This window comes from Notechis scutatus, chromosome 3 (assembly GCF_049901735.1).
Source record: "Notechis scutatus isolate UNSWTSFEM ecotype Mainland chromosome 3, rNotScu1.2, whole genome shotgun sequence".
Lineage (NCBI taxonomy): Eukaryota > Metazoa > Chordata > Lepidosauria > Squamata > Elapidae > Notechis > Notechis scutatus.
In genome coordinates, this window is record NC_142011.1 from 199,163,988 (window position 1) to 199,308,166 (window position 144,179).

General features: G+C 41.7%; 1 protein-coding gene and 2 long non-coding RNA genes across 8 annotated transcripts; 1 reads left to right on the forward strand and 2 right to left on the reverse strand.

The window, feature by feature from the left end:
* Window positions 1–3,591: 3,591 nt before the first annotated feature.
* LOC148131550 (adenylate cyclase type 8-like) lies at window positions 3,592–61,557 on the reverse strand. Of its 5 annotated transcripts, none has more exons than XM_087962206.1 (2): window positions 57,901–61,557; window positions 3,592–3,627 (listed from the first exon to the last, which is right to left on the reverse strand). In XM_087962206.1, exons 1-2 carry the CDS (start codon window positions 58,822–58,824, stop codon window positions 3,607–3,609), a joined length of 945 nt encoding a protein of 314 aa, XP_087818332.1. In that variant the 5' UTR covers window positions 58,825–61,557; the 3' UTR covers window positions 3,592–3,606. The 5 variants fall into 5 exon arrangements, with proteins under 5 accessions (XP_087818332.1, XP_087818333.1, XP_087818331.1 ...); XM_087962207.1 differs by lacking the exon at window positions 3,592–3,627 and adding an exon at window positions 23,289–23,312; XM_087962205.1 differs by lacking the exon at window positions 3,592–3,627 and adding an exon at window positions 30,696–31,860.
* A 13,050-nt stretch (window positions 61,558–74,607) lies between these two features.
* Window positions 74,608–86,120, reverse strand: LOC148131551 (uncharacterized). Of its 2 annotated transcripts, none has more exons than XR_015749055.1 (3): window positions 85,914–86,120; window positions 75,626–75,773; window positions 74,608–74,935 (listed from the first exon to the last, which is right to left on the reverse strand). It is a non-coding gene; the product is annotated as an uncharacterized LOC148131551 (long non-coding RNA). The 2 variants fall into 2 exon arrangements; XR_015749054.1 differs by lacking the exon at window positions 85,914–86,120 and adding an exon at window positions 84,906–85,059.
* On the forward strand, window positions 84,164–90,377 carry LOC148131552 (uncharacterized). The gene is made up of 4 exons (XR_015749056.1): window positions 84,164–84,608; window positions 86,428–86,643; window positions 87,253–87,377; window positions 89,791–90,377. It is a non-coding gene; the product is annotated as an uncharacterized LOC148131552 (long non-coding RNA).
* Window positions 90,378–144,179: the final 53,802 nt, after the last annotated feature.

The following is a 144,179-nucleotide window of genomic DNA, read 5'->3' on the forward strand; positions in this document are numbered from 1 at the left end:
CCGCACGCAGCCTGCCTTTCTTATCAACTGTCTACCCAGCTGTGAGAATCAGGGCCCTTTCCTTGCCCGTAAGCCATGCAACCCACATTGCTCTCTTCTCCGTTCCTCCCTGCATGCCTTAGGATGAAGAGGGGGTGGGCCTGGTTCTTCCTCTGAACTCCCTCTCCCTTGTTCTATCTCGCCCCCTGCTCTGCCCAGCTGGACTTTGCCCTTCCCCAGCCTCCTCCACAGCCAATGGAGCCACACTCCCATTCCCTGTCCAGCTTCCTCCTTGGATTCAGACTCTGACAGGGGCATGACAGAAGGTCGCAAAAGGGGATCACGTGACCCTGGAGACATTGCAGTCATCATAAATATGAACCAGTTGCCAAGCATTTGAATTTTGATCACATGATCATGGGGATGCCCCAAATATTGTAACTGAAAATGGTCATAAACCACATTTTTCAGACCTGTTGTAACTTTGAACGGTTTGAATGAACTGTTGTAAGTTGAGGACTATTTGATATTCTACGCATGTTCTACACCAGGGGTGTCCAACCTTGGCAACTTTAAGACTTGTGGACTTCAACTCCCAGAATTCCTCAGCCAGCTTTGCTGGCTGAGGAATTCTGGGAGTTGAAGTCCACAAGTCTTAAAGTTGCCAAGGTTGGACACCCCTGATCTACACATTCAGGCTATAGACAATTAAAACAATACTTAGGTGGTCAACCATCTGTCTTTTAACCTATGAGCTGAAATCTCTTCGTACATTTCCGGAACTATGCCATGGGTATCTATTTGAGATGTTGAAAAAAGTGTGAGATGCGGCAAGTGAATGAAAGTGAATGAAAATTACCTGTCATAGTTGGAGCAATTAGTTTCCAATCATTTCATGCTGCAATATAGTCACATACGAGAACCCCACATAATTCAGGATTTGCAAACACACACATGCTTTTTAATTGGTCTTATTAACACCCTCAGATAAATAAATTGAGGGCAGAATTGATTAATGTCCTTAAGAAATACTTCTTATATAGTAATCGATGTTTCACTGGAAATTCTATCATGGGAGTACCATTTTTGTATATCCTCAACCAAGAACAAGATGTTTCTCTTATCTGGGATAGTCATCCTCTTCTCCCAAGCATACAATTTCAGGAGGTAATCCATTTACAACACCCTGCCTACTCATTCAGAGTAGCTGAGTCAAAATTCAGAATTAAGGGAGTGACACAAAGAAGCCTTTCCTAAATGACATATGAACATGCCAACTTTCTTTGGATCATTGTCAGAGTTGAATATTAATACTAACACCACTTTACAAAGCCTTAGTAGGGCCACACTTGGAATACTGCATCTAGTTCTGGCCACCACAGCGGTGGGATTCAACCGGTGTTACTACCAGTTTGGTGACTACGTTTTGCGCGCGCATGCGCTGCATGCCATCCAGACAGCTGAAAAGTGCTACGCGCAGGTGTGCAGCATTTGAAAAGTCTCTTTTTCCCTGCTTTTTCAACCTCAGCTATGCTGCGCAAAGCAGCTGGGGTTGAAAAAACAGAAAATAAAGGACAGGTAAGAGCCCAGGTGGGCGGGTGGGCCAAACAGCAGCAAAGACAGAACCGGTTCAGTGTCTGCTGCTCTTCAGAGCTACCGGCTCTATAGAACTGGGCAGAACCGGTAGCGTCCCACCCCTAGGCCACCACAATATTAAAAAAGATATAAAAAGTCTGGAAAGAGTGCAGAGAAGAGAAACAAGAATGATCAGATGGCTGGAGGCTAAAACATATGAAGAGCAGGTACAGGAACTGGGTATGTCTCATCCAGGGGTCTTCAAACTTGACAGCTTTAAGACTTGTGGACTTCAACTCCCAGAATTCCTCCTCCAATCATGTTAGCTCAGGAATTCTGGGAATTGAAGTCCACAATTTTTAAACTTGCCAAGTTGGAAGACCCTTGGTCTAATCTATTGAAAAGAAGGACTGATAGCAGTGTTCCAATATTTGAGGGGCTCCTACAAAAACAAGGGGGTCAACCTATTTTCCAAAGCACTTGAAGGCAAGACAAGAAACAATGGATGGAAACTAACTAGGGAGAGAAGCAACCTAGAAGTGAGGAGAAATTTCCTAATGGTGACAGCAATCAAGCAATGGACCAACTCGCCTATGGATGCTCCATCCTTGGAGGCTTAGAGATTGGACAACCATTTATCTGAAATGATGCAGGGTCTCTTGCTCAAGCAGGGGGTGGACTAGAAGACCTCCAAGGTCCTTTCCATCTCCATTATTCTATGTTTTATGTTCTAAAACCAAGTCAACCTTTGGACTACAAATAATTAGATCTGGCTGGCAAGAGCAGCGATGGAAATGTAACAAAATCGTCTACTGGAGTTCGATGAAAGCCCCTAAAACACAAAGTGCTGACTCTGCATGGAGATTATTAAAAAAAGAGATAAGAAGCAACTTGGAAGCATTAAACTCTCGCTGAACCACAAATGTTTGCTAGGGATGAGTCATGGTACCAGAGTCAGGACTGATCGCAAACACAATTAGCCATTTTTAATATATTTTTATTTCATTGATTTTCACAGAACATCTTGTGACTCGCTTGGCAGTTTGGTGTAATATAGGAGGAGAGGGATCAGGAAAAAACATGCATCATACTCAGCATGGCACTGTTGTTATCGTTGTCGGTCTATTTGGGGAAATAATGAACGCAGAATGAAATCATTCGGCAGGTTCATATTTAGGCTTTGTTGCTCAGTAGCTTTTTGGGAGGGGTGTATAAGAAGGGTCGGGTTCTCTTTGGCTACACAAAAATGCCTCCAAGTTGTAGTAATAGATCTTGGCTACCAAACTTAGCATTCTTGGACATTCTGAAAATAGCCTACTGGGCCTCAGGGAAACCACCTGGGAGGCCGTTTTTGCTCTCAGGAGGATTCCCTGAGGCCCAGGAGACCAAAAATGGAGCGCAAGGGAACTGTGCAGCACACACACACACTCACACTCTGGTTTTTTTTGCCTCCTGGGCCCCAGGGAAGCCTGGGCGAAGCAGTAAGACAGCAAGGAGAATCCCAGTAGAGCTGATGTCAGAACAGCTGATCGTCGGGAGGAAAAAGAAAGGAAAAAAGGTTTTTTTTTTTACTACTGGTTCGGACAAACGGTAACATTTTTTTACTACCGGTTCAGTCAAACAGGGCCAAACGGGTAGAATACCACCACTGATAATAATGAAAGTTTGAAGCCAACTCATATGGGAAACAGAAGACCATAGCAATAGCACTTCGACTTATATACCACTCCACAATGCTTTCACAGCCCTCTCCAAGCAGTTTACAGAGTCAGCCTATTGCCCCCAACAATCTGGGTCCTCATTTTACTCACCTCAGAAGGATGGAAGGCTGAGTCCATCTTGAGCCTGTCAAGATCGAACTCCTGGGTGTGGGCAGAGTCAGCCTGCAATACTGCATTCTAACCACTGCACCACCACAGCATGAATGGAATAATGACAGTTTCTAAATGTCAATGTTACAAAGGTTCAAAGTACGTGGATTGAGATCTTCTTAGAGGGCTGACATGATAGAAGTGTTCCAATATTTGAGGTGCTGCCACAAAGAAAAGGGAGTCAGTCTACTCTCCAAAGCCCCTGAGGGCAGGACAAGAAGCAATGGATGGAAACTAATCAAGGAGAGAAGCAACCTAGAATGAAGGAGAAATCTTCTCCAGAAGTTGTGGATGCTCCAATACTGTAAGTTTTTAAGAAGAAATTGGACAACCATGGGACTGCAATGGTATAGGGCAGTGGTGGCAAATCTTTTTCAGCTCCCGTCCCGATAATTGCTGGCCCCACCTCACCCCCTGCACCTGCACCCATGACCTCCCAGCATGCACTGCTGATCTCTACGCATGCATGCATGTCTCCTGTGCCCCCCTGCATGCACGCCAGATACCCAACAATCAGCTGTCAGGCAGCGGCAGCGTGCATGCATGTACAATGGGGCTCTTCCAGGCGAGCTCTGGCGTGCCAGGGAAAATGGCTCTGCGTGCCACTTCCGGCACGCGATGTTACGTTTGAGGCATGGGTTTAATGAACGGAGACCAGACTGTAAACCGTGAACTTCAGCTCTTTATTCAACAAGCATAACAGAGACAAAAAAACCCGGTTAGCAGCCACCCTTTTATAGAGTGAACCGCCATCCGGATGACCAATGAATGTTGTTATAGGGTTTGAACCTCGTCCAATGGGACTTGGCCCGCTAACAGCCAATCAGATTGCTCGGAATGAACCAATCATAACTTGCCATTATATGGGCCAATAGGAAGAGCAGGATTACGATCCTGCTATGCAAATGAATCTTTATTAATTACATTTCTTTAATTCACAACACGCGAGACATAGGTTTGCCCTCACGGGTATAGGGTTTCCTGCAGGTGCAGGAGATTGGACTAGAAGACCTCCAAGGTCCCTTCCAATTCTGTTATTCAGTTAGAATTGTCAATACAAGAGGAAAAGAAAATTGCAGGACTTGGCAAGGACATCAAGATAACAGCTTCTTTTGTTTTGTAACTGGGGTACACGTCAGCATTTGAGGGACATTGTTTGCATCAGAACAGCACACCAGGCCTTTAACCATAGTTCCCTTTCTGTGGATATCATGATTCCCATTGTTCAGAGATCAAATAAAATTATAAAGTATGATTTGTTTCCCAGAAGGGTGATGATATTATCCAAGAGGAGAATAAATTTTTAAAAATGAGCCACGGAAACTCTGAAAGCAGGCATACTTTATGGCAAGGGTCTTCAAACTTGGCAAGTTTAAGACTTCAACTCCCAGACTTCCTGAGCTAACATGACTGGAAGAGGAATTCTGAGAGTTGAAGTCCACAAGTCTTAAAGCTGTCAAGTTTGAAGACCCCTGCTTTATGCAGTCATATCAGTCTGGACTCCTGGCAGCTGCCTGGAGAAATCCTTGCAGTTTTCATGGCAAGATTCCAGAAATAGTTTGCCATTGCCTCCTTCCTAGAGTTGAGAGCAGTGGTGGGATTCTACCAGTTTGCACCTATTCGCTAGAACCGGTTGTTAACATTCTAAGCAGTTCAGAGAACAGGTTGTTAGAAGAAATTACTGGCCTAATCCCGTAAGGAAGGCAGGAAGGAAACATTCTGGTGTTGCTTACAGAAACTGCCTCTCTGTTAACCTTTATTACATTCTTGGCAGGACTAGACTTCCTGTCTCAGGAACATCTCTGGAGTTATTTTTCCCTCCTTTGCTGGTACTTTGCTTGTGTGGAGTGACCATTCAAAGTTACAATGGCACTGAAAAAAAGTGTCTTATGACTCTTTTTCACACTTACGACTGTTGCAGCATCCCCACAGTCACGAGAGGCCAGGCGAGGAGATGCGTGCCTCGATGTGAGTGATATTGAGTTGGCCACACCCCACCAATAACATGACCACCAAGCCACGCCCACCACCTAAGCCACACCCACAGAACCGGTTGTTAAAATTTTTGAATCCCACCCCTGGTTGAGAGACAATATGCCTCTCTATTTCTAGCCTGGTATTTTCACCACGACATCAAATTGGCTTTGAAAACACGCATGGGGTGCTCTAAAATGGTTCTGACCCAAACCTTGTTCCAAGGAAACCAACACGAAACGGAGGTAACAGCAAAACCTTTTAATGATTTTTTTACGAATTCCATTCCTTCACCGTTAAAAGGCTGTTTCAAACTAATTATCTCTGATAAGAACAAGCCTTGCCAAGGTTGTGCAAGGCTGCCAAGAACACTAGATAAAGTTACTAAGAAATATTTCAAACACAAAGAATCTCCAAACACCAACCAAGAGAGTCCGAACGTCCACAAGGCTTGAGTGCAAAAACTTCTTTGCTTCCTGCAAAGAACTCCGTTTTCTCAGCTGGCTTTTATCTCTTAAGGGAGGGGGCATTACCTTTCAACCTTACTCCCAAGTTGCCTGTGCTGCTGCAGCTGCTCTTTCCTTCGAGCAGCCCTGCCTGCACTGGGCACAGGCTCCTCAGGAACCTCTTCATCACTGCTGCCAGCCTCTACAATCTCCAATCTTCTATCGGAGTTCAATTGAGAGTATATTATCCTACTGTCTCTGTGTATGGTTCTCGAGCTGCACAGTGGCAGAGAAAAAGGCAATTCAGAGGGTGATCAAGGCGGCCCAAAACATCATTGGCTGCTCACTCCCCTCTTTGGAAGAACTGTATAGGAATAGACGTAAGAGGAAGATACTTAATATATTGAATGACTCCTCTCATCCGGGACATCAGCTCTTTGAACTATTACCATCGAGAAGGAGATTTAGGGTATTAAGAACAAGGACGACCAGATTTAAGAACAGTTTTTATCCAAGTGCAGTTTTGAGTTTGAATGCAGGGTCATAAGATTTTTGTGGAATTAAATGGCTGAGAGTAATGGGGTATTTACATTTTTAAATTGCATAGAGATGATTGTATGGTTGGTTGTGTTTAGTTTAAATTTTTTTTTTCTTTTTAGTGGTGTTTGTCCAGTTTTTACTTTGTGGAAGAGCACCTCATTTCGTTGCACCCGCTTGCGAGTGTAATGACAAATAAATTCTTATGTCTTATGTCAAAGGGAGCATTCCACTCCCCGATGGTCCTCGCCCCATCCCTGCATCACACGCAGGGCCCTCATCTGAGTCCTTGCTCTCCGAGACCTCAGCCATCCGCACCTGCTGCCAGCAAACCACAACAAAAACCGGGAAGCTAGATGCAAACACAAAACATCTCCTCTGATGGCTAAATTGCCCTAAAGAACAGCCTTAAACAAGGTTGTCTTCAGGAGTCAAAAGGATGACAATGCAATAAAAGCTCCACCTCCATCTTACACTGGCAAAATGTACAACATGCCAAGGGAACATAGAACACAGAATAATAAAGTTGGAAGGGACCTTTGAAGGTCTTCTAGTCCAACCCCCTGCTCAGGCAGGAAACCCTATACCACTTCAGACAAAGGGTTGTCCAATCTCTTCTTAAAAACCTCCAGTGCTGGAGCACCCACAACTTCTGAAGGCACTTATAAATTGTTCTCAGGGAATTTCTACTTAGTTCTAGGTTGTTTCTCTCCTCTGTTGGTTTCCATCCATTGTTTCATGGTGGCTGAGGAATTCTGGGAGTTGAAGGGGTAGGGCTTTGGTTGCATAGCTGCCATCTTGCCTTTTTTATATGTATACTGTATATCCCCTGTCATGGAAGACACCCTTCTGAAAGGAGCAATTTTCCAGAAGCATCGTTTTGTTACGACGACTCTGGTCACTGATCTTATAAAATTGCAGAGAGTGGATTGCAGGTCTTTACTTCAATTTCTTTACTATCTCCGTCGGAGGAGTAAGAAGAAGAAAAAGGAGGATAATGAGGAAGAGGAGGAGGAAGAGGATGACAAGAAGGAGGGAGGGAGGGAGGGAGGGAGGGAGGGAGGGAGGGAAGGAAGGAAGGAAGGAAGGAAGGAAGGAAGGAAGGAAGGAAGGAAGGAAGGAAGGAAGGAAAGGAAGTAAGTTCCAGAATGCAAAAATGGCTACAGACCTACTGATATACGAGTCAGCAAACATTCCTAGCACCAAGTCCCCTCATATTTTCAACTGCATATATTCTGCATCCCCTCAAAAATGGTCAAATTACAACAATGTCTCTCATTGTATATCTTACAAATGTTGATCTTCTCATTCAAGGTTGTGTGTAAGATTTTGGTGAAACATTAGCCTCATTTGGAGCATTCAGGATACCATTCCAAGTTCAAAAAATTGTGCAGGAGTTCATATGTACCACATTCCTGACTCCAGTGAAGCAAAATGAACATACAGTGCTCACCTACCAAATTTAATATGGTATAGTTTTTGCACACACACACACACACACACACACACACACAGAATGTTCTTAGGAGACAAACTTTATAATCATGGTTAATGTATTTATGACAGAACATTTTGTCAAGTTATCAGTGTGATAACCTGAGTCAGGAATAGTGCTGCAGAGAACAGCTAAGCACTTCACATACCATAGAAAGAATCTCTCATAACAGGGAAACATTAAAATGGGTGAAAACCTGAGAGAAAGTTGGAGAGGTATGGATGTTGGAGAGGGGAAGGAAGAAGGGAAGTAAGAGGAAGATGGCTAGCAGGCAAGCAGGGTGGGAATTAAGTACTCTTGGTTGCTATCCTGTAATCTGCAACTCTTACACTGCAAAAACATATGGACTACACAACTCGATCAGGGCAAAACAACAGATGCAATCTACATAGACTTCTGTAAAGCCTTTGATTCAGTGGTACACGGCAAACTACTCCTAAAACTAAAATCTTATGGTATCTCTGGACAACTGCATAACTGGATAGAAGCATTCCTGTCAAAATTGGGAGTGTCCTATCAAATTCTGTACCTGTCAACAGTGGTGTCTCCCAAGGCACTGTTCTAGGACCAACTCTCTTCATACTCTACATAAATGACCTCTGTGATCATATTAAGAGCAACTGTGTTCTCTTTGCTGATGATGTAAAGCTGTTCAATACCACAGACAATACTGCTACCCTTCAAAAAGATCTCGACTATGTATCAGAATGGTCAAACAAATGGCAACTTCAAATCTCAACAAATAAATGCTCTGTCTTACATATTGGAAAAAAAATCAGAAAATAAAATACAAGCTGAATAGTCAAGACCTTGTTGATAATCCAAGCTCTGTAAAGGACCTTGGAATACTCATCTCTAATGACCTAAGTGCTAGAGCTCACTGTAACTACATAGCCAAAAAGGCATTAAGAGTTGTTAACCTAATCTTATGCAGCTTTTTCTCTGGTAATATTACACTACTAACTAGAGCATACAAAACATTTGCTAGACCAATACTTGAATACAGCTCATCAGTCTGGAACCCACATTACGTATCTGATATTAGCACAGTTGAGAAAGTCCAGAAATATTTCACAAGAAGAGTTCTCCACTCCTCTACTCATTGCAGAATACCTTATGCCACCAGACTTGAAATTCTAGACCTAGAAAACCTTGAACTACGCCACCTTCGGTCTGATCTAAGTATAGTATATAAAATCATACATTGCAATGTCCTACGTGTCAATGAATACTTCAGCTTCAACCATAACAACACTAGAGCAAACAATAGATACAAACTCAAGGTTAATCACACCAAACTTGATTGCAGGATATACGACTTCATCAACAGAGTGGTCAATGTCTGGAATACTCTACCTGACTCTGTGGTTTCTTCCCCAAACCCCAAAAATGTTAACCTTAGACTGTCTATTATTGACCTTTCCTAAGAGGTCTGTTAGGGGGCATGCATAAGCGCACCAAAGTGCCTACCATCCCTATCCTATTGTTTCTTTTATTTTTCTTATGTGTACCCATTTCATGTATTAATAACTATGTATGTACTTATACCTATTATCTTGTAAGTGATTGACAAATCAAAAAGATAAATGAATGAATGAATAAATAAATAAATCAAATCAAATCAAATCAAATCAAATAAATAAATAAATAAATAAATAAATGCCAGCTTCAGAGTGACCCAGAATAACCAAAAATGAATCAGCAAGAAGACAACACAGTGTGGGACCTATCTCTCCAGTGGAGATTCCCAAAGGGGAAAAAAAAAAAGAGCGAAAGACCTAAAGAGAAACAAAAAAACTAAGTTTTGCCAGCCTCAAAAAGATTGCCAGCTAAGTTTTAAATGATCTTGATTAACTCCTAGGGAAAATTCTGTGGCAATTGCATTTCATGAGAGTGGAGGCTCTCTGTCCGTTGAGCAGAAGTAGTATCACTGTTGACAGACAATTAGTCTCCCAAACTGTAAGAGCAGCTAACTCATAAAGTAATTTTCTACACTCCACTCTTCTTTAAAGCCAAAGGCCCAGCAACAGGAGAGAGAATTTTGAGTTTATTTATACCCTTTAGCTAAATCTCCTTGGCTCTGTATCTGTCAGGAAAAACCAGTCTTTCAAAGCAAACAATACCTTTCTCCCTTGATTGATTGATTGATTGATTGATTGATTGATAGATTATGTGCCACCAAGATCTCTTGACTCTTTTTGACCTTGCCACCCAAAGAATAAAGGCAGATAAACAAACAAACCAAAAACAAACAAACAGTCAAGAAACACTTTGCATACTACATTCTTCCAGCTCTATTCTGATTCTATTTTGTTCGCTTAATCAGAAATCTCACAATATTTGGGTCTCAACAAATGCCTCAAAGTCACCCACTTGTTTTCTGTACTACACAGCTGGATGCTGGCAATGGAAATTTGCTATTTAAACGAGTGGTGAGGTGGCCTAGAGGCGGAGTTCTCGCCTCACAGTCAAGAGGCTGTGAGTTTGATCCTAGGTAGAGGCAGATATTTCTCCCTCCGGGCACAATGAAACTGTATCTGCTGAACAAAACTCCACATTGGTGACAGGAAGGGCATCTGGCCAGTAAACAGCCAGCTCCATTCAGTTGCCCAGATTTCACTCTGCAAGGGATGATGGGGTCATTAAAAGAAGAAGAAGATTTGCTTATTTACACAACAATTGAAAAGAGTGAACATTGGGACAATCCAGCCAAAGGAGATGGATACCACCATCACCCGAGCCTGACCTTGCAGATGTGAAAATGATCACATTCAGAATGTGTAATCAGTATTGTATGGCCATAGATTTGAAAGAAGTTGAGTCTCTTTCAAGTCTAGGTTGTTGTCTAGTTTAGTGAAAGGAAGGAACTAGGGGAGACAGGATAGCAGTCCTCCTATATCCGTGGATTTAGGATCCCAAAGAAGAGGAGTCAACGTATTCTCCAAAGCACCAGAAGGCAGGACAAGGAGCAATTGAGAGAAGCAACTTAGAACTAAGGAGAAATTTCCTGAGAGAGGGAACAATCAATCCCTGAAATGGCTTGCCTTCAAAAGTTGTGGGAGCTTCATCACTGGAGAGGTTTTTTTTTAAGTGATCTGTCTGAAATAATATAGGTTTTCCTGCTTTATTAGGGGGTTGGACTAGAAGGCCTCCAAGGTCCCTTCAACTCTATTGTTCCGCTATTCTGAATTTACACAATGACACATTTGTTAGAGTTCCGGATCAGGTTAGGGTAGACTAGTGTAGAGGAATGCGTTCCCCTTCACCATCACAAGCAATTTCCATTTTAATTCAATCCCATTTTATTATGGCAAACCTGCCTAACCCTGACCCGCTCCTGCCTTCATGGGAAGGGGAGGGTCTTTTTCCATTCTCCCAAGTTCAGCAAGCATCAAATTATTCAACGTGATGTTTCCTTGTGGGATTTCTTCCCATCTGTATATAAAAGAATTCCAGATGATTGTATGAAATAATTTGGCAAAGTGCTTTAGAGATTTGGGAGACTGAAACATACATACACATACACCCCAAAAGAAGCTCTTTAATAGATAGGGTAGAACAGGTTGAAACAGTGGCATTGCTCCTGGGATTATTCCGTTATATCGTGTTCCTGGTTTATACACCCCTTGTTATATCTAAAATGGATTCATCAATTTGTAAACTCTCTGACATCTTTGCTGTATGCCTCTTCTGCCAGCCCCAGCATGAAAGTGCTCAAATAAATATTAACTTGTTCCTTCCCCCCCTAATTTAGTGCTCTGACACATGTATGGAGTTATACAGGAGTTATAAATAGTTCTTTATGACAACATGTCTGAGATTCTGCTCTGCATGTATAACAGAAGAGAAGAAAGGCAGAAAGAGAGGGAACAGACTGAAAAAACCTTATAAAATTGGCTTTTCCTAAAGGAAGACTCTGAACAGTTCCATATTTTTGGAATGGAATGGGATAGCATAGCAAAGCATAGCATAGCATAGCATAGCATAGCATAGCATAGCATAGCATAGCATAGCAAAGCATAGCATAGCATAAGGGAATGGAATGGAATGGAATGGAAGGGAAGGGAAGGGAATGGAAGGGAAGGGAAGAGAAGAGAAGAGAAGAGAAGAGAAGAGAAGAGAAGAGAAGAGAAGAGAAGAGAATATTCTTTATTGGTCAAGTGTGATTGGGCACAGAAGGAATTTGTTGGTGAATAAGCCCTCAGTGTACATACAAGCAACAATGTGATAAAATCATAAATCATAAAATACAAAATCATAAATCATAAGATACAACCAACAGACAGGCGGATAGTCATAAGATACCAATAGGAGTAGATAATAGGAAAGATGACAAGGATAATAGTAATACAGCCCTACTACATGACTCAAATATCCCATACAGGGCCATAGGAATCAGATGTTTAGCAGAGTGATGCCATGGGGAAAAAAAACTGCCATTGTGTTTAGTTGTTTTGGCAGGCAATGACCAACATCCTAAGGGAAAGCACTGAAAAAAAATATATGTCCAGGATGTAAGGGGTCTGTAGATACTTTCTCAGCCCTCTTTCTGGCTCATGCAATATACAAGTCCTCAATGGAAGGCAGGCTGGTTGCAATTCTTTTTTCTGCAATCCTAGCTATCTATTGTAGTCTGAGTCTGTTTAGTTGCTGTACCAAACCAGACACTTATAGATGATTATGTTCATAGATGATTTTCAACCATCAAAGGAATGTATTCCTCATATTGCCCTCAGAGTTTCAGTCATGGGTATTTATTTATCTACTAGCCGACTGACTTTTGTCTCAACATACGCCCACACAAAAATCATCACAATGACGTAATCCTCAATTATAACTTCAAAAAAGACAATTATGATCTTACAGACAACGATCTCTCATCCCTTGATTGGCAATCTCTATTCACTGGATGCAATACTGTTGAAGACCATTACAACATATTTTTACCTGAAGTCAAAAGAGTCATCAAACTATATGCACCAACAACAACTCCCCCCCTTAAAAAAAAACAGATTACCCATAACAATAAGGAAACTTCAATCCAAAAAGAGATCACTCTGGCGGAAAAACAAATCTGGTCACGTTGCCAATTTCAAAAGCCGATACAAAAATTTATGCCACCAGATAAAGACTGAATGCACCAATTATCACATTAAACAAGAGGAAAACCTTCTATGCACCAATTCCACCCACACTTTTTACAATTTTGTAAACAACAAACTAAAAGACTCAAGGTCCATCCCACCCCTAATAGGACTTAATGGTAAAGACTGCAACGATGACACCATTAAAGCCAACATCTTTAACACATTCTTCGGCTCAGTATTTGTAAACAGCAATGGATCATGCCCAGTATTTCCTAGCCGAACCACAGACAATTACAATGATCTAATACATATTGATTTTACAGAAGACAATGTTGAAAAAGCACTACACAATCTAAAACCATCTCTATCTATTGGACCGGACAGAATATGTGCCTACTTCTTAAAAAAGCTATCCACTGCCATAGCCGAACCTCTAAGCATAATCTTTGAAAAATCTTTCAGGACCAGCTCCTTGCCTAACCTATGGTCACAAGCCACGGTCATCCCCATCTTCAAAAAGGGAGACCCCAGCCTAGTTGAAAATTATAGACCAATGTCCTTATGCTGCGTCACCTGCAAAGTCATGGAATCAATTATTAACCAATCCATTATCCTCCACTTAGAGACAAACAACCTACTCTCCAATAAACAATTTGGTTTCAGAAAAAAACTATCCTGTAATCTGCAACTCTTACACTGCAAAACATATGGACTACACAACTCGATCAGGGCAAAACAACAGACGCAATCTACATAGACTTCTGTAAAGCCTTTGATTCAGTGGTACACGACAAACTACTCCTAAAACTAAAATCTTATGGTACCTCTGGGCAACTGCATAACTGGATAGAAGCATTCCTGTCAAAAAGACAACAAATGGTCAAAATTGGGAGTGTCCTATCAAATTCTGTACCTGTCAATAGTGGTGTCCCCCAACGCAGTGTTCTAGGACCAACTCTCTTCATACTCTACATAAATGACCTCTATGATCATATTAAGAGCAACTGCATTCTTTTCGCTGATGATGTAAAGCTGTTCAATACCACAGACAATACTGCTACCCTTCAAAAAGATCTTGACTATGTATCAGAATGGTCAAACAAATGGCAACTTCAAATCTCAACAAATAAATGCTCTGTCTTACATATTGGCAAAAAAAAATAAATCAGAAAATAAAATACAAGCTGAATAGTCAAGATCTTGTTGATGATCCAAGCTCTGTAAAGGACCTTGGAATACTCATCTCTAATGATCTAAGTGCTAGAGCCCACTGTAACTACATAGCCAAAAAGGCATTAAGAGTTGTTAACCTAATCCTACGTAGCCTTTTCTCTGGTAATATAACACTACTAACTAGAGCATACAAAACATTTGCTAGACCAATACTCAAATACAGCTCATCAGTCTGGAACCCACATTACGTATCTGATATTAACACAGTTGAGAAAGTCCAGAAATATTTCACAAAAAGAGTTCTCCACTCCTCTACTTGTTGTAGAATACCTTATGCCAGCAGACTTGAAATTCTAGACCTAGAAAACCTTGAATTACGCCGTCTTCGGTCTGATCTAAGTATGGTGTATAAAATCATACATTGCAATGTCCTACCTGTCAGTGAATACTTCAGCTTCAACCATAACAACACAAGAGCACACAATAGATACAAACTCAAGGTTAACCGCACCAAACTTGATTGCAGGAAATACGACTTCAGCAACAGAGTGGTCAATGTCTGGAATACTCTACCTGACTCTGTAGTTTCTCACCCAAACTCCAAAAATATTAACCTTAGACTGTCTACTATTGACCTCACCCCTTTCCTAAGAGGTCTGTAGGGGACGTGCATAAACGCACCAACGTGCCTACCGTCCCTGTCCTATTGTTTTGTTTTATTTTTCTTATATGTACCCATTTCATGTATTCATAACTATGTATATACTTATACTTATTATCTTGTAAGCAATTGACAAATAAATAAATAAATAAACCCGGCATTGCCTGGGTATTTATTTATCCCAATCCTGTATTAGCAGGAAAATCCTGTAGTCGGGACTCACGCTGTTGTACTGTCTGTCGTGTAGTGTCACAATGGTCCACAAGAGGGAGGCCTGTGAAGCTGCTACCATGGCAGAAGCCATTTTAAGGCACGCACACACACACGGAGGGGTGTTAGGGGTGTCTTATCCCCACAGTAGTTGTTTCCAGAGGGTAAGTCATCTGTATACCAAGTTTGGTTGAAATTGCTCGAAGGCGTTGAAGATATCATCAGGTTAATATATTAAATGGTTTTATGACCTATCCTTTTCCACTGGAGAAATTTGGGGGATGACATTTTTAAAAGTAGTTCACCACTGGCTTCTTCTTGGTGAAGAGAGAAGAACTGGCCCAAAGTGACACAGATAGCTTTGTGCCTTAGGCTACACAAAACACATGGTCTCCAGGCCACTGGAGATTAGTGGTTAGGCCACTAATCTAGTGTCTAACCACTGGACCAAGCTATCTCTTTAAACAATATTTAAAGGTTGCTTAAATATTAGTCCTCAAAAACATTAAGTTATAGTTATCGGTAGAAGAGCACATATTTGTAGCTCAGGGTTGTACTGAGGGATCCTTAGTTCTTTCTGAGCTTGGTGGGGTTTTTTTGCAGATGTTTCATTACCAAATTAGGTGACATCATCAACACACTGATAATGTTACCTAGTTTGGTAATGAAACATCTGCAAGAAAACCATCAAACTCAGAGAACACCAAGGACTCCCAAATTTCTTGTTATTTGCAGTTCTGAGATGCTGACCAGCAAAGATTTGTCTTTATTTATATTTTGTTCTACCAAACCATTTCAATACAACACATTTTATATATTCTCAAGGTCCATCAGTTCAATTTATACCCCTTTTAGCCAAATCCAGATACCTAACCCTATTTTGTCATAAACGTGAGAAGATGTAATCGGTTTGCAAACACTTGTCTTCCTTTCTCCAGAGAACCCTCAGAAACTAAACAGATCAATTAGAGTAAGTCACCTTATCAATTTTCCAGAGGCTAACAGCACCGATCTCTTTTTTTGAATCCACACAGAAACTCGATGAGGGATTCAATCAAATTTATATTTACAAGATAACCTTCATAGGGGGACCTTGAAGCACTTAACAAAGTCAATATTAAACAAAACCCACCATCTCTGTGGTTAACGCGGTGAGGATAAGTCAAATAAGTCAAATGGGGTAAGATAATTTCATATTTGGAAATGGATTTTAATTCAAACATAATTCATTTTTATCTGCAACCTGTCATTCGGAATATGGCAAGAGTTTTGTTAGATGACATTACCATATGTATTTTAATCAGTCAGAAAGCAGCCAGTTTCTGGCAAGAAGGAGATACGCTATTCATACGCTATTCACAAAAAGAGCAAGATTAAAAACAGGGATGTGAGAACTCTTTTTCTCTAGACACTGCCCCCCCTCCTGTTCCCCAATGAAACGAAAGATTTTTCAGAGCTGAGAAAGTGAAAAAGAACATTTATTGCATCTTTCCTGATGCAATGGAAGCATCGGATCAAGTGAATAGGCATTAATTATGGGGATTATGTGCCAATGTTGATCGATTAACAGCCTATCCCACCTCCTCCCCTCATTCTATCTCCACCCCTCCTCCCCACGTGTCCTTGATTTTAATCTTGGTTTTAATTTACTCTTAGTTTTCATGTAGACATTTTTATGTCTGGAAGCTGCTCAGAGTTACCCTATGGTAAGATGGCCAACAAACAAGCAAACAAAGAAAAACAAATAAATGAATGTGAAATTGAATCATGGTTGCTGAATGTGGTAAGAATAATAAATGGTGAAGCAAAAACATGCATGAGAAGAAATCAAGGAGAGGAGCAACTTAGAACTAAGGAGAAATTTCCTGACAGAAGAATTAATCAGTGGGACAACTTGCCTCCAGAAGTTGTGAATGCTCCAACACTGGAAGTTTTTAAGAAGAAACTGGACAACCATTTGTCTGAAATGTTATAGGATTTCCTGCTTGAGCAGGGGATGATCTACAAAATGATCTACAAGGTCCCTTCCAACTCTATTATTCTATTCTGTGAAACGTTGTTGTTGGTAGTTGCGAAGTCATGTCCGACCCATCGTGACCCCATAGACAACATTCCTCTAGGCCTTCCTGTCCTCTACCATCCTCTGGAGTCCATTTAAGCTCACGCCAACTGCTTCAGTGACTCCATCCAGCCACCTCATTCTCTGTTGTCCCTTTTCTTCTTCTTTTGCCCTTAATCGTTCCCAGCATTAGGCTCTTCTCCAGTGAGTCCTTCATTCTCATGAGGTGGCCAAAGTCTTTGAGTTTCATCTTCGGGATCTGGCCTTCCAAAGAGCAATCAGGGTTGATGTCCTCTAGGACTGACCAGTTGGGTTGTCTTGCAGTCCAAGGGACTCTCAGGAGTCTTCTCCAGCACCAGAGTTCAAAGGCCTCAATTTAGGGGTGGGTTTCTACTGGTTCTGTCCACCTCTGTAGAACCGGTAGCTCTGAAGAGCAGCAGACATAGAACCGGTTCTATGTCTGCTGATGTTTTTGCCCACCTGCCCACCCAGACTCTTACCTGACCTTTCTTTCCTGATTTTTTTCAACTTCAGCTGCAAAATGAGGCATAGCTGCAGTTAAAAAAACAAGAAAAGAGAGCTGTTTCAAAGGCTGCTTCTCTGCACGCAGCGTGCTAGTGACAATTTACAGGTGTGCAGCTCACAGCGGGCAGAGAAGCTCATAAATCCCAAACCGGTAGTTAACCCTGTCGTATCCCACCCTTGCCTCAATTCTTTGGTGCTCAGCCTTCTTTATGGTCCAACTTTCACAGCCATACATCGCAACTGACTATGAAACTATGAAACTTTAGTTGTTATTAAACAAACCGTTGAAAGTTGGGGACTACCTGTATGGATGGTACCTAACCAGGGGCCAACAGATGATCTCACCAAGCAGTTACATTTTAAATAGTTGAGCTTTATGCCCCTCAAAGTTGGGGCCTAAGGCTGGGCCTCAACCCTCCACTCAACCCCAACAACGCCAACAGCATAAAGGAGACCAAAAGTTCTCAGAGGAAGAGAACTAAAAACAGTCCTGTCTACCCCCAACCCCATTTAACAGGTCCAGACAATCAAAACAATTGTCCATGACTGAGCAAATGGAGTAAATTTATTGCGAGTCACATAAAATGGTAAAAAGCAGGAACAAGAAGATAAATTTGTAGCTTGTTTATTATGAAAGTGGAGAAAATGGATGCAGAAAATTTAGACATGCAAATGCTGGTGGAAACTGTCACAGCATCGCCCAAGGCAGAGCAATAATATATATATTTTTCCAGAAACCCAGCCAGCACTGTTAGGAGTCTCAAGGACAAATCTTGGGACCATCCTGATCTTCTTTATTAGAGAGTTAATTGCTGATAGAAGAGACTCTGATAAAGAAGATGAACTACTGTAGAACAAAAGCATGCAGCTTTACTTCCTTTATAATTGTTTGTGTTTAAATCTTCATGCTGGCTTTTGTTCCTCAGTTTTATATATGGATGGCATGTGATTTATTTATTTATTTAGCATATGGCAAATACATGGGCTTATAGTAGGTTCAAATGTTAATGTCCAGTCCACCCAGCCATTCAAGGACAGGGTTGGAAAAAAAATCAGACATTGGACCGGTGTAAGCTCTTGATGGACATTCAGATACAATGTGATGGATATTTTGTCGAGAGCACCACAGTCACACTGAGGGATAGAGACAAGACCCCACTTAAACAAGGAGTCCTGGCAGACATTGTGTTGGGTACGGATCCTGTTCATCGTTGACCAATGCAGGTGAGGAAGGTCAAAACCTGATACCTTTTGTGGAGATCGTCCGTGACATTGTGTACCTTGGCTCAACTATCTCCGACACTCTCTCTTTAGACATTGAGCTGAATAGATGTATCGGTAAAGCAGCCACCACATTTTCCAGACATACAAAGAGAGTATGGCATAATATGAAGCTTTTGGAACATATAAAGATCCAGGTCTATAGAGCCTTTGTCTTGGACCCTTTACAGCAGTGATCCCCAACCTTTTTTATGCCGCGGCCTGGTACTGGCATCAGCTGGGCGCCGCGGCCCGGTACCGGCATCAGCTGGGCGCCGCGCCGGTACCGCATCAGCTGGGCGCCGCCATCTTTTGATGAAAAAGTGCTTCCGGTGACCTCACCGGAAGCACTTTTTCATCAAAAAGATGGCGGCGTTAGCGCTCGTGAGCTTTTCCGGTAGAAATGGCTTTCTACCCAGAAAAGCTCACGAAGCGCTAGCGCCGCCATCTTTTTGATGAAAAAGTGCTTCCGGTGAGCTTTCTACCTGGAAAAGCTCACCGGAAGCACTTTTTCATCAAAAAAAGATGGCGGCGCCCAGCAAACCAGCGGCCCGGTAGGACTTGTTCCACGGACCGGTACCGGTCCGCGGACCGGTGGTTGGGGACCCCTGCTTTACAGGAAACAAAGTTGAACACCTTTCGTATGAGCTGTCTTTGACGTATTCTTGGCATCACCTGGCATGACAAAGTTCCGAACAGCGCAGTCTTGGAACGTGTTGGAATTTCTAGCATGTATATACTATTGAAACAGTGACATTTATACTGGCTTGGGCATGTCATGAGGATGGCTGATGGGCAGATTCCGAAATATCTCTTGTATGGAGAATTAGTGCAGGGAAAGCACCCTAGAGGGAGACCACGGCTGTGATATAAGGATATCTGCAAGAGGGATCTAAGGGCCTTGGGAATGGACATCAACAGCTGGCAAACCTTGACCTCTGATTATTCAGCTTGGAAGCTAAAGACGCAACATGGCCTTCTCCAATTCGAAGAGACACTTGTTCGGCAGGCTGAGGCAAAGAGGCAGTCGCGGAACCAGCGAAATCTGGTCAGGGGACAGACTGTATCTGTCCTCAGTGTGGATGGGATTGCCACTCTCTCGAATTGGCCTTTTTAGCCACACTAGATGCTGTTTTAGGACCTCTCTTCAGAGCATGATACCATGGTCTCTTGAGACTGAAGGATGCCAATAATAATTGTGTAGGGTCATCTACGAAACTGCCTGTATCTGGGTGTTCAGCAGCCAATTTGGCTTTCCACTGTATGTCAAAATTGTTAAGACAGTTGTTGAGCGAGTTGTAATTTTGTTGCACTCCTTCACTAAGGTTTCCTGCCTTCATAGAGCTGGTGGCTCAGTGGATGGGGAGCCATTTTGTTTTTCAATTTAGCCATGTATTTAGAGAGCCAGGAGTTCTACAGAGATGTCTGACTGCCAACTGTCGTTAACTGCCAATTCTTCAATGTAGTCTGGCTGCCAATTGTGGCTAGTCATTTGGTTCACACTTCCATGCTATCCAGGGTGCATCACGAGGAGGCGAACTAGCATCACACCCTGATGGTATGTGAAGTGTGATTTAATACTTTGCCTGTGTGGTCTTAAAGTTCTTGGCTTATTTTCTTGGTTCAGCCCTCACTGGAGGGTAATAGAGCACATGTTATTTATCATGAAGAATGAACATTTGTCTAAAATAGGAATCCAGAAACTCTTCAGGCCATTGACCCTTTCATGAAGTTTCAAATTGTTCCTCCACCCACAAAGGTTTATTATATAAAAATAAATTAATAAATACTACTTTAATGGATAGTACTGTGGATAACACTTAAAAGAAGGGGCAATACCTAGAGACAACAGAAGAGAAGAGAAACAATCAGAATAGAGCTGGAAGGGACCTGGGAGGTCTTCTAGTCCAGCCCTCTGCCCAAGCAGGAGGCCCTATATACCATTTCAGACAAGTGGCTGTCCAGTCTCTTCTGAAAAATGTCCAGTGATGGAGCACCCACCACTTCTGTGATGGCAAGTTGTTCCACTGGTTAATTGTCCTCACCGTTAGGAAGTTTCTCCTTAGATCCAGCTTGCTTTGCTCTTTGGTTAGTTTCCATCCATTTTTTCTTGTCCTGCCTTCTGGTGCTTTGGAAAATAAGTTGACCCCCACTTCTTTGTGGTAACCTCTCAAATACTGGAATACTGCTATCATGCCTCCCCTTGTCCTTCTTTTCTCTACAATAACTAAACCCAAATCCTGCAACCATTCTTCATATGTTATAATCTCCAAGCCTTTAATTATCTTAGTTGAAAGAACTGGAGAAAATCACAAAATATAAAGAGCTGAAAATAGCAATAGCACTAGCACTTACACTTATATACCGCTTTATAGTGCTTTACAGCCCTCTCAAAATGGTTTACAGAGTCAGCCTTTTGGCCCCCAACAATCTGGGTCCTCATTTTACCCACCTCAGAAGGATGGAAGGCTGAGTCAACCTTGAGCCTGGTGGGATTTGATCTGCCAATTGAAGTAGGGGTAGCTTGCAGTACTGCACTCTAACGACTGCGCCACCGAGGCTCCTTAAAAATAGTAGAACAATGGTGGCAAAAGAAAGCCAAGTGTGATTGGTGTCTTGGTTGCAATTCCAAAATATCTGGAGAATTACTTGAACACCATCGGCATTGACAAAACCATCATTTGTCAATTGCAAAAGGCAGCTTTATTTCGAACATATCACATCATGCAATGATACATTTAGCACCATTAAAAAAAAAAATCTGCCTATCTCATTTCCTTGAGAAGGACTCAAGATATGAACCAAAAGGGCAAAACTAGTCTAAATATCTGCTTGACTGTGTGATGAATCGTAATACTAATAATAATGCAATACCAAAATATCCTAGGATGTTGGCTTACTTGCCAGTGTCAACCCTCATAGAAAGGTAATGGAGCATATGATGCACATTGGTCTAAAATGGATCCAGAACCTCTTCAGCTCATTGGTCTCTTCATGAAACTTCGGATGGTCTGAAAGGTGCTTTTTCAAAAAGCAACTGGACTTTGTTTTTCTTTGAAGATGTTTTGCTTCTCATCCAAGAAGCTTCTTCAGTTCAGGGCTTCAATGTCCAGTTGCCTTTTGAAAAAGCCTCTTTCAGACAACCATGACCTGGATGAATGAGAATTCCCATTGAAATTTCATCGGCTATCAAACATTTATCTCTCTATATAAAAGCGAAATACCACTCATGCATCATCACAAAATCTCCAGAACCATAAAGCCTACAAACTTGACATTTGGGACATATGTTCTTCTTGGCTTCTAGGTGCTCACTAAGAAAGGATTTTTTGAAATGACCATCAGAATATTACTATTTTGTATATTATTATTAACACGCTCTGATGCTAAGGAGTTCTACTTCCCCTCCCCACATGCAAAACACAAGCAGAGGAGAGGAGTTTCAGTTTTAGTTACAGAGCACCAAGCAGCTTTAGTACAGAACAGTTGAACTAAGCCACACCCAGGCTCCTTGCTGTCTCCTTCTTGCTCACACAGCAAATACTGCTTCAGTTTCCAAACAGCCCTCAACTCTCTCACACACTGACAGGATGCTAGCCAGATGAATACTGATGGATGCTGGTAGGCAGAGGCAGAATCCCCGCCCGCCCCTTATTTTCCTCACCAAAAACTAAGCCCGATCATATAGTTTCATAGCAAAGCACAAGTATCAAGCTAGTTATATAATAATAGATACTATTTTAATTCCTTCTTCCACCACCTCCTCCTCCTCCTCAAAACATGGGATCATGGAAAATGTTGACAGCCCTGATAGCATAATTATTTTTTCTCTGGAACACCATGGTCCACTCCTCTCTTTAGAAAATGTTCTTCCAGAAATGACAAACTGCCCCTGGAGCACTGGAGGAGCCCAGACTCTAAAGAAGACAGAATGTTCCAAGGGAACATTTCATACCCAGAATAGAGTCCCACAATCTTGATTAATAATACAAGGAAGACATCTCCATAGTTTTTCCATTGGGCTCAACAATGAAGGATTCCAACATTTCAATTTATCAAAAAAATATAAAAAATCTTCCTGAGTGCCAATTTTGTTCTTCTTGTACCTCACAGCATTGTAAATTTTTCTTCTTCTGTCTTTCTGAACTTATCCTTCATAGGTGACACGCCAACATGTTTTGAGGTGTAGATAATTCAAGTGTTGCTAAAGGGGGAACCTATCGTAGTAGAATTCATCAGGTTACTAAGATCAATGGAGGAGAATATGAAAACCTTCATGTGAAGTTATACAAGTACCCCGTCACATGATTTCAGTTAATGACCGCAAAAATCTGACGAACGGCAGCAAAGTAACATTATTAAGTCTAGTGAAAAGCAGGACCAGGGATGACACGATAGCAGTCTTCCGATACTTGAAGGGCTGCCACAAGGAAGAGGAGGCCAACTTATTTTCAGAGCACCTGAAGGCAGGACAAGAAACAATGGATGGAAACTAACCAACGAGAGAAGCAGCCTAGAACTAAGAAGAAAATGACGAACAGTGAGAACAATGAACCAGTGGAACAAACTGGGAAGTTGTGGGTGCCCCATCAATGAAGAGTCTGGACAGACATTTATCAGAAATAATATAGGTCTCCTGCAAGAGCAGTGTTTGGATTAGGTAGCCTCCAAGATCCCTTCCAACTCTGTTACTCTTATACCCTGTTCGTTTGGTGCAATAAGTAAAAGCACCAGCTAGAAACCAGGAGGCAATGAATTCTAGTGCTACCTTAGGTATGAACCCACATGAATGACTTTGGGTCAGTCACCTTCTCTCAACCCAGGAAGAAGATAATGGTAAACCAACTGTGACAATGTACCCCCAAAATTCCCAGGAGTCAAGAATGTGGTGGGATTCAAAAAATTTTACTACCAGTTCTGTGGGCGTGGCATGGCTTGGTGGGCGTGGCAGGGGAAGGTTACTGCAAAAACCCCATTCCCTCCCCACCCCACTAACCTGCTTTCCAGCTCCGTTCTCCTGTGCAGGGCAACCAAAGAAGACCCAGCCAATCAGCTGGGACTCGGGAGGCAGAGAATAGATGGGGGCGGGGCCAACCAGAGGTGGTATTTGCCGGTTCTCCGAACTACTCAAAATGTCTGCTACCGGAACTGGTCAGAACCTACTGAATACCACCTCTGGGTTTGAAGACATATATGCACACGCACACACTCACACACAGAAAAGAAAACCAACAACAATTATTGAGGTAACACAATATCGAATGTTATCATTTTCTGCAAACATTTTAGACAAGGATTTTATGATACCAATAGGTTTTCTGCAAATTTGCATCAGATATGCAAATCTATTGGAAGGAAAATCCCACCCCAAGGAGCATTTGCCTATATTATCTGTGCTTCCTTACTATTGGACCCATCATCCCCATTCACCACATTGTTTCCTTCAGAATCGGAGGGTACAAAACACAGCATTACAGAACAGAGGGATCACCTGGTGTCCTCTTTTCCATAGCTCCTACTACAGACATAAACGATGGTGGAATAAATAGAGCATGCTACTTATGGATGGATGGATGGACAGAACAACAGACAGACAGACAGACAGTTATTGAAAATGCATATTCCTGTTACAAAATCCTCTCCTTTTTAAATTTGTGGCTGTTATTTACTTCTCATATTTGCCTGCTTGTTATCCCATTTTTTTTGCCAGTTAACTGTGTTTGATGTTTGCTGATTTTCATAAACATATATTTTTTTTGCTATCTGAAGAGAGTGCTCTTTGTGTTTGCTCTGATCAGAATATTGGAAGGGTGTTGGGAGCCAATTAAACGTGGAAATTACAGTAAATTTCCCAATTACTGTATTTATTTTTTTTTTTTATCTTGAGTCATTTATGTATGTGTATGACTGAGTTTGTCTACCATCTCCTCCTCCCCTTTTTTTTACTAGCTATCTATCATCTATCATTTGTCTTGTATCATCTATCTATTGTCACCATGGATTGCTATAAGTGAATTTTCTTTGCATTTCTTTTTATTGATTTGATTTTTTTTATACTCACCCATCTGAATAAGTTATTCTGGGCAACATACATGATTCTGCATTTATATTTTAATGACATTTTTTAAAAAAAATCCGTCTTTTGTCATCTTTCAAAATGCATTGTTTTATTTTGGAACCAAGCAAACCTGCTTTACAGGAATATTCTAAATAAAAAGAAATCCAATAAACAAGCATCTTCCCAGACATTTATTTATTTTTTCTTCTTTGGATACTCAGCTATCTGTTGTTGAAAATGTAAACCTGAACTATTTTCTCTCTCTCTCTCTCTCTCTCTCTCTCTCTCTCTCTCCTTCCCTCCCTCCTTCCCTCCCCCCTCTCCTTCCCTCCCTCCTTCCCTCTCTCTCTGTATGCATGCGGTGCAGTGTGATAAAATCATATTGTTTTTATCTTCTTTATTCAGTACAAGATTTTACCATGGCCCAAAGGAGCTATTTTGTAGACAATACAGAAAAATGGACAGAAAAATGGCCTGGGCAGAAAAATATCTCAGCCAATTAAGAATGCACATGTACTAGAACACACACATTGTCTCAAGCTTGGAACAAAATGGCTTTAATTCAAAGTAATCCATCAAATTGTCTCATGGTTATATTCCAGAAGAATACTTGAAAATAGCACGAAAGCTCCTTGTTCTGGGGTAGACAAAAGTGGAATTCTTTGAGGTGGTCCCACTGAAAGCAACAGGAATTCAGAGTTCATTTTTTTAGCTGAGTTGTAGTCCTTGATGATTGATCCTACCCCAGCAAGATGCAGAAAAAATGCCAACAGGGTGGTTTTTAAAAATATATATATATATATATATATATATATATATATATATATATATATATATATATATATATATATATATATATATATATATATATATATATATATATATATATATATATATATATATATATGTTTTCTGAGGTTCTCAGGTATTTGTATGTGGATCTTTGGTTATTCGGGTTTTCTCCCGCGTAAGATTCAAAGTATCTAGGCATGCGTTTGGCGAGGTCCCACTCGCCATCTTCAGGCTGGTGCTTCGGCTTAGTGCCAGTGCAAGCAGTGTGTGACCGGAGCTGCCATCTCTCTATATATACAAGTGGTGGGGGATGGTGTGCTGGGCTGGTTGGCTGTGCTGCAGCCTCTTGATTGGTTGATGGAGTTGATGTTGGTATAATGGGCTGTGTAATGGCCTTTTGTTGTAGAGATATCCTGGATCTTGTGCTGTCATCTCCTGGGTCGTTAGCCTCTTGGGTTTTAACGGCTTGGGTAATGGGTTGTGTGATGAGCTTGTGAGTTCTTTTGTTGTACTTTTGTTGTACTTTGTTGTTCTTTTGTTGTACTTTGTTGTACTTTTGTTGTACTTTGTTGTTCTTTTGTTGTTCTTTTGTTGTACTTTGAATCTTACGCGGGAGACCCAGGATACCACAACAAAAGAACTCACAAGCCCATCACACAACCCATTACCCAAGCCGTTAAAACCCAAGAGGCTAACGACCCAGGAGATGACAGCACAAGATCCAGGATATCTCTACAACAAAAGGCCATTACACAGCCCATTATACCAACATCAACTCCATCAACCAATCAAGAGGCTGCAGCACAGCCAACCAGCCCAGCACACCATCCCCCACCACTTGTATATAGAGATGGCAGCTCCGGTCACACACTGCTTGCACTGGCACTAAGCCGAAAGCACCAGCCTGAAGATGGCGAGTGGGACCTCGCCAAACGTTGCCTAGATACTTTGAATCTTACGGGAGAAAACCCAAATAACCAAAGATCACATATATATATATATATATATATATATATATATATATATATATATATATATATATATATATATATATATATATCATGAAACTGTTCGGTTTGGTTTTGGAAGTTAGGGAACAAAGAGGTATTGTCTCAACCACTGAGAAATGGATTGGTTTAACTGTATTTATTTTTATTTTTATTTGATTTGATTTGTCGATCACTTACAAGATAATAGGTATAAGTATAAACATGAGTATGAATACAGGAAATAGGGACGAATAAATGGGGACAATAGGACAGGGACAGTAGGCATGATTGTGCGCTTATGCAGGCCCCTTACAGACCTCTTAGGAATGGGATGCGGTCAATAGTGGATAGTTTTAGGGTAAAGGAGTGGGGGTTTGAGGATGTAACAACAGATTCAGGTAGTGCATTCCAGGCATTGACCACTCTGTTGCTGAAGTCGTACTTTCTGCAATCAAGTTTGGAGCGGTTAACATTGAATTTGTATCTGTTGTGTGCTCTTGTGTTGTTGCAGTTGAAGCTGAAATAGTCATTGACTGGTAGGACATGCAACGTTTACCAGGAAAACATTCCCTCTTCTAGCTTAAACACATTTTTATTTTCAGTTACTTAATCAAACCTGAAGCGTGGAATCCATTCATTAACAGGAGAAAACAGCTAATGTTTGAACACATTCCTTCCTTTCAGGCAGGCATAAATTGCATTCCTTTTGGCTGTATCCTTTTGGTTTTCAAAGCCTTTAAAAGGCAACATCTACTCTCCCCATAACTGAAGTTGTAGACACCTTGTAGACACCTTGTCTTCATAGCGTGATGAAGTGCAGGTAGTCCTTGACTTATGACCACAATGGAGCCCCAAAATTAGGTTGCTCAATCAGACATTTGCTAAGTGAGTTTTGCCCCATTTTACGACTTTTCTTGCCACATTTGTTAAGTGAATTAGTGCAGTTGTTAAATTACTATCAGGGTCGTTCAGTGAATCTGGCTTCCGCCATTGACTTCCCTTATCAGAAGGTTGCAAAAGCTGATCCCAGGACCCTCGGGCATTGTAACCATCATATGAACCGGTAGTCAAATATCCAAATGCAATTCATGTGACCCTTTCCGAATGGGGATGGTGCAATGGTCGTAAGTGTGAAAAATGGTCATTGCTCACTTTTTTTTCCAGTGCAGTTGTAAATTCCCTAAACAAACTGTTGTAAGTCAAGGACTACCTGTAGTAGCTTTTTGTTCTTTGTTTTAAAGAAGGAAGTAGAAAGGGAGGGAGGGAGGGAGGGAGAGGGAGGGAGGGAGGAAGGAGGAAGGAAGGAAGGAAGAAGGAAGGAAGGAAGGAAGGAAGGAAGGAAGGAAGGAAGGAAGGAAGGAAGGAAGGAAGGGAAAGGAAGGGAGGGGAGAAGAAGGGAAGGAGGGAGAAAAGAAAGCGAGGGAGAGGGAGGGAGGGAGGAAGGAAGGAAGGAGAGAGGAGAAAGGAAGGAAAGGAAGAAGGAGGGAGGGAGAAAAAGTGAGGGGAGGGAGGGAGCAGGGAGGAAGGAGAGAGAAGGAGAAAGGAAGGAAAGGAAGAAGGAGGGAGGGAGAAAAGAAAGTGAGGGGAGGGAGGGAGCAGGGAGGACGGAAGGAGAAGGAGAAAGGAAGCAAGGAAGGGAGGAAGGAAGGGGAGGAAGGGAAGAAAAGAAAGGGAGGGAAGAAGAAGGGAGGAAGGGAGGAAGGGAGGGGAGGAAGGGAGAAAAGAAAGGGAGGGAAGAAGAAGGGAGGAAGGGAGGAAGGAGAAGGGGAAAGGGAGGGAGGGAGAAGGGGAAAAGAAGGGAGGGAGGGAGGAAAAAGGAAGGAAGGAGAAAGGGGAAAGGAATGAAGGGAGGGAGGAAAGAAGGAGAGAGGTGGGAAGGAAGGAAGGAGAAGGGAAAAGGAGAGGGAGGAAGGGAGGGAGGGCCGAAAGAAGGAAGGATGGAAGGAGGAAAGAAAGGGAGCGGGAGGGAGGAAGGAAGGAATTAAGGAGAAGGGGGAAAAGGGAGAGGGGGAAGGGTGGGAAGAGGTGAAGGGAAAGAGGGAAGGAAGGAAGAAAAAAGGAAGGAGAGGAAAGAGGAAGGGATGAAGGGGAAGGAAGGGAATAACGACTGATTGATTGAACTCCCTTGAAACATATCATAATGGAACACTCAATATTTGATGCAAAAGATCTCTTTTCTTGTGAAGTCATTTTCATTTATTTAAGCGGAGATACTGCTGTTCTCTGCCTGCTCTATCAAAGGGAAACAAAGACGCCCAAGATCTCTCTCATCAACGGTTTTGGTATTATTTTAATGCAATTTGCTGGATATTGTGATTCAATGCCACTTCTAAGCGCTACTTATACATCCAAAAGATCGCTGCCTCCGCTGCGCGAACTGAACTCAACCCGCACCATGATTTGGCTGAGCCAGAAGAGCTGAATGTAAGACGATATATCTTTATCTGGGGAGCTAAATTAAGCAGCCCTCTCACAAAACAGAAGTCAATCAGACGTTCAGGAGCAATTGTCTCCAGCTGGAGTCCCCAACGTACTGTCTGCAAACAACTTACTTGGCATCTGCCTGTAACTTTGTCTCATCTGACTTTTTAAAAATGCTTTCAATTTATTTATTTTAAAAACTAGGGAGCTGGGAGGCCGCCGGACAAGTGCCAGCAACTGAACAGGATAACAAGAATTGGAAAAGACGTGGGAGGTCTTCTAGTACAGGGGTCGCCAACCTTTTGGACTTCGGGGACCATCAAATTCATAATTTTAAATCTAGTGGACCAGAGATCCTGGGAAAATCCCCCAACAAGTCTGCAGGAAAATTCCCCACCCTGTTTTCCTAACGATCAATCATTCTTTATTTGGGATTGCAGGATACCATCTCCAGCTCCGAAAGGAAAGCAGCAGAAGCAGCAGAAGTCTTTCTTTCTCTCCCCCAAACTCTGCTAGAAATGAGTCTTTGTGAGACTTGTCACATCAGCGCAGGCCTCTTGGAGCAGGATGCCTTCCAGGGTCCCAAAGATTCATTTCTGGCGGAGTTTGGGAGAGAGAAAGAGAGACTTCTGCTGCTTTCCTTGCATGCAGCCAAAAGCAGAAGAAGAAAGAAGCAGAAAGCAGCAGCCCGATGGCCAGGCCAGGCACGTGGGGCAAGTGGAGCAAGTTCCCCCCCTCCACCCTTCCCCTCCTCCCTACCTCGTGTTGTTTGCAATGCAAGCAACGCAAGCCTTGTGTTCCCATGGGCCATTTGGGCAGCATAGCCTTGTGTTCCTGCGCAGCCTGGATTAATTGCCTTGGGGGTGTGTGCTTTGGGGGTGACATTTTTCTGCCGACCACCAAAATTTTCTCACGGACTACCAGTGCTCCCCAGCCCACTGGTTGGCGACCTGTTCAGGCAGGGAAACTCTATAGGGGTGTCAAATTAGATTTCATTGAGGGCCGCATCAGGTTTGTGTTTGACCTTGGGAGGCCAAGGGGTGGGGAACATGGCTGGGGGGGGCAGCTTGATGTCACTTGTTGAGGCCTTGTTTTCAGTCATAATGGCCTCCTGCAGCCCTCTGCCAGTAAAAATGGAGCTTAGGGGTGCATGCGTGCCCTCCCATAAGTTCTGTTTTCACTGGTATCAGGGTTTTAAGTAACACACCCAATAGAATCAAAACTTCAAGGCAGGCATGTTTGTTGAGGTAATACCCTGTTAGGAGAATGAGCGCATACAGGGAGACGTATAAAGAGTAGTGTTGGAATAATACACACAGAGCACACAGATACACTGTACAGTAAATGTAGGTTTTTACTTCCAGAAAGGTTTAAGCAAAGTCCAAAATAGGCAGTCCAAAGTCATTCACAGGTAAAATCAGTCAGTTTTCATCCAGGGATAATCCAAATATCAAATTCCAGTGTCAAAAACAGTTCAGTATCAGACTTACATTAAATCCAGTAATATCAGTCAATTAGAAGAAATGGAGCAGTACTTTCCAACAGAAGGAAACAGAGATACACTCACACTCTCTTCTGAGACTAAGACTAAAACAACTCAGGTTTCTGGCTCCATCTTATGGCCGTTTGAGAAACCACACCTAATTACAGTTTTGCATTTTCTTAAAGATACAGTTTTAAAATGTTTATCCTGGTTTATATATTTCTAACCCAAATAGCTGTTAGGTGACTCATATTCCTAACAATGTTCACCAAAGTATAGATTTATTAGGCATGTCATCTTGGCACATCTGTGGGAAATCTGACTCTAATTCCCCTCAGGTTTTCTCCCAGTTCAATGCTATCTTGCTCGGCATCCTTACTGAAAAGCTGACTGACTTGGATTTTCCCTCTTCCATCTGTGACTGGATCAAAGACTTACTGAGGGACCAGCCACAAACAGTGAGGGCTGGGTCTGTCACATCCACCTCCCTGAAGCTTAGCACTGGCTCCCCACAGGGCTGTGTGCTCAGTCCCTACCTGTACTCACTGTACACACATGATTGTGTATCATCTGACCCATCTACTGTGATCATTAAGTTCACAGATGATACTACTGTATTGGGTCTCATTACAGGTGGAGACAAAACAGCGTACAGTGGGGAGGTTCAAAAATTGTCCTCATGGTGCCTAGAAAACAACTTGCACCTGAACATCAGCAAGACAAAGGAGATAGTGTTAGATTTTTGGAAGAAGAGAGAGGAACCTGCCCCACTTTACATCGAGGGGGGCTGTGTGGAGAAAGTTTCCTCCTTCAAATTCCTGGGAGTCTACCTCAGCGAAGATCTCACCTGGAAAATCAACACAACCCAGGTGGCCAGAAAGGCCCAACGGAGACTCCATTTTCTCAGGGTCGTGCGAAAGAATAAAATGGAAAAATGACTGATGACCTCCTTTTACCGGTCCACAATAGAAAGTGTCCTCTCATATTGCATTACGGTGTGGTATGCTGGCTTGACAGCTGCAGATAAAGACATTGCAGAGGGTGGTGAGCATAGCACAAAGCATCGTGGGCTGCTCCCTGATACCACTAGATGACCTTGCTAGGGCTCGCTGCCTTAGAAGAGTGAGGAAAATTCTCAGGGACGACTCACACCCCTGTCAGCCCTTCTTCACTCTCCTACCATTGGGTAGGAGTTATAGAAGCATGGCCAGCTGCACCAACAGGCTGAAGAACAGTTTCTACCCGTGGGCTGTCGGGCTTCTGAACTGGAAAATAACTTCATGTCAACATAGACTTGCAGGGCTGACACGTTGTGCAACAAGGTCACATAGTGTAATAAGATTGGGACTGGGTTAGGGACTTCTGTCCTCACTGTGAGTTGTGTTGGGGGGGGGGGGTGCATGAAGGGAGGCTCAGCCAATCTCATTGTACACATGTTGTACTTTGACAATAAAGGTTGATTGAGCTAAAAGTAAAGTTTTCTTTCCCCTGCCCATAGTTGTTAAGTGAATCATTGTGTTTTGTCACATGGCTGTAAGGGAATCTGGATTCCCCACTGACTTTTTAGGGATCAGAAGGTTGCAAAAGGGGATCACGCAACCTTGGGACACATCCATGGTCATAAATACGAGTCCATTGCCAAGCAACTGAATTTGGATCATGTGATTATGGGGATACTACAACCATCATCTATGTGAAAAATGGCCAGAAGTCTCTTTTTTCAGTGCCGTTGTAACTTTGAATGGTCACTAAATGAACTGTTGTAAGTCGAGGACTACCTGTATCCCTGTTTCCCCCCAAAATAAGATGGGGTGTTATATTAATTTTGGCTCCGGTTAGATCTTGTTTTGGGGGAAAATATGGCACTAAATGCTGACTATCTTAACTGGGGCTTATTTTTAGGGTAGGGGTTATATTACAAGCATCCTGAAAAACCATGCTAGGGCTTATTTTCTGGTTGGGGGTCTTATTTTCAGGGAAAATATGGTATTAAAGAAGATATGGAGCATTCCCACACTGTTGGAAACCTTTGGAGACCAGCAATCCTACAACCAACCTGGGCCCTGCAGTTCAGAATATTAAAGGTGATAACCAACATCTTGAATTTCACCCAGGAGCAAATTAAAAGCAATATGATTCACGTAGTAGTGGTATACCTTGTATGCCTTGCTGTACCCCAAAATACATCAATTGCTGAATTCTGGACCAATTGAAGCTTCTGAATGTTCTTCGAGGACCCACATATAACAGTAAAACCATTGGGAAATGACTACATTATGAGGGACATTGAGCAGGGACTCCCAATCCAAGAATGGTACACCTGGCACACAAGACAAATCTATGCAAAAGTCCCCCTGGATACCACTGCCACCTGCTCTTTGAGAAGAAGCCACCTGTCCAGCAGCATCCCAGATTTTGCACAGTTCTACAGGAAGTGGGGCGCTACCAATCAACAGTTAAAGCTGAAATGATCCATCTAAACCAGGGGTCTTCAAACTTGACAGCTTTAAGACTTGTGGACTTCAACTCCCAGAACTCCTCCTCCAGTCATGTTAGTTCAGGAATTCTGGGAGTTGAAGTCCACAAGTCTTAAACTTGCCAAGTTTGAAGACCCTTGATCTAAACAAAGGGACCATATTTTTATTTTATTTGGTATTGTAACTAGATATGGTCAACTTGGTGTGACTAACTAATAGGTGTGTCAACTTTTTCCATCTGAGACTAAAAGCAATTCTCCAAATCACCTAGCAAAAATTAAGGCAAAGTTAGGTATTCTGAATCTTCTTCTCACATTTTTCTTCTCACCTGGATTAAGGAATCTTTTCTTCAATGGTCCTGCTCCCCTTAAAAAAAAAGTTGGACAACTATTTGTCTGAAATGGTATAGGGTCTCCTGCTTGAGCAGGGGGTTGGACTAGAAGACCTCCAAGGTCCCTTCCAACTCTATTATATAAATTCGGTTAATTCTGCTCTTAGAGAGGCCAGGAACTCCTAAGCCCTCCCAGCCTCACAAGAATGGATTTTTAAGGCCATTAATGCCAACAGGTGAGGGGATTCCAATAGTACCCCCAATATTACACTTGGGAGCTTGCTTAGAGATGTTGCTAGGTAACAGGGTGGCTGCCATATTTGCAAGATCCCTAAACTCCCCCCCCCCCTTTTTTTTTTTGACTGAATACACCTATAGGAAGAAGATCAAGAGATTTTTTCCCTTTAAATCAGAGCTAAACACTCTTTAAATAAGAATACAAGTCGAACGTAACAGAAGGCAATTCATTTCATAAGGGAAAAGAGGCCGGAACTCTTCCCCCCTCAATGTCAAAGCAAAGAAAATTTAGAGCTCTTTTAAAAAAAAACTATACTGATCCTCCCTGGTTTTCCTTTCTTTGGTTTTTGCAGTAGACCTTTGTTCAAAGTGGAGAATATTGGAAAGCTGTTGTCGGGGTTGTTTTTTTCTCTCCTCTTTGCAACATATTTAAGATGTGCCGTCCAAAACCTTGTTGTCATGGACACTGTTGATTAATAAGACTTGAAGAACTGTGTTGATTTGTAATTAACACCTCAGTTAAAAATAGCAGGTATTTTATTTAGTGGAGAAACTAACAAATATTTTTCATTATTTTTTTTAATAGACTGGGGAGGGGAATGAATGCTTCATTTATATAATTCCTGTAACAGCAGTTCAAATCATGCTCAGTGCACAGTTCATCTAACCAGGTGTTATTGTATTTATACGGGCTAATAATGGGAAAATGGTAGAGCTGTCCTGGGCTCCATTAACAGAGGGATAGAATCAAGATCATGTGAAGTGTTAATACCCCTTTATAACGACGTGGTAAGACCACAGTTGGAATATGGCATCCAGTTTTGGTCGCCAGGATATAAAACAGACATTGAGATTCTAGAAAGAGTGGAGAGAAGAGCAATAAAGGTGATAAGAGGGCTGGAGCTTAAAATACCGTATTTGCCGGCGTATAAGACGACTTTTTGCCCTGAAAAACATGCCTCCAATTGGGGGTCGTCTTATATGCCGGGTCGATCTTATACGCCGGCAAATAGTAATTGGGAAGCACTGCGGCTGCCCGCGGCTGAGGCACTTTGCGCACCATGGAAGCGAATCCCGTGAAGCCGAAAGGAGCAGCCAGCCTTCTCCCAGCTCCCAAGGAAATGAGGCTCGCACCACCCGGGCTCCGCTGAGGTATCCAGCTGGGGCTGTCAGGAGTTGTTACCGTTGCCTCGGGAAGGGAAAGGCAAAACCAGGAGCCGCTGCTGCCATTGCAAAGCACCGCGCGGCTCTTCCTTTTTGCCTTTCCTTCCCGAGGCAACGCGGGACTGGAGCTGCGCGAGCCGCAGCCAGCGAGTAACAACTCCTGACAGCCCCAGCTGGATGCCTCAGCGGAGCCGGGCGGTGCGAGCCTCGTTTCCTTGGGAGCTGGGAGAAGGCTGGTTGCTCCTTTCGGCTTCACGGGATTCGTTTCCACGGTGCACAAAGTGCCTCAAAAAAAAAAGTGCAAAAAGTGGAAGGCGTGCGGAAGAGGGGCAGTATATAACAAACTATATTTTGAGTGGAAATGTTGGGGGTCGTCTTATACGCCGGGTCGTTTTATACGCCGGCATATATGGTACATATGAAAAAGAGTTGCTGTAATTGAGTATGTCTAGTTTAATGAAAAGAAGGACTGGGATGACATGATAGCAATGTTCCAATAACTGAGGGGTTACCCCAAAGAAGAAGTCAAGCTATTCTCCAAGGCACCTGAGGGCAATGGGTAGAAACTAATCCATGAGAGAAGCATCCTATAACTTAAGGAGATATTTCCTGACAATGAGAATAGTTGATCAGTGGAACAGCTTGTCTTTAGAAATTGTGGGTGCTTTAACACTGGAGGTTTTTAAAGAAAAGTTTGCCCAACTATTTGTCAAATAGTATAGGGCAGTGATGGATAACCTTTTTGGGCTCCTGTGCCAAAAATTGTGTGCGCGCTTGCACACTCGCACTTGTGTGCCAGCACCCAAAAGGGAATGCACCCCCATGCCCACTACGCATGCGTGCATAATCCCCACCCACCCACTCCTACCGTCCCCTTACCTGCACTGCACCTCACAGCTTAGTTTTGGCCGGTTTGAGGCCTTTTTTGGCCTTCCAAAGGCTTGAGGAAGGCTTCTGCAGGCTTTGCAGGCCGAAAACTAGTCCCGTTTCACCACTTCTGGTATTTTCGGAAAACAGGAAGTGACAAAACAGGGCTAGTTTTCGGTCTGCAAAGCCAGCAGAAGCCTGCAGAAGCCTTCCTCAAGTCTTTGGGAGGCCAAAAGGCCTCAAACTGTCCAAAAATAAGCTGTGAGGCGCATGCATGCCCAATGAGGTAATTTTGCCTGCAGCTCACGTGCCAGCACAAATGGCTCTGCGTGCCAGCACAAATGGCTCTGCATGCCACCTATGGCACACATGCCATAGGTTCACCATCACAGGTATAAGGCCTCCTGCTTGAGCAGTTGGTTGGATTAGAAGACCTTCATGGTACCTTCCAACGCTGTTATTATGTTAGTTAGTCTTCTTTGACCATGGGTAGAGCTCTGAGTCCTTAATGCTCAGTAAAATATAAATTCCTGGTTATTTGTAAGATATGAGGAACTGGAGAAAAACAACAGGTAAATCCTGAGCATCTTCTGGAATATGATCAATTATCTAGAAGTTATGGGTAAATGCATAAGAAATGCTAATAGTGATCGTTGCTTTTTAACGATCCCATAATTCCTTGCGGGGTGGAGTCTGGGCAACGGAATGGAGCTAGCAGAGTGTTTTAATGGACGGAGGCCCTTCCTTTCACCAATGAGGAGTTTTATTCATCAGATACAATCTCAGTGTGCCCAGAGAGAGAAATATCTGCCTCTACCAAGGATCGAACTCATAGTCTCCTGATTGCAAGGCAAGAACTCCACCTCTAGGCCACTGCATCACTCTAAGAAATGCTACTAGTTATATTAGGCATATATTATTCAGAAAGTGAGCATAGCTATGCATTTATATGCAAATGCTTTGTTTCTAGTTTAGAATCACAATGATAATAGAATTATGCAATTGGAGAAAACCTTAAAGGCAGCCTTGCCAACTTCCTACTTAACGTTGGATCTTCTAGGACATCTTTAACATCCAACTTCTGTTTGAAAAATTTGTATTTTGTATTTATTTGATTTGTCAATCACTTACAAGATACAGGTATAAGAACAAACATAGTTTTGAATACATGAGATAGATACTTATAAGAAAAATAAAAAGAAACAATAGGACAGGGACAGTAGGCACGATTGGTGCGCTTATGCACGCCCCCTACATGTCCAATAAAGAAGAATTCACCATTTCACAGAGCAGCCTGTTTCATTGTCTGACAGCTCAGACAGTTGAGACATTTCTTTTGATGTTTAGCTTGAATCACTTTCCTTACAATTTCAACTTATTGAGTCTAATTCTGCCCCCTGGGACAAGTGAGATTAAATGAACTCCCTCTTGTGTGACAACCTTTCGGATATCTAAAGATTGCTCTTATTATAGCTGATCTAAGTTGTCTCTTCTGTAGGCAAAATACATCCAGATACTTTAATTGTTCCTCAAAGGGGAATGGGAATTAGCAGATTGCACAGACTTGAAAATTAGTGAATCAAAGATCAACTGCAGAGGAAATAGAGGGAACAATTGCAAGCTAGATATGGATGGTGACGAGGGAGAACAAGGAGCTGAATTTGGGATATTTGGTGGAATGCTTATTCAAAAGGGGGAGATGACTGGGAAAATGTTATATTGAACAAGTATTATCAGAAAGAAGAGGGGTCAACTTATTTTCCAAAGCACCAGAAGGCAAGGCAAGAAACAATAGATGGAAATGAATCAAGGAGAGAAGCAATGTGGAAACTTCCTAATAGTGAGAACAATTAACTAGTGGCATGGCTTGCCTTCAGAGGAAAAAAAGATTTGGACTATTTCACAAAATGGGAACTATTCTATAAATGGTTAAATGACAAATATTGAGGTTAGAGGAGTGGAATTAGGTGAAATATGGTTTATAGGAGAAAGAAAAACAGGTGAGTAAATATTTCTGATGGTTATATAATCAATACTATAATGGAAGATAATATATGTTATAATTGATTGATGTTATCATATTTGTTTACATATTACTGCATATATATATGATCATAATGATGTTGTTGTTTGTATGTTTGTTTGTTAACACCTTGGACATTTAACGAGCACATTGCTTAACATAGAAAGGAAATGTATGATATAAAACAATAAAAAAATATTTAAATGAAAAAAGAAGAGGTTGTGAGTACTTTATCACTGGAGGTTTTTAAGTAGAGACTGGACAGCCACTTGTCTCAAATGACTGATTGGAATCTGTGTTTTTGAAAAAGCAGAAGGTTTCAAGCTGATTTAGAAACTAATGTACTTGCGGCTACATTTGGAGAAACCTGTATTCAGATAACAGATTGACAGGGACCTTGTAGGTCATCTAGTCCAACCCCCTGCCTATGCAGGAGACCCTACACCATTTCTGACAGATGAGAGTCCAATCTCTTCTATTCATATGAGTACAGGGCAGAATCAGAGCCTTCAGCATGAGAATTGGCCAAAACATCTAGCCAAGATGATCTCTCTCAAATGGAATGCAGAGTGTCTGTAATACAACAAAAATAAACATTTATATTCATCCCTCTGCATACTCCACTGCTATTTTAGAAACAGTGAAAAAAAAGCTGAGATCAGAGAGTGTGAAGTTTCCTTAAAATAAACTTAATTCCCTTCCCTTTCGAGAACAATGTTGTACTGTTCAAAATGGAGTTTTAGGTGCTTGGTAGTTTCCCTACAGACATTTCATTACCCAACTAAGGAACATCATCAGTGCACTAGGACTGGTAATGAAATGTCTGCAGCAAACTACCAAGTTCAGAAAGCAACGAGGGACTCTAGGACAACTTGCCATGGCCAATGTGCTGCAGACAACTCGCCATGAGATCGTAAATGTACGTAATCCTTGTTCAAATGAAGCTTGTTCTTCCAACTATAGGAAGAATTGTACCCTCTTGAAAAATACAGCCATTTACTTCTATGTATAGGGGACGCGTTGGCTCAGTGGCTAAGACGCTAAGCTTGTCAATCAGAAAGCTTGGCAGTTCAGCGGTTCGAATCCCTAGCACCACATAACGGAGTGAGCTCCCGTTACTTGTCCCAGCTTCTGCCAACCTAGCAGTTTGAAAGCACGTAAAAAATGCAAGTAGAAAAATAGGGACCACTTTGGTGGGAAGGTAACAGTGTTCCGTGCACCTCCGGCATTTAGTCATGCTGGCCACATGACCATGGAGACATCTTCGGACAGCGCTGGCTCTTTGGCATTGTAATGGAGATGAGCATTGCCCCCTCGAGCCAGAAATGACTAGCACGTATGTGTGAGGGGAACCTTTACCTTTACCTTATACACGAGGCTCTGCTGAGCTGAGGGCAGAATTTATTTCACCATTACCTGGATCCATATCCTAGTTCCCAGTTATCATCACTCTTACATACCCTCAGACAAACTATTCATAATTGCCTTACCATGTCTGCATGAAGTAAGGAAGTCTTTACATGCTATTAGTCATCTCTACTTTAAGTCAAAGTGCCCTTATCCTGTAAATGAAATGCTTATTTGTTTTCTGGGTCCGTTGGGTATTTCTACACCTATTTCTAGTCAATAATTCTTGGTAAGTAAGACTTGTCAGTTCAATATGGCAGCCCCTCTAGACTGGAACAATCTCCAATACTGAAACATTTGATCGATCAATTCAAGATTGGATCCTGGTTTAAAGAAAAACTGGAAAAGATGTCCATATACAAGAAGGACTCTGATCTCTCATTTTCACATTGAAAGGAGGGAGGGAAGAGGGAGGGAAGGAAGGAAGGAAAAGAAAGAGGGCCCAATGAAGAAAAGAAGGGGAAGAGGAGGAGGAGGCAAGGGGGAAAGGAAGCTTGATGGCTTCACTCGAAAGCAAACTATGGGTTATTTGTTTTTCATATTTTGTCAATGTTGTTTGATCTGGTGTTAATTGTTGTTGTTTGATATTTTAGGAGATTTTCCTAGTTGCTTACACTGGATTTTCTTCCAATACTAAGTGAAGATGTACAAGTGTTGAGATCATACCTTAAAACCTCAATCTATCTCAGAGGTCTGTACAGGCCCCGATCAAAGAAGTCAAGATGGCAATTGGAATTCCTTCTTTCCTTCCTCCCTCCCTCCCTCCTTTCCTGCCTTCCTTCCACACCATCAAGGCTGCCATACCCTGTGGATAACCCTTGGCTCATACAAGGGTGTTATGCTTTATGGAAGTTTCCTACTATGGTATGTTTTTGCCCCGTGCATGTCTGTGCAAACACACATCTCTTGTTCTTTATATTAAGAAAAGACATTTATCATGATCAGTTCTACATTTGTTGTTGCTTCTGAAATTAATCTGTTGCAATCAGCTGTAGGCTGAAGTGTTACAAAGCAAGTGCCATCATTGCATCTTGCAACGTATCTTGGCAATTAAGAAAAGCCAGATGGAAACAGAGCTCAACAGCCAAGAAATAAAGGAAAAAGAAAATGTCCAAGCAAGATAAGTTGCAGAAAGGATGAAATAATTCATTTAACTTCCTGTCAATGGCAAATAGATGATCACCATGCAGTTCAAATGGCATTATTCAGCTGAAATGACAAACTATTTTAACAATTACATATTTATCTTTAATTGTCCAGCAAGAAACAATTCTTTACAAGCTTTATGTAAAGATATGAATACTACAGTAGCACATCACTGGAATTCCACTCTATTTTCTTTTTCTTTTTACAAAAGAGGATATACAGTAAAATGCATTACAAGAGAATGTAATGAATTGCAATGAATTCAATTTCCTTCTGGTTGCATTAGCTCATAAATAACTCTACCAACATTTTATTTTATCTAGTATTCAATTGGCACAGTCTGAAAAATGTAACTGGTAAAAAGGCTTTATTCTAGCAATGGGATGTGAGACCTTCAAAATACGTTGTTTGTGCTCATCTTATAAGAATAAAAACACTGAGACCAAGGTTTGCTCATTATGGTGTGATAGCTGTGAGCAACAGAGAATTTGTAAACTCTGTTTATGAAGCAAAAAGGTTGTAAATTCAGGTTTAGCCTGATTTTAATTTTTCATGAAACTGGCCTTGCATGCAAAAAGTAAATAAAATAAAATGGATTTCTGGTATTTTTAGGAAGGTTTTGAAAACACACGGAAAGTTGCTGTTGAAATATGATATGACTGAATGATCCGATTTAAGGTTCAGCAATTTAGGTCTCCCCAAAGAGAAAATTAAGGGAGCATTTTTCCAAGATATTGGAAGGAAAGAGAAAAAGAAGAGGATAACTACACACAAGATGGATGGACAAATTCACAATGGCCATGACTGTATCATCAAGAGACTGGAAAAACAAGATGAGGGACTTATCATCGGGAAAGAAAATGTATCTACTGGTATATGGTTGCTTGCACCTGACAGTGACTTGATCATGCATCATCCATCAAAGAGATAGTTTCAGCTTGCTTTTGTTTTACTTGTGTTTAAACCAAATCACATTTGGATGTTCTACACTGTAATGAGGATCATTAAAGCAATTTTATGTGGCTCCCAATTTCAAAATGCAGTTCTTGGCTCTGAATGCTGCATTTCAAAAAATACACATTACAGGGAAAATCAATCTTAAGGTTCCGATGTACTGTTTAACGAGGGATCCAGAAGCTGGGGCCAGAGAGATTTAAAACTGAAATACACATAAGCTAATATAGGCTTTAAATAGTCTCACGTGGAAAATATTTAGTTCTTCTATGCCACTGTTGAAAAGTCAAGTCCCGATTTAAGAAATGAAATTACTGGTATGTGAATTATTTGGCAGTGAACTTACTTTTAACCCCTAAAGTCCTCCCGGTTGCAAAACTGGTCTTCTAAGCCAGGGATTGCCAACCTTTTGGATCTCGGGGACTACCAAACTCATCATTTTAAATCCCGCAGACCAGAGACCCTGGGAAAATCCCCAAAATAGTCTGCAGGAAAATTCCCCATCCCGTTTTCCTACCAATCTACCATTCTTTATTTGGGATCACAGGATACCAGCTCCAGCTCCGTTCTCAGAGAGAGAGGGAGAGAGACTTTTGGCTTCATGCAAGGAAAGCAGCAGAAGCAACAGAAGTCTTTCTCTCCCCCCAAACTTCACCAGAAATGAGTCTTTGTGAGACTTGTCATGCCCGCCCAGCCTCTTGGAGCAGGAGGTCTTGCAGGGTCCCAAAGACTCATTTCTGGTGGAGTTTGGGGGAGAGAAAGAAAGACTTTGGCTGCTTTCCTTGTGTGCAGCCAAAAGCAGAAGAAAGAAGCAGCCCAGTGGCCAGGCACATGAGGCGAGTGGGGCAAGTTCCCCTCCTTCACCCTTTCTCTTCACTACCTCTTGTTGTTCGCAATGCAAGCAACGCAAGCCTTGTGTTCCCATGAGCCATATGGGCGGCAGAGCCTTGTGTTCCCATGCAGCCTGGATTAATTGCTTTGGGAGGTGCTTTGGGGGTGACATTTCTCTGCGGACCACCAAAATTTTCTCACGGACCACCAGTGGTCCCCGGCCCGCTGGTTGGCGACCACTGTTCTAAGCCATTTCAATTCCTAGTCTTTAAAACTCTAATGTGCTTGTAAACAGCCTTAAGCCCAAAAGAGATTTCCAACTTCACATCTTCACCAATATTAATGGAAGCAAAGAATATTTTGAAATCAAGACTAATTCCTGTCCATGATGGCACAAAAATAGATATTTATTTCCCTTCATAATGGATAAAAATGAGCAGACTATGTTCCAGAAACTAATTTATTTCAATTGAACATTTTCTTGGAAATTGATTGGAATGTAAGAAGCTGCTTTATATGACATTAGGCTAATTAACCATCTGGGAAGTATTATCGCTGTTGGCAGGCACCATCTTGCCAAGAGTATTAAAATGCAAAAGAATGGCCATTGTTTTCACATAAAATTCAAAGAGGCGTGGACCTCTTTGAGGGGATGGGTGGTGCTTAAGGACTTGAAGGAGGCTGTGGTGTACCTACTTCTCAAGAGGTCACCTTGGACACAACTACTGTAGAGAACTATCATTCTTCTGTCTCCAATCTTCCTTTCTTTTTTTAGGAAAGTTTGTTGAGAAGGTGGAAAGGCAACAAGGATTCTGGAGGAAGCAGATCATTTAAACAAATTTTAATTGGAATTCAAGCTGAAATTCAGTACATAGACAATACCAGTTGTCTTGTTGATGACCTATGGTAGAGCTAGGATGGAGGTAGTGCTCCATCCTTTTCTTTCTTTCTTTCTTTCTTTCTTTCTTTCTTTCTTTCTTTCTTTCTTTCTTTCTTTCTTTCTTTCTTTCTCTTTCTTTCTTTCTTTCTTTCTTTCTTTCTTTCTTTCTTTCTTTCTTTTTTCTTTTCTTTTTTTCTTCTTTCTTTTTCTCTCTTTTTCTTCCTTTCTTCTCCTCCCTCCCTCCCTCCCCTTTCTTTCTTTTTTCCTTTCTTCCTTTTCTTTCTTTCTCTTCTCTTCTCTTCTCTTCTCTTCTCTTCTCTTCTCTTCTTTTTTCTCTTCTTTCTTTTTCTTCTTTCCTCCCTCCCTTCCCCTCCTTCCCATTTTCCTTCCTTCCTTCCATCCTTCTTTTTCTTTCTTTCTTTTTGTTCTTTCTTTCTTTTCTTTCTTTTTTTCCCTTTCTTTTCTTTCTCTCTTTCTCTTTTTTGTCCTCCCTCCCTCCCTTTGTCCCTCCCTTCCCCTCCCTCCCATCTTCCTTCCTTCCTTTCCCTACCCAACTTAACCAAGTGACTCTGGGCAGCTTACAATTCTAACATTTGAAAACAATTTAAAAGCATTAAAACAGCAAAAACAACCCACAAGCTAAATAATTTATCAGTGTCTTTTGATACCAGGAACCACTGTATCCTTTTGAGTCAGCTCCATGGGTTGGTGATTGGGGGCACCATTTTATGGTGGTTCTCTTCCTTTCTCCAGGGCCAGTTCCACTTGGTGCTGATTGAGGGGGGGGATGATTATTCCCAAGGGCCCCTATTGTGAGGAATGCCACAAGATTCTACTCTTTTCCCCCTCCTTTTTTTTAAAAAAAAACATCTACAGGTACAGTGTGTGATATTATCCAGCAGCTAAGGCTCAGTATAATTGGTATATTGATGATACGCAGTGTTATCCTTTGAGAAATTGACTCTGACTTAGTCCTACCAAGAGACGGAGTGACTCTGGCTGTGGCTGATGGGACCAGTTAAGTCTGGAGACTTTCAGTTTTTATTCCTAGATAGGGTTGGATTTGCCTTGTCAGGAGTGGCAAGCAACTTGGGCTTTCCCATAAAACTCATAGCTCCTAACTCGTAAACTCAGGGAGCAAGGACTGGGTGGCCAAGAGGGCACTTACAGATTAACAGAGATGGAAGGGATCTTTGTAGGTCATCTAGTCCAACCCCCTGCCCAAGTGGGAGATCCTACACCATTTCTGGCAAAAGGCAGTCCAATCTCTTCTTGAAAGTGTCCAGTAATGAAGCTCCCACAACTTCGGAAGGCACGTTGTGTACAACTCTATCTGGTGCATCAGTTTTACTCTTTCCTGGACTGGACATTTCTCCAGGCAGATACTGTCTCAAGACACAACTACTCTTAACATCCTTCATGCAGGGTTGCCCTTGAAGACTGTGTGGAATCTTCAACTGAGGGGGGGAGGGAGAAAGAGAGGGGGGGAGGGAAGGAGAGAGGGAGAGAGAGAGAGGGGGAGAGGGAGAGAGAGAAAAAAAAGAGAGAGAGAGAGACTGGCCCAAAATCACCCAGTTGGCTTTGTGCCTAAGTTGGGGCTAGAAATCACACTCTCCTAGTTTCTGGCCTGGTGCCTTTAACTACTACAGTATTACACCAAATTCACCGCCAATTTGATTTTAATTAGTTTTAAAATCAAATGATTGTAAGTTGCAGAGAACAGTAACTCATTACTCGTGATCCCATTGCTTTACAGTTTTTCTGTGCTTAGAATTCAGCGGCACAATCATTAGAATGCAGTACTGCCAGCTAACTCTACCCACAGTCTGGAGTTCGATCCTGACCAGTTCAAGGTTGACTCATCCTTCCTATCCTTCTGAGGTTGGTAAAATGAGGACCCAGATTGTTGGGAGAAATACGCTGACTCTGTAAACCACCCAGAGGTGGTATATAAGTCTAAGTGTTATTGCAATTGGTTCCAGTTTATTGCCATTTTCTCCTTAAGACTGCAACACAAAAGAAAAAAAAAATAACCTGAAAGCTTATTGTGATTTTAGGCTCTATAGTCCTTGCATGATAAAGCACCACCAGCTGTCTGAGAAACACAGCTCTGTGTTTTGTTTTTCCTCAAGAAAAATCTTCAATTAATGCTGAGTCACAAGCCAGCCCATACAAATGTTAGCTAATTTTGATCTAGACAGGGTGGCTCCTGATATAAATACCATTCCCTTCATGAAGTCCATCGACTTTGTCAAAAAGAAGAATTTAAGCATCCTTGCCTTCATGAAAAAAAGAGGATTTGCTCAGGAAAGGGAGGGAATAAATCCTTCAACTTTTAGGCAACTTGCAGATATCAAATAACATTGCAGAATTGTCCGTGCCATTTGTGGGTCAAGGATTTGGGGAGAGAACGGATTCCTTGAGTTGTAATAAGGAAGGAGAAATTCCCCCAAGCATTTCTGAGGAGTGTGACTGCCCATTACCAAGGGCAACTACATTGTAGCTTTCTTGTAATGTGTTTAATTGGAAATGGAGGATGGTAGAATAGAAAACATATGAAGAACGGTTGCAGGAATTGGGTATGACTAGTCTAGAAAAAAAGGACTGGGGTGACACGATAGCATTATTCCAGTATTTGAAAGACTGCCACAAAGAAGAGGGGGTCAAGCTATTATCCAAATCACCTGAAGGCAGGACAAGAAGCAACGGATGGAGAATAATCAAGGAGAGAAACAAGCTAGAAGTAAGGAGATATTTCCTGACAGCGAGAACAATTGATCAGTGGAACAACTTGCCTCCAGAAGTTGTGGGTGCTTCATCACTGGAGGTTTTTAAGAAGAGATTGGACAACCATTTGTCTGAAATGGTATAGGGTTTCCTGCCTAAGCAGGGGGTTGGACTACAAGATCTCCAAGTTACCTTCCAACTCTGTTCTGTTAAAACTCAGCTTTGTTTAGCTTCTATAATTGAGAGCCTATCAAGCTTGGTCTTCTGAATGCAGCTGCAATGGAAAAAAAATGTCTTTCAGGGATTTTTGAGAGGATGGTCTGATGCTTGGTTAAATGAATTTTTAGGGCCACGATGACTCAAATTACACAGCATATTTAAGGAAGCTATGCAACTTAGGCAGCACACCACTATATAAATTATAAGAAATCAAATTGCCCAATTCGTTGGCCAACAGTGAATGTACAACAGCAAGGTTTCAAGTCAGACCATGGTCTATGAGTTCCTACCCTTCCCTAAAACTCCACTAGTTTTTTCAGCTGTTCTCAATTATCTGTCTAGACTGTGTAGGGAGGTCTATAGCTTTAACTTAGCAAAATCTTTAAGAAACGGTTGCAGAAGGTTTGATGCAATTTTGGGTGTGTGTATGTATAGGTATGTATTGCCAAAGGGCTCACAAAATATTAGAAGAAGAAGCTCTCTGTTTTGGAAAAAACAATTCCCTTCATCCGTGCTTTTTTCCAAACGGTCTTCCTGATAAGTCTCAATCAATACCCCATATCTCTGTTTTCTTTGTTGATATTCTCAGAAGAAAACAAAGAAAAGAAAATGTTCAATACTTAGGTCCCAATATTGATAAAGCAATTTTTAGAAAAACTAGCTTTGTTTATGATAGGAACACTTGTAATATACATAATGTTGGTGTTTATTTTATCTGCAGAAAAGTATAAGCTGTTGCACTGGAGAAAATCACCCAGGCAAGACATTCATACATAGAGTAAATATCGTTCATTCTTTTATTTAGTAATATTCTGAGAAACAGCCTCCACCCCAACCCTCTCTTTGCTGCATAATTCTCATATTGGTCTTTCCTGTGAATTTTGAAGGTCAAGATTGTTCCTGGAAAGGATTGGTCTGAAATGAAATTAACCTTCTGGGAGGCAGCTACTCTTTTGGATTAATGGAGAAAAAGATTGCATCACAGCTCAAACAATTCAAATACGGTATTCTAAGTGGTATTAAAACAAAAACAAGAATAAAAAAACACCAGAGGGCGCCAAATGAAAATGCTGAAATTCAAACATACCTTAAGTAGAGCAGATAAAATTTCAGCACCCAAATCAGAGACAGCTCCCCGAGTCCCCGGCCAGCCATCAGTTGCAAACATAATTGTCAATAGATCTCCTGATAATAGATAGAACTGTAGCATAGATCTGACACTCCTTATCTTTCTCTCACTGGAAAGAAAGTTCACATTTTCTATTCTTGGCTATGTTATTTTGCAAAGTCAGACTGAATTCTCAGTATTGCAAACTCTTTGGACCAAAGCATATCTTCCAACTTTTATGTTTCATTTTGCTGAACTGTCCTGTCCTTAAATTCAAACTAGGTTAGGACACTCAATGTGCATTTTTTTAAAAAAAATAAAAATAAAAGTCTTAATATAAACATGTGTATTAACACTAGGATTAGTAATGGTGGCCTGACTAGAAGCTAGAATAGAGGTAGAAATAAGAAATAGGGGGAATATTAGCATATATAATTTTAATATAATAGAATATAAGCAATAGCTAGATGGAAAGATTAGAGGGTGAATGATGGTATTACTACATATGCTTAAACAATTTCATTGTCATCAAAAGGGAACATTGATATATTGAATAACTACTTTAAAACAAACATGTATATTAATACTAGGATTATATAAGTTTGATTAATATAACAAATATTATTAATATTATTATTGCTACTTGTATCAAAATGAATTATACTCAGAGGCCATACTGTTCATGTATTGATATTGATGTATATTTAAAAATAAAAATCCAATAAAACTGTAAAAAAAATTAAAAGTCACCCTATGTTACTAACATTCTATTTATTAACTGTTTTTCCTGATTGGGTTCCAGGTTTCAACAGCCCAATTCAGATTAAAGGAAGGTGAAAGAGTTAACCTTGAAGATGTTAAGAAGGCTGGTCTAAGTCAGTTTGAAATAGGGCTGCTTGAGAAATTTATGAATAACATTTTGAATCTCTTCATACAAGAGAGATGAAATATATACAGCACGGCCCCTCCTCAAATGAAACTGTGTTCAATGGAATTTAATTTCATGACTTAGCAAGTGGCAGCATCTTACTGACTTTCTCTGTCTCTGGAAGCTAAGAAGGAGCCAGGTTGGTTACCTATTTGGATGGGTGTCTACTTGGAAATCTGACTGTAGGCTAGAGAAAGAGATTGAAAAGCATCCTGCTAAAGGACAAACAATTCACTTCTTCTATTGCTGCCCAGAAAACTACAGACAGAGGAACACACAGACAAACAGACACAATCATTTCACAGAATTAACTTTGACGTCAAGACTTAAGGTGACTTTAGTTGCTGCATCGTGTAGCATTTCCAGTGACAACATTTTACAGGGGTGGGCTGGCTGAAGAATATTAATAGTATTTATGGTGCTCTTGAGTTTGGATATGAGAGAGAGGATGGAAAATGTGATTTGATGAATTAGTAATATCTTATATTCTGTGAAATCTTTGTGCAGATAAGGAGCTGCTCATCCAGATACAGCTGCAGTAAACATTCCTTAATCATACTATCCATGATTAGTGCAATCTAAATTTAGGCCAACTGCATGTCTCTGTGAGTGAGCTGTACCCTGTGTTAAATAAATAGAAATAGTATATTTCCAATTAATATTCATGATGTTCTTTAAAATGGGAAATGGGTTTTCTGGAGGCCAAATAGACATTTTTCTGCTGTTATATTTGCCTTCCTTCTCCTCCTTTAGAGCTGTCTGAGGAAGGTTCAGGACTTCCAAGAAGGAACTAGCAAAAAAGGAAAACTATTCATTGATCTCCATTAGCAGATGAGACTTCACTCCAAACAGATAAAGACCTTAACTCATGGAAATCTATTCATTCAAATGACTGTGAGATGATAGGTAGATAGGTAGATAGGTAGATACAGGGATGGGATCCGAAGGGTTAGCTACCGATTCGGTGATTTACAATTTACTTCCCTGCACACTGTGCATGCGTGTAAATTTTCGTCAGCTTGCTGCCTGGAAAGCTGAGCAGCGCTGCGTGCAGGGAAGCAGCGTTTGAAAAAGCACCTTTTTCCTGCTTTTTCAACTGCCGCTGTGCCTCACAAGGCAGCTGAGGAAATAAAGGTCAGGTAAGAGCCCGGGCAGGTGGGCGAGCCAAAACAGCAGCAGACATAAAACCGGTTCTATGTCTGCTGCTCTTCAGAGCTACCAGTTCTACAGAGCCGGACAGAACCGGTAGAATCCCACCCCTGGATAGATAGATAGATAGATAGATAGATAGATAGATAGATAGATAGATAGATAGATAGATAGATAGATGATGGGAGGACAGACAGACAGACAGAAAGACAGATGGGATGTTGCTCATCTCTGTTTCAAGGCCATTGAGCCAGCACTATCCAAAGACATGTCCACAGTCATGTGCCCAGCATGATGTCATGGAAGACTGTTACCTTCCCACTGAAATGGTACCAATTTATTTGCATGCTTTTGAATTGCTAAGTTGTTGGCAGGAATTGTGGTGATGATGGGAGCTTCCCCCCATCGCGTGGCACTTGGGTCTCGAACCTGGGCTGCTGGCTTTCCAACCAACAAGCCCAGAGTCTTCACCTTAAAAATGTCTTCAGATGGCACTGGCTCAATGGCCTTGAAACAGAGATGAGCACTGCCTCTATCGATGGCAATGAGCAGTGGAGTAAAATCTGCAGGGACTCCTCTACCTTAGCTCTTACGTATTTTGATATTTGAGGAAGATTACAAGAATATATGTACTGTATATTCCTGTATCTTCTTCAAACACTCTTTCCTTCCCCTTTGCCAAACAGAAGCTTCCTTGTTCCAGTCAGTCTTAGAAATAGAAAATTGCTGGAGCTTAGCTACCCATGCGGTAATCAAGAAGTCGGCGCTTACTCCAAATTCATTACTTATCATCTGGAGACATCTTGGTGAGATTTATTGCAAAATCTGCTGCATGTGAGACTGCCTTTGATGGTCATTTGTAAAATTTAACTGGTTCAGAGTGGACATTGATTAATATGGGCAGGCCCTCTGGTAAATGTAACACTGCTGTGATTCCAAAGAGATAACCATTTTGGGCTTGAAAATACAGCCTCGTGGAAACTCAGGAGAGGACAACTCAGAGGTCATCAAACTGAAATCTCTTGCTCCATCTACCAATCTTGCAATTAACAAGATATACAGTATATTGGTCACTAGGAGTGGAAAATGACTTTGAGATATATTTAAAAACTTCCTTCTCACCCTTATTGGTAGTCTGTGCCTTCCTCAATCTTGGGGCCTGGAGGTTTGAGGCACTTCTCATCACTCCTTATCACCCATCCCTTCCCACTTGTGACTTGTGACTGTAACTTTGTCGCTTGTATCCGTATGATTTATATTGACTCTTTCCCAGTATGATTTGATTGCTTATTGTACCCTATGACTATTATTAAGTGTTGTACCTTATGATTCTTGACTCTTGATGAATGTATCTTTTCTTTTATGTACACTGAGAGCATTTGCACTAAGACAAATTCCTTGTGTGTCCAATCACACTTGACCAAAAAAGATTTCTATTCTATTCTGTTCTGTTCTGTTCTGTTCTGTTCTGTCCTGTCCTGTCCTGTCTAGTCTAGTCTAGTCTAGTCTAGTCTAGTCTCATCTCTAGTCTCTAGTCTCTAGTCTATATTGTATATTCAATATTCTATTTGGTGCAGTATCTTAACTATTCCTAGCACTGCACTCTTCTGGACATAGATAATCCCGATGTTGTTCCTGGGATTTTCTGGAGCCACTCTCCCACTCTAGAGGTCACAACCCCGAGTTTTCCCACCACCACTGGGATCACTTTGGCCTTTACTTTCCACATCTTCTTTAGTTCCTCCTTCAGGCCCTGGTACTTCCCTAGCTTGTCATACTTCTTCTTCTGGATGTAACTGTCACTTGACGTCACTAGCAATAGCAATTTATATACCACTCCACAGAGATTTACAACACTCTCTGGGTGGTTTATATTGTCAGCGTATTGTCCCCAATGATCTGGGTCCCTCCTTTGACCAACCTCCGAAGGATGGAAGGTTAAGTCAACCTTGAGCCGGTCAGGATCTCCACTCCAGGCTATGGGTAGAGTTAGCCTGCAATACTGTCTTCTAACCATAGTGTCACCAGGGCTCCTACATTGATCACCACCACTATCTTCTGATCCTTGTCTAATACCACAATGTTTGGTATATATTAGGACACAGCTTTGTAGCCTGAAGCGGCAGTCTCTTTGCAATAGCTTATATATTTACTTGTACAGCTTGTATCATACCAAGACAACCTCCTTGTGTGTCCAATCACACTTAGCCAATAAAGAATTCTGTTCTATTCTATTCTATTCTATTCTATTCTATTCTATTCTATTCTATTCTATTCATGTATGTTTATAGGCATGTATATAGACATCGTCATTTTTGACTCCTAGGAATCACATAGTTAGATCTACTCCATGAAACACAGACACACAGAGGAGCACGTATGTGTGATTATTTATTTATTTACTTATTTATTTATTCCACGGAGAAAATCTATCTATAATATTTCTAGCACAAGAGAGCCATGCACGAAAGTTGGGAATAGCTGATTCACGCAACATCTTGATCCTTAACAAATAATAATGATAATGATGTTGATGACGACGAGGACAACAACAACAACAATTTGGGAAGTGTTCGACTAGTGATTTATGATACGAAACCCAGCATAGTTATCTCATTGCTGTGTTTACTGTCATAATAATAATAATTCTTGGCTATATAGGATGGCTAGTTTACTGCAATGGCTAGGTTCACATAATATGTTGAATACAATTTCCCCAATTCCACTTCAATCTAGGCCAGCATGTTGGTGAACCTAGCTACTCTGTAGCAAACCAAGGTTAGGCAGGTGAATAATCGTTCTCCAACGATCCAGTCCGAAAGGATATCAAACAACAAACTCCCTCTAAACACTGCGGTGCATATTAAATGGCTATGCAGCCTTTGGAAGAGAGAGGCCACCAACACACCTCCCAAAGCACCCAGTGTGAGGAAGTCCGATCTATCCCCATTAGCTTAACCACTCTGGTGACTGGTCATTTGACAACTGACCACCACTGACCACCTTTATGGACCACAAGGGAAGATAAATATGGATTGCTCATACATCAAGAGAAAGAGGATGTTGAGGCAGTATCACGGTAACCTGAAAAAGAGTGGTGCCATTTGTGAACCCAAAGGTGCTTTTTCCAAAAGTCCAACTGGACTTTCTTGATAGAATAGAATAGAATAGAATAGAATAGAATAGAATAGAATGGAATGGAATGGAATGGAATGGAATGGAATGGAACGGAACGGAACGGAATGGAATGGAATGGAATGGAATGGAATGGAATGGAATGGGAGGGAATGGAATGGAATGGAATGGGAGGGAAGGGAAGGGAAGGGGAGGGGAGGGGAAAGGGAATAGAAATAGAATAGAATAGAATGAAGGGACCTTGGAGGTCCTCTAGTCCAGCCCCCTGCTCCAGCAGGAGACTCTATACCATCTCAGACAAATGACTGTCCAACCTCTTCTTTAAAACCTCCAGAATTGAAGCACCGACAACTTCTGAAGGCAAGCTACTCCATTGTCCTCCCTGTTAGGAAGTGTCTCCTTAATTCCAGGTTGCTTCTCTCTTTGATTAGTTTCCAACCATTGTTTCGTGTCCTGCCCTCTGGTGCTTTGGAGAACAATTTGACCCCCTCTTCTTTGTGGCAACCCCTCAAATATTGGAATACTGCTATCGTGTCTCCCCCTAGTCCTTCTTTTCTCGAGACTAGCCAAGCCCAAATCCTGCCACCGTTCTTCATATGTTTTAGTCTCTAGGCCTTTGGTCACCTTGGTTGCTCATCCTAGAAGAGGCTTTTCATTCTTCATCCCTAAAATTGTTGAAGAATTCCTTGTTGGCTTCGCCCACCAAGCAACCTTGCCCAATCTGTGCAGAAAATCAATAACTTTACTGGCACCACTGCCATCCCCCCCAAAAGACGTCCAGGCCTCACTGACACCACTCCTATTTTCACTCCTGTCCCCACTCTGCTAGCCACCAAACAGGTGACGGATGTGCCAAGTCTTAATCTGAAGTGCACAAACATTTCTAATTCCTTAATATGGTCTCTTTCCCTCTTCAAGTTTCCCAGGCTTGCCCTAAAGATGCCATCTCTACCCAAGAAAGGAATGGACATTGCGTGGTCTTCTAATTCCGCTGGAATTTTTTTAAAATTTCCTTTAGCTTTCAATGACAAAAATGCATGCATCTCTACAAAACTGGTTACCTACAGGGGATCCTGACCAGTGGTGGTATGCTATCTGATTGCTTCAGCTGGTGTGTGGAAAGCTGTGTGTGCATGTTAGGTGCGCGTGCGCTCGATCACCAAACTGATAATGGAACAGGTAGGAACCCACTGCTGATCCTGGCTTGTACAGAGTTTGCAAAAAGAATTGTTCCTTTTCTCCAAACTGGATCTAGGTTTCCAAGCCAATTCTTGATAGAGATGACTGATTTCTGTTTTCCACTTATTTCCCATCCCATCACTAGATTTCCCAGAGTGACGAACAAATTAAAGCAGGTTTTTTTTTTAAAAAAAAAATCTAGTCAAATCACAGTCCGATCACAGCATCGCTCTAAAAAACCCAGCAGCAGAACAGAGCGGAGATAAATTCATTGAACCAAAGAGTGAAATGACTGACAGCTGTACATTCCCTGGGCTCACGGCACAATGTGGCTGCCATAAACTAGGAAGATTAAAATGTTTCAGGACTTTAAGCCAGTTTTAGACAGCATTTTAAAAAGCGTGGGCGAGGGAAAACACGAGGGAGACACGACAGGGAGGGCATAACACATTGTGCAGTGTTAGAAGGCATTTTTCTAGATGATCTTCCCTTGCAGCTCACTTGGACTGCATTAATTTATCCTATTGACAGAGTTGTCACACGGTTGTCTCTCTCTGGGTGTACACAGTTGTCTTTGTATACCTCCAACATTTGGTCCAGAGGGTGTGAGGCCTTACCAAAGCATGTGCCCACCATGTAACACTGGATGTCACTCTCTGATGAGATTAATTGAAGACTTCAACTAAAGAATTAGCTTTAAGGTCCAGCAAAAGAGCTTTCTTCTCTGCCCTGGTTCCAGAGGTGGTATTCAGCAGGTTCTGACCAGTTCTGGAGAACCAGTAGCGGAAATTTTAAGTAGTTCAGAGAACTGGCAAATATCACCTCTGACTGGCCCTGCCATCATCTATTCTCTGCCTCCTGAGTCCCACCTGATTGGCTGGGTCTTCTTTTGTTGCCCTGCACAGGAGAACGGAGCTGGAAAGCAGGTTAGTGGAGTGGGAAGGGAATGGGGATTTTGCAGTATCCTTCCCCCTGCCACACCCATCAAGCCACGCCATGCCACACCCACCAAGCTACCTCCACAAAACCGGAAGTAAAAATTTTGGAATCCCACCCTGCCTGTTTCCCATCCTCTGGAACACTGTGCCCACCCCCCAAGGTGAGATCTGCACCCATCTTTTGGCCTTCCAAAAGGGTCCCCAAACCAGGTTCTGCCCATTGAAGGTGGTTAATGAAAAGAGGTAAGACCCCTCCCACCCCTTCCTCATATGTATTTGGCTTTCTTCCTTGCCATCTTTGTTGATTTTTAAGTCAGTTTTAATGTCACTATTACTTTAACGTTTTCTTGTATTGCTTTTATTTGGTTGTAAGCATAGGACAAAGAGTGGTAATATCTGGGGATGGAGTTAAAAGAGGAAGCAGCCTAGAATCCCTACGTAGCATCAAGCAGAGTCTGCTTGTGATTACGTGGGGATTTTAAGCTTATCCCTCTTTTTAACTCTACCCGCAGATATTGCCACTTTCTTACACTTACAACCAAATAAAAGCAACACAAGAAAACATGAAAATAATATTAACATTAAAATTTAATATTAATTTTAAAACAGACTTAAAAAAGGACTACACAGGGATTCTAAGCTGATCCCTTTTTTTAATTCTGCCTCCAGGTTCTGCCACTCCTTTTCCTACGGGTAAGCCACCTAGAATTGTCTCTGAGCAAAATGGAGAAAAGCATACAAATTTAATAAATAAATGAAGACTTTAGATCTGTCAAGTACATCAACGTTGTTGTTTTTTCAGCTGACAAGCTTTTAGGTGATTAATGAGCCAGCTGGAAAAGTTGGGAACCTTACTCCTAAAAGAATCCAGTGTATTTCCTAAGCCACCAAGTTTACACACGTAAGGAATTATTACCACCTCACCATCAAGTACTCTAGGACTGTGTTCAATGATCTGCTAAGCTGAATTGCTCAATTCATCTCTTCTTCTGGGTTTGTAATACCATATGCTGAGCCATAAATTAAGTAGGTCAAGTGGGCTTGCATAACCTACTAAACCACAATAAAATGAAATATCCAAGCTTTAAATTAACCCATCTTACCCTATTATGCAATAGGTGTGTGCAAATCTCATCGTTTCAAAGGCAGAATATTGTGTTCTTTTCCAGAACATTCTGTTTTCCTCCTGCTCTGGTCTGCCTGGGGGAACTTCTTTTCTGGAAGGAATTGTTTTGGAACAGGAAATAAATCTGAAAATGATAGCTTTGCCCTTCCTTATAAAATGCACCTGTTAGATCATTTACTGATCCATTTGAAAGATTTTGTGTGGACTCCCTTAATATGTGTCAGTCTGACCTTTAACCCTCCTGGACGAAACAATTTGTAAACCAGTTTAAAGCTTTCTCACATTTGGACCTGATATTGTTGTAGCAAATTATATTTAATTCTGTTGCAAGATGGTAACCTGAAGGAAGTTTTCAATCTGAGTAGTCTTTCTTTCCTGGAATAAGCATCTGCATAAAATAAATCAATAAACAAATTCACCATGCCTCCCAGAAATTGAAATTTTTAATAATTGTATTATTATACCCTGTTTCTCCAACAATACGGCCTCCCCCAATAGGAAGTCCCAGCATGTTTTATAGGCATGAAATGAAATTAAGCCCCTCCCCCCAAATTAAGGCCTATATTAAAACATGCGAAATGGGGGGAATGGTGGGGGGGGCTTGCCGTTAGGAAGTACTTTTGTTGCACACCCGGATATGGTGCTGCCTGCGTTGACCCCGATACGAAGTGCCCCACCAACGCCAAGGTCAACATCCAAGCCGTCGCCGCCTGCCCAAAGATGCAAGGGGGGGAATTAAGTCACCCCCAAAAAGACGGCCTAGCCATTTTTTCGGGGCTCAAAAAAAAAATAAGACCCAGCCTTATATGAGAAACACGGTAGTTCCCAGTCCTTTTTTTTTTAGTTCCAAGAAACCAAACCACAAAGACTCAGCGTAATTTATCTCTGAATTACCAATTTACCAAAGAAATGGTTGAACTACGGCCTTCCTGTTTCCCCATAGTTAATCACAACTGAGAGGACCAGACTACCAGTCAAACTGGTTGTACTGCGCTGTATTTGATTCATATTAAATAGGATATCAGAACTTTCAGTACATGAACTGGAACAACAGAACAACGCTGAATTCAACTAGCCTGATTTAGCGGACAGATTAATTTATATAACCCCGGAGGCCTCAGCCACAGATTTAGCAGATGGCTTGGGCCACCTGACCACAATCAAGCTGTCATTTAAGAAAGATCAGAACTAAACAGCTGCGATACAGCTGGGAAAGTCCTATGGATAAAACAGGTAAACAAATATACACAAGTTTGATCTTGCACGACACCTCACTCCCCCCCAAAAATAATAACTGCCTAGTGATCCCAGCTAACAAAACACAGCAGTCAGCCAACCAAAATTAGGAAGTATAAAAAGAGTGTTATAAAGGCCGAAATCCTGTATCCCAACTTGTCCCAGCTTGGGACATTCTAAAGGTGTTCAAGCCTCATAATGCCGAATCTCAGCTCCAGAAAAAACAACATGGGTGTTGAAGTAACAAACAGTTAGAGGGGAACCGACAAACACACGGCAGCGCTTGGGGAAAGGTCCTGTAAATTAAACGAGGATGACTTTTACGTTTCATGTAAAAGTCTCCTCTGCTTGTTGTATACAAAGCTCTGCTCAAAACAGCTCTTCTTCCACTTGATGAACTCTGCTGAATAATTGATCAAATACTACAGGGACCCAAGGCAGCACTGAACGAGGAGAACTCAGAGGAGAGGGAATTACGTGGCATTATCCAGGGACACCAACATAACCTCCCTTTCTAAAAGTCTGGGTGTGTACACGCTGGATGTGCAATCAACAGATTCCCCTCCTGGCCTTGGTGGCCCTGAAGAATATTTTAAGGGGGAAAGCATAGGGTTGCCTCAGAGACCCACTGCATCTAGGTGCCCAGATTCAAGTAGCTGCATTTGGGGTAGGAATCCTGTGCTCAGCTGGGAATCTACAGGATATTTCTCCGCATGGATCTGGCAACCCCAAAAGCAGGAAGCCCAACTTGGGATGACCTTGTGTAAATGTTCTTGGCCATCCGTAAAAGAAGAACGGGATGCCAATATATTTTGTGGCTTTGCCCTCTTTTCTGATGCTCCCCGTGGATGTTGGACTTCAACTCCCATGATAGCTGGAAAGGATCAACTTAGGAAAAAATGAGATTCGGGAAGGACACTATCCTAAAAAGTCTGTTTCCCTCTGATTAACTAGTGCTACCAACCACACTTGCTTTCGTAAAGGACACTGTTTTCAGTATCACAGAGGAAAGAGCATTTCTGTTGTGTTTTGCAAAAGGACGTCTTTCTCTTTGTACTGTAACCGCAGACAAAAGACCTCGGGATCCTATACATCTTAGGCAGGACATGCCACAGGATGTCCTGGTTAGGTCTGCTTTAGCAATGATCTGCTACTGCTTCCAACTAAGTCTGAGCAGGAGGTGAACCAACTTGCCCACCTGGGGGGAAAAGAAAGAAAGAAGGAAGGAATCCACAAGAAATACCTGGTTGATGGAGATCACCACCTGTCTGGGGATGAAGTTCTGCATGATAAGCTGCAGGAGGGAGGTGACTAAGCCAGCCAAAATAGCCCAGGTGAGGGGCAGAGGGAGCATGCTGTAGGTAGCAAAGAGAGTGAAGAGCACGTAGCCAATGCCATCGCCAAGGAGACCACAGCCCAAGCCCGCGGCCAAGATTTGGGTGGCCATCGCCACCCAGGTGACCACACCGCTGTACTGCAGGTAGGTGTAAGAGGTCGTGTCCTTCCTGACCACCACTAAGGCACAGATGACCACTTCAATGCCTGTGAAGAAGCCCAGCAGAATGCCCTTGAGGGGGTCCATGGGGGCCGAGGCCAAAGTCAGGTGGAGCAAGAGGAGGGTCAGCTTGGTGAGCACATCCAAGATGTTCACCACCACTTCCGACTTCCGCCTCTGGCCCAGGAAGTAGCGCTGGTAAAGGCGCTCCAAGTCCCGGGACTTGAAGGAGTTGCGTAAAGTGGGGAAGATCACACCCCGGTACGTGTAGCCCCAGTTCAGGAAGAAATCGGAGTTGCTGGGAGCACAATCCAAGTGCAGGAAGCCCAGATCCCCGCCGCTGCTGCTGTGCTCGGGGAAGACTTTGGTGCCCCCGTTGTTGTGGCCACTGAGGCTTTTGCCCGCCGACTGACGCCGGGAAGGATGGCTGTGGTTGGGGCAGTATGACTCTTCGGAGCCAAGGGCTTTGCCACTGCAGTGTTCTTGGATGAAACGCTGCTCCGTGATGTGGCGCACAGCGGACTGCCATAGCAGGCGTTGGGAGCGGGCACCGCCACTAGGGGGCGTCTGGTTGATGGTGTACAACTCATCGCTGTCGCTCAAGCAACGTACCTCGGACAGCTCCATGGTGGGTGGTGGGGGGCTTGGAGCAGGAGGAAGGTCCAGCCACATCGAAAGGCAGCTGGTTTGGCTCCCCCCCGCCCCCCCACCTTCTTGGCAGGGGGATCAAAGGTCAGTCAGCATTGGCAGAAGACAGGGTCCTCCCCATGCCTCCGTTGGCACTGGATATACCTTGGCAGCAAGGTGGGCCTTCGCCAACTGCATCCCCTTCGGCTTCCAGGTCAACTGGGCAAGTCGAAGAGCGGGTAGGAAGGTCGGTTAAGTGGAATCGAAGCCACAGGCCCCCAAGTCCTGGCTGGTAGCTTCCATGGAGCCTACACCCAAAGGCCACAAACATCTGGGCGCCTTTGGGATTGTGGGGAGGGGGAGATCCCCAAAGAGGACAGTTTGGAAGTTCCCATCCTACATTCCGAGGCACCCCCGTGTCCTTAGGTTTTGGTTTTGGTTTTCTGGGCAGCCTCCCAAGTTTCAGGCAGGCGGCTTCCTCATCCTTTTAAGTTCCCCGAAGTTCCCCCTTGCAGCCTTAGACGGAATCCAAGCCAAAGAGAAAGCGCAATCCCCTAGAGAGGCTGTGAAGAGTATATATATTTTAAATAAGCAGCCTAGCGGGAAGATCAACGGTTGTAGGGAGCGCATGCAACTTCTGCAGGGCTGGAAGTGACGGGCTTGGGAGACAGGTGGGCAGGAGAAGCCAGCGGCAACCTCCGACTCCTATACCGGTACAGCTGGGAAGGCTGGAGGGGGCTGCAGCTGCGGGAACGCCAAGCGGCCGCTGCAAAGCGACGACATCGGTCCAGCGAGGAGAAGAAAGGAGGCAGGGAAGGGACTGGACGAGCGGCGGTGGGGAAGCCAACGGCCGCGATCCAGGCAGGGAGCCCTCCCAGAACGAGGGTCGCGGAGAGGCGCGGTTGCCTTCTTCCAGCCACGGGACCGGGAGGCAGGCGGGCGGGCAGCTTCAAGGCAGGCGGCCCGAGGCTTGACTCTCTCGGACCAGGAGCATCCTCTCCCGGCAGCCCTGCCGCGATCGCCCCCCAAGGCTGCAGCGGTACCAGACGGCGGGCAGGAAGCGAGGAGTTTTCCTTTTCTTTCGGGAGATCTTGAAGCGAGGCATGGCCCGGGGAGGGGGTCGAGGAAGGCGGTGGGGGGCTGGGTGAAATGAAAGGGTTGGATAGATCCGCTCCGGGCTACTCGGCCGTTTTCTTCGCAGCCGGAGAGGCGGCGGCGGCGGGGGGATGCATCACCGGCTTCTGCAACCCACCGCCCGCCGTTCCTCCTTGCGCTCCCACGCCGTGGGTGGGCCAGCCGGCTCCCCCGCTCCGTCACGCACCACAGCCGCCACGCAACGCCGGGTTGCCCTCCCCGCGGGAGGGGAAAACGAGGAAGCCCCGGACAAGACCGACCGACTGTCGGGACGGGCCCGAAACCGTGGCAGATTCGTCCCCCGGAACACTTGGGACAAGACTTTCTTTCTTTCTTTCTTTTTTGCAGAGCCGATTCTACCTCACCACGCTCGTCCAAAGTTGCTGCGCGCTCCCGGCTCGCCCAGACCGCGTCTCCCCAGCCAAGCTCGGGGTGGCTTCCTTCGGTTCCTGCAGCCCGGAACGGCCGGGATAAGTCCCTCGCGGGTCGAAACCCGAACCGTTGCAGGGACGGTTCGGCCGGGCTTCTCTTCGCCCAGCCGCCTCTCTCGCCTGGGAAGAAGGGCAGAACCCAGCGCGGTCAGCTGATGGCCCGGTGACGTCAGGCTCTCGGCTCGGCTCCCCTGGGCGCCCACTTAAAGAAGTACCAGCCTCCTTCTGTCTCTCCCCCTCCCTCTCCTCTCCCCGCCGTCCCCCGCAGCAAAGAAGCGACGGCTTGCCCGCGGGAGGTCCGTTCACACGTGCCCCATCATCACATGCGCCCCACACCTGCTTGCTGGCCCGAAACTCCGGCTCGGAGGCTCTCTACGCGCCAGGAGTTTGCCAAACGCGGAAGATGCGCAAACTTGGTCTCTGGGCTTTTGGGGGAGGCTGCAGAAGCGACGTTTGTGGGGTTTTAATGGGCAAGAGGAGAATTAAAAAGAAAAGAAAAGTCGATCCGAGTTGGAACCGGGTTCAGCTCAAGGCGGTCGGCAGCTTGGAAACGAGGCGCTCCAGAGAGAGAGACAGAGAGGAAAGAAGGAAGGAAGGAAGGGGAAGGAAGGAAGGAAGGAAGGAAGGAAGGAAGGAAGGGCATCCATCTATCTATGCATGCATCCACTTACACAAAGAAAATAGCAATAGCACTTGGACTTATGTACCATTTTACAGTCCTGTCTGTGCAATTTACAGAGTCAGCATATTTCACCCAACAATCTGGGTCCTCATGGAAAGCTTAATCAACCTTGAGCCTAACCCTAACCCTTGAGCCGGTCAGGATTGAACTGATGCCAGTCAGCAGAATTAGCCTGCAATACTGCATTCCAAGCACTGCGCCACCACAGCTCTGGTTAGAATGAAGGATGCGTTCTAAATTACCCCAAAGCTGGGTAAAACTGCAGTTTTACTGCTTGCGGAAGAAATGCAGTTTGGAATAATTTATCCAGGTTTGGAAAACACTGGATTAAGGCATCGGGCTACAAACCGGGAGACTGTGAGTTCTAGTCCTAGCTGAGACATCAAGCCAGCTGTGTGACCTTGGGCCAGTTCCCTCCTCTCTGCCCTAGGAAGGGAACCAATGGCAAGCCACTTTTGAAATCTTTCACAGAAGTCTAGGCAGTCTTCAGGAGTCAACAATGACTCAAGGGCACAGGGAAGGGAAGGGAAGGGAAGGGAAGGAAGAGGGAAGGGAAGGAATAGAATTCTTTATTAGCCAAGTGTGATTGGACACACAAGGGAATTGTCTTGATGCATATGCACTAAGTGCATATGTGCTCTATGGAACGTATATGCATATGCACTATATATATGCATATGGACCATATGGAACTACTTGGTGCATATGCACTATATGGAAAGGGAAGGGAAGGGAAGAAGAGGGAAGGGATGAAAAGGAAAGGAAAGAAGAGGGAAGGGAAGGGAGGAAGAAAGAAATTGGGATGAGAAGAGGGAAAGGAAGGGAGAAGTGGGGAAGGGAAGAGAAGAGAAAAGGGAAGGGAAGGGAGGAAGAAAGAAATTGGGATGAGAAGAGGGAAAGGAAGGGAGAAGTGGGGAAGGGAAGAGAAGAGGGAAAGGAAGGGAGAAGGAAAGAAATTGGGATGAGAAGAGGGAAAGGAAGGGAGAAGTGAGGAAGGGAAGGGAAAAGGGAAGGGAAGGGAGAATGAAATAAATTGGGATGAGAAGAGAGAAAGGAAGGGAGAAGTGGGGAAGGGAAGAGAAGAGGGAAGGGAGAATGAAATAAATTGGGATGAGAAGAGAGAAAGGAAGGGAGAAGTGGGGAAGGGAAGAGAAGAGGGAAAGGAAGGGAGAAGGAAAGAAATTGGGATGAGAAGAGGGAAAGGAAGGGAGAAGTGAGGAAGGGAAGGGAAGGGAAAAGGGAAGGGAAGGGAAGGGAGAATGAAATAAATTGGGATGAGAAGAGAGAAAGGAAGGGAGAAGTGGGGAAGGGAAGAGAACAGGGAAGGGAGAATGAAAGAAATTGGGATGAGAAGAGAGGAAGGGAGAAGTGGGGAAGGGAAGAGAAGAGGGAAAGGAAGGGAGAAGGAAAGAAATTGGGATGAGAAGAGGGAAGGGAAAGGAAGGGAAGAAGGAAGGGAAGAAGGAAGGGAAGGAGGGAGGGAGGAGCTCTGGAGAGAATTGAAGTGGGAGTCATTAGGATTCTAATTACAAACTCTTCCTGTAGAAATCTCTTCTCACTTGTCCTCTCTCAGTTGGGAAGAGAAAGAAAGTCCAGCCTGGTTGAGAGAGCAAGGGGAAGGATTGGACAGTTGCTTAATGCAGGGAAAACCTGCTGCAGATCCTCCTCACTGCAGAAGGAAGAAGATACCAGCTGGTCGAAATTCTGCTCCCCACTGCAGAAAGATGGAACCTGGAAGGTGCTGGTTTTTGCAAAGATCAAACACTGCAATGATGTAGCATCCCTAATGCTCATTTCTTTGCCTTTCATGAGGGCGAGGAAGGAAGGAAGGAAGGAAGGAAGGAAGGAAGGAAGGAAGGAAGGAAGGAAGGAAGGAAGGAAGGAAGGAAGGAAGGAAGGAAGGAAGGAAGTGTTGGAAGAAATTGGTTCAGTTCCAAGTGGGGAGAAAGACATTGGAAACACAGAGGCTGATTGGAAAGATGGTTTATTGATGATCAGGACCATATAAGTTTGGGAACCTGGGCAGCTGACCACATGAAGTGGAGAGTGAGGGTTATTTATACCTTCTCTTGGGTCTTGCCCTTGAGCTTCCTGTTCCTGTGCATGAAATGTATTCTATTGGTTGCTGTAGAGGTCACGGCTAACTTTTGTAGGCTATCTTGAGTCCCAGGCTTGGTTGAAGCTTGCTGGGTGATGCAATGAAGGAGCTTGTGTGGTGAGCTCTGCTGCTAGGTGGTAGAGGGCTAATCCTATTATGTCCTGAGAGGCCATCTTTTAATCCCATCACCCTGGAGCTGAAGGTCTTTTGTCTTGTAGGTAGGCTGACCCAGTCCTGTTGGGGCTATTAAGAAAGGTGCAGGCTGTTTTCCAAGAACATGTTTCTCCTTTAGGAAAATATAACATTCGGCCTTTTTAAATATTTCCTAAAACACTTCATTCTTCTAGGAGAGGGGTGGGTGCTAACTTTCTACAGAAGGAAGAAGGGAAGCTCAGAGGTCTTCTAGTCCAACCCCTTGCTCAAGGTGGGAGAACTTACACCATCATGCTATCATGGTCAAATGATTGTCCACCCAGTTTTAAAAACCTTCAGTTATGGAATGCGCACAACTTATTCCATTGATTAATTGTTTCTCCCCAATCAGGAAATTTCTCCTTACTTCTACGGTAGGTTGGATCTTTCTTTCACAAGCTTCCATCCATTACTTCTTTGTCCTGCCCTCTGGTGCAGGAAAGGAAAGCAAGATGGGAGGACTGGTTGTTTAGGAGTCAATGTGCTTTTCCAACTTCAAACTGTTCCAAAAAACGGCTTTTGGTAATCTCTTCAGGTGGGCCATTTAGGTTAACTGCCATCAGAATAGAAAAGTTTTGACCCTCCTTACTTCCTAGAATACACCACACACAGCCTCAACCTATCCTGAGGGGCTCTCAGCCAAGTGTTTATCAGACCTAACTCTGCTTTGCCTTTTGAGATCTGCTTGGCTAAAGGATTTACAACCCCATTGAAGCCAATGTTGACCATGAGAGGGTGTTGAAGAAGGTCAAACCAGATCAATTCCCTAACTCCTGTTGGAAGAAATGTCAGATAGCAGATAATTGGAAGGGACCTTGTAGGTCATCTAGTCCAACCCCCTGCCCAAGCAGAAGACCCTGCACCATTTCATACAGATGGGACTCCAATCTCTTCTTGAAAGTCTCAAGTGATGGCGCTCCCACAACTTCCGAGGGCAACTTCTGTTCCATGGGTTGATCGTTCTCACTGTCAGAAAGTTTTTCCGTATTTCCAGGTTAAATCTCTCCTTGTTCAGTTTCCATCCATTATTCCTTATCTGGCCTTCGGGTGCTTTAGAAAATAGCTTGAAACCCTCTTCTCTGTGGCAGCCCCTCAAATATTGGAAGACTACTATCATGTCTCCCCTGGTCCTTCTCTTCACTAGACTAGCCAGACCCAGTTCCTGCAACTGTTCATCGTGTGTTTTAGCCTCCAATCCCCTAATCATCCTGGTTGCTCTTCTCTGTACTTGTTCTAGAGTCTCAATGTATTTTTATAGTGCAGTGACCAAAACTGAATGCAGAACTCTAGATGTGGTCTTACTAAGGCTTTATAGAGTGTCCTTCTGGGCTCAGTTCCAAGTGAGGAGAAAGACACTGGAAACATGGAGGCTGTTTGGAAAGATGGTTTAATGACGGACAGGATTTACATGGAGATCCTGAGTGAAAAAAGGGGAATTGATGCTGAGAGTCCCTGCGTTTTATACCCTCTCTGGCTTTGAACTTCCTGGGGCACAGGAAGAGTAGCCTGATTGGTTGCTGTCAGAGGTCATACCTAGCTTTCTAGGTTGTCTGTGTGCTAAGTTTGGTTGAAACTTGGTGGGTGGTGCAATGAAGGGCAATGAAATGGCTCTGTCTAAAGGAGGCAGGTCTTTGTTATGTAGAATAAACTGGTCCACACCTTAATGGCCCATTAACAAAGGTGGGGAGAGCTGAGTTTCTGCCTTTCTGAGTTTCTACTTCTCTTTTAGGGGAAATATTCTGCCTTTTTAATATATCCTAAAATGTTTCATTTTTCTAGGAGCAGGGTGTGTTTTAACTTCCAACACTCCCTTCAATATGAAGAATTTTAGCTAATGTGGAACCCCTTTTTAGTTCCCAAATTGTTGTTGGCTTCGCAGAGTGAAATTTTCTTGAGAAATCTCATTTTAGAACAAGTCCCTTCTTTTAGCTTCATACCCACCTTTTCGAGTAATGTCCACAGCACCAAGAACTCTTCAAAGCATTATCTCCTCTTCTTCTGAACTCTGAACCCTGTTTCTTTAGAGGAAGGAAGCTTTCCAACCTATTCTCCTGAGCTGATCAGAGGAGCATAGGATAGCATAGCATAGCATAGCATAGCGAGTAGAATAGAATAGGAATAGGAATAGAATAGAATAGAATAGAATAGAATAGAATAGAATAGAATAGAATAGAAATAGAATAGAAATAGAAAAAGAAAAGAATAGAATAGAATAGAATAGAATAGAAATAGGAATAGAAATAGGAATAGAATAGGAATAGAATAGAAATAGAATAGAAAAGAAATAGAAAAGAATAGAAATAGAATAGAAATAGGAATAGAATAGAATAGAATAGAATAGAAATAGGAATAGAATAGAAATAGAATAGAATAGAATAGAATAGAATAGAATAGAAATAGAATAGAAATAGAATAGAATAGGAATAGACTAGAAATAGAATAGAAAAGAAATAGAAAAGAATAGAATAGAATAGAATAGAATAGAAATAGAATAGAATAGAATAGAATAGAATAGAATAGAAATAGAAATAGAATAGAAATAGGAATAGAATAGAAATAGAAATAGAATAGAATAGAAATAGAATAGAAAAGAAATAGAAATAATAATAGAATAGAATAGAATAGAATAGAATAGAAATAGAAAAGAATAGAAAGAATAGAAATAGAATAGAAATAGGAATAGAAATAGGAATAGAATAGAAATAGAATAGAAATAGAATAGAATAGAATAGAATAGAATAGAATAGAATAGAATAGAATAGAATAGAATAGAAATAGAATAAAAAAGAATAGAAATAGAATAGAAATAGCAATAGAAATAGGAATAGAATAGAAATAGAATAGAAATAGAATAGAATAGAAATAGAATAGAAAAGAAATAGAAAAGAATAGAAATAGAAATAGAATAGAAATAGAATAGAAATAAAAAAGAAATAGAATAGAATAGAATAGAATAGAATAGAAATAGAAATAGAAATAGAATAGAATAGAATAGAATAGAATAGAAATGGGATAGAAATAGAATAGAAATAGAATAGAAAAGAATAGAAATAGAAATAGAATAGGAATAGAAACAGAAAGAAATAGAAATAGAATAGAATAGAAAGAATAGAACAGAAAAGAAATAGAATAGAAAAGAAAAAGAAAAGAATAGAAATAGAAATAGAACAGAATAGAATAGGAATAAAAATAAAATAAAAATAGAATAGAAATAGAACACAATTCTTTATTAGCCAAGTGTGATTGAACACATAAGAGAATAGAATAGAATGAAAAATGAAAATAAAATAAAAATAGAATAGAAATAGAACACAATTGTTTATTGGCCAAGTGTGATTGAACACACAAGGAATTTGTCTTTGGTGCATAAACTCTCATGTACATAAAAGATATAAGTGATAAATCATTGTCATAGCTGTCATAAATACATTCATCATGATTCATAAGTTACAACACAGTGATAGTCAAAAGATACTAAATAAGCAATCAACATAAATCATACTAGGAAACTATAACAATATACACTGCTCAAAAAAATAAAGGGAACACAAAAATAAGACATCCTAGGTCTGAATGAATGAAATATTCTTATTAAATACTTTGTTCATTACATAGTTGAATGTGCTGACAACAAAATCACACAAAAATTATCAATGGAAATCAAATTTAGCAACCCATGGAGGTCTGGATTTAGAGTTACACTCAAAATTAAAGTGGAAAAAAAAACACTACAGGCTGATCCAACTTTGATGTAATGTCCTTCAAACAAGTCAAAATGAGGCTCAGTAGTGTGTGTGGCCTCCACATGCCTGTATGACCTCCCTACAATGCCTGGGCATGTTCCTGATGAGGTGGCAGATGGTCTCCTGAGGGATCTCCTCCCACACTTGGCCCGCTGGAGATCATTTTGTAGGGCTCTGGAAGTGCTCCTCCTGTCTCTCCTTGCACAAAGGCAGAGGTAGCGGTCCTGATGCTGGGTTGTTGCCCTCCTACAGCCCCCTCCAAATCTCCTGATGTACTGGCCTATCTCCTGGTAATGCCTCCATGCTCTGGACACTACGCTGACAGACACAGCAAACCTTCTTGCCACAGTTCGCATTGATGTGCCATCCTGGATGAGCTGCACTACCTGAGCCACTTGTGTGGGTTGTAGACTCCGTCTCATGCTACCACTAGAGTGAAAGCACCACCAGCATTCAAAAGTGACCAAACCATCAGCCAGAAAGCATAGGAACTGAGAAGTGGTCTGTGGTCACCACCTGCAGAACCACTCCTTTATTGGGGATGTCTTGCTAACTGCCTATGCTTTCCACCTGTTGTCTATTCCATTTGCACAACAGCATGTGAAATTGATTGTGAATCAGTTTTGCTATCTACACTGGTTGCTACCTACACTACCTAAGTGGACAGTTTGATTTCACAGAAGTATGATTGACTTGGAGTTACATTGTGTTGTTTAAGTGTTCCCTTTATTTTTTTGAGCAGTGTATATCATAAAGATAAAAGCAACAAATTTATAGTCGTGAGTAGAAAAGGAGATAGGTAATAGGAAGGATGAGAATAATAATAGTAATACAGTCTTAGTAAATAGTTTGACAGTGTTGCAGTGGTGGGATTCAAATGTTTTTACTACCGGTTCTGTGGGCATGGCTTGGTGGGCGTGGCAGGAGAAGGATACTGTAAAATCTCCAGTCAGAGGTGGGATTTTCTGGTCCTCTGAGCTACTCAAAATTTCCGCTACTGGTTCTCCAGAACTGGTCAGAACCTGCTGAATATCACCTCTGCAGTGTTGTGGGAATTAGTTGTTTAGCAGAGTGATGGCATTCAAGAAAAAACTGTCTTTGGGTCTAATTGTTCTGGTGTGCAATGCCCTATAATGTCATTTTGAGAGTAGAAGTTGAAACAATTTATGTCCAGGATGTGAGGGGTCTGTAAATATTTTCACAGCCCCCTTTTTGACTCGTGCAGTATACAGGTCTCTTCCAGATACTCTGGATCTTTTTTTTTTTAAGTATGGTGTCCAATTTGGACAAGAAATTTAAGATGGGATTATGGAATTTGATTGATTGAAATTATTTTTCCCCTAATTTGGAAATTACACTTCTGGTGATGCAGCCTAATTGCATTTTTTAAAACAGCCATGTCATCAAAATTTAAGTATTTGGAAAGGAACGCATATATTTGAATTTAACATCCAGTTTGAAGGAAGTTTGATTTAACCTCTGAGTCAATTTGGGAAATCAATTTCAGTTGTTGGATTGAACAAAATCAGTGGTGGGATTCAATTTTTTTTACTACCGGTTCTGTGGGCATGGCTTGGCGGGCATGGCAGGGGAAGGATACTGCAAAATCTCCATTCCCTCCCCACCCCACTAACCTGCTTTCCAGCTCTGTTCTCCTGTGCAGGGCAACAAAAGAAGACCCAGCCAATCAGCTGGAACTTGAGAGGCAGAGAATAGATGGGGGCGGGGCTAGTCAGAGGTGGTATTTGCCGGTTCTCCGAACTACTCAAAATTTCTGCTACTGGTTCTCCAGAACTGGTTAGAATCTGCTGAATGCCACCTCTGAACAAAATGTTTTCAAAAGATTTCTGATTTATAGGCAGGTGCAAGAATTTTTTTAAAGGAAACCAGTTCCATGGATCCATTCAGATCAATCTGATAATTCAGTTTGGATGGCTGAGAAGAATTGGATTGATTTCTCCAACTGAATCAATATGATAAATATAGACTGAGATATAAATAGAGGTAAAAGCAGAGATATGTATCACTTTGAATGTTGTGCACAATAAAAGAAGACATGATAGATGTTTATAAAATTTACAAATATGTGCAAAATGCCGATTCTGAAATGTTTTTGGAGAACATATATACAGGGGTGTTTTTCTTCCTGTCTCATAAAAACAAGAATCATTACATGAAGCTAGGGATTAGGGTGTGGGAAGATTCAAGGCAGACAAAAGGAACATTTGTATGCCTGTAACAGGGATTTGTTGCATTAGGTTAAAATAGATCTGTTCTAAAAAGAGAAGATTTACAACGTCCTATATGGGTAGTCCTTAACTTACAGCCACAATTGGGACTTGAATTACAGTTAGGAAGCAAGTTATTCTTAAGTCAGTTGTGCCCAATTTTACAACCCTTTTTTTTTGCCACGGTTATTAAACAAATCACAATTCTTAGCAGATTAACGGAGTTGGAAGGGACCTTGGAGGTCATCTAGTCCAACCCCCTGCCCAAGCAGGAGGCCCTGCACCATTTCTGACAGATGGCAGTCCAGTCTCTTCTTGAAAGCCTCCAGCGATGAAGCTCCCACAACTTCTGAAAGCAACTTCTGTTCCATGGGTTGATTGCTGTCACTGTCAGAAAATTTCTCCTTATTTCCAGGTTGAATCTCTCCTTGTTCAGTTTCCATCCATTATTCCTTGTTTGGCCTTCAGGTGCTTTGAAAAATAGCTTGACTCCTTCCTCTCTGTGGTAGTCCCTCAAATGTTGGAAAATGCTCTCATGTCTCCCCTGGTCCTTCTCTTCACTACACTAGCCATGTCCAGTTCCTGCAACCGTCCATCGTATGTTTTAGCCTCCAGTTCCTACCACGCTCTTGAGTTCACTGAAGCCTGGCACTCCACAAGCAATTCCATCAACAGACGCATTGACCTACAACCAGCCTACGAACCCTTCAGGATCCAAATCAACTGCACAACCCATCAGAGACAGCACCCACCCTCAACCAACCCACGCAACCCCCCCACACACCAGCAATTCACCTCCCAATGACTCTGACCTGATGTAACTTCCTCACAACACTCATCACAAGACTCATTGATGACTCACACCTGACCCATCACAAGACCCTCCCTTGACACACCCACACCCGAAGCTCTTATAAACAGAACGCCGACAATGACATACCCTAAACTCTGCTGAGGATGTTACCTATCCGTATAACAAAACATTCGGAAACCAACCCACAAGCCTGGAGAATGAACCTCCACTCTCATCCTACACCCGAGCTACAGATATTTGCCACCGTTGCAGAACAAGAGCAAAGTTGGCACGACAAGAGAAACTCACCCATAGCAAAATTACATTTGAAATGTGGCTGAGTCTGACTGTGGGCTCCAGTCAAATAAACACGCACAAATTTTCCCTCGATGTATTTACAGGGAAGAGAGAGGTGGAAGGGGCTCAGAATATTGCTGGCACTTTCATTCTAAATGTCTTTATTCTTGGTCACATGACTGTTATGAAAGTTTTGGAAAGAATTCCAGAAGATGCTTCCTCCCTCTGCCTTTCTCTCTTTTATGTGCATGCATGCACACATGCACACATGCACACACACGTACCTTTGTTTGTTTTTAAGGACTTTATTTGTCTGTCTGTTTGTTTGTCAAATGTATAGTTTTCCCAGTGGTAATGTACAGCTGTGAGACTTGGACTGTAGGATAGGATAAGATACAATAGAAGATAGAAGAGGAAAGGATAGGAGAGAGGACAGAACATAGCAGAATAGAGGATAGGGTAGGGTAGGATAGGATAGAGCAGGGTTCCCAACCTGGGGTGTGAGACGATATTCCAGGGGTGCGAGAAAAGTCCAGGTAAATAATAGGATATTGGCTATATGTTGGCATTTTTATTTATTATGCAATGGATTAACTTTGTTTTCATTTTAGAGTTAAATATTGTTCAGTAGTTTGTAAAGTCTAAATTTCAGGGGTGCGAGGTTCAGTGAAATTTCTTTAGGGGTGCGGGCAAAAAAGGTTGGTAACCACTGGGATAGAGGATAGCATAGGATAGTAGATAGAAGAGGAAAGAAGAGGAGGGGACAGAACAGAACAGAAAGGGATAGAGGCTAGGGTAGAGTAGAATAGAACAGAATGTAATTAGAATAGGATAAGAATAGGATAGGATAGGATAGGATAGGATAGGATAGGATAGGATAGGATAGGATAAGATAGGATAATAATAGAATGGAATGGAATAGAATAGAAGACAGGACAGGACAGAATATAATAGAACAGAAGATAGGATAGGATAGAACAGAGGGTAGGGGAGGAGTGGGGAGGGAGGGTAGGATAGAAGATACGATAGGTTAGGAGAGGAGAGGAGAGAGGAGAGATGACAGGACAAGATCAGATCAGATCAGAGCAGAGTAGAATAGAATAGAACAACAGAACAGAATAAAATAGAACTGAACTTTATTGTCACTTTAAATGTAGACTAATCAGCACACATTCAAATGAAATTTTGTGGCATTTCAGCTCTCAAAGGATAACCATTATTCATGTGCCCACATATACATGCATATATAACACAGAGAAACATCAGTCTAGTTCGAATGTATACATATACATGGCCAAAACAACAACAGCAACAACAACTGACTGCTGTTTGGAAGGACCGAGACTAGAGGTGGTGTTCAGCAGGTTCTGACCAGTTCTGGAGAACCAGTAGCAGAAATTTTGAGTAGTTCAGAGAACTGGCAAATACCACCTCTGACTGGCCCCGCCTCCATCTATTCTCTGCCTCCCAAGTCCCAGCTGATCTTTTGTTGCCCTGCACAGGAGAACGGAGCTGGAAAGCAGGTTAGTGGAGTGGGAGGGAATGGGGATTTTGCAGTAACCTTCCACTGCCACTCCCACCAAGACACGCCCATAGAACAGGTAGTAAAAAAAATTGAATCCCACCACTGACCGAGACTGAAGCTGAAGCCCACCACATGAGAAGAGAGGATTCCTTGGAGAAGACCCTGGTGTTGGGAAAGGCAGATGGCGAAAGGAGAAGGTAATGGCAGAGGAGGAGTTGGTTAGATAATATTATCAATGCAACGAACATGAAACTCTGGGAGATAGTGGAGCACACAGGAGGCCTGGCAGGCTAAAGTTCATGAGGTCCCAAAGAATCGGATATGACTTTGAGACTGAACAACAATTTTTATTTATTTATTAAATTTATGTGGTTACCCATCTCACTGGCATGTGACTCTGGATGGCATACCCAGTTAAGACACAATTAAACACATACACACACATAAATACACACACACAAACACACTCCCTTTTGCAAAATGTACATTCTCCTCCTGGAGCTGATAATTTCCATTAAATACTCTGTTCAGGCATTTAATGTTCTGTTGGCACACACTTCCTGCAATTGTTTTCAAACATAAGGGGTGAAAGGGGGAAAGGAAAGCTGTCAGCAGAGAACCAGCCGTTGTTTTTAACCTGTATTAGGCTAAATGCTGCATGCAGAGAATGTACTTGGAGTGATTAAATCCCAGTTACTCTGTGTAACAAAAGTTTGCTAAGAATGATTTATCCTCTTGTTTCGGACTTCGAGACTAAGAGAGAAAAAGTGGACAAGGCTTTCTAATGCTGCATGCTTTTAGCGTGTGTTTCTTTCTCAGTCTCTCTCTCTCCCCATGCATGTGTTTGTGCATGCTTTTAGCGTGTGTTTCTTTCTCAGTCTCTCTCTCTCTCCCCATGTGTGTGTTTGTGTGTGTGTTCAACTGAAAACTAGAAAAGGAAAGAAAGGAAGTAGATCAATGTTTCTCAACCTTGGCCGCTTGAAGATTTACCCAGAGGTGGGCTTCAAAAATTTTAGCAAAGGGTTCTCTGCCCGATTTCTGGGTGGGTGTGGCTATGGTGGGTGTGGCCTAGTTGGCCTCCTGCACCAAGGTGGGGTGGGGGTGGGGTTTTGCTCTCCCCAGACTCCAGAGGCTTTCCTTGAGCCTCTAAGAGGGCAAAAACAGCCACTCTGGGCTCTGAGGCTCTCTGGAAGTTGGAAACAGACCCATTTCCAGCCTTCCCAAACTTCTCAGAGGCCCGTTTTTCAACCTCCCCAAGCCTCCGTGTATATTTCGCACTTACCTGCATCCAAAACGGGCTGTGTGGGGACTCATGGGAGGGGCAGGGTGGAGTGGACGGGGCCAGCCAGGAGTGGGATTTGGGGGTTCTCAGAACTGCTCAGAATTTTAGCTAGAGGCTCCCCCGAACCCCTGCGAACCCCTTGCAGCCCATTCCTTGGGTTTATGGATTTCAACTCCTAGAATTCCTCAGGGATGAGAATTCTGGGAGTTGAAGTCCTTACATCTTCAAGCGACCAAGGTTGAGAAACACTGAAGTAGAACATTTTTTTTTTCCAATCTTAATGTTTCTGGCTTGGATACCATATTTCTACTTGGGTGCGATTTTTGTGATGTGTCATAATTATTTCTGCTTGGTCGCTATGACAGATTGTTCAAATGAGAGTTGTTCATTCTTCACTTCCTCGAATGGCAGAGTTTCAAAGGAGCTCGTCACCACTGCCCTTTTTGGGATTCATACTATATTTGGAACCGACTCTGACAATTGTTAAGCAACAATAACACCAGACAAAGTCTGACCTGTAAGGATGAATGCCTCGGCCAGGATTCTGCCAGGAAACCCACCCAATGGGATGCTTTCCTCACTGTATGTTCCTTGCATTCGCTTTTCCGTAATATACTTCCATGCAACATGGTGGTTCTCTTTGGATAATAGAGTTAGTTATCCATCAATTTGCCAATTTTACCTGTCCTTATGCCTGAATTTTCAGTTGACAAGTGCTGGCCTAGAAACTAGGAGTCTGTGAATTCTAGTCCCACTTTAGTCATGAAAACCGGCTGGGTGACTTTGGGCCAATTCCCCAGGAGACGGAGAGTTCTAGTCCCCCCACATTAGGCATGAAAGCTGGCTGGGTGACTTTGGGCCAGTCATTCTCTTTCAGCCCAACCAGTGGTGGTGTGCGACCGGTTCAGATCGGTTCAACCGAACCAGTTGTTAAAAAAAAAAATCCTCCAACAATCTGCTGAGAGGAGGGGAAAAAAGCCTCTGACAATCAGCGCAGAGGAGAAAGAACAGAAAAGCGCAGGATCAGCCCTCCTACCCACCACTGCACTTTTCCTTTATCCTCTCAGCTGATTGATGCTACAGGCCTCAGCTGGTGTGTAGAAAGCTCTGTGTGTGTGTGTGTGTGTGTGTGTGCGTGCGTGTGATCACAGAACTGGTAGTGGAACAGGTAGGATCCCACTGTTGAGCACAACCCACCTCAGGGAACTATTGTAGAGAAAATAAGAGGAAGAATAACTCCTGTGATATGTGTGTTCTCCACCTCGAGTTCTTTCTAAAGTAATACAAGCAGATCAAACCAATCCATAAATAATTTCAACCTGTTGAGCCCCTGCCTGAAATTTAGAGAGGAACAAAGGTTTGTTCCCTCAGAAGAACCAGCTCCATCATCATGGAATGGAATGATACTCATATCATCCCCAAATTTGGAATTGATATTTATTATTATTAATGTATCTTTGACTGCCAGAGATAAAAAAAAAAAAATCCTGCCGTTGAGAGGAGGTTTTGCCTCTGGCTCCATAGCTTTTATGCACAGGAGAAAGCATTCCGGCCTTCTTTGAGGGTTTAAGTCCAGACGAACCACCTGAGGATTGCGCTGATTAACGCATTTAAAACAATGGGGCTGTAATTGCGCAGGAGAGCTCCCCGGTGCCTTTAAACCAGCCTTACCAACCCACTTCAGACTTTGATGGAAAGTAGCCATCTTTCATCCTGGCCATGGCATTTCATGCTGGGATGTAGGAGGGGAGCTGAAATACACAAGTGAGAAGTTGCATCGTTAAGATTGGCAGTGGGCGAATAATAGTTTTCACAGAATAGGATTCTGAAACGAGAGTGAGGTACTGATTAATAGCAGCAGGACTCCTCCGGGGCCAGATTGAACATTTTGGCTTTTCGCAAAACTTTTTGCTTTTCCAAATCGTTCCCAATCACCCTTCTCCCTCCCCTCCCCTCCTCAAAAAAATAAACAAAAGGAAAACCAGCAGAGCGATTGTGAGAGAGAGCGCAAGAGGCAAGAGACGTTAGTTGCCTTCTGCTTCACAAAAGCGACAACAGTGGCAGACTTCCTTAGCTCTTTTGTTCATTCTTGATTGTGTGGTGCTCCTGTTTTTGCATGGAAGAAGAAAATGTATTTATTTCTGCTTCAACCCTCTATATTTAGACAGAGAATATGGACCTGGGGTCCAGTATCTTTTGTCAATGAATTCTTAGAAGAATTGTGGTAACCTACTTGCTGCCTCTGTAGCTTTTTACTGTGAGAGATACAACATGACAGTGGTGGCTAACCTTTTGGGGCTCCTGTGCCAGAAATTGTGCATGTGCTTGCATGCTTGCACTCGCATGCCAGCACCCAGAAGGCAATGTGTGCCCCTCACCACATCCCCTACACATGCGCGCACAATCCCCACCCACCCACCGACTCCCTGCTGCCCCCTTACCTGCACGGCGCCTCACAGCTGATTTTCAGTGGGTTTGAGGCCTTTTTCGGCCTCCCAAATGCTTGAGGAAGGTTTCTGCAGGCTTCTGCAGGCTGAAAACTAGCCCCGTTTCGTCACTTCCAGCATTTTCGGAAAAACAGGAATTTGTCTGCAGGTGTAAACAAATAAAGAATTGAACTTGATTGGATTTCACAGTGTCATCCTTGGCTTGGACCTGACAGGAAGTACCTCTCACAATTTTCAATGTTATCTGACATATCCAAAGCAGAACATGTCTGTCTCTGTCTCTCTGTTTCTGTCTCTCTCTCTCTGTCTCTGTTCTCTCTCTGTGTAGCATTTGTATTTGTGTGTTATGTGTATGTATGGGTTGACATGTACTTTCTTTTGAGAGCAGGCAACAGATTTTCATTTTGAATCTGTGTCACTGTGCCCACACTAAAAAATGACAATAAAGGTTACCTTATCTCTTATGTTATATTTGTTCTACCTTTCTCCTTGGCTTGCCTATTTTGAGAAGCAAAATACACATACACACACACACACACACACACACACGCACACACACACACTGGCCCTCTGAGGTCAATAGCTGCACACCTCTCTTCTGCTGGCATCCGATGCTCTTCTGTATTTGTATTTGCTGCTGATTGCACAATTGCTAGAAATACTGAACAACACCTGTAATGCCTATACTACTAGAAGAGTGGGCTACCTGAATATAACAAACCTTTGTGCATGTGCAGAAACTCATTATTGAACCAAAGTAATCACCCAAGAGGATGTGCCCCGCCTCTTCCTTCCCCGATGAAAAGATGCTATTCAATTTTCTTCATCCACATGATTAAGTAATGTTACCTTGAGATATACTTGGGCCAGTTTCCATGTGAACTTGGCATGGAGTTCCAATTTATTTTTAGTTTAACGACCAAGAAGCACATTGATGGCCTCAAGGCAATTTATAACCTCCTATATACCTACCTCTCCTCCCTTGTTTCTTTCTTGAACAAGAACTGGGGGGTGGAGGAAATCACACTGACATTTTTCTAATTCCATTTTGGTTTTCACCTTCTTCTATAGCAGTGGTTGCCAATCAGTGGGCCGGGGTCCACTGGTGGTCTGCAAGAAAATTTTGGTGGTCCGCAGAGAAATGTCACCCCCCCAAAGCAATTAATCCAGGCTGTACACAAGGCTGCCCTGCCCACATGGCCCACGGGAACACACAAGGCTTGCGTCCCTTGCATTGCGAACAACATGAAGTGATGGGAGGAGCTTGCCCCACTCACCCCACGTGCCTCGCCTGGCCACCAGGCTGCTTCCTTCCACTTCTTTCTTCTTCTGCTTTTGGCTGCACACAAAGAAAGCATCAAAAGTCTTTCTTTCTCTCCCCCAAACTCTGCCAGAAATGAGTCTTTGGGACCCTGCAAGGCATCCTGTTCCAAGAGACTGCGCCAGCAAAGACTCATCTCTGGCAGAGTTTGGGGGAGAGAAAGAAAGACTTCTGCTGCTTCTGCTGCTTTCCTTGCATGAAGCCAAAAGTGTCTCTCTCCAACCCCCCATGAGAAAGGAGCTGGAGATGGTAAAGAATGGCCGATCAGTAGGAAAACGGGATGGGGTATTTTCCTGCAGACTTTTTAAAAAGTTTTTTCCCAGGGTCTCTGGTCCGCGGGATTTAAAATTATGAGTTTGGTGGTTCCTGAGGTCCAAAAGGTTGGCAGCCCCTGTTCTACAGCACAGTCTAAAGATGATGGTGGATGTGAGAGGTCATACTATAATTATAACCAAAGTACCACTAAATATAGATGGTATGCTCCTCTATCAATACATGCATTTTATGACATGCAAAGAATTTAGCAGCAGTGGTTTACTATTGAAATAGCTTTGATTTTCTTCCCTCCCTATAATAGCATGAAGGGGCAGCATAGCGTCTCAGTGGTTAAGATGCTGAGCTTGTGGCCTGGAAAGCTGGCAGTCCAAGTTCGAGATCCCAGCTCCACATGACTGGGTGAGTCGCCATCCTGCCAAACTAGCAGTTCAAAAGCATGCAAATGCGAGTAGATAAATAGATATCACTTCGGTGGGAAGGTAACAGCGCTCAGTGCCATCATGCTGGCCACATGACCATGGAGACGTCTTTTGGACAGCGCTGGCTCAATGGCCTTGAAATAGAGAAGAGCACTGCCCCCTAGAGTCGGCAATGATTTGTGGAATAAAATCCACAGGGACTCCTTTTCTTTCACCTGTAATGGAATAAAGATACAGGTAGACCTCAACATATCACATAATTGAGCCTACCATTTCAATCATAAATCATGACAAGTGAGACCAGTTGGCCCTGCTTGATTTTGCAAGCATTTTTGCGGTGGTCATTCAGTGAATGCAGCGGTCATTAGTAGAATAGAATAAGAGAGTTGGAAAGGACCTTGGAGGTCTTCTAGTCCAACCCTGTTTAGACTGGAAACCCTATAGAATTCCAGACAAATGTTCAATCTCTTCTTAAAAACCTCCAGTGTGGGAGCATTCACAACTTTTGGAGGCAAGTTGTTACACTGATTAATTGTTCTCATCGTCAGAAAATTTCTCCTTAGTTCTAAGTTGCTTCTCCCCTTGATTAGTTTCCACTCATTGCTTCTAGTCCTGCCTTCAGGGCTTTTGGAGAATAAGCTGACTCCCTTTTTGTGGTAACCCCTGAGATACTGGAACACTGCTATCATGTCACCCGTAGTCCTTCTTGTCATTGAACTAGACATACCCAATTCCTGCAATCATTCTTCATATGTTTTAGCCTCCAGTCCCCTAATCATCTTTGTTGCTCTTCTCTGCATCTTTTTTAGAGTCTCAACATCTTTTTTACATCGTGGGGACCAAAACTGGATGCAATATTCCAAGTGTAGTCTTACTATGGTATTAACATTTTACACGATCTTGATTCTATCCCTCCATTAATGCAGCCTAGAAGTATTTTGGCTTTTTTGGCAGCTGCAGCACACTGCAGGCTCATATTTAAATGATTGTCCACTAGGACTCCAAGATTCCACTCACAGTTACTACTGTTGAGCAAGGTACCATATATACTGTACCTGGGCATTTTGTTTTTCTTACCTAAAAGTAGAACCTTACTTTTTTCGCCTTTGAATTTCATTTTCTTAGGTAGCGCCCAATGTTCAATTCTGTCAGGATCCTTCTGTATCTTAAGCCTAACTTCTGAATCTGGAATGTTGGCTATTCCTGCTAGCTTGGTGTCATCTGCAAATTTAATGACTTCCCCATCTATCCCCTTGTCCAAGTCATTGATGAAGATATTGAAGAGTACTGGGCCTAAAACAGGGCCTGAGGGTACCCCACCAGAGGTGGTATTCAGCAGGTTCTGACCAGCTCTGGAGAACCAGTAGTGGAAATTTTTAGTAGTTTGGAGAACAGGCAAATCCCACCTCTGATTGGCCCTGCCCCATTTCTTCTCTGCCTCCCGAGTCCCAGCTGATCAGCTGGGTCTTCTTTGGTTGCCCTGCACAGGAGAACAAAGCTAGAAAGCAGGTTAGTGGGGAGGGAATGGAGATTTTGCAGTATCCTTCCTCTGCCACACCCACCAAGCCACACCACACCCACAAAACTGATAATTTTTTTTTGAATCCCACCACTGTACCCCACTGTATACTTCCCTCCATGTAGATGCAGTTCCATTGAGGACTACACTTAGTAACAACTTAAGTTAAGTTACTTCAGTTACTAAATTGGTAATAATTTAAGTTAAGTTAACTTGTCAGAAGGGGATCACATGACCTGGGGATCATAAATATCATAAATATTTGTCAAGTATCTGAATTTTGATCATGTGACCATGGGGATGCCACAACAGTTGTACGTGTAAAAAATGGTCATATCAGGGGTTGTCGTGCCCCTGTTGGAGACTGAGGGAGAGGAGGAAGTGTAGCTCCAGAGGTTGTGGAGGAGGCTGGGGAAGGGCAGAGGCTGGCTGGGCAGTCAGAGGAAGACCCAGGCCCATCCCCTCTGCATTCCTAGGGCACGCAGGGAGGAACGGAGAAGGGAACAACGTGGCTTACAGGAGAGGAAGCGGCCATGATCCCCCTCATTGGCTACATCTGGGGGGAATAGTATATAGGAGGGACGTTTAAAACACTGCGTTGCTAGAAGCAAAATGTGTTTTATTTCTGGCTGAGGTTTATCTTGGTTGGCATTCTTCCAATGGATTGTGCCTTGTTATCTTCTTGAAGTTTGTAATTATCCTGGTCTGTTGTGGAAATTCCTTCAGTGTGGTTTGTTTTTGATTTTTTATTTCTTCGCTATCTGTTCTTTGAGTTTGGACTGTATTTCTTTCTTTTGGAGACTATTTTGGAAAGGGTTTAATCTCCAACTGAGAACAATTGAACAGGGGGCCACGTTGGAGGCATTAAAGGAAATTTATTTATGTTTGGGAATTTGTTACGTGTGTGCTGCTTCCCGGGTCATCAAAAGGGTCCTTGGTGCTCTCTAAGATTGATTGTTTTCTTACAAACGTTTCATTACCCTAACTAACCCTGATGATGTTACCTAGTTTGGGTCATGAAATATCTGCAAGAAAACAACCATGCTCAGAGAGCACCAAGGACCCCTCATTTCAATCCTGAGCTACAAATGTTCTCCTTTATTGGCCACAAGTCACTTTTTCCAGTGCCATTGTAACCCCAAATGGTCACTAAATGAACTGTTGTAAGTCGAGGACTACCTATAGTGGACTAGAGAGTCGTTCTACCAAAAGGGGGTGAGTCTGGATGAAAACCAGGAGACTGTGAGTTCTAGTCCTGAAATCCAGCACAAAACCCAGCTGAATGACTCTGGGCTGGCCACGCTCTCTCAAGCCCAACCCACCTCACAGGGTTGTTGTTGGGGGGAAAAGAGGAGGAGGAGGAGGAGGAAGAAGCATTATACATATTGGCTGCTTTGAATTAAAGTAATAAAATAAATCTAATAAACCCAACCAACCCTTGGCATGATGTGTGTGTGACTCAGCTATGCATGAAGATGTGCCTCATGCAATATCCCCTTCATGGCTGAACCGAGGGAGGAGACAGCCTTCAACTTTCCTTGAAACCATCTTGCCGTGTCTTTTTTGGTCTTATCTCCACATCACCCACCTTCCTTCGCCGTCTCCCTTCTTCCTTCCTAGACCCACAGAATCAGAACAGCTGCCTTCCCACCTGCCAATCTAAACCGAGCCAAGTGGTATATATTTCATTTTCCTTTTGCATCGATGCCTATACCAGTGGCTCTTTAATTATTTTTTCCGTGCTGTTTTTTTTTTTTTGCTTTCGCCTTCCAGTTTTTGCTTCCTCCACTCAGGTTGCAGAAACCTTTCAAATCCCTAAAGAGCAGAGAACGCTACAAATAAATTGAAAAACATACTTGTGAATGCCAGTAATGCTCTTTTCCTCAGTTCTAAATTCAAACAGGTAGCAGAAGCTAAGCTATATAAAAAACAAACCACAACACCTCAGTTTTGAGAACCTGTAGGCAGGACAAGAAGCAATGGAGGGAAACGGATCAAGGAGAGAAGCAACCTAGAACTAAGGAGAAATGTCCATTGTCCTCTCTAGGGAGAACAATGAATCAGTGGAATGGCTTAACTCCAGAACTTGTGGGTGCTCCATCACTGGAGGCTTTCAAAAAGAGACTGGACAACTATTTACCTGAAATGGTACAGTGTCTCCTGCCTGGGCAGGAGGTTAGACTAGAAGACCTCCAAGGTTTAGTTTAGTTTAGTTTATTGTCATTGCACCTCATAAATGAAATCAAACACCATCTTCAGTGCACATCATTACCATGAACATGAAAATAAACACAAACACACATCCTTCACTGGGGTGGGATTCAAAATTTTTAACAACCGGTTCTGTGGGCGTGGCTTAGGTGGTGGGCGTGGCTTGGTGGTCATGTGACTGGGTGGACATGGCTTGATGGTCATGTTATTGTCTGGGTCTGGCCAACTCAATATCACTCACATTGAGGCACGCATCCCCTCGCCTGGCCTCTCGTGACTGTGGGGATGCTGCAACAGTCATAAGTGTGAAAAATGGTCATAAGTCACTTTTTTCAGTGCCATTGTAACTTTGAATGGTCACTCCACACAAGCAAAGTATCAGCAAAGGAGGGGGAAAAACCTCCAGAGACGTTCCTGAGACAGGAAGTCTAGTCCTGCCAAGAATGTTATAAGGGTTAACGGAGAGGCAGTTTCTGTAAGCAACACCAGAATGTTTCCTTTCCTGCCTTCCTTACAGGATGAGGCCAGTAATTTCTTCTAACAACCGCTTCTCCCAACTGCTTAGAATGTTAACAACCGGTTCTAGCGAATAGGTGCGAAATGGAAGAATCCCACCCCTGTCCTTCACTCTCCACACATTGAACCAAAACCCCCCAACACCATTCAAAAGAGCTACTGCTCTGGGATACTGCTCTGGGATAGAAGCTGTTTTTCAGCCTATTTGTCCTTGTTTTTATTATCTTGTACCGTAATAGTTCAAAAGAAGGGGGTGCCCAGGATGAGATGGATCTTTGAGAATGTTTTGAACTTTCTTAAGGCAGCGGGAGCTATAAAGCTCTTCCAAAGAGGGGAGAGGGCAACCAATAATGTTCTGGGCAATGATGTTAACCCTCTGGAGTGCTTTCCTATCTGCCCCTGTGCAATTGGCAAACCATACAGAGGTGCAGTAAGTTAAGTTGGTCCCTTCCAACTCTGTTATTCTGTTATTTTAATCCTCCTCACATTCTTTGGAGGGAAGTGAAAACAAGTATATACCAAACTCAATCCAGTCAACTACTAATCTAGTGATAGATTAGTAGTTTTAAACTATTCACTATTGACCTCACCCCATTCCTAAGAGGTCTGTAAGGGGCGTGCATAAGTGCACAACTGTGCCTACCGTCCCTGTCCTATTATCCCCATTTATTCGTATCTATTTCCTGTGTAATTTATTTATACCTATTATCTTGTAAGCGATTGACAAATCAAATAAATAAATAGTGCCTTTTCAGCAGATCCAGTATATTACTCATTGGGTTAATCATAGTCAGCCATCGTTTTGGAAAAATGCAAAATCTTAGAGCACTTCTTTCAGTCACTATACCAGAAAAATTTCCATATGTCAAAAAGCAAGTGAGTTTCTACATTATTCATTGCCTGAAGAATGTTCTCCTTGAGTAACTTACACATCAGATGCACTGAATATTTGGGGACAAATGAAGAGTGATTTTTAAAAAGAAACATTTTTCCTAAACTTCTAAAAACTGTATTAACATTCCCATGAGAAGACTCTAATTATATGATTACTAGGAGCCGACAATGATTTGATGGGACCTAATTTAAAAAATCATCAACGTTGGCAGCATCTTAAAACATAAATTGTTAGGAGATGCATACAGTAGTTTTTACTTTATACCTATTCATGTTTGAGATTTATCATCCAATTAACAACTGTATTAACGTAGTCATAGAGGAGTGAATGTTATACTGTGTGATATATTTTGCTGGTTATTACTCTATCACTGTATTTATTTGCTTCACTCTGTTTTTGTTCTTTTTAAATTTTGCTGGTTATTGACCAAATAAACATTATTGTTTAATTCATTTTCGCACGTTAGGATTTCTTTGCCTCTTTATTAGCCTTGTTCTATTACCTGATCAGTCACTAACCCAGCAGAATCTCATTTGACATCTGGTAGTACACGATTTGGACCAAATGGGTCCGGAAGAGACTGGACTGCCCTCTGTCAGAAATGGTATAGAGTCTCCTGCTTGGGCAGGGGAGGGAGAGAGTTGGACTAGATGACCTTACAAGGTTCCTTCCAACTCTGCCAATCTGTTAAAAGTCTCTGGCTAGAGATTGCACGTCTACCAACTTTCTATAGGAAGTGCTTGATAGCCTAATAGTACTTTGGCCAGAAGACTAGTCCTTATGGTTACTTCCCTTCCCATATTCAGAGAGGCAGACTTTTGGACTCATTCATGGAGAACTTTGCTTTTTTCAATAGTTCTTTCTTTCCAAATCTTTTTCATACTTAGAAAAGCCAAATGGCTTAATTAGGGGTTAAGGCACCAGGCTAGAAAGCAGGAGACTATGAATTCAAGACCTGTCTTAGTCATGAAACCCAGCTGGGGGACTTTGGGCCAGTCACGGGGAGATTTGAGACCTTCTTCCTCTTCTTTCCCCACAACCAGTTTGTGTCAGAGGTGGGTTGGGCTCAGAGAGGATAACTGGTCTGCTGATTTTCATGCCAAAAGCATGTCTAGAACTCACAGTGCTCTGGTGATTGATCCGAAGTCACCCAGGCAGTTTTCATGCCAAAAGCAGGACTAGAACTCACACATTCCTTGTTTCTAGCCTGGTACCTTAACCACTACTAGGCCAGATTGGTCCTATCTATCATATCTGTCGGTCTGCCTATCTATCTATCTATCTATCTATCTATCTATCTATCTATCTATCTATCTATCTATCTATCTATCTATCTATCTATCTATCTATCCACCTACCTACCTACCTACCTCATTATCTCATAGGCCACATGAAGCAGTCTACCTCTCTAGAGCTGTTTTTTAGGCATAATAAATAGTTGAGCTTACATAAACTCATTGTAAAATTCAGGGCATAGATGTTCAAATTTAAAATTCACTGAAAGCCCTTCCCCATATTCACAATCCTTCAGTTGCATTCTCTATCTCAGTTCCTCTGATAGAATAGAATTCTTTATCTGGCAAGGCTAACTTGGTTTTATTTCATTATTACATTTATAGGCCACTCCATTCCAGATTTCCATCCAGTTTCTGTCCAGACAGACCAGCTGTTGGATGGAGCCTGCCTTTCACCTCCCAAGTCCGTTTTGGTTGACTTCATCGTGTCTGGAACAAACTGTCTATTTCACAAGATCATTGTAATAAGGAATTTAAGTGAAATTCCCCTGCAAGTTTCCTTGAACTCTCAGAGGAAAACAGAATGTAAGTCTAATAACTCATCATCCATCTTCTGGGGGGGAAACAAAAACAAACAAACAAACCCCAGACTGGAGAATGCTGGTCACCACGGATGAGTGCATTGAGCATGTCAAGATTAATCACATCTTACAGTTCTCTCCACCACCACCAACAGGATCTGCCTTTTTCAAGGCTTCCTCTCATATTTTAATCGGATAACTTCTTAATATGATCCCTTGGGGACAATTATGTTGGCTCAATGCAATCTATTAAGACCATGTTATCGCAGATTAATTAGCCGTGTCTTGGAAACAGACACACTTGTCTACCCTTCCAGCGGCTTCTCAGCTGTGGCTCTCCTCTTCTGGACCCAAGGCCATTCCTCACTGTCACTCTTTTCTCCAACATGGCATGTCAGTGGCTTATGTTCTCCAACCTTCACTCTTCTTGCTACAGAGATAAAAACGAATTTTTGTTCACCCAACACTCTTGTGGAATTGCATTCCTCTTCATAAATTGCCTTTACTGCTGAAGTCTTGTTTTCTTAAACATCTACAGACACCTCACATCTTGGACATAAACTGTTTCAACTTCTACCCTCAAAACGACACTATAGGACATTGCACACCGGAACAACTAGACACAAGAACAGTTTTCCCCTGAATGCCATCCCTCTGTTAAACAACAAATTCCCACAACATGGTTAACTTATTTACTAAGACTCTATTACTATTATTCTTCTCTTCCCACTTATGACTATAACCATGTTGCTGTATCTTTGCAATTTATATTGTTTTATTTGTTTCCTAGTATGATTTGATTGCTTATTAGTAACCTATGATTATCACTAAGCAACCATGTTACTAACTTAGCAACCATGTTACTAACTTAACAACTGCAATGATTCACTTAACGATTGTGGCAATAAAGGCTGTAAAATGGGGCAAAACTGTCTCGCTTAGAAGAAATATCTCACTTAGCAACAGCAATTTTGGACTCAGTTGTGGTCTTAAGTCGAGGGCTACCTGTCATTGTTTTAACATTCCCCTTTTTATATTTTCTCAGGAATGGAAGGAGTTCTTCCTCCTTCAGACTTTTCCATAGTGTACATTGACATTTCATACACTTTTGTCATATACTTTATGTTTAATTGATAGGCTGCAATTCTGAATGGCTTACAATGCATAAATGACAATGTAAAACAATTAGAAGGGTAAAAATATTAAAGCATTGGGTATTGAAAGATTATATGAGCAACAAATAATAATTGTTAACAAACCTCATGATAAAACTCAGAAAGCCGTACATTTTGAATGCTAACAAGCTTACACTTTATGCGTCGGTTCCCAAATATGAAATTAGAGAATTGCACATTCAGATGTGTCATAAATAAATTTTCCTCTTATTCCAACCCATTGCATCCACACGGCAACAGTTGAGAAAAACTGATCCAACTAGTTTTCCAGTTAGAACAGATTGTCTCAGCTCCAACCTTTGTTCCAGGAAGTTTAACTTCTTAGGCAGTACAATGACAAGACTCTCGAGTGTTGGGTCATCCAAATTCAATTTTTGTTTGCTGTTCGTGAGACAGCTTTGGGCGGTTTACATTTCCCACCCACCCCCTCCATAATCCAAGCTTAAACGTATGACATATTAAGTCACGTTTTGAAAACAGGAGCTCAATAAAATTCTCATCTTAGGACTTCCTGCCTGGGGTTTCAAATATGTGGAAAGAAAACAAAGTCCGATCAACTTTAAGATCGTTTGAGGCCTCTGATGAAATGCAGCTTAGTTACATCAATAAGGAAAAGCATCAGCATTTTTTCTTGCTTGCCTTCTTTAGCTAATTCCCCCCTGAAGAACAAGTTCAGGGGCTGCCACAAAGAAGAGGGAGTCAAGCTATTCTCCAAAGCCCCTGAGGGCAGGGCAAGAAGCAGTGGATGGAAACTAATCAAGGAGAGAAGCAACTTAGAAACAAGGAGAAATTTCCTGACAGTTAGAACAATTAATCAGTGGAACAACTTGCCTCCAGAAGTTGTGGATACTCCAACACTGGAAGGTTTTTAAAAAGATGTTGGATAACCATTTGTCTGAAGTGGTCTAGAGTTTCCTGCCTAGGCAGGGGGTTGGACTAGAAGACCTCCAAGGTCCCTTCCAACTCTGTCATTCTATTCTATTCTATTCTATTCTATTCTGTTCTGTTCTGTTCTGTTCTGTTCAGTTCCGTCAGTTCCGTTCCGTCCGTCCCGTCCCGTCCCGTCCCGTCCCATTCCATTCCATTCCATTCCATTCCATTCCATTCCATTCTATTCTATTCTATTCTCTATATTCTATTCTACTCTACTCTACTCTACTCTACTCTGTTCTGTTCTGTTCTGTTCTGTTCCGTTCCGCTCCGTCCGTCTCACTCCTACTCTCCATTCCTCCATTCTACCATTCTATTCTATTCTGTATTCTACTCTACTCTACTCTACTCTACTCTACTCTACTCTACTCTTGCTTCCAGAAGTTGTGGATGCTTCAACACTGGAAGCTTTTAAGAAAAGATTGAATAACTACTTGTCTGAAATGGCGTAGTGTTTCCTGCCTAAGCAGGGGGATGGATTAGAGGTCCTCCAAGGTCCCTTCCAACTCTGTTATTCTGTTATTCCATTCCACTTTCCCTTAGATTGTGTGAAACCCAAGAGCAGACGTGAAAAACATCCTCTCTACTAGAAGATTAAACTGCCAAGAGAACCAGCATTTGTTGCTGCTGCTGCTCTTTGTTTTAACAGCCCAAGATGGCAAATGCAGGTACTCCTCGACATACAACAGTTCATTTAGTGACCGTTCAAAGTTGCAACAGCACTGGAAAAAGTAGCTTATGGCCATTTCTCACATGATTGTTGCAGCATCCCCATGGTCACGTGATCAAAATTCAGGTGCTTGGCAACTGGTTCATATTTAAACTTAGACTTAGATTTTATTGTCATTTTGAATGTACACAAATTGGCAAAAATTAAAATGAAGTTTTGTTGCATATTTATGACGGTTGCAGCATCCCATGCGGTCATATGATCCCCCTTTTAGGACCTTCTGACAGCTAAAGTCAACAGGGAAGCCAAATTCATTTAACAACTTAAAAACTGCAGTGATTCACTTAACGACTCTGGCAAGAAATGTCATAAGATGGAGCAGAGTTCACTTAACAGCTGCCTTACTAAGCAACAGAAATTTTGGGATCAGCTGTGAAGGGGAACTTACCAAATTTGCAGATGTTACTAAGCTGGCAGGAATAGCTAACACCCAAGAAGATAGGCTCAAGAACCAGATGGATCTTGACAGCCTAGAACACTGGGTGATATCTAATAAAATGAAATTCAATATAGAGAAAAGCAAAGTCCTACACTTAGGCAAGAAAAACCAAAAGGAGCCATATAGACTGGGTGAAACCAGGCTCAATAGCAGTAACTGGGAGAGGGATCTTGGAGTCTTAGTGGACAACCAGTTAAATAGGAGCCAGCAGTGTGCAGCGGCAAAAAAGCCAATGCAATCCTAAATTGCATTAACAGAGGGATACAATCGAGATCAAATGAGGTACTAATACCACTCTATACAGCCTTAGTAAGTCACACCTAGAGTACTGCATCCAGTTTTGTTCACCACATTATAAAAAAGATGTTGAGACTCTAGTACAGTGAAAAGCAACCAAGATGCTTAGGGGACTGGACCCTAAAACATATGATGAATGATTGTAGAAACTGGGCATGGTTAGTCTAGTGAAGACAAGGAGCAAGGAAGACAGGATAGCAATGTTCCAATATTTGAGGGGCTGCCACAGAGAGGAGGGGATCAAGCTATTTCCCAAAGCACCCGAAGGCCAGATAAGGAATAAAGGATGGAGACTGATCACGGAGAGATTCAACCTGCAAACAAGGAGAAATTTTCTGACAGTGAGAGCAATCAACCCATGGAACAGAAGTTGCCTTCGGAAGTTGTGGGAGTTTCATCACTGGAGGTTTTCAAGAAGAGACTGGACTCCCACCTGTTAGAAATGGTGTAGGGTCTCCTGCTTGGACAGGGGTTTGGACTAGATGGCCTCCAAGATCTCTTCCAACTCTGCTAATCTGTTAAATCTGCTAAAGACTAACTGTACAGCCATGGAATGATCAAGGGCTTGAATGGCCTTACGTATCTTTTGTCTTCAGTCTTTAATGATAGATTCATCTCTCTCTGGTACTTTCATTCTATCAATGTCATAGATCCACTGCAACAGTTGGAGGTGGAAAATAGAGATCTCCACATGAGATCACTTTTAGCTGATTCCCATTTTCTTTCCTTGGGAGTAAATCCTCTTGAGGTCAAGACAGGTAGCCTTCAACTTACAACGGTTCAGTTAGTGACTGTTTGAAGTTACACTGGCACTGAAAAAAGGGACTTGTGACCGTTTTTCAACACTTAACAATTGTTGAAACATCCCATTGTCATGTGATCAGAATTGAGATGCTTGGCAACAGGCATGTATTTGTGACGGTTGCAGTGTCCTGAGATCATGTGATCACTTTTTTTGCAAACTTCTGACCAGCAAAGTCAATGAGGAAGCCAAATTTACTTAACAACCATGTTGCTAACTTAACAACTGAAGTGATTCATTTAACAACTGTGGTCAGAAAGGACATAAAATGGAGCAAAGCTCACTTAACAACTGTCTCTCTTAGCAACATAAATTTTGGTCTCAATTGTGTTTGTAAGTCGAGAACTAACTGTAGAATTTACTTCTGATTAAACCTGCAATGGACTACACTGCTAATTTCTGTTGCACGCTGCTCCCTAAAACATACTCACCGCCCAAAAAGTGGCATTAAATAACCTTAAATGTTGGGTTCTTCTTTCCAAAAAAAGAGTTTTTCAGCCTATTCAGACATCAGATATGGTGCTGTATTTTTGGAAAACATCAACTCATTCATATTGATATGAGCGGGCGGTAGCATAATCATTGTCGTCACTTCCACCATTACCGGCACACTGTTACAATTCAATGCTTTTTTTTTCTATCAAATTTTGGCATCACAATCTTGCAGATCTGACAGTGCTAAACTGCTGCAAACGTATTTAGGAAAAATGTGAATTTGGACAGCCTTCCTGTTTGCATATTCAAACCTGATCAGCTTTACGGGGAAAATATATATATATATACCCTGCAAAATCGATCATTATCTACTCCTAGTTTGCAGATATCACATGTTGTGGTTCGCCAGCAGCCGGTGCAGATGGCAGCGGAATCGGACAGTGGAGAAGAATGAGGACCAGTCACGGAATCTGGAGAGGACTTGGATGAGGGTCCTGTGTCTGATGCAGAGATGGAGCCAGGACCATCTGTGAGTGGGGTGCTGCCTTCGGAATCTGGCAGCAGCAAGGTAGAAAACCCAGGGGAGCCTGTTCCCAGTGTGCATATGCACAGAGCTGCTAGAAGGCGAGAGCAGCTGAAACAAAAGGGGCGATTCAGGAGTAAGGCTGGGAGGTGATTGCCCCTCCCATAAGGGATAAAAGTCAGGCCAAGATGATGAAACCTTTGCAGGAAGCAAAGTAGTTCGATCGGTTCCGAGTCATCCTTGAAGCTCTTTGTACTTCGGTTGGTTTTTCTTGTACTTTGGTTGGTTTCTTTTCTAATTAATCTGATACTTCTGTTTTTGGCAGCACTTCACAGAACTGAAAGGTGTGTGCTTATCTTGGGGGACTGTTTGAGATTAATTCCAGCTGGGAATGAAAACAACTCCCAGCATTGCAACAAAATAGGTTTTGTTTTTAAAACAAGTTTGTGAATAATTAGTTTACGAAGCCTGGGTCAGAACATCACCTGAGGTATTAGTACCTCTCTATAAAACCTTAGTGTGGCCATACCTGGAATACTGCATCCAATTTTGGTAAACAAAATATAAAAAAAAAGATGTTGAGACTCTGGAAAGAGTGCAGAGAAGAGCAACCAGGATGATGAGGGGACTGGAGACTAAAACATATGAAGAACGGTTGCATGGATTGGGTATGTCTAGTCTAGTGAAGAGAAGGACCAGGGGAGACATGATAGCAGTGTTCCAATATTTGAGAAGCTGTCACAGAAAGGAGGGGGTCAAGCTATTTTCCAAAGCACCTGAAGGCCAGACAAGGAACAATGGATGGAAACTGATCAAGGAGAGATGATTCAACCTAGAAATAAGGAGAAATGTTCTGATACTATAGTAAGAACAAATGAATGGCTTGCCTTCAGAAGTTGTGGGTGCTTCATCCCTGGAGGCTTTCAAGGAGAGACTGAACAGCCACTTGTCAGAAATGGTATAGGGTCTCCTGATTGAGCAGGGGGTTGGACTAGATGACCTACAAGGTTCCTTCCAAATCTATTATTCTGTTATCTATCATAAGCCTTAAACACACATCATAGCCCTACTGGAGATTATTATTTTGCCATTCTAAACCAGCAGCTACATTCTCACACGTAAGCAAAACCATTACATTATAATTTGCAAAACTTGGTTTTTCCACACAGAGCAATTAAATATCATTGCCAAGAACCATAAAGGGAAACAAAACAATCTTCAAAATCAAAGTAAGGAAGCAATTGTGTCATTAAAAAAAAACTTGCAGAAATAAAGAGATACAGGGAAGTATGTGTACAAGGGTTTACGGTTTCTCCTCTCCTCTGGCTGTGCTTGTGGTTAAGATTCATTCCCAATTATGAGCAGAATGTCATTTAATTGCAAACATAATATTTGCAACTGATAATTAAAAAAAAACATCATGTGTTTACGAATCAGTAAATATTGCATTTTATTTATTTAAGAGATACAACAACTAGAGCAGTGACACATTCTCTCCTTTAATGAGCTGATTGTGGCCTTCTTCTGTTGTAAATTTTATTTGGCAAGCCCCAATCATTCCATATTAATAAATAAGGAGAAAGAAAATCAGCATCAGAGAGGGACACTTAGCAAGCAGTGTGTTCCAATAAATTGCCTTCTCACAGCCATTTCTTGAGCAAAAGAATATTATTGTCAGAGTTGACTATATTCCGAGCAAGTACTTCTCAACACAAGAATCCTGTTCTCCTTGTCTCTCTGTCCATGACAGGCCCCAAACCAACAATGACATGTGACAGTTCTTCCATGCTGTTCTTTATTATCCTTCTCATCTTTCCTATTACCTATTCCTTTAGCTTCCTATGACTGTCACCTTGTTGTTTGTATCTTATGATTGATGTTGATTGCTTTTATTTAGTGTCTGATGACGATCACTTTGCATTTGTATCTTATGATTTATGATGATTGTATTTTATGATTATGATCATGATTTATTACTTGTTTTTTTTATGTACCCTGAATGCTTATGCACCAGAGACAAATTTCTTATGTGTCCAATCATGTTTGGACAATACAGAATTCTCTTCTCTTCTCTTCTTCTCTTCTCTTCTCTTCTCTTCTCTTCTCTTCTCTTCTCTTCTCTTCTCTTCTCTTCTGCTGTGCTCTGCTGTGCTCTATTCTGTTCTGTTCTCCTTTGCTGTACTCTACTCTACTCTACTCTATTCTTCTACAACTACATCTATAGACACAATCTTACCAAATCGATAACTATTATCTGCATCTATGATAGAACTATTAAGGAGGAGCTGTCTTCAACCTCTTTCTCTCACACATACTATCTAGGCTGAGTTGCCTCTTACTTCTCTGGAATGTACCCTCTACCCACCAAAACCAGGGAATTCTGGCCTACTGTATCAAGCAGTTAAAAATGGTCCCTTCCTAATTTTTTTTCTCTATCAAGCCACTGGGGCCTCCTGCCTCAATCAATCAATAAAATAGAGTTGGAGGTCTTCTACTTCCTGCTCAAGCAGGAGATCATACACCAGTATTTCAGACAAGTGCTTGTCCATTATTTTCTTAAAAACTGCCAGTGATGAAGCACCCACAACTTCTGATGGCAAGCATCTGTTCATTTTCTAGGAGATGTCTCTACCATTCATTCCCCCAAGGTCATCCATACATTCCAATACAACGGTCTAATTCAGGTAGTTTTGTGTGATTTTTTTTGCTCTAGTACAACCAGCTAATGTCTAGAAAATATCACTCTAGTGGTTGACTGCCTGTATCTTTTGCATGGATTAAGAATGATAGAGTGATATCTAAAGTGTAGTTACTCTATGGAACTGGGGGAAGTTATGCTGTTTTAAATTCTTGCACCAGCTGGACAGAAGCCCATCTCTCTACCTGTCCTCATAGGATTTAGATTTAATTAAAACAAACTGAGCAAACACATAGCCAAGGTGCCTATACAAGATTTAAATTGCATACTGTACAATGAACGTTAACAATAGGAATAAACATAAAATGTTAATGCAGCTGTAACATCAGCAGTAGAAACAGTCTCTCTACCTATTAGAGATCTCTGTGTGAAAAGGAATCTCTCTCTCTGTGTGTGTATTGTATGCTGTCCAGAGTCACTTTTTAAATGTGATCGATAAATCAAAGGAATAAATACTAAAATCAATTTCAATTTTAGAGCAATAAAATCATAAGCAATTAAAACTGATCAAGGCAATCCATCATGGCAGTTCCCTAAAAAGTTGGCAGTGCTGCTTCCTGATAAAATTCTTCAGTCAATTCAAATCAATATATATATAGGGGCCAGGGCAGAAAGGACCCTATTTCTGATTTCTTGACTTCACAATTCTCAAAAGAGAGATGTTGATAGTTTAAAATAGTAGATAGAAACTCTCCACGTGGAGGGCGGAGTTGGCGTCGCGACGATATGGCATGCGATCTTGAATGTCTGAGATCGCTGCCGATATCTTTGCTCCTGGACGGTCCAAACGGATCTAAACCATCCCAAGAGATGGTGAATGTAAAGAGCTCATCCTGTCGATCCCAGGGATATCGCAAAGTCCCTGGTAGATTTCCAATTTTGGAATTGAGAATATTTTTTTTCAATGGGCCTTAATCCATAAATGCTTGGCAGTTTTGCACTGAATTCTATTGAACAGATTGCTTCTGTTTTGCTTGAAGAGAAATCCATGGGTAAATTTCTCAAGTCTCTTTATATCTACACAGGCATTACAGTAAGATGGAAATTGCATATTGTTTCAAATGCAACCACATTCTTGGGAATTATTTAGATAGCTTGGTAAGCAATAAGATCCCAACAGTAAATATCCTGAGCTTTGCCAATCAACTAAATGAGACTTTCAAAGCAGCTTTGTGTTTATTCTCCTTACTAAAAATGGAGAGATTTTATTTTTCCTGGAATTGCTGCAATTGTCATCCGCAATGTTCCTAAAAGATTGCTGTATAGATCGGGGCGGGCAATTAATTTTCTCAAGGGGCCATGCAAGAAACAGAAACTGTGCTAGATAGCCAGATATAGTGCCCCCTCTCCAAAGTTGCTTTGGCATGCACACACATACACAAATTTTAAAAAGTAGAAGCTGCCTTCAAAGTAAAAGCAATCTATGCAGGAGCAACCAAAGGGTTGGATGTAGCCTGGGGCCCATAAAATGCTCAGGTTTGATTTAGATCTCTGATGCTAAGGGGAAATACATTTCAAGGGTTATGTTAAACTTTCATCATTTTAATTCTAATTTCTGTGGACCTCACTCCATGTTTAAGAGGTTCCTAAGGGGGAACATGCATAAGTAAAGTAACATGCCTATCCTCCCCATCGCATTTTAATTGCTTTCATTTTGCTTGTTTGAATTTCTCATTTTCTTTTCACAAATAAATGTAAATGAAGAAATGAAAAAGAAAGAAAGGAAAAGAAAGAAGGAAGGAAGGAAAGTAGGAAAGAAAAAAAGAAAGAAAAGAGGGACGAAGGAAAGAAAGAAAGAGATTATGTGCAAGCTGTTTAGAAAATCTCAAAGGTGTTTTTTCAAGAGGCAACTGGACTTCCTTTGTTTTTCCTTGAAGACATTTCACCTCTCATCCAGGAAGCTTCTTCAATTCTACAAAAAATGTCTCCATGCCTCTTGAAAAAGCACCTTTGGGACAACCATGGCCTGGATCTATGGTCCCCAATCCCCAGGCCAATGAACCACTATCGGTCTGCGACCTGTTCAAAACCAGGGTGCAGAAGAGATGGGCAAGCATGCACGTCTAAAATTCCGTTTGAAGGCCACTTGCGCTTGTGTGCGAAGCTCCATTCACGTGAATGGAGCTTTGTGTGAGAGTACAAGTACTCTCTACTCATGCACAAAGGTCCAGTGGAGAGCACGCAAGCACCACTCACACAAATGGAACTGTGTTGCATCAGTGGTGGGATTCTACCAGTTCAGCCTCGTTCGAGCGAACCGGTAGTAAAAAAATACTACTGTTCGGCTGAACCGGTAGTAAAAAAAAAACAGCTGAACCCCTATTTCTTTTTTATTCCTCCCAATGATCAGCTGTTCCGATGATTAGCTGTGCCGGAATCCCCCTCACTGTCTTACTGCTTCACCCAGGAGGCTTCCCTGAGGCCCTGGAGGCCAAAAAAAACGGAGCATGGGGGTGCTGCACTCTGTTTTTGGCTTCCTGGGCTCAGGGAGGAGGAGCAAAACTGCCCCCAGGAGGCTTCCCTGAGGCCAGGACCAAAAAATATCACGGATCAGGGGTGCTGCACAAGGAGGAGGAGGAGGAGGAGGAGGAGGAGGAGGAGGAGGAGAAGAAGAAGAAGAAGAAGAAGAAGAAGAAGAAGAAGAAGAAGAAGAAGAAGAAGAAGAAGAAGAAGAAGAAGAAGAAGAAGAAGAAGAAGAAGAAGAAGCCATGCCCACCCAGTCACATAGCCATGCCCACGTAGACACTCCCACCTAGCCATAGCCACAGAACCAATAGTAAAAATATTTGCATCCCACCCCCTGGTGTGCACATATGCTCTTGCCATTTACACGCTCACCTCCCGTGCCAGGCCAGGCTGCCAAACTAGGAGGGTTCGGGACCATTGACCTGGATGACTGAGTATCCCCATGTTGAAAGAAATATCCAAGCTGGGAGGAAGGCACTTGGAAATAAAATGGAGGCCGCAGGTTGATTGGATAGAAAGGTTCCCTCTATTGATGAAGCAGAACCACCAACCACATGTGATTCTGGAACAGCTAACCAAATGGAGTTTAGAGTGGGTGGGTTTTATACCTTCTGGATTCCTATGGGGTCATATAGGGGTCATAGCAGGCTCTATAGGCAGAAGGGAAAATGCAAATCCTAGGTGTCCGCCTGAGTTAATTTTGTCAACCTTTGTCTTGATTGTGTTGCTTATTGTTCGTTGCTTATCTGAAGTTTCTGCCTGACCCAGTTGGCCTACTCAGTTCCTGCTTTGTTGTGGCAGGAAAACTGGGGGTGCCTTCTTCCTTCCTTAAGGTTTTTTTTTTTTCCCTTTTTCTCCTTTAGGGGAAATATTCTATCCTGCTTTTTTAATATTCCCCAAAATATTTCATTCCTCGGGGAGAGGGGGTGGTGGCTTCCAACAGCATAAACCCTGGTCAAAAGGTAGAACCTTTGCTTAGGAAGTCTCCATTAAGTGACTCAGATGCTTGGGCCTACGTCTCCAACGTTTGGCCATGCTTTTTGATAGAACGCGATGCCTACAATGATTTCCCCGATGTCGACTTTTCAAAGCATCAAATAATTTCCATGGCTGGCTAATCGTTGCTCTTATATCTCTTGCCTGGCTGCAGCTGGTCGACTAAAAATGGAAGCTTTTCTCTGTGTGTGCAAGCGTGAAATAAACAGCATGAGGTGGAATCTCCTGCCTAGCCTGAAAAATACAGCCCACTTCTCCAAGGCTGTGGGCTTCAGCATGACAGTGTGAGATCAACAAATTGTTTATAAACTGGCACAGTTTCCATTCAGCGATTTAGAAAATATCAGAAGAGTTCGGTTTTGTTTAGTTGGTTTTGGTTTTTGCCAACTCTTCCTGAAAGACAGGAATACAGATAGTCCTCAGTGGAACAACAGTTCATTTGGTGATCATGTTCTGATCTAGGCTTCTCAAGATCATGAAGCAGGACTCCTTGTCTTGATAAAATCCCTTTTATTTAGCTTAATGTGAATTCCTCTCCAGCAAAGTCTCCGCAAAAGGGGATCATATGACCCCAGGACATGCAACCTTCATAAATACATGTCAGTTGCCAAGCGTCCAGATTTTGATTATCTGACCACAGGGATGCTGCAGCGGTCTTAAATGTGAAAAACAATCTGTCATGCCCTTGTTGGAGTCTGATTCTGAGGGGGAGATTGAGGAGCTGACAGGGAATGGGAGTGTGGCACCGGTGGCTGTGGAGGAAGCGGGGAAAGGCACAGTCTGGCTGGCCATTCAGAGGAAGACTCAGGGCCACCCCGTCTTCATCCTAGGGCATGCAGGGAAGAACGGATAAGGGAGCAATGTGGGTTATGGGGGAGAAAAAGGGCCCTGATTCCCTTCATTAGCTGCAGCTGGGAAAACAGGATAAAGAGGGTGTTTGCGCACAGCTCCTTGCTGGAAGCAAAGTGTGAATTATCTTTGTTTGTCAAGTCTAATCTGAGTTCTGGCATCCTCCCAACTGTGTGTGTTTCATTATCTTTTGAAGTTTGCAATTCCTTATCCTGCCCTGTTCTCATTAATTGCTGCAGCGTGGTTTGTGTTGGTTTTTATTTATAATTTATATGTACTTTGGATTTGGATGGAATTTATTCCCTTTAAAAATTATTCTTGGGAGATTTTTTTCTCCAGCCGATGATAACTGGACATTGGGGACCAAGTTGGAGGTATTAAAGGGACTTTATCTATTTTTGTGACTTTGTTGCTTTTGAGCCACGCCCCAGGTCATCACACAATCATAAGTCCATTGTAACTTCATTGGAAACATCAAAGAGAGAAGCAACCTGGAATTAAGGAGAAACTTCCTAACAGTGAGGACAGCCACTTGTCTGGAATGGTATAGGTTCTCCTGCTTGAGCAGGGGGCTGGACTAGAAGACCTCCAAGGTCCCTTCCAGCTTCTGTTCTAGTCTAGTCTAGTCTAGTCATTGTCACTAAATGAATGGTTGTAAGTCAAGTACCACCTGTATTATATTTTTCTTTCTTATAATTTATTCTGGGTCAAAAGTATTAGATGTTTCCATGCAGTTTGTTTCACATTTAGGGGGCCACGTTGGTGCCTATCAACAGAGCAGAAAGTTGTGGTGGAGGGATTAAAAAAAAATTTCTACTGGTTCTTTGGGTGTGGCTTGGTGGACATGGCAGGGGAAGGTTACTGTAAAATCTCCATTCCCTCCCCACCCCACTAACCTGCTTTCCAGCTCTGTTCTCCTGTGCAGGGCAGCAAAAGAAGACCCAGCCAATCAGCTGGGACTCAGGAGGCGGAGAATAGATGGGGGCGGAGCCAATCAGAGGTGGTATTTGCTGGTTCTCCGAACTACTCAAAATTTCCACTACCAGTTCTCCAGAACTGGTCAGAACCTGCTGAATACCACCTCTGGAAAGGTGCCTTGGAGGATTCTTGTACTGGGAGTAGCAAATGGATGAGCAGAAAATAGCTTGCTCTGCATGCAGGAGGCTGTAAAATGTACAGTAATGTGATTGTAGAATGGGTTTATTTGGGAGTCAAATCAGCAGGACGCTGATAAAGGACTGCAGTCTGAATGTCTTAGGAAGTTAAATTCTGCAGTGAAAAAGTCACAATGTGATTTTTTGGGGGTGGGTGGGTGGATGGGATGTCTGCCAGAATATACACTTTTGCAGACAGAAGATCATCAATCCAGAAACCATTTCTTATACAGGTCGTCCTTGGATTGTAACCATTTGTTTAGTGACCATTCAACGTTGCAACGGCATTGAAAAACATGACTTACAACCAGTGGTGGGATTCAAAAATTTTTATTACCGGTTCTGTGGGTGTGGCTTGGTAGATGTGGCATGGCTTGGTGGGCGTGGCCCCCGGCCTCCGTTTTGCTGTCAGAGGCCTTCAGGAAAGGTTTCTACAGTCGAGAAATGGGCTCCGGATTGACACGCGCCTCGACCCAGCCTTCATTTCACTCTCAACGCCAAAGGATGAAACATTTAATGCATTCTTGTGCCAGTAATGGGCAGCTTCTTTTCCCATCTTATTTTGTACACAAACCTTTCCATCAGACATCCGGTTCTTTACCTTCCTTTTCAGAAAGCCAAAAATAACACAAGTGGTGCTCCTTACACAAAGGAAAGGTTTGTAACAAATGAAACCAGTTTTGGATGAAGCTCATCGGGGGCTTTGCAAAATTCACCTAGCTCTCTGGTGAAAGTCAGAATTTAAACTTTTAACCAACAATGAACCTGAGCGATCTTAATACTTCTGTATCCCCTGCTAGAGCTGTCATTTGTTGTTGACTTGTAAAATAGGGAAATATCCTAGTTTGGCAGGGTTACTTTTAGATATTCCCTTTTTTTTAATTAAAAAAAAAATATGGAAATTCAAAATATTAAAAAGTTACAAATATTCAAAATATTTAAAAAATTACAAAAATTTCTATAATAGAAGATGTGTCAATATATTTCAGCATCATTTTTGACAATACAATAAATACAATACAAAGAATTAATACTTGACAATTATTAATAGTGTTGGTAATACTAATTCACAGTGCCTTAATAATATTGATAAAAAGTGATTCATGTATATAGGTGATTGGTTCAGAAGAGAAGAATGTCATGCTAACATTATTAGAGTATATATATATATATATATATATATATATATATATATATATATATATATATATATATATATATATATATATATATATCATCAGGCTTTGTTGTGTTCACGTCTGTGAGTCAGACTTTGTAAAGTCTGACTCACAGGCAGAATCTATCTGCCATCATCAGGCCTGATGACTCACAGACAATCAGAATTCTGACTGAAATGTTGCTACAATTTTACAAGCACAACTATAATGATGTGGGAAAATGCCGAACAAAGCTGAAGGCCATATATATATATATATATATATATATATATATATATATATATATATATATATATATATATACACACACATACATACATACATACAGAGAGAGAGAGAGAGAGAGAGAGATCAGAGAGAAATCTACATAATTATAGTCTATGTATTGTGCTCTCTATTCCATAGTCATAAGAGAAGATGTGTTATATATTTTTCAGTACACAATATAACTACATATATATTATAAATTAAATATGAATATTTACATAGCTCTCCATTTTCTGGCAATTTCTTGATTTCAACAGTTTCTCATTGATTAGATGTTCCTTTACATCCATAGGTTGGTTAGATCAGCCTGGATAATAGATATAGTCCTCGACATACAACAGTTTGTTTAGTGACCATTCAAAGTTTACAATGGCACTGAAAAAGGGGACTTCAGTTCCGATCATTTCTCTCACACTTATGACTGTTACAGCATCTCTATGGTCACGTGATTTACATTTGGATGCTTGGCAACTGGTCCATATTTACGACAGTTGTCGTGTCCCTGGATCATGTGATCCCCTTTTGCGACCTTCTGACAAGCAAGTTCAACGGGAAGCCAGATTCGCTTAACAATTGTGTTACTAACTTAACCACTGCAATGATTCACTTAAACAACTATGGCAAGAAAAGTCATAAAATGGGGCGAATCCCCCTTAACAAATTTCTCACTTAGCGACATAAATTTTGGGTTCAATAGTGGTTGCAAGTTGAGGACTACCTGTATTGAAAAGTGGAAAATGGGTTGGGAGAGAATGAGGATTTGTTGACTTGGGATGGTCCTTGATTTCCATTATTATTTTTTTGCTTTAGTTGTTCAAGATGATGTTTTTTAAAAAAAAAATTAAGTAAACATTAAAAACAATTGAACACAGTGTGACTTTCTTGGCAATCATTTTGGCCATACATACCAGAATAGAATAGAATAGAATAGAATAGAATAGAATAGAATAGAATAGAATAGAATAGAATAGAATAGAATAGTATAATAGACATAGTCAAGAGTCAGAATTCTTTATTGACCAAGCATAATCATACTAGGAACAGTGATTGGACACACAAGGAATTTGTCTTGGTGTAAATACTCTCAGTATACATAAAAGAATATAAAAGATACATTAGTCAAGAGTCAGGGACGGAATCATAACGTACAACCTCTTAGAAACTTAATGTTAAATAGTCACAGAGGTAGAGTATTCCACAATCCTACAGGTTACAATCCTACAGTCACAAGTGGGAGGGGATGGGTAATAAGGAGTGATGAGAAGATTAACAGTAATAGTAGTGCAGACTTTGTAAATAGTTGGACAGTGTTGAGGGAATTATTTGTTTAGCAGAGTGATGGCGTTCGGGGAAAAACTGTCCTTGTGTCTAGTTGTTCTGGTGTGCAGTGCTCTACAGCGTCCTTTTGAGGGAAGGAGTTGAAACAGGATGTGAGGGGTTTGTAAATATTTTCACAGCCCTCTTTTTGACTCGTGCGGTATACAGGTCCTTGATTGAAGGCAGGTGGGTAGTAATTGTTTTTTCTGCAGTCCTAATTATCCTCTGATGTCTGTGTCTGTCTTGTTGGGTTGAGGAGCCAAACCAGACAGTTATAGAGATGCAGATGACAGACTCAATAATTCCTCTGTAGAACTATATCAGCAGGTACTATAACATAAAAATAGATATAATAGTTGATCTTTCCTTTTTCCTAGTTGTTAATTTAATGCTAGTTACATATTTGTTTCTATTTACATTTATATACATATTTACAACCTAGCTTCTTTTCCATCTCCTTTTTCCTCTTATAGTCTTTATATCCATATCATAATTGTCCATTATATTTCATTTTCTTTAGCCTACATAACTTTAACCTTCATTCCTATAAAGCATCAACAATTTCTTCTTTTCCCCCACTCCAACCATTGATACATTTTGCTCCAGACTTCATAATATTCTGTCTCACCCTTATCCTTAATTTCTAGAGTTAGTTTGTCCATCTCTGCACAAACTAATATTTTCCTTATTATTTCTCTTTCGATGGGGGTGTCCTCATTTTTTCAGCTTTGGGCATAAACCAATCTTGCAGCTGTTATTACGTGCAACATTAAATATATTATTCCTTTACTTTAATTCTCATCTATAATTCCCAATTGGAACACTTCCAGTCTAAACTCTATTTTTTGACTAATCATCTCTTCCACCCATACCTTTATCTGCCACCAATGCTATTTTGCTTTTACACATGTTCACCACATGTAGTGTTCAAGATGATTCTTGATGACTCTTTGTATTCTTCATATTGGTTTTCTTTTTTTAATATTTATTGTGGTTTCTGAATGCCAACTTGAGTACATTTATGGAAACACAACCTAAAGATATTTGGCTACAATAAATAAGACTTAATTTCATTCACACCCAATGTACTGTAATTTATGCCAACTACATTGTGGTGAGCTCCTTCAGTGTGCTGGTTGTCTTTCATAAGCAGGACGCAGCAATACCGCTTAGAGTTATATACCACTCCATAGTGCTTTACAGCCCTTTCTAAGCAGTTTACAGAGTCAGCATATTTTCCCCAACAATCTGAGTCCTCATTTTACTGACGTCAGAAGGATGGAAGACTGAGTCAACCTTGAGCCGATCAGGATCGAACTTCTGGCAGTGAGTAGAGTTTGCTAATACTATTACAAATCTAACCACTGCACCACCAGGACATATGTACCATCTCATTTCCCTGATGGCATTTTTCCTCCAAAATTTAACAGCTCCCCAGCCCAAGTGCTTTCTAATCCAATTGCACCATCTATGAGCTGCCAATTACAATATATGTCGAAGATGGGAAGCTACTGTGAAAAGCTACTTATATAAGCAGAGAAAATCGAGCCAAGTTGTTTACATAGATTTATCAGGCTAGCTGATTATGATTAGTTTGTGAAGTGACCAAAGGATGGAGAATATGGCCTAGGAAGACCACCATGGGAAACTGTTCTGTTCTCTGCTTCCCACAAGGAAACATTAGGTAACTGGAGGCTAAAACATTTTGGCAAGAAAAACCTAAAGCACAGGTATGATATAGATCAGGAGTCTCCAACTTTGGCAATTTTAAGCCTGGTGGACTTCAACCCCCAGAATTCCCCAGCCAGCAAAGAATTCTGGGAGTTGAAGTCCTCCAGGCTTAAAGTTGCCAAGGTTGGAGACCCCCTGGTACCTGGCTCAATAGTAGTAATTGCGAGAGGAATATTGGAGTCCTAGTGAACAATCATTTAAATATGAGCCAGCAATGTGTTGCAGCTGCCAAAAAAGTCAACACAGTCCTAGGTTAGATAGGGATAGAATCAAGATCATGAGAAGTGTTAATATCACTTTATAATGCCTTGGTAAGATCACTCTTGGAATACAGCATCCAGGTTTGGTCACCACAATGTAAAAAAGATGTTGAGAATGCAGGAAAGAGAAACAAAGATGATTATGGGATTGATATAAGTTGAGGTTCTAGAAAAGGGTGCAGAAAAGAGCAACAATGGGGATTAGGAAACTAGAGACTAAAACTTGTAAACAATTGGCAAATCAAATAAATAAATAAATAAAATATAAAGAATGGTTGCAGGAGTTGGGTGTGTCTAGTTTAATGGAAAGAAGGACTAGGGGTGACATGATAGCAGGGTTCCAATATCTTAGGGGCTGCCACAAAGAAAAGGGAATCAAACTATTCCCAAAGCACCTGAGGGCAGGACAAGAAGCAAAGAGTAGCAACTAATCAAGGAGAAAAACAACTTAGAACTAAGGAGGAATTTCCTAACAGTGAGAACAATTAATCAGTGGAACAACTTGCCTCCAGAAAAGGACTAGGGGCGACATGATAGCAGTGCTCCAATATTTGAGAGTCTCCTAGAAAGATGAGGGGGGGGGGACAAACCATTTTCCAAAATACCAGAAGGCAAGACAAGAAAGAATAGAAGGAAACTAACCAAGGAGAGAAGCAACCTAGAAGTGAGGAGAAATTTTCTAATGGTGAGAGCAATCAACCAATGGAACAACTTTGCCTTTAGAAGTTGTGGGTGCTCCATCACTGGAGGCTTTCAAAAAGAGACTGGACAATCATTTATCTGAAATGGTATATGGTCTCCTGCTCAAGCAGAGGGTTGGATTAGATGACCTCCAAGATCCCTTCCAACTCTATTATTCTATGATCTATGTTCTATGAATCACTCTTGCTTAAATCTCTATTGAGTATATACAGAATACTGATAGTTTTGCTATTGCTGCCTATTCCCCAAGTTTAAGTTCTCATTTTCTGCTCCAGATTGTGATCAAGGTGACATGTCTCTTGGTCCGCATAGAACACTAATCTTCCAAAGATCAAATGTTTGTCCTTGAATTACAGAGCTTTACTTCAATCTGTCATTCTCACATTACTGACACAACTGGTCTCCATCGGCCAATGTCAAAAAGAGAAAAAATATTACTTCGGCATGCTACATTAATAATTTCAGTGCACATCCCCTCGACTAATTGCATTTTTGCTTGCTTTGAATTCCTATCGCTGAAGAATAGATTTATTTGTGACACTCCTGCTTTGCTGATTTAATCCTGCCTTCCAGATGTTAGATCAGGGAAAATAATTATGCAACTCCATGACAAATAAAGACCAGATTAATCTCTACTTAGCCAACCAAGCTAGACACAAATATACTCGTTCACTGGCAGGCTGAGGGATGATGACATCCTGTATATATTTTAAATAATCCACAAGCTCTTCAAAGTCGAAAGGAAGTTAAATGCATCCCTCTGCTTTTTATAGCTGGCTAGTTTCACTTTTGAATGGTAAACAATATGATTAGTGGAGGAACTTTTTCTATGGTGGAGGGTTGCGAGTGGTTCCCAGGAAATGCATCTGGGAAAGAAAACTGGATATGAATGAAGTAGGAATTAGGCACTTCTAGAATAAAATAATATTTTTCTTTAGTCTTGCATGCCATTTTAATGTCTATAATTTAATGTATAATAATGAAGATTTACTATTTTAATTTTCCTTCCTTCCTTCCTTCCTTCCTTCCTTCCTTCCTTCCTTCCTTCCTTCCTTCCTTCCTTCCTTTTCCTTCCTTTCCTCCCTCTCTCCCTCCCTCCCTCCTCCCTTTCTCCATCTCCTTCTCTTTCCTTTCCTTCCTCCCTCCCTCCCTCCCTCCCTGCTTCTCTCCCCCCTGCCTGCCTGCAGGTTTTCCCGCTCTGGATTAGAAAATGTAGTTGATTAAGAATTTATTTGGTTTGCAGCCTGAATCCGTTCACTGAATTGATTTGATTCAAATCCTCCAACTGATTTGAAGGCATTTGATTTGATGCATCTGACTCACTGATTCTGTCTAAAGAGCTTATTCCAATGTGATTTGACTGACTGACTTGCAAATCAAATCTCCGAATCTTTTTTTATTATTATGAGAAAATGACGTTCTCTATCACACTGTATGGAAGTGAAATTTGGGGTTCAACATTTTTTTACTACATGTTCTGTGGGCATGGCTTGGTGGGTGTGGCTTGGTGGGCATGGCAAGGGAAGGATACTGTAGAATCTCCATTCCCATCCCACTCCTGGGGGAAGGTTACTGCAAAATCCCCATTCCCTCCCCACCCCACTAACCTGCTTTCCAGCTCCGTTCTCCTGTGCAGGGCAACCAAAGAAGACCCAGCTGATCAGCTGGGACTCAGGACGCAGAGAATAGATGGGGGCAGGGCCAGTCAGAGGTGGTATTTGCCAGTTCTCCAAACTGCTCAAAATTTCTGCTACCAATTCTCCAGAATTGGCCAGAACCTGCTGAATACCACCTCTGCTACAGTGGCCAGACAAAGGGTTTTTCAGCAAGAGAAAATATTTGTAGCTCAGGGGTCCTTGGTGTTCTCTGAGCTTCACTGTTTGCTTGCAGAATTTCATGCAGGGCCAACTCTTAACAGAATTATGGGCCCCAGGCAAAACTGTGTACTGGGGCCCCATGCGACAGCTACTCACAGGAATAAAAATGTAAATGGTCGATAAAATTAAACATATATTTATTTTATTGGTACTTCCAACGAAATTGGTGTTATTTAATAAAATAACACTGATTAATTTTTAAAAATGCAATAAAATGCAATAAATATATTGCTGTATTTATATGACACAAGGTGCATTGAAGGGTTAACATACACAGATTAGTATGGGGCCCCTATGCTTGTGGGGGCCCACAGGCAAGTGCCCATCCGGCCCATGCGTTAAGACAGCCCTGTTTTCATTACCCAAACTAGGTACCCTCTTCAGTGCTAGGAAGGACTGGAGTTTGCTCTCAGTTTGCATGCGAGTGGCTGTCAATGCTGGTGGGGATGGAAAGAAAGGACCTAAAAAACCTCTCCACCAGCAATCAGCACCCACCTGAGCATAGATTAACTCCAAGATTAACATCAGATCAATAATCAAGTAGTAAACAATATGCCAATCAAGGAACTGCCGAAGAAGCCAACAGCAAGCAGCCCAATCAAAGAATCACATAAGACCATCCCTACCAATACTGACGGGGGAAGCGGTGGCTCAGTGGCTAAGATGCTGAGTCTGTCGATCAGAAAGGTCGGCAGTTCAGCCGTTCGAATCCCTAGCGCCGCATAGTGAAGTGAGCTCCCGTTCCTTGTCCCAGCTTCTGCCAACCTAGCAGTTCGAAAGCGTGTAAAAAATGCAAGTAGAAAAATAGGAACCACTTTGGTGGGAAGGTAACAGCGTTCCGTGCACCTTCGGTGTTTAGTCATGCCAGCCACATGACCAGGAGATGTCTGGCTCTTCGGCTTTGTAACGGAGATGAGGACTGCCCCCTAGAGCCGGAAAGCTAGCATGTATGTGTGAGGGGAATGTGTGTACTAGCATGTATGTACCTTTACCTTTTACCTTGAATGGGGGAAGAAGAGCCGTGGATTAATCCTGCCATGGATAGACAAAGACTAGAATGATAATGATGATTAAAAAAGAGTAGAGGTGCACTTTAAACCTACAAGCCTAGATGTGCTTTCATTGCCCTTTTTTCCTAACGAATCCTATGGCAACAGGAATGCCAAAAATGGTGTAGGATCTGCTTGGATGGGGGGTTGGACTAGACGACCTACAAGGTCCCTTCCAACTCTGTTTAATCTGCATATTATTATGTTAAAAGTTGAAGTCTTATTCTACTGCACCGAGTCAAAAATCAATGCTTTTCTTTTTCTTTTCTTTTTTACCTTATACTTTTCCTCTTCCCTTTCTCCTCCCGTACTTTCCTATTATTTCCCCTTTTTTGCACATCTGTATTTTATATTTTGATAAACTAATAAAAATAAAAAGAGGTTGTCAGTATGTTAACAGAAAGACATCGATAGAAATTCACCGATTTTGCTATCATCCTATTGTTTCCAATGTATGCAATTTGGGTACTTCAAAGCATATGAAAAAAACCACAATAAAAAGTGTTTATCATTTATTTTTATGGATTAAGAAGGCTCTGTTTAAATGCAGGCCAGCATCTTTTATTGTTATACCAACCAATTAGTAGTTTGCAGGGTATACTAGTAGCTTAGTATGTGATCAACACTCGTGAGCAACTTGATTTACTTCAGTGATTTTCTATTGTTTGTATTTATTGTTATGTTACATTCAGTGCTATTTTGGATGCCCTCTTTCAGGTTTTAATCAGCCTGTGGACATTTTAACTTGTTTTATATTCTGTGTAAGCCATTTAGAGTCATTTAATTGCAGCAGGATAGAACTGTGATAAATAAATAAGTGACGTTCTTATTTTGTTATGATTAGGGAAAGCCATTCTATACTTTCTAATCCAATTTTTGTGGGGATGTGGTGTGGGTATTAATGTGAATTCCTCTCTCTGCCATTGTAAATGGGATAAAATTTATTTATACCAGGGTATATAAAGGGCCAGATCCAGAAAAACCTCATGTAATTCGGCCCCTCTTGTCTTCCTGATTAAGTTTTTTAAAGTCATTCTTGCAAAATATATACTCATTCTTGCAAAATCTCAAGAGACCCTCAAAATTTTTCAAGATTTTGTGATCTTCATATGACATTTCATATACATGTATACAGGTAGTCCTTGATTTATGACCATAATGGAGCCCAAAATTTCTGTTGCTCAGCAACGACTCAGTTGAGTCGTGCCCCGTGTTGTGAACTTTTTGACCACAGTTATTAAGTGAATCACTGGAGGGGCTTAGTGAATCTTGTGGTCATTAAGCGAATCTGGCTTCCCCCCATTGACTTTGCTTGTTGAATCCAGTTGGGAAGGTTACAAATGGGGATCACGTGACCCTGGGACAGTAAAACCGTCATATGCACAAGTCAGTTGCCAAGTCCCTGAATTTTGATCATGTGATCGTGGGGGTGCTGCAATGACCGTAAGTGTGAAAATTGGTCATAAGCCACATTTTTACAATGCTGTTGTATCTGCCCATGGTCACTAAATGAATGCTTGTAAGCCGAAAGCACATATATATTGACCTGGAAAACCAAGGCATATATGAAGTCCCCTGTGCATCATGCCCGGCCACATACATTGGACAGACCAATAGAAGAATAAGTACCCGCCTGGATGAACACAAAAATGCACTAAAAAAGCTGGAACTTCCTCACTAGTCCAACACATGAAAGCCACAGGTCATAGCATCAACTTCAATGGCACCAAAACCCTAGCCACTATAGAAAACCCCAGCCACAGAATTATCAGAGAAGCCATAGAGATTGAAAAAAGACCTGAAAGCATGAATAGAAGAGATGATTCCACCAGACTGTCAATTATTTGGAAGCCTGCACTCACAAACAAAAAAATCTCCACACCACAAGCCAGGCAAACACCTGGGCACAAACAGACTCCCCCTGATACCTCCAGCTCAAACACACCCCAACCAGGCACTCAGATGAAACCTAGCGTCCTAACAAATGATAGCCGTCCATTTACTCGGAGCCAAGCTGCACTAAAAGCCTCCAATACAGGAACACAATGTTGCCAGCCAACCAAGACAAACAAAGCCACAAAACAGACAGAAGATATTAGAAACACCAATCAAGCAGAACACAGCAAACTCCAAGACCAATAAACACAGACCAAGACTCCCAACCAATCAGGATGAAGAAAAAACCATTCTGGCACAGCAGTAGGCTAGCCCCAAATTCAAAACTGAAACGGCTGTGAAAGTCTGACTCACAGACGAACACAATACAGAAGCCTGATGATGGCAGATGAGATTCTGCTGAAACGTTGCTACAACTTTAAAAGCACAACTATAATGACGTGGGAAAATACCCGAACAAAGCTGAATACCATACATATACATACATACATACATACATACATACATACATACATACATACATATCTTTTATCTATTTATCTATCTCTATATTTACCTATATCTATCTATCTATCTATCTATCTATCTATCTATCTATCTATCTATCTATCTATCTATCTATCTATCTATTTCTTTATTTCTATCTTTCTATCTTTCTATCTATCTATCTCTATATCTATCTCTATTTACCTCTATTTATCTACCTTTATCTATTATCTATCTCTGTATATCTATCTATCTATCTATCTATCTATCTATCTATCTATCTATCTATCTATCTACCTACCTACCTACCTACCTATCTCTATCTCTTACATCTATTTATCTACTTATTTATCTATCTCTATATTTATCTATCTCTATTTATCGATTTATCTCTATCTCTATCTATCTTTCTACCTACCTACCTATCTACCTATCTATCTCTCTTTATTTATCTCTATATTTATCTATCTATCTATCTATCTATCTATCTATCTATCTATCTATCTATCTATCTATCTATCTATACCTCTAGTTATCTCTCTCTCTCTCCCTCTCTCCCATATGTACCTGTTTAGGTTGCCTGGACACTTTGATACCCACATAGCTGACCCCTGATATACATAAGTTTAGTGTCTGACCTGATTTTTTTTCCCAATATTTGGAGATGTGAGAAACAGCTTTGGACCCCTTTCACTGTACATCTTTTGCTAAATTCCCATTGCACTCGCTTTCCACCATTTTTGAACTCAAAACAACCAACGTTGAGAAGAACCTTGTCTATGATCTTTGAGGAGGATATCTGCTCAATTCTGTTCTATTTCATCTCCTCTGCCCAAACACATAGGACTGAAGCCTCATTCTGCATCCCATCTCATTCTTTGTCTTAAAACAACACTAATTCTAGCTTCAGAGGAAGAATATGAACCTCAGTTGATTCCCTGATGGTGGGGATTAATTCTCCATAATTCCCAAGGGTAGGGCAGGAATTAAAGGCTGGAAGTTCGACAAAGGAAGAACCAACTTGAAACAAGGAATTTTATGACCCTGAGAGATATTAAAAGTAAGGTCCTACATTTTGGCAAGAAAAACCAAAAGCACAGGTATGGTATGGGTGGTACCTGGCTCAATAATAGTAATTGTGAGAGGGATCTTGGAGTCCTAGTGAATAATCATTTAAATATGGGCCAACACTATGCTACAGCTGCCAAAAAACAACAACAACCCACAACCCAACACAATCTTAGACTAGATTGGGATAGAATCAAGATCACATGAAGTGTTAATACCATTTTATAATGCCTTGGTAAAGCCACACTTGGAATAATGCATCCATTTTTGGTCGCATTGATGTAAAAAAGATGTTGAGACTCTAGAGAGAATGCAGAAAAGAGCAACAAAGATGATTAGGGAGCTGGAGGCTAAACCACATAAAGGATGGTTGCTGGAACTGGATATGTCTAGGTTAATGAAAAGAAGGACTAGGGGTGACATTATAGCAGTGTTCCAATATCTGAGGGGTTGCCACAAAGAAGAGGGAGTCAAGCTAATCTCCAAAGCTCCTGAAGGCAGGACAAGAAACGATGGATGGAAACTAATTAAGGAGAGAAAAACCTAAAAATAAGGAGAAATTTCCTGACAGAAAAATTAATCAGTGAAACTTGCCTCCAGAAGTTGTGAATTCTTCAACATTGGAAGTTTTTAAGAGGAGATTGGACAGCAATTTGTCTGAAATGAACTAGAAGACCTCCAAGGTCCCTTCCAACTCTGTTATTCTATTCTATTCTATTCTATTCTATTCTATTCTATTCTATTCTATTCTGTTCTATTCTTTCTGTTCTGTTCTGTTCTATTCTATTCTATTTTATTCTATTCCATGTTCTTCTGTTCATGTTCATGTTCCGTTCCATGCCATGCCATTCCATTCCATTCCATTCCATTCCATTCCATTCTATTCTATTCTATTCTATTCTATTCTATTCTATTCCATGGAACTACAAGCCTCTTAGAGTTATGAGGGTTCCATTACTGGATATTTTCAAGCAAAAGTTGGACAGCTGGTATTACAAACATAATTTTTGTCACTTCAATCCATTCAATGCATTCCAAAATTCAACCCCCAAAAATAAATTTGAAAAAATAATAATCCTCAACTACCCTGAGAATAAGTAGAAAAATATGTTTCTTTCCCAAGAGAAGACTTTTTTGAGATATTAGAATACCCAATTTCGGCACGGCATGGTATAAAAGCATGATGTGTCCTTCTGTAGCATAAAATGAGGCTTGTTAATAAAGAAACTGATTAACAATTAAAGAGCATTGTGCTTAATAATGTGACCTCATAAAAGAGATGAACTCTATGAACTTGTGCTTTCAAATGTTCAGTAGTTAATCAAATGTAACATTTACACAACAGAATAAGAGCTAATAATATTCACCTAGATATTAACCATCGAACAGGAACATTAACTGCTGAATCTAACAGGTTTAGGGTCCTATCTCCCCAAACTTCTTTATATGTGTCTGCTTTGAATGCAAGAGGTATATCATACCTGTTTGTTTTTATGTTGAGCTTTCCTTATGGCATTTGAAATTTGATCTTCCGATGCTAACTAAAGGCCACAAATATTGGAAGACTGCTATCCTGTCAACCTTAGTCCTTCTTTTCACTAGACTAGACATAGCAGATTCCTGCAAACATTCTTTGTGCTTCCAGTCCCCTAATCATCTTTGTTGCTCTTCTATCGACCAACCATCTTGGTGGCCACTTCACTTATCTTGCACCATTTCATCTTCTCCCTTCCTACTAAGACCTAAACTAAAATTCTTTTGGTAATGATCTGGCATAACAGCAGTCTTTATTTAGCATATGTCACCTTATTGAATAACTCTAATTGACTTAGCATAAATTGAACACATTAAATCAAAGCATAAACACATATCAAACCCAAACAAATACAAATAATTATTCACCCACTGAGTCACTCATCACCATAAGTCCTATCTGTTTTCCCTAAAAGTTCTTTGATAAAATACTGTTTTTGTCATTTTTGTTTTCAAATGATAGCAAGGAAGGAGTCATTGAAGGAAAAAGGAGAAGGGGACAGCAGAAGATTAGATAGTTAGTGTCATTGACGCAGTAGATGTGGCTTCGGGCAGACTCAGGGAGACAGTGGAAGATGGGTGTCTGGCATGCTATGGTCCATGGGGTTGTGAAGAGTTGGACACAATCTAGGAACTGAACAATAACAGCAATAAGGAAGGAGCCATTCCCATGGGGAAAGGGGAAAAATCTTAGAACAAGGGGGACACCACTGAGGAAACTTTTGTTTTATTGGCCATGACTCAGATTTTAACTTCAATCTTACTGATGGAACTTGCTTGGTGTCCCAAAGGTGCTTTTTCAGGAGGAGACTGGACTTTCTTGGTTTTTTTTTCTTTTGAAGATGTTTTGCTTCTCATCCAAGAAGCTTCTTCAGCTCTGACAGAAAAGTGAGGATACTATTGGTGAGTTGGCCATGGCGAGTTGTTTTGCAGCGAGTTGACAGTGGCAAGTTGGCCTTGGCAACTTGGCCGTGGTGAGTTGGCTGTGGTGAGTTGGCCATGGAGAGTTGGCTGTGGCAAACTGTCATAGACCCTGGTTAAGGTGGGTAGAACCAGGGGTGGGATTCAGACTGGTTCAGACCGGTTCGGGCAAACCGGTTGTTCCAGTGAGCATTTGGCCCCACCCACCTGCCCCTGCTATTTCCTGTGATTTATTTCCTGGTTGTTGTTTTTTAGCACAGCTGATTCGCATGGCAGAGTGGTTTGCCATGCATCAGCTGTTTTAGTCCCAGGGGCTGCACTAGAAGGTAAGTAATTCAGTTGAAAAAGGGCTTTTTTAAATGTAGAGCATGCGCACGAAGCAGGTGCTCAGCGAACCTGTTGTTACACCGGTTGAATCACACTACTGGGTAGAACACACAGTCTCCTGGCAATTGGCCTAATGTTACCCAGCTGGCTTTCATACCTAAGGTAGAATTAGAACTTGCAGCCTCCTGGTTTTTTAGCTTGGTATTTTAATCACTAGACCAAACCTTTGCAAAACAACAGCCTTTTCAACTCAGTCCCTGAGATTTGGAGAAAAAAAAGGGATGTTGCCTCTACACGGAGAGTTTGTCACATTTGTCAGCCCTTCCAACCGAGAGTTCAGACAATGATGCCTGCTAACCCTTCTCGGTTTTATTCTTGTAATAAACATCACAGCTGAGACTGGGGAACTCTAGATTTGAGCTTAAATCTCCTCACTCATGGGGTGAACTTTAAAGCGTATTTAAACAGCATGACTGGAAAAGACTTCTCACTGAAGTTTTCGAAGAACCGTTGCTGTCACGGTGCACAGTGTAGAGCCAGAGAGATCAAAAGTCTGACTCAGAAGCAGGAGAAGCCATTCAAACAATCTCTCAGCTATTATTTTTTTCCCAAATCCACCTCCTCTCTAATATGTCCTTTCTCTCTGGGAGATTGATAATTGCACCGAGCGGCAATTAAAATGTTCCGTGCCAGCATAGTTCCATTTACTTCGCAAAAGAGAGGAAGGGAGAAAATATGAATGGTTTCCTAACTTTTTGGAAGTCTTTGAATTGGTCTCCTGCAGGATGAGTGAGGGCCTCCGAGAAGATATTTTCACAACTCAGGAGACACGGGTGGGATAGAACTGGTTTAGCTAGTTTTAGCCAGATAAATCTCATTCTGTTTAAAAACTTTCATTTGGCTCACCTCTGTTTCTTAAATGTTTTTGTCCTATGGTCCTCTCATTCTTGGGCCTTGCATCCTGGCCCTAAAATTCCTGGAAGGCTATATAGCAGCCTTATCAAAAAAACAAAAAAAAACAAAAAACATGTACCATCCTAAAGGAAGGCAGAACAATAGAATTCAGAGTATCAGAGTTGGAAGGGACCTTGGAGGTCTTCAAGTTGAACCCCTGATCAAGCAGTAGACCCCATACCATCCTGGATAAATGGCTGCCCAATCTCTTCTTAAGAACTTCCAGCGAAAGAGCACCTTCAACTACTGGAGGTCAGAGGTGGGCTTCAAAGATTTTAGCAAAGGGTTGTCTGCCTGGTTGCTGGGTGGGCATGGCCATGGGGTGTGTGGCCTAGTCAGCCTCCTGCACCATGGTGGCGGTGGGGGGGTGTTTTTACCCTCCCCGGGCTCCGGAGGCTTTTTTCAAGCTTCTGGGAGGGCAAAAACAGACTCCCTGGGCTCTGGAGGTTCTCTGGAAGCCAGAAATACACCCATTTCTGGCCTTCCTGAACTTCCGGGAAGCTCGTTTTTCACACTCCCTGAGTCTCTGCGCATGCCCTGCACTTACTTGTATCCAAAATAGGCTGTGTGGGGACTCCTGGGAGGGTAGGGGGGTGTTGGTGGGTCCATCCAGGAGTGGGATTTATGATGGTTCTCTGAACCGCACAGAATCTTAGCTAGGGGCTCTCCCGAACCCCTGCAAACCCCCAGCAGCCCATCCCTGCTGGAGGCAGGTCGTTCCACTGACTAATTTTTCCCAATGACAGGAAATTTCTTCTTAGTTCTAGTTATCTGTTCGATAAGTGTCCACCCATTACTTCTTGTCCTGCCATCAGGGTCTTTGGAGAATAGGTTGACTGCCTCTTCTTTGTGACAGCCCCACAAATATTGGAAGAGTGCAATGATATCACCCCTACCCCTAGTTCTTTTCTTTGTTAGACTAGGCATACTGTACTCATTTCCTGCAAACGTTGGTCATATGCTTTAGCTCCAGTCCTCTTATCATTTGTGTTGCCCTTCTCTGCCCTTCGGCCCTTCTTTCTATTGTAAACAGGTTAGTTATAATATGCTCTGTCTCTTTTCTGTTGCAGATAAATTAACTAGAAAGCTTTGATGCTGAATTACTAGACTTATCAGTTATGGACAGAAGGAGGAGGATTGTAGTAGCATAGTAATGAGCCCATCTTCTGGAAGGATCATCCTCTATCAAGGGTGTGTATCCTTTGTTGCAAGCTGTAGTTTTCCCAGTAGTAATGTATGGCTGTGAGAGCTGGGTCATAAGGACACTGAAGAATGGATGCTTTTGAATTGTGGTGTTGGAGAAGACTTTTGAGAGTCCCTTGGACTGCCAAGCGATCCAATCAGTCAATCGTAAAGGAAACCAACCTTGACTGTCCTTTGGAAGGACAGATCCTGAAGCTGAAGCTCAAATACTTTGGCCACCTAGTGACAAGAGGGGAAATCATTGGAGAAGATCCTGATGCCGGGAAAAATGGAACACAAAAGGAGAAGGTGATAGCAGAGTAGTGGTGATATTGTTAGGAATATGAGTCACCTAACAGCTATTTGGGTTAGAAATATATATAAACCAGGATAAACATTTTAAAACTGTAACTTTAAGAAAATGCAAAACTGTAATTAGGCGTGGTTTCTCAAACGGCCATAAGATGGAGCCAGAAACCTGGTTTGTCTTAGTCTGAGTCTCAGAAGAGAGTGTGAGTGTATCTCTGTTTCCTTCTGTTGGAAAGGATTGCCGTTGCGCCATTTCTTCTAATTGACTGATATTACTGGATTTAATGTAAGTCTGTTACTGAACTGTTTTTTGACACTGGACTTTGATATTTGGATTATCCCTGGATTGAAAAACTGACTGATTTTACCTGTGAATGACTTTTGGACTGCTTATCTTGAACTTTGCTTAAACCTGTCTGGAAGTAAAAACCTACATTTACTGTACAGTGTATCTGTGTGCTGTGTGTGTATTATTCAAACACTTCTCTCATATACGTCTCCCTGTATGCTCTCATTCTCCTAACAGGGAATTACCTCAACAGATATGCTACTGGTTCAGCCTGGTTTGACTGAGCCAGTCGCAAAAATTCCAACTGGTTCGGCTGAACCGGTAGTAAAAAAAAAAAAAAGCCACCGAGGATCAGCTGAGAGGAGGGGGGAAAAAACCTCAGATGATCAGCTGAGAGGAGAAAGAAGAGAAACAGTGTAGGATCGGCCCTCCCACCTGCCCCTGCTCTTTTCTCTTCTTTATCCTCTCAGCTGATCGGTGCTGCAGGCCTCAGCTGGTGTGGGGAAAGCTGTGTGTGTGTGCATTAGATGTGCGCACGCGGGCATGTGCGATCACTGAACTGGTAGTGCAACAGGTAGGATCCCACTGCTATAGCAGAGGATGAGATGGTTAGATAGTGTTATGGTTTGCTGGCAGCCTATGCAGGCAGCAGCGGAATCGGACAGTGGGGAAGAATGGGGACCCGTCTGGGAGTCTGGAGAGGACTCTCCAGACAAGGGTCCTGTGTCCAATGCAGAGATGGGGCCAGGACCATCTGGGAATTGTGTGCTGACTCCGGAGCCTCCGGAGTCTGGCAGCAGCGAGGCAGAGGAACCAGGGGAGCCTGTTCCCAGTGTGTGTGTGCACAGAGCTGCTAGAAGGCAAGAGCAGCTGAGACAAAAGGGGTGACTTGGGAGTAAGCCTTGGAGGTGATCGCCCCTCCCATAAGGTATAAAGGAAGTGCAAAAAGACAGGAACCTTTGCAGGAAGCAAAGTCGTTCACTCTGTTTGGATTAAACCTTGAAGCTCTGTGTGGACTTTGTACTTTGGTTGGTTTTTTTTTACAGTTCATTTGGCACTTTAGTTGTTGGCACAATTCAAAGGAGATAAAGGTGGGTGCTTATCTTGAGGGACTGTTTGGAACTCATTATGAGCTGGGAATGCACATAATTCCCAGCGTTGAAATAAAACAAGAGTTGTTTGCACTAAGCAGGTGCTTTATTACGGTCTCAGGAAGCCTTGGTCAGAACAGATAGTGTCAGCAACATAGTAGGCATAGGTTTGGGGAGACTCAGGGAGACAATGGAGAACAGGGGGGACCCGATATGCCATGGAGGTAATATTCAGCAGGTTCTGACCAATTCTGGAGAACCGGTAGTGGAAATTTTGAATAGTTCGGAGAACCGGCAAATACCACCTCTGACTGGAGATTTTACAGCATCCTTCTCCTGCCATGCCCACCAAGCCCCGCCCACAGAACCGGTAGTAAAAAAAATTGAATCCCATCATTGGTCCATTGGGTTGCAAAGAGTTGGATATGATTTAGTGACTCAACAACAAAAATCCTTTGTTGCTGGGTTCCTATGGCTTGCTAATGATCAGGCACCTTTGTTTTCCAAAAGCTATGCACTTTGTGTATTGGGGGGAGGGCTCTTGATTTGTGATGTAATCCCAAGAACACACATCTTTGTGTTCTACAGAATCAACAGGTTTCAATTTCTGGCCCTGTGTGATAATGAGTTACTTCGCACCAGAGGAGAAAAAATAAATCTAGGATTCCCATTTTGCCCATCAGTGGCACCTCAAGGTCCCTAAGAGAAGAGGTCTCAAGCAACCCAGAGGCACCTTCTGATGGTGGATAGCCTTAATGCTCTTCTCTCACTTTTGATCCTCTGTGGAGTTCAAGAACACATCATCTCTGACCACGAAAAAAAAACACATTATGCACCTTGTATCTTATGGGTTCTAATGTACTGAGATTAGATGGCTGTAAATAAGTGAAAAATGTACAAATGTGGTTCCCGGTGCTGTGGATATAGTTCTTAAAAGTTATTGCCAAATAGTACACTTTAATGGCTCAGAATTACTAGGGAGCAGATTTAAATTAATTTTACAATACGTTCTAATGGGCTTTATAATATTCCATAATAAAACAAACTGGAACTGCAAAGGGAGGGGATCTGAAGCTAAAAGAGATACTAAACTTTTTTATGCTTTCTTTTTCCAAAGGAACTAGTCATATATATATATAAAGTCATAGAATCACAGGGTGGAAGGGACCTTAGAGGTCTTCTAGTTCAATCCCTTGCCCAAGGAAGGGGTGCGTATACCATCCCGGACAAATGGTTGTCCAATCTTTTCTTGAAAACCTCCAGGAATGGAGCACCCACAACTTCTAGAGGCAAACTGTTCCAGTTAGAGTCTGTGGTAGTGACAACTTAACACCCTTGAATGGAAAAGAAAACCTAAACAATTTCCTAACACACCTAAACAGCACACACCCCAAAATCAAGTTCACCATGGAAACTGAAACAAACAAACAACTACCATTCCTAGATGTACTAATCTACAAAAAAAAAAAAAAAAGAAAAAAAGATGGCACACTAGGACACACCGTATACCAGAAGAAAACACACCAACCGCTACCTCAACACCCAATCCCACCACCACCCAGCACAGATAAACTCATTGGTCAAAACACTAATTGCCAGGACCAAACGCCTGGCAGACAAGACACACATAAAGACTGAACTATGCACCCTGACTAACGTACTGACAGCCAACGGCTTCCACAAAAGCAAAATCACTGGCTTGATCCACAAAAACACACTGAGACATAATGGAGACCTAGAAGATGAACAGACCTATGGAACAGCTGTCCTGCCCTACATAAGAGGTACTACAGACAAAATCAGTAAGATACTACACAGGCATCACATCAAGACTGCCTTCAAAACAGACAGAAAAATAGCAGCCATCCTTAGAAACCCCAAAGATAAAATTGACCTGGAAAACCAAGGCATATATGAAGTCCCCTGTGCATCATGCCCGGCCACATATATTGGACAGACCAATAGAAGAATAAGTACCCACCTGGATGAACACAAAATGCAGTAAAAAAGCTGGAACACACTTCCTCACTAGTCCAACACATGAAAGCCACAGGTCATAGCATTAACTTCAATGGCACCAAAACCCTAGCCACTATAGAAAACCCCAGCCACAGAATTATCAGAGAAGCCATAGAGATTGAAAAAAGACCTGAAAGCATGAATAGAAGAGATGACTCTACCAGACTGTCAATTATCTGGAAGCCTGCACTCTCAAACAAAAAAATTTCCACACCACAAGCCAGGCAAACACCTGGGCACAAACAGACTCCCCCTGATACCTCCAGCTCAAACACACCCCAACCAGGCACTCAGATGAAACCTAGCTTCCTAACAAATGATAGCCGTCCATTTACTCGGAGCCAAGCTGCACTAAAAGCCTCCAATACAGGAACACAATGTTGCCAGCCAATCAAGACAAAAAAAGCCACAAAACAGACAGAAGATATTAGAAACACCAATCAAGCAGAACACAGCAAACTCCAAGACCAATAAACACAGACCAAGACTCCCAACCAATCAGGATGAAGAAAAAACCATTCTGGCACAGCAGTAGGCTAGCCCCAAATTTAAAACTGAAACAACTGTAAAAGTCTGACTCACAGACGAACACAATACAGAAGCCTGATGATGGCAGATGAGATTCTGCCCAAACGTTGCTACAACTTTAAAAGCACAACTATAATGACGTGGGAAAATACCCGAACAAAGCTGAATACCATACATACATACATACATACATACATATTTGTATTCTAACTACTGGATTCTAACTATTGCGCCACCATGGCTCCTAAGTACTATTAGTATTTATTATGACTATTTATTATTACTAAACAGCTTTAGTGCTAGTTCTAAATACTGTTGCTATTGGTATTAGCAGTAGTGTTGGGAAAGTCCTCATCTGCAAAATAAAGAGCTTTTCACTTTAGTGTTTTACCTCATCCCCATATCTGTTCTTCTCCTGCCCCCCTGCCTTCCCAAAGACCTTAAGTGTCTGCCAAAAGTTTGCTTTAATTTGCCATCAAGTTGGTTTGTGAGTGTCTGAAATCATTCTGGCAAACAGGAAGAGCTACTGAAGGAAGGAAAGCAACAGGGATATAAACTTTTTGTAGGCTTCCTTCTTCAGCCCACTTATATGCTGGCTGTTTCTTCTGCCCACTGCCAGTGCCTTTTACAATTCCTGCAATTTTCTGGTAAAAGATATTCTGAACAGAGAGCGAAAAATAAGCATTACCCACCCCATCAAGTCATTCAGCACAATTTGATCAATTTCTCTTTTTTGAGTGTGTGTGGGGGGGGAGGCATTGGCAAAATGTTCTGCAAGGTAAATGATTGCCATCAATATTGCGATTTCTTTAATCTGAATTGGTGTCGGCTCTTTCCTGAGATCCTAGCTGTGTAATTTTTGCTGACGCACTGAAAGCCTCCTCTGACGTCAAAGGACTTTGCTGAACCAAACAAGGAGCCATAAAATGTCAGCCCAAGTTTTCTGTATCAGCGAATGAAAACTATTGTCAGGGAAAACTGTAGACCGGTTTAATGAGTTTTAGAGAAGGAAGGGAGGAAAAGAATCGAGAGTTTGGTTCTTCAAACAAGATGATGGAACTCAGCCCTCAGGCTAAATTCAGCTTCCAAGTCTGCTCCATTTTGACCGATCAAGGTCTCCATGTAGATCTTTCCTGTCCTCCGAAGCCCATTTTTCTCTTTATGCTACCATTGTCAAAATTTCAAGCTCCTTTCTTCCTATTTATATTAGTGACCTTTTTCTTTCTTATTTTTAGCTGTTGAGGTCAGTACCCCAGTAAATGGCAATGTGGGATAAAATATTCAATGCTGAAATTCCTCACGAGCAAAGGCAAATATATGTGTCCCAGGATAATATTGCAAGATCCAACCTGGGTTGGTCACCGGGAGCAGACATTTTGTCTTCTGATCTTTGGGATTCATCCTACAGCCCATCCTCATCTCACATCCTGGTGAGAGAGACAAGAGCAACCAGGATGATTAGGGGACTGGAGACTAAACATATGAAGAACGGTTGTAGGAACTGGGCACAGCTAGTCTAGTGAAGAGAAGGACAGGGGTGGGATTCTACCGGTTCGGATTGATTCTGGTGAACCAGATGTTAAAGTTACATCTGGTTTGCCGAACCAGTATTTCAACCGACCGGCTGGCCCCGCCCACCCTGCCCCTCCCCTCCCAGGAGTCTCCAGGAAGCCCATTTTTGATGGAGTTACGTGCAGGGTCTGTGCAGATTCTCTGGGAGGGGGAAAATGGGCCTTCTGGAGGTCAAGAAAGGGGCCTGTTTCTGGTTTCCAGGGGCCTCCAGAACCCAGGGAAGGCTGTTTTCTCCCTCCCAGAGGCCCAGGGGAAGCCTCCGCACCCTTGGGGTGAAAATGGCCTCCCCTGGGCTCTGGAAACCCACTGGAAGCTGGAAACAGGAAGTTCTGGTAGGCCATGCACACCCAGCAATCAGGCTGCAAACCAGTTGCTGAGATTTTTGAATCCCACTCCTGGAGGAGGACCAGGGGAGACTTGATAGTAGTCTTCCAACAGTTGAGGGGCTGCCATAGAGAGGAAGGGGTCAAGCTATTCTCCAAATCACCAGAAGGCAGGACAAGCTAAGTTTCATTAACAGAGGGATACAATCAAGACCAAGTGAGGTACTAATACTGTTCGATCGGGTAGATCGGTCCCCATAGAGACGCGAGACCAACAGTGAACATTCAGCTCTTTATTGAGTATACAGTTCTGTACAAGACCTGCGCTTCGCGGCAGCTCTTCATATAGGAGCTGTCCGCGGCACAGCAGCCAATGACAGCGCTTTGAATCTCCCGAGATCGGCTCGGCCAATCGCGGTTGATACTAAGCGCGCCAATCACGGCTGTTTAGTTATCTAATCAGGTTGCGGCTCATGTGGACCAATCAGGTTTCAGGATTTGGAGTATTCTAATACAGAACAAATACCACTCTATAAAGCTACCACACCTAGATCACTGCATCCAGTTTTGGTCACCACACTATAAAAAAGATGTTGAGACTGTGGAAAGAATGCAGAGAAGAGCAACCAAGATTTCAGGGACTGGAGGCTAAAACATATGAAGAATGGTTGCAGGAACTGGGCATAGCTGGTCTAGTGAAGAGAAGGACCAAGGGAGATATGATAGCAGTGTTCCAATATTTGAGGGGCTGCCACAGAGAGGAAGGGATCAAGTTATTTTCTAAAGCACCTATAGGCCAGAAAAGATGGAAACTGAGCAAGGAGAGATTCAACCTGGAAATAAGGAGAAACTTTCTGACAGTGAGAACAATCAACCCATGGAGCAGAAGTTGCCTTCGGAAGTTGTGGGAGCTTCATCACTGGAAGCTTTCAAGAAGAGATTGGACTGTCATTTGTCAGAAATGGTGTAGGGTCTCCCGCTTGGGCTGGGGGTTGGACTAGATGACCTATAAGGTCCCTGCCAACTCTGTTAATCTAAAAAAAACAACCCCATGAGCTCAAAAGCTTGGAAGAAACCTCTGGTTCTAATGACTGACCCAGATTGGATCCTACTGAAGTACCTCTTGCTGAAATAAACAAGATGTTAAAATAACCATCTGATCACACCAGTTACTTCACCAAACTTTGAATGTGGTCTTTTTTTTTTAGGTGTAAGACTCAAGATAGTTATTGTTTTTGATCTTTCTAAAAACACTCTGAGGAGTTATTGTCTGGAAGGAGACCTTCTTTATGGAAGAAGACTTATCTATATTTTATGATGACCCATTTGGGAACCTTCTCAACAATGTTACTTCTTCTTGATGGTGGCGATATGAACATCTTTCATCTTGACCTGAAGATGGATTATATAAAAGTCTCTCTTCCTTTTATCCTCTCCATCAGTAAGTCTTGAGTTTAGTTTGAGCTGATGGAGAATGACTGGTCCAAAGCTAAACAATCATTATTTGGCTGAGGATGGACTTGAACCCAAGTTTTTCCCATCTCACACCAACATCTCCATCAGGAGGCTACACTTTCTCTCATTTGGTCATGGAAGAAGAGAAGCTATTTTTTTTTTTGTCTCCAGGACTAGACTCCTTTCAGCGTACCTTTTTTGACATAGAAAGAGAAACTTTTGAGTCACCAATACATAAAGAATGAGATCTGTATCTCCAGTCTATAGTAACACTTATTCTACATAGGTTTAGAGCAGGGGTCTCCAAACGTGGCAACTTGAAGACTTGTGGACTTTAACTCCCAGAATTCCTCAGCCAACTGGCTGAGGAATTTTGGGAGTTGAAGTCCACAAGTCTTCAAGTTGGCAAGATCGGAGACCCCTGACCTGGAATCTAATAGCTTTAAAAAGAGTAACCTTGTTTAGATCCCTGGTTCCTTGGAAGCTTTGGTTCCACAGAGATTAGATTATGATTCTATTGCTGTCAATAGTGTTAGAGTATATTCATGGAATAGAGCATGGTAACAAAGTTAGCCAATGAATAGGCATAGCAACTAAGTCAGCCAATGAGGACTGTTTGGAAACTGAAACTAGAAGTAGCCTAAGCTCTGCAGCTATGTTAAGCTCTGAGTCTGTCTATTGAAAATGAAACTGCTTCTCTCCTCTGCTGTGTGTCTTGCTTGCCTGCTGAACTAAAGTGAAACTGATGTCTGTTTCTGAGCTCCTGAGTTGCTGTTCTGCTCTGAACCTGTAACATCTGCTACTGTTTGAGTTTGCTCTATGTTGGAGAAATGGTACTATAACTTGTATTGTAAAATTTACTTTACATGTTTATAAAGAAGCTAAATGAAGCCTCAGCCATCTGTATTTACTTTTCTGGTGCTGAATTTATGCTGCAATTCTCTGAACAAATAAGGTTACAATTGTAAAGAACTTTAGGAAAGTGAATAACAGCCCAGGTTTAAAAAAAAATCCTCATTCATAAGGTCTATGGTACCTACAGCTCTATAGCTGTCTGTGAAATCATTTCCAATGTATCTTTTCCATCTTTTTTTTCCATTTCCTGTTGTTGTGAAGTTGAGAAATAAAACTGAAGAGCAATAAATTGTCTTAGTTGTCCACAATGGTCTCATCTAGACAGCTCCCAAGTTGTCCTTGATCCTGCTTTTCCAGACTTCATTGTTACTTATACAAAGAAATGTGGACACATAAAATGTCAAAGGTTCCCTAATGAAATCCTCATTCTTGGAGATTCTGGAGGGAAACAAACATAATTTAGTCACTTTTTTTTTATTTCTACCATGTTCTGCTGGTGTTAGCTTCATCTCATTCAGGAACGAAACATTAAGTAACTTTAGCTATTAAAGTCGTATTTCCTCTCTAACCCCAACAGCATCCAAGGATAACTCAAAGCGTGTTAAATCTGTCAAGATTTTATCACCCATTTCCTAAGTAGGCCAGACCTTAGCAATGGGAACAATAAATTTCAGGCCAGTATAGTTTTATGCTGACTCAAGGAGAGATAGAAAGCATTTCAGTTCCTCAGTGACGAAAGGTCAAAAGTCTCTTAAGCTTCTGCATACAAAATAAAAAAAAAATCCTTAGATATCTAAGTTGAAGTTAGAGCAAAACAAAAAAACCTGGTAACAAATCAAACTTCTAAAGTGTGATTATCTAATCTTCTCAGGGCTTGGAGGAAGAACGAACTCTTCAAAGCTTTAGAACTCCGAGGCAGGCAGATTCTTCAAAGAACAGTTTTATTTGGTAGATAATATGGGCACAACCGGTGAAGGCCGACTCGCTCAAAATTGGAAACAGGACACTATCCCCTCTGAGACATTAATAATAAAGAAGATCCTCGAATGTGCTGAAATGGATAGGCTAATGATGATATTAAAAGAGAAAGAAGAGAAAGAGTACTATAAGATATGGAATGTTTGGTATGAGTGGTTAGAAAGAAGGTGCAAAGGCAACAATCGACAACAAAAATGAGAAAGAATTATATGTATGTATGTATGTATGTATGTCTGTATGTATGTATGTATGTATGTATGGTATTCAGCTTTGTTCAGGTATTTTCCCACGTCATTATAGTTGTGCTTTTAAAGTTGTAGCAACGTTTCAGCAGAATCACATCTGCCATCATCAGGCTTCTGTATTGTGTTTGTCTGTGAGTCAGACTTTCACAGCCGTTTCTGTTTTGAATTTGGGGCTAGCCTACTGCTGTGCCAGAATGGTTGTTTCTTCATCGTGATTGGTTGGGAGTCTTGGTCTGTGTTTATTGGTCTTGGAGTTTGCTGTATTCTGCTTGATTGGTGTTTCTAATATCTTCTGTCTGTTTTGGAACTTTTTTTTGTCTTGATTGGCTGGCAACATTGTGTTTCCTGTATTAGAGGCTTTTAGTGTGGCTTGGCTCCGAGTAAACGGACGGCTATCATTTATTAGGAAGCTAGGTTTCGTCTGGGTGCCTGGTTGGGGTGTGTTTGAGCTGGAGGTATCAGGGGGGATCTGTTTGTGCCCAGGTGTTTGCCTGGCTTGTGGTGTGGAGATTTTTTTGTTTGAGAGTACAGGCTTCCAGATAATTGACAGTCTGGTGGAGTCATCTCTTCTATTCATGCTTTCAGAAGGGTTGACTAAGCTAATGTCAGTGTTCCGTGTAATGCAGCCATTGAAAATAGAACGAGACAGGTAGGTTCCCCTAAGAACATGTTTGTGGGATACATCATATCGACACAGCTGGTGAAAACCAACTCTGCAAGTTGCTTCAGTTTTCACCTAATTAAAAGATTACTACTGCCCCCCTCCCCAGTGTCATCAGTCACATTGTCCAATGAATGTGGCAGGCAGGCTCCTCTCTTCCTTCACCAGCCTCCTGCTATGATGACCTTGGTTCATGCAAGAAAACTTTTTGTTTTGACTGTAAGATGGGCTATCTACTTCCTTCCTCTCCTTCTTTCTCAGACTTTGTGGCAACTCTGAGGCAGGATAAGATGGTTTCAGCCAAGTTCGCTTCAGAGTTGACAGCTGGGATATCTGTGTGTGTATCTTCCATATAGGAAGTCCTTGACTTAAGGCCACAATTGATCTCGACATTTCTGTTGCTATGCGAGGCAGTTTTTATGTGAGTTGCACCTCATTTTGCAGACTTTTTTAGCCACGCTCCAGCTGTATAAGTGAATCCTGCAGTCGTTAAGTAAGTCTGGCTTTCCCATGTTTGTCACAAGCTGGCTGAGAAAGTTAGAAAAAGGGTTCATATGACCTCAGGACAGTGCAATTCATAAATATGCTCCAGTCAACAAATGCTGGCCTATAAGGAAGGAGCAGGAAAACAGGAGGTTGAGGAATAAGAGTAATGATATTTTGTGCAGTGGTGGAATTCAAAATTCTTTTACTACTGGTTCTGTGGGTGTGGCTTGTTGGGCATGGCAGGGGAAGGATACTGCAAAATCACCATTCCTTCCCCACTCCTGGGGGAAGGATACTGCAATATCCCATTCCCTCCTCACTCCACTAACCTGCTTTCCAGCTCCATTATCCTGTGCAAGGCAACAAAAGAAGACCCAGCCAATGAGGTGGGACTCGGGAGGCAGAGAATAGATGGGGGTGGGGCCAGTCAGAGGTGGTATTTTCTGGTTCTCCAAACTACTCAAAATTTCTGCTACTGGTTCTCCAGAACTGGTCAGAACCTCTGACTTTGTGATGACTGAAGAAGTGAAGATGGATACAATTAGGACTTAGGCCTAAGAAGAAGTAATCATATGAGTTCTTCTCCATCTCATTTTCCTGGTGGGATTCAATTGCAACAGCCTGGAGATGACCTATAAGCTTTTGCTCTGTTAAGAAGCCCATTCGGAGCTCTGTTGACATCCTTGTGTGCTAAGAATCTACAGTCCCCCCTATCTTTCAGTAATAGGTCAGGCGTTCCTTTTTCATAGGCAGAGACTGACATTTCAAGTTGCGATAATGCAGAAAACAATACCAAATGCAGCAGAGGGGAGGAATAGATTGTTTTGCAGCATTTGGTGCAGTTCAAGAGAAGATCCAAAAATTTTTCCAGTGAAAGCTGAGAATGGGGCAATCCTTATATGAAAATTGAGTGATTTGATGTCAAAAGATATCAAAGAGCTCCAGGACTTGGCCTCAATTGGACAGAAGGGGAGAAGGAAGATCCATCAACTATTTTGCAGCCCTCTCCGTAGGTTTTGAGATTTTAAAAAAGGTCCTCCATTTGAACCCATTCAAAGTTTAGTCTTTTTCTCCTGGACAGTATGATAGGGTTGCCTTAGTTCTAGGTTGCTTCTCTCTTTGATTAGTTTCCATCCATTGCTTCTTGTCTTACCCTCAGGTGCTTTGGGTAAATGATACTGTTGAGGTAATTCCCCGTTTGGAGAATGAGCGCATACAGGGAGACATATTTGAGAGAAGTGTTTGAATAATACACACACAGTACACAGATACACTGTACAGTAAATGTAGGTTTTTACTTCCAGAAAAGTTTAAGCGAAGTCCAAAATAAGCAATCTAAAGTCATTCACAGGTAAAAATCAGTCAGTTTTTCAATCCAGGGATAATCCAAATATCAAATTCCAGTGTCAAAAACAGTTCAGTATCAGACTTACATTAAATCCATAATATCAGTCAATTAGAAGAAATGGAGGAATGGCAATACTTTCCAACAGAAGGAAACAGAGATACTCACTCAGATACACTCTCTTCTGAGACTAAGACTAAGACAATCCAGGTTTCTGGCTCCATCTTATGGCTGTTTGAGTAACCACACCCAATTGCATGCTCTTGCATTCCCTTAAAGATATAGTACTAAAATGTTTATCCTGGTTTATATATTTCTAACCCAAATAGCTGTTAGGTGACTTATATTCCTAACAGATACCCTGTTTTCCTGAAAATACGACCTACCTTGAAAGTAAATCCTTTTACTTGTGCACACAATATAAGCCCTCCCCCCCAAATAAGCCCTAATTTTGATCCCACCCATTCCAGAGCACATGGGTAAAAATTGAGCTAGGGTGGGGATGGGAGAGTGGAGCTGCCCTACTACTTACCTTTGGACAGTTGTAGCCAGGCCTTGCACACCCCTGCCTTGCTGGCCCATTTCTTCCGCAGCTGGCAAGGCTTTCCTGAAGGCCTCTGTAGCTGATAACAAAGCTCCAGATCAATCCAGAGCTCTCTTATTAGCTGCAGAGGCCTTCAGGAAAGCCTTGCCGGTTGCAAAAGAAGAAGTTCTTGAAGGCCTCTGACAATGAAAAGGAGGCCAGGGGCAACACGCACATGTGAGGTTAGTCAATGGATGACTCCCCCCCAAAATAAGACCTGGTACCTTTTTTGTTGGCAAAAAGAATATAAGACAGGGCCTTATTTTCAGGGAAACATGGTAGGTAGGTAGGTAGGTAGGTAGGTAGGTAGATAGATAGATAGATAGATAGATAGATAGATAGATAGATAGATAGATAGAGTGAGAATGAGAGAGTGAGTGAGTGAAAGAGAGGGGAGGGAGAGAGAGAGAGAGAGAGATGATAGACAATAGAATAACAGAATAACTGAGTTAGAAGAGACCTTGGAGGTCTTCTAGTCCAATCCCCTTCTTGAGCAGGAGAACCTATACCATTCCAGAAATGTGGCTATCCAATCTCTTCTTAAAAACCTCCAGTGATGGAGTGCCCATGACTTCTGAAGGTAAACCATTCCACCGATTAATTGTTCTGTCAGGATTAATTGTCTCCTCAGTTCTATGTTGCTTCTCTCATGAATTAATTTTTTTGTCTTGCCTTCTGGTGCTTTGGACAATAAGTTAACCTCCTTTTTTTTGTGTGGCAGCCCCTCAAATATTGGAACACTGATGTCATGTTACCCCTAGTCCTAGATAGCTTGTAGATAGACAGATAAATAGATAAATAGATAGATGGATGGATGGGTAGATGGTTGTAATCAAAATTGTTGCTTGCTATTCATGTTTCTCTCCTTGCTCTCGCTAGCCTTTTATCCCAATTTTGCCAATTAATGTTTTTGATGTTCACTAATGTTTCATAAATAAACATCAAGCCATATTTTTTGCTAGCAGAACTGAGTGCGGTATGTGCTTGCTCTGATCTGGATACTGAAAGTCTATTGGGTGCCAGCTATACTGGAAATTATCCACAATAATCTTCCAAGAAGTAGAAGGAAGCGATTATCTACACCTTGGCCAGCAAAATGTACTGAGGCAGCTGTGCCTCCAAACTGAGATTATTTGAGCCATCAAGATGCAATTTTATGCTATTAAAATTGGAAACTTGTTGATCAAAATAATACAGTCCAAGAAGTCCTTGGTTTGCAACAGTTTGTTTAGTGAGTGTTCAAAGTTATAATGGCACTGAAAAAAGTGACTTATGGCCGTTTTCTATCTTTACAATCATTGCAGCATCTCCTTGGTCATATGTTCAAAATTCAGATGCTTGGCAAATGTTCATATTTTATGATGGTTGCAGTGTCCCTTCTGCAGCTTCTTGACCTTCTGACAAGCAATTTAAAATTTCAACCATCTTAGTTAAAAAAAATATCAGTACAGATATGTGAAAATGAAACAGTCATGAAAGACAATTAGCATTTTCTTCCCTCTTTTCCAAAACCCTATTTTAATTGTTACATTTAATATTTTATGGCTTGCAGAATGGAAGTTCATTAGAAGACTAATACTCTAAAATGCAGGGCTAAGGATAACTTTCACAGTAACAAATTATGCAATTATATTTTGGATCCTGTTCTGGAGAAAAGTTGTTTTGATTTGAGTTTGCAAGGAAAGAATCTCTTTTTAGTGGGTTATTTCTGTAGCCTGCACACCAATTCCTGATTGAATTTAACGATTGTGCTTTTAAATCATGTTCAGAAGGCAGTCTAAAACAAACAAACCCAAAAATCAATTTTATGTTCCACGCTGCACATCACAAGCATCTGATTAAAACAGGAATTGTTGGCCAAATTTGCAATTATGGCTTGAAATCCTGAAGAATAAGCTAGTTAAAAAAGGTAGGAGCTCATTGAAATGAGATACAGAAAGCATAGGCGGAAAGGATCTCCAGTACAATTGGAAAAGCTTTAAGGGGCTTTGAGGGATGAACAATAAGCTTGTCTTTGCTTCAATTTCCTTTGTGTCTCTGGCTTGCTTGAGGAATGGGACAATTCACCATGGTCAACTCACTATGGCCATATTGCCATGGCTCACACTGCAGGACAATACACTGTAGCCAATTCACCAGTGGTGAGATTCAAATTGTTTTACCACTGGTTTGGTGGGCGTGGCTTGGTGGGCGTGGCTTGGTGGGCATGCTTTGCCTAATGCCGGCGTGCAGCTTTCCCCATACTAGCTGAGACCTGCAACGCCAATCAAGCGAGAGGATAAAGAAGCGAAAAGCACAGGGGTGGGTGGGAGGACCAATCCTGCACTTTTCTCTTCTTTTTTCCTCTCAGCTGATTGTGGGAGGATTTTTTTCCCCTCTTCTGAGCTGTCGGGTTTTTTTTACTACCAGTTCAGCTGAACCGGTGCGAACCAGTAGCATATCACCACTGCAATTCACAATGGGAAGACTCACTGTGGACAACTCCACACAGGATATAACTCGATGTGATAGATCTCATCTGCCATTGTTTCTTTGACATTATTTCCATTGAGAAAAAATGGAAATAATGTTGAAGAAAAGAGTAGCGGATAACATTTATTGCATTGAGTTATCCCACATGGAATTTTCCATGGTGAGATGCCCTGAGGCAAGTTGACCATGGTGAGTTATCCCGCAGTGAGTTGGCCATGATGAGATGGCTGTGGTGAGATGGCCACTGTGAGATGGCTGGGGTGAATTGTCCCATTCCACCAGCAAGCAGGAGACACCTAGGAAATTGAAGCCAATACAGATAGTTCTTGTCTTACAACCATTGGTCTAGTGACCAGTTACAACAGCACTGAAAAAGAGACTTATGATGGATCCTTACACTTATACCATCTCAGCCAAATGGTTGTCCAATCTTCTCTTGATAACCTCCAGCGATGGAGGTTCCAGGAAGCAACTTGTCCAATTGATTAATTGTTCTTACTGTTAGGAAATTCCTCCTTGTTTCCAGGTTGGATCTCCCTCTGAGGAGCTTCTACCCATGGTGTCTTGTCCTTCCCTCAGGTGCTTTGGGGACATAAATTGACCCCCTCTTCCTTGTGGCAACCCTTCAAGTACTGGAAGACATCTATCGCATCACCCCTAAGCCTTCTCTTTGTTATGCTAAACATACCTAGTGTCCTTGGTTTTTTATCATAATAAATGGGGAGGTCTCTTAAAACCAGTAGCCTTTCTGCGGCTTAATGGACCCTGTACTACGGGGGTGGCCGGTATGTGTTCAGGCTATTGCTGCCACAGCTCTCGTAGTACAAGAAAGAAGAAACCACACATTTGGGGAGAGGACTTTGGTGGTTACAACCCAACATAAGATCAGGAGCATCCTGCCTCGATGAGCTCAGCTGGTTGGCCAATTTGATGTTCACTAATGTTTCATAAATAAACATCAAGCCATATTTTTGCTAGCAGAACTGAGTGCGGTATGTGCTTGCTCTGATCTGGATACTGAAAGTCTATTGGGTGCCAGCTATACTGGAAATTATCCACAATAATCTTCCAAGAAGTAGAAGGAAGCGATTATCTACGCCTTGGCCAGCAAAATGTACTGAGGCAGCTGTGCCTCCAAACTGAGATTATTTGAGCCATCAAGATGCAATTTTATGCTATTAAAATTGGAAACTTGTTGATCAAAATAATACAGTCAAGAAGTCCTTGGTTTGCAACAGTTTGTTTAGTGAGTGTTCAAAGTTATAATGGCACTGAAAAAAGTGACTTATGGCCGTTTTCTATCTTTACAATCATTGCAGCATCTCCTTGGTAACATATGTTCAAAATTCAGATGCTTGGCAAATGTTCATATTTTATGATGGTTGCAGTGTCCTTCTGCAGCTTCTTGACCTTCTGACAAGCAATTTAAAATTTCAACCATCTTAGTTAAAAAAATATCAGTACAGATATGTGAAAATGAAACAGTCATGAAAGACAATTAGCATTTTCTTCCCTCTTTTCCAAAACCCTATTTTAATTGTTACATTTAATATTTTATGGCTTGCAGAATGGAAGTTCATTAGAAGACTAATACTCTAAAATGCAGGGCTAAGGATAACTTTCACAGTAACAAATTATGCAATTATATTTTGGATCCTGTTCTGGAGAAAAGTTGTTTTGATTTGAGTTTGCAAGGAAAGAATCTCTTTTTAGTGGGTTATTTCTGTAGCCTGCACATCAATTCCTGATTGAATTTAACGATTGTGCTTTTAAATCATGTTCAGAAGGCAGTCTAAAACAAACAAACCCAAAAATCAATTTTATGTTCACGCTGCACATCACAAGCATCTGATTAAAACAGGAATTGTTGGCCAAATTTGCAATTATGGCTTGAAATCCTGAAGAATAAGCTAGTTAAAAAAGGTAGGAGCTCATTGAAATGAGATACAGAAAGCATAGGCGGAAAGGATCTCAGTACAATTGGAAAAGCTTTAAGGGCTTTGAGGGATGAACAATAAGCTTGTCTTTGCTTCAATTTCCTTTGTGTCTCTGGCTTGCTTGAGGAATGGGACAATTCACCATGGTCAACTCACTATGGCCATATTGCCATGGCTCACACTGCAGGACAATACACTGTAGCCAATTCACCAGTGGTGAGATTCAAATTGTTTTACCACTGGTTTGGTGGGCATGGCTTGGTGGGCGTGGCTTGGTGGGCATGCTTTGCCTAATGCCGGCGTGCAGCTTTCCCCATACTAGCTGAGACCTGCAACGCCAATCAAGCGAGAGGATAAAGAAGCGAAAAGCACAGGGGTGGGTGGGAGGACCAATCCTGCACTTTTCTCTTCTTTTTCCTCTCAGCTGATTGTGGGAGGTTTTTTCCCCTCTTCTGAGCTGTCGGGTTTTTTACTACCAGTTCAGCTGAACCGGTGCGAACCAGTAGCATATCACCACTGCAATTCACAATGGGAAGACTCACTGTGGACAACTCCACACAGGATATAACTTCGATGTGATAGATCTCATCTGCCATTGTTTCTTTGACATTATTTCCATTGAGAAAAATGGAAATAATGTTGAAAAAAAAAAGTAGCGGATAACATTTATTGCATTGAGTTATCCCACATGGAATTTTCCATGGTGAGATGCCCTGAGGCAAGTTGACCGTGGTGAGTTATCCTGCAGTGAGTTGGCCATGATGAGATGGCTGTGGTGAGATGGCCACTGTGAGATGGCTGAGGTGAATTGTCCCATTCCACCAGCAAGCAGGAGACACCTAGGAAATTGAAGCCAATACAGATAGTTCTTGTCTTACAACCATTGGTCTAGTGACCAGTTACAACAGCACTGAAAAAGAGACTTATGATGGATCCTTACACTTATACCATCTCAGCCAAATGGTTGTCCAATCTTCTCTTGATAACCTCCAGCGATGGAGCATCCTACAATTCCAGGAGGCAATTTGTCCAATTGATTTTATTTTATTTATTTGATTTGTCAATTGTTTACAAGATAATAAGTATAAGTGTATACATAGTTATGAATACATGAAATGGGTACATATAAGAAAAATAAAGAAAAATAAAAGAAACAATAGGACAGGGATGGTAGGCACGTTGGTGCGCTTATGCATGCCCCTAGAGACCTCTTAGGAAAAGGGTGAGGTCAATAGTAGACAGTCTAAGGTTAAAGTTTTTGGGGTTTGGGAAGAAACTACAGAGTCAGGTAGAGTATTCCAGACATTGACCACTCTATTGCTGAAGTCGTATTTCCTGCAATCAAGTTTGGTGCGGTTAACCTTGAGTTTGTATCTATTGTGTGCTCTTGTGTTGTTATGGTTGAAGCTGAAGTATTCATTGACAGGAAGGACATTGCAATGTATGATTTTATATACCATACTTAAATCAGACCGAAGACGGCGTAATTCAAGGTTTTCTAGGTCTAGAATTTCAAGTCTGGTGGCATAAGGTATTCTACAACAAGTAGAGGAGTGGAGAACTCTTCTTGTGAAATATTTCTGGACTTTCTCAACTGTGCTAATATCAGATACGTAGTGTGGGTTCCAGACTGATGAGCTGTATTCGAGTATTGGTCTAGCAAATGTTTTGTATGCTCTGGTTAGTAGTGTGATATTACCAGAGAAAAAGCTACATAGGATTAGGTTAACAACTCTTAATGCCTTTTTGGCTATGTAGTTGCAGTGGGCTCTAGCACTTAGATCATTAGAGGTGAGTATTCCAAGGTCCTTTACAGAGCTTGGATCATCAACAAGGTCTTGACTATTCAGCTTGTATTTTATTTTCTGATTTTTTTTGCCAATATGTAAGACAGAGCATTTATTTGTTGAGATTTGAAGTTGCCATTTGTTTGACCATTCTGATACATAGTCAAGATCTTTTTGAAGGGTAGCAGTATTGTCTGTGGTATTGAACAGCTTTACATCATCAGCGAAAAGAACGCAGTTGCTCTTAATATGATTAATTGTTCTTACTGTTAGGAAATTCCTCCTTGTTTCCAGGTTGGATCTCCCTCTGAGGAGCTTCTACCCATGGTGTCTTGTCCTTCCCTCAGGTGCTTTGGGGACATAAATTGACCCCCTCTTCCTTGTGGCAACCCTTCAAGTACTGGAAGACATCTATCGCACCACCCCTAAGCCTTCTCTTTTGTTATGCTAAACATACCTAGTGTCCTTGGTTTTTCATCATAAGATTTAGCTTCTAAAGCAGTGGTGGTATGCTACTGGTTTGGCCTGGTTTGGTCCAGTTTGGCCAAACTGGTAGTAAAAATTACTACCCCATTGGGCCGAACAGGTAGTAAAAAAAAGCCTCCGATCAGCTGAGAAGATAACAGACCGAAAAACGCATATGGGAGGGGAGGGTCTCTCCTAGCTTTTCATTTCTTCATCCTCTCAGCTGATTGGCTGGTTAGGTGCATGCACATTAGGGGCACCCACGCATGCACGCAGCTGTGACCACCCACCGAACCGGTAGCGACTAAGGTAGGATCCCACTTACTGTTCTACGCCCCTTATTATCTTTATTGCTCTTCCTTGCACTCTTTCTAGGGTCTCAACATCTTTTTTTTTTCTTGCTTGCTTGTCAGGTGTTACGTATCAGAAGAACTTTTGTGCGTGCCATTTGGAAAGAGGTCCAACCTTTTTTTTCCACCCCTTCTGTCATTCTCCCTCCCTTTCTCACACGACTTTGGAGAAGGTCAGCTGCTGACAGCACTTTATTGGTATTCCTCTCTTCTGAATCAACTTCATCAGGCAGATGTACCAGTAATTGCTATCAGCTAGGAGAAGTTAGGCTGGTGAGTTTCATAGCTTGGTTCCAAAATGAGGTCAACTGCTCCTCCTCCTCCTGTCTTTTCTAGCCTACCTGATGTGCTAGCGAGCTGATTCTTTGGTGAACTCCCTGGGCTTAAAACTTTTTTGGGGGAAAGCAATAATTTCCATTTTAAGCAGAAGACTCCTGCATGGAGACAGGCCATTAGCAGGAGATGTAATAATTAGATCATAGCAGAAGTGATGTGCAGGTCAAATGAGCTTCGGTAGACAGGGAAGTGAGTTTACCAAAAATGAAAAAAAAATGTATAACTGCTAATATAAAACGAGAGCCAGATTGGTGTGGTGGTTAAGGTACCTGGCTAGAAAGCAGCAGAAGACCATGAGTTCAAGTCCTGCCTTAGCCATGAAAGCATGTAATCAAGACTTCGGGCCAGTCGTACTCTCTCTCTCTCTCTCTCTCTCAGCCCAGCCCACCTCACAGGGTTGGTGTTGAGCCCTGCTGGCACAGAGGATAAGGTGCAGTACATACTGGAGAATTTGGGGAGCTGAAGTCCACAGGTCTTAAAGTTGCCAAGGTTGGACACCGCTGGTTAAAAAAAAAAACAAGTATACCTGGAGACAGGACTACAGGCAAAGACTGGCCTCAAAATGTGTTAATAATCACAAACAACTGTTATTCAACATTTTCCTTGAGCTTGATGGTTGTCTCTGTTTTTGAAGTGTATACACCCAGTACAATCCTCCCTCTGTTATACGTGAAGGTGTGAAATTAAAAGCCCAAATGAGGACTACTTATGAAACAGCTCAAGAGAAAACTGTAACAGAATCATTCTTCTATCGTTTGGTGTTGTGCTGTTAAGACTATTAACCTTCCACACTTTGCTCACTTGTGTATTGTAATGGCTTGTTTAGTCATGTTCCTACTTGAATGTTTATACATTTGGGTATAATATGAGTTGATACCTCATTTAAGATTAAAAGTGCAAGTGTTGGACTTCAGATAAGGGATGCTTGCCAAGAAATAAATAGATACAGGGTTATTTCTACCCCATTGCCTTGTTCTCCCTTCCCTTCCCTTCCCTTCCCTTTCCCTTCCCTTCCTCTCCACTCCTTCCCTCCTCCCTCTCCCCTCCCCTTCCTTCTTCCTTCCTTCCATTCTCCCTCCCTTTCTCTTTCCCTCCCTCCCCTCTCTTATCCTTCCTGCTTTCTCCTCCTCCTCCCTTCCATCTGTCCCCTCTCTCCCCATCATGGATTCTTTGCTGAGTTCTTTTCTCTGCTTCTGCTTGGCTCCTGTGGAATTTACCACCTAACTGTGTGGCTGGAGAGGAAAGAGGGAAAGAAACAAAGAAGAACAGATTGCTGCTTTCTTCCTAATCCATCCCACCTTTGCTACCCCCCCTCTCTAAAACCTGTTTATTCCCTAAGGCAACCACAAAACCTTCCCCCTCCATTCCCTCATTCATAGAAAAGAGAGAGAAGCAGGTGGGGACACTACATGCTGCAGGAAGCCAGGAAATCTAGGTCATTAATACTGCAGGGATGTGAGAAAGGCCTCGGGGAGGAGTGACAAAACCACAGGTTAGCTTCCCTGAAATATTGGTGGGTGGAGGTGGGTGGGAGGAAGAATCTGAAAGGCGAGCACATTCGTGCTCCATCAACACCTGAACAAAGGACCCTCAAGGGTCCATGTTCTACAAGATAAAGCATGGCTTCACTTCTAGGTCCTCTCTTTGCACGGAATAATCCTCCTCCCCCAATTCAATTCTGAGTTCCTTAGAGGCCATAAATGCCTTCTTACAATTTCCTAGATATACTGCAGTGCAGTGTCATTTCCTCTTGCCTGCTCAGTGCAAAAACAAAAACAGATTATAGGAGAAAAAGAGGAGGAGGATTATTATTATTATTATTATTATTATTATTATTATTATTATTATTATTATTATTATTCAGGTCTGGGCAAAGAATTATGGCTCCCCACCAGTGATGCAGACCCATAGAATTTCATTCATTCATTCAAAAAAATAATAATCCATTCAGTTCATTGTTCTTATGTTGCTGAGAAAATAAAGTGCATTTGCTTCTCTCCATTTAAATATTTAGCAAAACTACCCTGTAATTATTACATGGTTGGTTGCACAGTCAATCAGATGTTTAGAGTAAATTTCACAGTTTTATTCACCTATCCCAAGGACATGGGGTAGGCAGATGTTGTTGTTTAATAACAGTAAAGGTATTGTTGCAGGATGTAAGCTGTCCAAAGTAAAGCTACCTTTTGCAATTGATTGATGGTGAGTTTGTCAATGGTGAAGGTGTTGTTGCAGATGTTTTGGGACTGCACTCAAAGTGCCAATTATAGTAATTGGCACTACCTTGGCTTTCTTTTACAACAGGGGTGTACAACATGGGCAACGTTAAGGCTATGGGTTTCATCTCTCAGAATTCCCTAGCCAGCCAAGGTCCAGAGTCACCATTATCCATCAATCCCAACAGGAATAGCTCTATTTTCAGTCGTAACTTTAAAATCCTCTGAATTAAGATATATATTAAATCCATAGGTAAACATTAAACTTGCAAGGAGGGAAAAAACTCTTACCAGTTTAGATTCCTTCATTCCTAGTGGCAAAGAAATCAACTACAATTTTGTGGGGGTTATTTAAATGTGAGAGATGAAGTGTGTTAGGTATAACATTGATACCAAATATGGTTTGGGTGAATAAATATATAAAACTTAGATATCATGGTTTAAGTGCTTATCACTTTAAGCACAATGCAGCAGGCAATTAGCCGATTAAGGGTGCGGTTAGAAGTTACTATATAAGGAAGCATTAGAAGCTGAAAGACTTACTGTGTGTTACTGGCTGTAACTGTGTACTTACTGTAACTGTGTGCTGCTGCGACTTACTGTGTCTTACTGTGACTAACTGTGATTACTGACTGTGAGTGCCTGTGACTGAACTGTTATTGTTTGCTACTGTTTGCTGATTTACTACGTAATTCTACTGAATATCCAGCGTTTGTTTCTCTGGAGAGTGAAACCGGAGGAGGAGAAGATATCTTTATCGGCTGATAAAGATATTGCAAAGAACTCTTAACTTGGACTATACTAGTGAGTCTTACTGGATGGAAATACTGTGAATGACTAATGGACTGAATGACAATGCTTAAACTCTAACTGGATTAAAAACTATTTAAACTACAAACAGTGTTTGTGTTAAGTGTGTGTATACTCTGGGGCCCTTCCTGGTTTGACTACTGCTGCAATACTCTTCTAGGGGTTAATCCCCAAACCTAACATTGGTTATGGGCCCAGCAGCATAGTCTAACTAACCAGGATATAGCAGAGAGAGTTGGTGTGAGTTGCACATTACTGTAAAAACAAACTGTTTTAATTAGTTTAAAATAGTCAAAATATCTGAAGAGTAATGGCACAAGTAAATTTGTCACAACTGTCCATGATATCCAGGCTGGATGGAACAAACTATGTTTCATGGTCAATGAAATGTAGTTTACTTCTACGCAGAGAAGGTTTGTGGGACATTATAGCAAACCCACCAGATGTGAGTAGCTGGGATCCTGCTAATGATGATGATAAAGAAAAGTTACAAGACTTTAAACTGAAGAATGAGCAGGCTTTATGCATCATAGGACTGACTCTCTGTGATCAGCAGCTTGTCCATATTCGAGAGAAGAAAATGCTGCAAACTGCTGGGAGAACCTCAGGAAGATTTATGTTCGGGACAGTGTAGGAGCACATATAAATCTTACACGGAAGCTTTTTGAACGCATCTTCAGAGGAATGGAGATATGTTAGTTCATTTAAACTGTATGAAGAGCATTTTTCAAGATTTGCAAGAAAAAGAGCTTATATTTAATGAACTGCAACAAGTCTACATAATATTATCTTCATTAGATCAAAGCTATGATGACTATGTGACTTCGTTGGAAGTATTGCCAAAGAAAGCCTCTCATTAACCGAGATTACAGGCAGGCTATTAGAAGAAGCCAGAAGAAGGCGTGGCGTGACGAGCTGAGAGAAGATAGAAAGAAGAGAAATTATCTTCAAAGTTTGAAAGAAACCAGCAAAGCAAAGTAAAGCACCTGGAAGAAGAGGAATTTATCTTCAACAGCATACACAATTAAAAAGTGTTTTAATTGTGGAGGCAGAGGACATTTGGCAAGATTCTGCAAAAGAGAAAAAGCCAGAATGTAAAAAAGCCAAAGAAAGCATTTGAACTAGCCACGTTTAGCAACTCTGATGTGAAGAATAATTTATGGGTGGTTGACAGTGGCGCATCCCACTGCATCACAAGAGATAAGACAAAATTTATAAAAATGTCTACAAGTTCTCAACATATATCTCTTGCTAACGGCTGGAACCTGAAAGCGAAAGGTCAAGGTTTTGCACGTTGTCCGTACATAAACCAGGATATAAAAATGTTGTATGTACCGCAACTAAAGTTTAATTTGCTTTCAGTAAGGGTATTAGATAAATTAGGTTATGTAATTACTTTTAAAGATAATAATTGCATAATTGAAAAAGATAACAAAAGGGTAACTGCAGCTTTAAATGGAACATTATATGTCTTAGATAATAGTAAGAAAGGGAGGCACAAACTGTATTTAATAATATAAAGCCTCATGAAGAATGTATCCATTTATTGCATAGGCGTTTAGGGCATGTAAATTTTAAAATGCTAAAACGTACAGTTGAGTTATCTGAAGGAATAAGGTTAAAACCTTGTGATAAATATTTGCGTTGTAATGTTTGCTGTGAAGATAAGAGCAAAGTATTGCCTGCAAATAGGCTAAATGGTTTCAAAACAAAAGAACATTTAGAAGTAGTATTTGCAGACATCATAGGTCCAAAGAAACCCAGTATGGGAGGTGCTAGATATATACTGAGCATTATGGACCATTATTCTAGATATGGGTTTTGCTATTTAATGAAAAGCAAAACTGAAACATATCAACATTTTTCAATTGGCTTAGGTTTGCTGAAAGAAAGTCTAAACGTCAACTGATAACCCTGGTGACAGATAATGGCACGGAATTTATTAATAACAAATTCCAGAACAGACTTAAGGTAGCTGGAATAGAGCATAAGAAGTCTGCTCCATACAGGCCAGAACATAATGCTTTTATTGAAAGAAGAGGCCAAACACTACAGGCAATGGTTAGAACAATGTTAAATGATTCTGGGTTACCTGATTCTTTGTGGGGGAGGCTACAATGTGTGCTAATAACATATTGAACAACGTTGTTAATACAACAACAGGTGAAATTCCATTCACCAGATGGCATGGCAGGAAACCTGATCTAAGTTACCTGCACACATTTGGTGCACCAGCATGGGTGCATATTCCTGCACAACTCAGGAAAAAGGGCAACATAGAGCTAAAAGATTTTTCTTCGTTGGTTATCAGGCAAACCATAGGGCATATAGATTTTGGGAGAAAGGCACATCTAAAGTGTTATGTAGTGCTAGTGCCCAATTTCTAGAACATGAAGGATGGGAGAAATTAGAACAGGATGCCAATAAAGATGTAATTATTGAATCCTATAGAAATCCCATTAGTTATCCCTGTAACTTTAAAAATAAAGTAAAGAGACAAATACAGGATGAGATAGTGCCCATAAAGGAAGAAACAGATTCAATAGCTGAACAAGATGAGGAAGATGAACAGGTAGTAGTTCAACAAAGTCCTCCTGTAAGCCCTGTAATTCCCAGAAGAACTACACGTGTATCTAGACCGCCTGATAGGTACCAGGCTAACACAGTGTGCCAGATTAATCAAGTTCCTAATTCTGTTGAAGAAATTAAAAAGTATCCTAATAAGGAAAAAGAAAGATGGTATGCAGCAATGAATAAGGAACTGAATTCATTAAGAGATATGAAGGTGTATGAAAATGCCAAATTACCTGTAGGAAAGAAATCCATTGGCTGCAAATGGATATTTAAGGTAAAAACAGATAAAGATGGTAATTTAATCCATAAGGCAAGGTTAGTAGCCCAAGGTTTTAGGCAGAATGCCAATGACTATGATGAGGTGTTTGCACCTAGTCTTAAGGCAGCAACCTTGAGGGCAGCTTTAGTGTGGGCAGCTAGTAAAAACTATATAGTTAACCATTTAGATGTGGAAACTGCTTACTTGCACGCCCCATTAAAACATATTATTTATATGAAAAAACCTGTTGGTATTAAAAGTGAAAATAAGGATAATAATGATTGTTGGTTGTTAAAGAAAAGTCTCTATGGTCTAAAACAATCAGGCTATGAATGGAACCAGTATATTGTAAAGGAACTAGACAATATAGGATTTAAAGCTGGTTTAGCCGATCCATGTCTGTTTAAGAGGAGACAAATGGGAAAGTATCATTATTATTACTATTCACAGATGACATTGCATTGATAACTGAAACTAATGATGAAGCAAATAAAATAATAACATCATTAGGAAAGAGAATAAAGATCAAGCAATTAGGGGAGATAAAGAAGTATCTCGGTTTGAATATAAAGAAAACACGGAAAGGTTTTAAGATATCTCAGGAAGATAAGATAAGCAAATTGCTAAAAGATTACAAGATGGAGCTTTGTAAGCCAGCTAAGACTCCAATGAGTCAGGAGTTTAGCAACACTGATGTACAAAGCCCTGAGTTTGATAAGGTGATTTATCAATCTTTAATTGGTAGTTTGAGTTATATTAGTAATTGGTCTAGACCAGATATATCGTACTGCGTGAATCAGTTGGCTAGATTCAATTCTGCACCGTGTGAAAGACACTGGATTGCAGCTAAGAGGATATTAAGATATCTTAAAAAGACAATGAATTATTCATTGTATTTAGAACCAAAGGGTGATTTAATTCTGAGTGCTTATGCAGATGCTAGCTTTGCATCAGAAAGAGACACTAGAAAGTCGACTTCAGGAACAGCCATAATGCTGGGTAAAACATTAATAGGCTGGAAGTCAATAAGACAACAACATATAAGTTTGTCTACTATGGAGGCAGAATTCTCCTGTTTATCATTGTTATGTACAGAATTAATAATGTATAAACAAATGTTAATTGATATAGGTATAACAGTAGATTATCCTATAATTATACATGAAGATAATCAGGCAGCAATTCAAATGGCCACAAATATTGGAGTAAAAACAAGGAGCAAGCATACAGATCTAAGATACCTAAACGTGAGACAATCTGTAAGAAGTAAGATGATTCAGCTAGAGTACTGTATGTCGGAGGACAATTTAGCTGATAATTTTACTAAAGCCCAAGGTGCCACTAAGCACCAGGAGAGTTGTGAAAAATATGGGATTAGATTGTAAGGTATTATATATTTATATCACCCAAAAGGGAGTATGTTAGGTATAACATTGATACCAAATATGGTTTGGGTGAATAAATATATAAAACTTAGATATCATGGTTTAAGTGCTTATCACTTTAAGCACAATGCAGCAGGCAATTAGCCGATTAAGGGTGCGGTTAGAAGTTACTATATAAGGAAGCATTAGAAGCTGAAAGACTTACTGTGTGTTACTGGCTGTAACTGTGTACTTACTGTAACTGTGTGCTGCTGCGACTTACTGTGTCTTACTGTGACTAACTGTGATTACTGACTGTGAGTGCCTGTGACTGAACTGTTATTGTTTGCTACTGTTTGCTGATTTACTGCGTAATTCTACTGAATATCCAGCGTTTGTTTCTCTGGAGAGTGAAACCGGAGGAGGAGAAGATATCTTTATCGGCTGATAAAGATATTGCAAAGACTCTTAACTTGGACTATACTAGTGAGTCTTACTGGATGGAAATACTGTGAATGACTAATGGACTGAATGACAATGCTTAAACTCTAACTGGATTAAAAACTATTTAAACTACAAACAGTGTTTGTGTTAAGTGTGTGTATACTCTGGGGCCCTTCCTGGTTTGACTACTGCTGCAATACTCTTCTAGGGGTTAATCCCCAAACCCTAACATAGTGAAGGAGATTTTTTTTTCCTATAATGTGCCTGCCTGCCTGCCTTCTTATCTATCTATCTATCTATCTATCTATCTATCTATCTATCTATCTATCCATCCATCCATCCATCATCTATCCATCTATCCACCCATCCATCTATCCATCAATCATCTATCTATCTATCTATCTATCTATCTATCTATCTATCTATCTATCTATCTATCCATCCATCCATCCATCCATCTATCATTTATATATCTATCTATCCATCGTTTATTTATCTATCTGTCTGTCATCTAATTTCTATGCCTCTCATCTCTGGAAGATGGGAACCACTGGGCAAAATAGAAATCTAAATGGATGCTTTTCTATCTTCGCTGAGGTAACTGGTAACTATACCAAGTCCAAAGAGTTAGATCAAGCTGACTACCTGAGGGTTTCTCAAGAAAGGGAGATAGATTGTGTACTTGACCTGCAGAAGGTAGTGGGTTCAAACTCTGACATCTTCTTCACTAAAATGTTATGCTTCATGTCTTCTTGTTTTCTCTACTGAAAAGAAACCGAAATTCACATTTCCAAGCAAGGATAGAAATGCTAATGGAAGAAGTAGGGTGGGAGTGAAGTCCACACATCTTGAATAGTGCTGTGATTGAGAAATATTGCTATAACCTCAATAACATAATCTCAATAATGCAACATTCCAGTACAGCTAATTATGACCACAACTGATCCCAACATTTTTGTTGCTAAGCAAGTTAAGTGAGTTTTGCCTCATTTTATGACCTTTCTTGCTACAGTTGTTAAGTGAATCACTGCAGTTTGTTAAGTTGGTAACATGGTTGTTCAAGTAAATCTGGCTTTCCCATTGACTTTGTCAGAAGGTCATAAAAGGGGATCACATGACCCTGAGACCCTGCAGCTGTCATAAATATGAACCAGTTGCCTGGTGTCCGAATTTTGATCACGTGACTACAGGTTTGCTGCAACGGTTGTAAATTTTAAAAAATGGTCATAAGTTGCTTTTTTTCAGTATCAATGTACTGTAACTTCAAACAAATTGTTGTAAGTCAAGGACTACCTGTAATGAGTGTGGATCCTGTTTCTTGATGGGCTACTTTGAAGGCTGACTGAGCCAAAGTCTAGAAGGAAAAATTCAAAACATGATGAAAATGAGGATATGTGGAACTCAGAAGATCACCAAAGCACAAGGCTCAGGACCAAAAAGGGCGAAGATGGGGAAGACCCCTAGCATCGCTTTCTAGGATCTACTGACCAAGAATGGCAGACAATGACAGTGTCTCCTGCATTTGTGTGAAGTTCCATCAAGCATGGCAATCAACCTCAAACATTCAATCAATGAATTGC

Excerpts from the sequence above, each read along its gene's own strand:
- LOC148131550 (XM_087962203.1), bottom strand. The coding sequence starts at position 58,824 with ATGTGGCTGGACCTTCCTCCTGCTCCAAGCCCCCCACCACCCACCATG. Across the intron at positions 44,370-57,900 it reads TGGTGATCTCCATCAACCAG|TTGAAGATTCCACACAGTCT; the intron begins GTATTTCTTGTG and ends TCCCCCCCTCAG.